This window comes from Notechis scutatus, chromosome 5, assembly GCF_049901735.1.
Source record: "Notechis scutatus isolate UNSWTSFEM ecotype Mainland chromosome 5, rNotScu1.2, whole genome shotgun sequence".
Taxonomy (NCBI): domain Eukaryota; kingdom Metazoa; phylum Chordata; class Lepidosauria; order Squamata; family Elapidae; genus Notechis; species Notechis scutatus.
In genome coordinates, this window is record NC_142013.1 from 61,143,893 (window position 1) to 61,254,021 (window position 110,129).

The 110,129-nt window shown below is 38.6% G+C and overlaps 2 protein-coding genes across 3 annotated transcripts; both read right to left on the bottom strand.

The window, feature by feature from the left end:
- Window positions 1-889: 889 nt before the first annotated feature.
- On the bottom strand, window positions 890-33,179 carry CYBB (cytochrome b-245 beta chain). Of its 2 annotated transcripts, none has more exons than XM_087966837.1 (13): window positions 33,071-33,179; window positions 31,638-31,733; window positions 28,822-28,855; window positions 23,568-23,652; window positions 22,357-22,502; window positions 21,959-22,149; window positions 17,415-17,544; window positions 16,733-16,825; window positions 16,149-16,402; window positions 12,218-12,380; window positions 8,284-8,430; window positions 2,414-2,538; window positions 890-1,670 (listed from the first exon to the last, which is right to left on the bottom strand). In XM_087966837.1, the coding sequence occupies exons 2-13, from the start codon at window positions 31,679-31,681 to the stop codon at window positions 1,544-1,546; spliced, it is 1,539 nt and encodes a 512-aa protein (XP_087822963.1). In that variant the 5' UTR covers window positions 31,682-31,733; window positions 33,071-33,179; the 3' UTR covers window positions 890-1,543. The 2 variants fall into 2 exon arrangements, with proteins under 2 accessions (XP_087822963.1, XP_026541955.1); XM_026686170.2 differs by having other exon boundaries at window positions 28,822-28,932; window positions 33,071-33,173.
- A 20,174-nt stretch (window positions 33,180-53,353) lies between these two features.
- On the bottom strand, window positions 53,354-74,920 carry XK (X-linked Kx blood group antigen, Kell and VPS13A binding protein). Its single transcript, XM_026686171.2, has 3 exons — window positions 74,521-74,920; window positions 67,684-67,946; window positions 53,354-55,771 (listed from the first exon to the last, which is right to left on the bottom strand). The coding sequence occupies exons 1-3, from the start codon at window positions 74,763-74,765 to the stop codon at window positions 54,942-54,944; spliced, it is 1,338 nt and encodes a 445-aa protein (XP_026541956.1). The 5' UTR covers window positions 74,766-74,920; the 3' UTR covers window positions 53,354-54,941.
- Window positions 74,921-110,129: the final 35,209 nt, after the last annotated feature.

Consider the following 110,129-nt stretch of genomic DNA (forward strand, 5'->3'; position numbering starts at 1 on the left):
TAAACCCTTTCTCTAATAATTCTCCTAATTTGATAATATACTAAGAAGAAGAAGAAGAGTTTTCATTTTCAGGTGTGTTATTTCTATTCTAGGAGGCACAAAAATACACATCTAAGTGCCTGAAGCAGTGATTGCAAAATTTTATTTATATAGCCTCAAGAGATTTATAATGAGTGAGGCATTGTAAATGAGCATCTTAGAGCATTGGTTGCCAACCAGTGGGCCGGGGAAAAGAAAATTTGGGTGATCTGCAGAGAAATGTCACTCCCAAAGGAACCCCCAAAGCAATTAATCCAGGCTGCGTGGGAACACAAGTCTGCACCGCCCACATGGCCCGCAGGAACACAAGGCTTGCGTCGTTTCCATTGTGAACAACACAAGGTAGTGAGGGGAGGGGGTAAGGGGTGGAGGGGGGAACTTGCCCCACATGTCCCAAATGCCTCGCCTGGCCACCGGGCTGCTTCTTTCTGCTTCTTCCTTCTGCTTTTGGCTGCACATATGGAAAGCAGCAAAAGTCTTTCTCTCCCCCAAACTCCGCCAGAAATTAGTCTTTGGAACCCTGCAAGGTATCCTTCTCCAAGGGGCTGTGCCAGCACGACAAGTTTCACAAAGACTCATTTCTGGCAGAGTTTGGGGGAGAGAAAGAAAGACTTCTGCTGCTTTTCTTGCATGAAGCCAAAAGTCTCTCTTTCTCTCTCTCTCTCTCCCCCCAAGAACGGAGCTGGAAACGGTATCCTGCGATCCCAAATAAAGACTGGTCGATCAATGATAAAGATTAAAAAAAAACTCAGTTCCTTCAATTTGTTTCTCTGTATCCAGGCACATTAGTTATTCGTCTGCCAATCTTATTGCTGCTATGTGAAATTTGGCAACATTAGCAATATTATACAACATCTAAGGCCATAAGAACGTAGGGAATTTTCCTGCAGACTTTTTTTGGAATTTTCCCAGGGTCTCTGGTCTGAGGGATTTAAAATTATGCATTTGGTGGTCCCTGAGGTCCAAAAGGTTGGCGACCCCTGTCTTAGAGCATTTGTGCTATAGTTTTAGTGCTGCTTGTATACACTGTCCTTTGTTTACCAGTAGCAGCCTATTGAGAATGGTGATGTTGGAAGACAATGATTGGTTCAAAATCACTCAATGAGTTCTGTGGTTAAATAAGGAACTAACTCTGGATCAGATTTTGGCATGCTGGGGGAATTGAAAGAGTCCATGGTCTGCAGATTGCCCAGTTTGCCATAAACCTTACTTGTAATCCACAATATATTTGGATTGCACACTAAGATAAAACAATATAAATCCCTTTATGGTTTAATACAATATATGAACTCAATGTATATTTGACAATGCTAATATAACCTAAACCTTTTAAGAAGACTTGCCATGAGATTAAAAAAGGATCAGTTTAAAACTTTATATTCTTCCTCTAAAGTACATAATATCAAACAAACCTGAAAGTTTTAAGAAAATTTCAATGAAATATTAATTTCTCATTAATTTCAATTAATTCACCCTGGCTGAATTAAATTTTGTAAGTATGTTTTCAAAAATTTTCTTTGTTGAATATAAAGTGTATGCCTCTTGGGTCAGCTTCTGAATTATTGATGCACATTTTATTTAGAGTTTCAGCCAAGGCTTCAGGTCCACATAAGAAAACACCAACCCTGGAACTGAAGGTATAAAGTGAAAAACAGATATTTAGGTGCCAAATATAATATAAGTAGGGATGTTGAATATGAAAATTGAACTGCTACAAGAATTATAATCTGCACATCCTTACGTTTATCAAAATTCTCATAAGGTAAATTCACTCTTTAACACTGGTAGCAACATTCTCCGGTTGTGTTAGGTGCAAGGAACCAGAATGATACTGAAGCTGATCAGAACAATAAGTTTATTGCTACTTGCCTATTTATTAGAATCACTCTAGACTCACTATTGAACAAGGAGATCAGCACTCCAAGGTTGGTTGGGGAGAGATCTGCTTTCCATTGCTTTTTCCCCTTCAGTGATTTTAGGCTAGCCAGTCCTCCACTTCTATAGGAGAAAGACTGACAGGGTCAGGGGAAGGGGAAGGGGGTGGAGTAAAAAGAGGGTCAGTCTCAAATTGTTATGTAATCACAAGCTAAGTCCAACCCTCTTTGATTACCATTACCTTTAACTATAATCAAGTGCTGAGATTAGTTGAAGGTTCTTGTGCATAGGCTTTTAGCAATAAATAAGTTAAATTGAACCTTAATGCATGGATTTTTTATCTTTCACACCTGACAACTTCAACTGCAGATCCTACTACAGGTTTTGCACAAAGTCCAAAATGGCAAAAATCAACAGGAACCAGCATTTACTAAACCAATTAAATAAAATTAATTATATACTGATACAATAAAATTTAATAATTGCACAAGAAACCTACTTTGGATGTTGGCCTGCAATTGTCTTGAACTCATTTTCCCAATTTGGTCTTCCATATTGAGTTTTCTGCTTCAAGCCTGTAATCACATCTTTCTCTTCATCATGATGCATTGTAAAATGAGTTGCCTAGAAAATTAAAAGCAAGAAATAACCTTATTAGAAGATTGCTAGGTAACATTTTGTAACAAACTAGAAGATTGTTAGGAAAGTTTGTCTTCCAGTTGTAATTTCTAGTCAACACAACCTGCAGAAGTTGAAATCCAATACAACCTGAAGGAAATAGATTGGGAAATATAAGCAGAGTTACTGTGTTTGATATAAGAGAGAGGAGAGAGAGAGAAAAAAAACACCTCCAAATAACCCAATAGTATCCAACAAAGCAGAGAAAAATATAACACAAAATCAACAAATATGTATTGTATAAGTTGGAGGAAAAACTAAGGAAGAGGCCTCTCAATATCTCCTGATAGCTTGCATTAATGTGAGTATAAGTGTCCTGTTTCCTGGGGCTAAGAATGCATGATGTCATTTTTTTATCTAACTATTGCAAACAACCCAATTTTCCTAGTACTGCATCAAAAAACAGTATTGTCTTACTTCCGGTGGCACAAGCAGCATTTATGGGTCTTTTGTCGTACTTCATTTAATTGTTGGCAAATGACTCCTCACCACTTGGCTACTGTGCATTGTGGTAGGAATGCCCACTCTCTTTTAACATTTTGTCCTGATCAATTCTGAAGTTGCTGTCCCCTGATGGGTTTTGAACCTCTGTGTTTTTTCTTCTTTTTCTTTGATGCAGTGAAAGTCTGCTTTTTTTAAAAAAAAAAAAAAAGCTCATCAGTGACCAACAAACCCAAGACAATTTTTGTTTCTTCTAACAGCTCCCAGTGGAGGGTTGAAGTGCACTTTCTTCTTTTTAACTGAGTGAAATTGATAAAAATTCCACTAGAGCCCAAATGACAAGAAGAATGGGAAAGCCTGTCCTTTCCTACTCTGATCGGTCAGTGGATGCACTGGATAGGAAAGTGTTGAATATGAAGGAGTGTCAATCAAGGAAGGCTCTCCCAAAAGCTCTACCAACATGAAATGAAACATATTTTTTTGCTTATTTTCTGAGATGGATGAAAACACCAGGGCAGTCTACTAATCAAAGAAATTATTGCTAGACAAATATCTGGTTGCCTTTGTTGCCAAATCTGAAGAGCAATTTGTTAAGCTGGGTTTTATTTCTATCCAGCACAGAAAACAAGCACTTAAAACTCCCGGTGCAGAAGGTCCCTTAGCATGCAATGCATATTTATTGAACTGCAATCATCTTCATACAGATAATTTCATTCTACCATATTCTATCACAACAGTAATTTCAAAAATAACCTAAATAAATAATAAATACATTTATTTATTTTTCATATTTCTAAACCACCCATCTCTCTCAAAGAGACCATGTAAATCACAACCGCAGCCTACACTTTCTGTCTATCACTTTCTCTCTCTCTCTTTTTAACTTTTTTTCTTTCTCTTTCTCCCCCTCCCTCCTTCCCCCTCCCCATCCCCACTTCCCAACCCACAAATCCAGGGAATAACTGTAGGGAAATTTGGCCACATTCTCTCGGTCTCTGACAAGATACAAAAAGAAATCTTGCATTGCAAAAGGAGTGACAGGCTGTTACATCACAGTACCATGAGGCTGCCACCTTAGATTGCTGCATGCACTTCATAGAAGCATCATCCCAAGCAGCAGCACACTCACACAGGCACGCATACACATCCTGCAACTCAGTCCAAAGTGGCCGGAAAATATAGTCCCTGGGCGCCTCCTGAAGATGATTGACAGGCAAAGTACGGGATGACCCCCCACCCACCCATCACCAAAGCAGCATCCACTGAATCCTTGCAAAACTGGGCAAAAGCCAGGGGAGCAGACGGAGCCGAGTCAAGCCAAATCTGTCTCTCTCACTACCTGACTGCAGGAGGAAATGGCAGATGGTTACTTCCAGCCTTGATTGGTGCTGGATGCACAACCTGCTCTTTGCCCTGAGACACTGGCCCACCCTGTGCTGCACCACAGCCAACACCGCTGCTGTTGCCAGGGTCGAGTTGGGAGGATCACATTGTGGCTTCATGTCGTAATGAGCTCCAGGAGGAGGAGTGGTCCAGGGATAGGATTCTACCCAGTTCGGACCGGTTTGGGAGAACTGTTTGTTACAATTCTGCGCAGTTCAGAGAACCAGCAAATTGTGCCACTGTCTGGCCCCGCCCCATCACTCTATCTTGCATGCACACCATCATTGCCTTTCCAGCCATGCTTTTTGCTGCCCTCACTTTCTCGCCTTTCTGCGTGCCTTTTTAAAAAAATAAAAACTTTTTTATTGATTACATCATTAAAATATTGGACACAGTGTGGTCCTGCATCATTTTTGCCATACATACTAAAGTATATGCTACATATCTTATATACATTTATACAGTTAACTGATATCCATTGTATTATCCATCGTATTCCATTGTAATTATTTACATAACGTTATTTATCCATTCTATAAATCCCAACTATTTTTTATTCTGGGTCCCTCCTTTCTGCTCCCACCATTGATAAAACTTATTCCATATCTTGTAATATTCTGTCTCATCTTTGTTTTTCAATTCCAAAGTCAATCTATCCATTTCAGCACACATCAATATTTTCTTTATCACCTCATCTTCTTCGGGGACTCATTTTTCCATGTACTATTAAATAGGTCACCTCTTTATTATGTCTCTCATTCATAATTCCTAGTAGAAATAGTTCTGGTTTATATTCTATTTGTAGTCCAATCATCTCATCTAACCATGTCTGAACCCTACACTGAAACTCCTGCGTTGTTTTTTTTCAAGACCACCACATGATAATATATGCCTGGTTCTTGGTTACATTTCCAACAATTTGGTGATAGGTTTCTAAACATTTTGGCCAGCCTTGCTGCAGGAAGCTTGCCTTTTGCCACCGCCACCGCAAACAGGTCACCGGAGAACATGTGAAACGGCGCCATTTGGTCTCTGACCCAGCTGCTTCTCTCTGCCATTGCTCTAGCTGGGAGAGTGAGAGAGTCTTTCATGGAACAGCAAAATGGGTCCTGCAAGTCCCCCTCCCATCATGAAACAGCTCCAGGTGGCAGAGAAGCAGCCAGTTTGAATCCTGTTCCTCTCTGGCACCCGGAGCCATTTCCCAATGGAAGTGGGACATGCAGGACCCAATGCAGCAATTCCTAGTGTTAAAGTAAATTTCGCTGTGCTGCACAAGACAGTTTCCCAGGGCCCCGAGGGCCATCCTCCTGGAGCACCGCCACCACTCTGGAGCTCACCTTCGGGATGGGCCGCACTGGCTGGGAGGACACTTGCCCCACGCAATGCTGCTCACCTGCCTGGCCAGTGTGTGTCAAAAGAGAGGAAAGAAGAAAAACTTGGCAAGTCTCCTCCTCCTCGGGCATATACACAGCATCCACATATGAGGCCGGGACCTTCTGCCCATGGGCAAGTCCCTCTGGTGCCGTGCACAATGTATTTATGGCACGCTCTGTGTGTATCCCTGAGAAGGAGGAGAAGAGTTGCCAAACTTTTCTTCCTTCCTTTGCAGCGTAAAGTCAGCCACCACAGCCTGTCCCTTTAAGGTACTTTGATGTGGGGAGAAGTGAGGGGGGACCATAAAGGGACAGCCAGGCTGGAGCTGCCTTCCAAACAACTCCGTTGCAAAGGGAAAGGGAGGAAGAACAGTTCGGCAACTCTTCTCCTTCTTGGATAGAGCATGCACACACGGTGCCAGGAGGATCTTCTGCCAGGAGACAGCATGTAGGCAAGTCCCTCCAGCACTGTGAGATGTGTGCATGTTTGCTCTATGTGTATGAGGCAAAGAAGAAGGAGAGAAGCAGCCAGGTTGAATGCTGTCAGCGTGGCTGAGGAGAGAAACCTCCTGACCCACAGGAAGCAGCTACCAGCGATGCCTTCAGGTGAAGATGTTGCAAGCGGGGAGGTTCAACCCCCCTCAGGGGCCGCAAAGCGCTCTCTGCCCCTCTGACACCAGCCCAGCCTCCTCCCACCACACTTCTCTTCCTCCTCACCAGAAGCATTATTTTTGGGGAGACTGCGGGATTGTCCCACCTGGTCTTCAGTACTGGCTCATCAGGTTCCCACCACCCAACACCAGTTCAGAGGTTCCTTCCCCCCCCCTCAACAGTCAGAGAAAGAGAGAGGGGGAGGGGGGAGGGAAAGAGAGAGACGAGACAGAGGGGGAAGAGATGAGAGAGAGATGAGAGAGCAAGAGATAAGAAACAGAAAAAAAAGATGAGAAGGAGAAAAAGAGAGATGAGAGAGAGAGAAATGAGAAAGAGATGAGAGAGATGAGAAAGAGGGGGAGAAAGAAAAAGAGATGAGAGAGAGAAAGATGAGAGGGGGGAGAAAGAAAATAGAAAAATGGCTCTTTGAGTGTTTAAGGTTGCAGACCCCGGGTTAGGCAAAGTGAACCCTGTGGTCATTAACCGAACACTGGTTGTTAAGTCCATTTTACCTAATGGGCATTTTTAACCAAAAACCAGAAGGGATTGTTGGAAACTGGCAAAAAACATAGAAAACCTCAGTCACATGACTGTGTGGGATGTTGTAATTGATCATAAGAATGTGTGTGTGTGTGTGTGCATGGCTGTCAAAACTCCAAAAACAAGTCAAATAGCTCTGGGAAGGTCAGCCGTAAATTAAAACACTTGCTAAGTAACCGGCCATTAAGCAAGGACCACTTGTATTTGATTTGCCAGTCACTTGGCCACCTGGCATGCCCATCCAATCACATGGCCACCTGGCCATGCCCACCAGTCACCTGGCCACCTGGCCATGCCCATCCAATCACTTGGCCACCTGGCCATGCCCACCAACTAAGCCACGCCCACAGAACCAGTTGTTAAAAAATTTGAAATCCCACCCCTGCAGTGGTCCCCATCTCCCCCATTGTGAAATGCTCTTTCACTGTGCTGCGCATGGCGGGCAGGGCATGGAGGTGTCAGGAGCTGCAGCAGAGGGCTGAAAGAGCCACATACAGCTCCAGAGCTGCGGGTTGCCAACACCCATCCTATCCCCTTGAATAAAAACCATATATTTTTGTATCGTTCTAACACATGTACACACACAAACAAAACACTTGTTTTTACAGATATGAGAGCTATCCAAATATTTTGAAAGAAGTGCATCAGATTGCATAAATGCTTCCATGTTCCTCTTTCTGTTGTATAGTTACATATTTTTCCAGATATGTACAGCTCTTCTCCCCACCCCCCCAACTGTTGCTTCTTCTCCCTCCAGAAGCAAACTCAAAAGAATGGCTGTTATGTTCATGAAAAGATAGCTGGAGCAGTTTTGAAGCAGCTTTTCAAACAGCCATGCCTGCCTGTAAGAAGATGCCGCTGGCTACTGCATCAACCTCTTAAAAAGCAGCTTCAGACATACTCCCATCCCGTGCATTTAAAGAGTCTCTTTTGAAAGATTTGCATTGCTGTAATAAATATGCTTGCTGAATCCTTTGCATTGATGATACCCACTTGCCTTTAATTCCAGCAATAACACTTTAGTCTCAGAACAGCGTGATCACAATTATCCATGATAAAAAGCCAATCTGTTGGTAAATCTAGATCTGCTGCCATCTGTCTTTACAGTATTTACTTTTCAAATATTTGTGGTGGTGCCTTAGTGGTGGAATCCATAATGTGAAAATGGCCAATAAAAGCCTGTTGGATTCATGGGCAGTAGCAACTCTGGATCCAGTCCCACTATCCAGATCCCATTGCATAGGGGATATGCAATGATTGTCTGCCTTTCCTAAAGATCCAATTGCTCTGATTCAATAGTTACCTGAGATTCATCCCAGCCAGTAAGATAGATGTTGTAGCTGAGAAAATCTGTCTGATTCTTTTCTTGCATTTGAGCCTCCACTGATTGTAAGAGATCAGCAAACCATTCAAAGGCATGGGTATCTCGGCACAGCCAATAAAAATAGATCTGAGGGAATAAAATTGAATTTGTTCACATTATTACATCCTCTTTAGTTAGGTGACCTCATCCACTTTTCCCCCCTTAAACCCATAAAATACTGTCACATCTGACAATCCCTTGGCTATAATAATGTAGGTATCAACTAGCATAGAAGTGAAAGAAATATTTAAAATGTGAGTTGATTTTCTTCATTCAGAGTAACAGAAACATCAATACACAGCTGGCAAACCCAGATGTCTTTCCCAAGTTCAACTGTATTAAGTTCATGTTTTTACTTTAAAGAGAGTACTAAGCTCATGTTTTAAAAGCTAGTCTAATGCTTTTGCAAGAGAACATTAAACACTTACAGTGAACTTGAATACCTGATAAGTGTCAATGTTTTAAAAGCTAGTCTAATGCTTTTGCAAGAGAACATTAAACACAGTGAACTTGAAAACCTGATAAGTGTCAGATATCACTCAGACAGGTGTTCAGTATCACTAAGCCAAAAGTCCCTGTCATCTGGGTCTTGATAATTTTGTCACCTCTGGAAGCATTGCTGCTTTTCTGTGGCTTCTACCAACAAGGGTTTTGTGTGACCCTATTCTTTTCACTATTCTTATTATTACTATTCTTGACTCACTAGAAATTTTTGTGATTGGCCAATAAGACTCACATGCAGTTCCAATTTGCATGTTATCATTTGTGTAATATCGTGTTTAACTTAATTCCCTTGGGAAAGTGTCATTTTCTCTGCTCCATTCCAAGTTTAGAAGTTTATTGTTATTATGCATGAAGCAAGAGGAGCCAAGCAAATGCCAATTGCTAACTGCATCAGCAACCAAATAGTCAGCTAAGAATAATTTTTTCATAGAAAACTGTGTTAGAAAAAGAGCATGTTGGAAGAAATGCAGATAAAAAACTATAGACCCATCTCTTTACTGAATGCTGACTATAAAATATATGCTTCAATAATGGCAGAGAGACTAAAAAGGTTTCTAAATGAATTTATATGTTCAGATCAAAATGACTTTTTGCCTAAGAGACAGATTAAAAACAATATGAGAATAATTTTAAATACATTGGAATACTATGAAGCACATCCTGGAAAACAAATGGCGTTGATCTTCTTAGATGCACAGAAAGCATTTGACAACATAAATTGGCAATTTATGTTGTTACAATTAAAATATATGGACTTTGGTGAGAGATTTATTAACATGATACCATAAACAAACATCAAAGGTGATGGTAAATGGAGATACGACAGAGAATTTTAATATAAAAAAGGCATGACAAGGATGTCCACTATCTCATTTTCTAGTCATATTGACATTGGAAGTGCTAAATAGAAATATTAGACAAGACATGATAGCGGTCTTCCAATATTTGAGGGGCTACCACAGGGAGGAAGGGGTCAAGCTATTTTCTAAAGCGCCTGTTGGCCAGACAAGGAATAATGGATGGAAACTGAACAAGGAGAGATTTAACCTAGAAATAAGGAGAAACTTTCTGACAATAAGAACAATCAACCAATGGAACAGCTTGCCCTCGGAAGTTGTGGGAGTGCCATCACTTGAGACTTTCAAGAAGAGATTGGACTGCCATTTGTTAGAAATGGTGTAGGGTCTCCCGCTTGGGCAGGGGGTTGGACTAGATGACCTACAAGGTCCCTTCCAACTCTGATTATCTGTTATCTGTTAAATTAAAGGTATGGAAATAAAAAAGAAACAATATAAATTACAGGCATTTGCAGGTGATTTGGTCTTTATCTTGGAAGACCCACAAGAAATGGATTCAAACTAATTAGGAAAATAGAAGAATATGATGAAGTTGCAGGACTGCAAATAAAGAAAGAAAAAAACCCAAAATAATAGTTTACAGATATACAGAAAAAAGAACTAACAAGGAAATTTAGATATTAAGTCAAGAAAGTTATTATAAATTGGCACAACAAATTAAAATGGATTTAGAGAAGTGGAAAAATCTTCAACTATCATTGATGGGAAGAGTAGCCACCATAAAAATGAATATCCTGCCAAGATTACTATATTTATTCCAAACAATACCAATAAAACTGGAGAAAAAATATTTTGAAAAATTAAATAAAACAATATTAAACAATATTTGGCAAGGATAAACTTGAAAATGTTGCAAGATTCTAAAAGTAGAGGTGGTTTTGGGCTACTAGATTGGGATTGTATTATCAGGCTTCAACACTCACATGGGTTAAAGAATGGATTGGATTGAGGAACAAGAGATTACTGACCTTGGAGGGACATGATCTTGGACCAGGTTGGCATGCTTTTTTATGATATGGAAAAAGCAAAATACAAAGCTATTTCCAAAGACACTATGTTAGGAACGTATTATTCACACAGAGGAAGCAAGATCCAGTTGTGATTGGGAGAAAGACACACACACAGGTGTACACATATCTCCCTTACTTTTCTGGGCTATAAAATTAAAATTTAGAGACTCACCTTCTTTCCATGCAGCCTTTGAACTCAACACTCAAAAACCCTTTAAAACCTTTGTTCCAAATGGCCAAGGTCCAGGAAACTCACTCACAGACTCAATGGGTCTGCTGCTGGCAAAGGTCTGCTTACCTGGACCAAGTCCATTGGTCAGGTTAGCTTGGAGTCCCATCTGCTGAGTGCCAAATTGTTGGAAGAAATATCCTTCTGGGTTTAGTTCCAAGTGGGGAAAAAGACACTGGATTCATGGAAGTTGCTTGGAAAGAAGGTTTAATGGTGGATAGAACCACATGCCTTGGAACTCCTGAGCGAAAAGGGAAGAAATGCTGAGAGTCCCTTGGTTTTATACCCTCTCTGTGCTTTGAACTTGCTTCCTGTTCCTGTGGCAAGAAATGTATCCTGATTGGTTGTCAGACTCCCATGGGGCCATGCAAGGGTAGCTTGGTTGAATCTTGCTGGGTGATGCAATCTTCCCAGGTGACATGTGGTGAGATGGGTAGAGGGCTAATCCTATCATGCCCTGATCCCATCACCCTGGTGCTGAAGTGGGACAGGGAGCTGCAGGAAGCTGCTTTGTCTTTAAAGACATGTTTCTCTTTTTCTCATCCAGGGAAATATAATATTCTGCCTTTTTATATTTCCTAGAATATTTCATTCTTCTAGGATAGGGGTGGGTGCTAACTTTCTACAAAAGAAACACTGTTTTAAAATCAGGAAGAAAATTACAATGTTAAGTTGCTTCTGCTATTAGCTGAGGATAAAACAAAAAAATATTGTGAGAACATAAGAGAAAAAAGCAGTTATTGGGACATGTTTAGGCTATAGTTAGAGACAAGTGTGGACAATTCCTAACTTATTCACATAATCTCTCTCTCTCTCTCTCTCTCTCTCTCTCTCTCTCTCTCTCTCTCTGTATATATATATCCTGTTTCTCCAACAATACAGCCTCCCCCAATAGGAAGTCCCAGCATGTTTTATAGGCATGAAATGAAATTAAGCCCCTCCCCCCAAATTAAGGCCTATATTAAAACATGCGAAATGAGGGGAATGGTGGGGGGGCTTGCCATTAGGAAATACTTTTGTTGCACACCCGGATATGGTGCTGCCTGCGTTGACCCCGATACGAAGTGCCCCATATTAATTGGAAATTGTAAAGTCCAAGACATCTGAAAAAAGATGGGGAAGGGTGGGAAAAGTTGGATGTGAAATAGTAGTTTTGTACATCAACATACTCATGAATGAATCACAGCTGGGCCTATACAGCTCCCTAGTTTTATATATGCTAGTGAATGCTAGAAAACAAATGTTGAATGCTCAGGAACAGATTGGGGGCATACCTTTTTGAGTCTTAAGTCCATGGCATTATTGCAGTACTTATACCACACAGATTTGAGGATTGATGCAAAAGGGGTAACTCCTATGCCAGCTCCAACAAGCATCACGGTTTCATAACTGAACACATCTTCACTAGCAGTACCAAAGGGACCATCTACAGCTATCCTAGAATGGAAAGATAAAGTTTCAGATTTCATTGTTGTTGTTTTTGAAAGGCATTGTTACTGAATCATACTGTAATAATCTACCACCAGGCTGAAGTCAACCTTATTCTATTTAGGGACTATTCCATATTTTGAAGAATTGTGTTACTTTATTTTAATTGTGATCAGAGCCCATAATAATAAAGCAAAGATGGTACCAATAATAGGGACCTTGGGTGCAATAAATGCATCCTCATGTTACTAAGGAAATGCATTCCTCATCTTACTAAGCACAGCCACATTTGATATTATATTTGTCTGTGAGGCGTGGTTGAATGCATCTTTTCCAGATTCCATTACCACAGTCAGAGAATATCACGTTTATCAGTCAGATCGTGAAATCCATAGAGGAGGTGGAGTTGCTATCTTCTATAAAAAATATCTAAATCTAAGAAAGATTCAAATTAGACAGGAGCTTGCTCTTCTAGAGACCATCATTTGTGAACTGTCCTTAAATACCACTATCCGCTTCTTACTATGCTACAGAGCCCTGGATTATGACATAGTTCATGCAAACAAACTAACTTCACTGCTGACATGGGCTGCCTCTTGTCCACACCCTCTTATTTTCCTTGGTGACCTCAATCTACCTCTTATAGATTGGACCCTAAATGAATGTACATCCGAACCCATACATGTAATCCTGTACAATGCCGTTACCACACTGGGACTGGATCAATTAGTAACTAACAACACTAGTCTCAACAGCTGCCTCGACCTCATCTTCTGCAACAGCTCAAACTCAATTTATGGCCTCCAAATATAAGAACCCTTTTCAAACAGTGATCACAGTATGATTGACTTTTGTCTCAATTTACGTCCTTACAAAGAAAATCATAATGATGGATCTCCAAAATACAATTTCAAAAAAGCCACCTATGATCTCACAGATGCTGACCTATCATCTCTTGATTGGCACATTCTGTTCTCTAACTGTAATACTACAGAAGACCATTATAATGCATTCTTACTTGAACTTGAAAGAGACATTAAAATATATGTACCATTAGTAACCTCTAAAAAAAAACACAAATTACCCATAACAATAAGGAAACTTCAATTAAAAAATCACTATGGCGTAAAAACAAAACTAGCTACATAGCAAACTTTAAAAACCGATACAATACCTTATGCCGACAGTTATAGGCAGAATGCACAAATTACTACTGCAAGCAGGAGGAAAACCTGTGTACAAAATCTACCTGCGCCTTCTACAATTTTGTAAATACCAAACTTAAAGATTCAAGAACCATTCCACCTCTAAAGGGATCAAATGGGAAAGACTACAGCGATGAAGCTGTTAAGGCCAACCTCTTCAACACATTCTTCAGTTCAGTCTTTGTAAACAGCAATGGCTCATGTCCCACATTTCCTAGTCAAACCACAACTAACTGCAATGATATAATACATATTGACTTTACAGAAGAGACCACTAAAGGCACTACGAAACCTAAAACTATCCCTATCTATTGGCCTTGATGGATTATGTGCATACTTCTTTAAAAAGCTCTCCTCTGCCATAGCAGAACCACTAAGCATTATATATGATATATCATTCAAAACCAGCTCCTTACCAAACCTATGTTCCTTAGCTACGGTCATACCTATCTTCAAAAAAGGTGACCCCAGCCTGGTTGAAAACTACAGACCAATCTCACTGTTGTGTCATGTGCAAAGTCATGGAATCAATCATTAACCAATTCATCACCCTCCACTTAGAATCAAATAACCTAACCTCCAAAAAACAATTTGGTTTCGGGAAAAATTTGTCCTGCAACCTACAACTCCTACACTGCAAAAACATATGGACTACTCTACTCGACCAGGGTAAAGCAAAATATGCAATTTACATCTGCAAAGCCTTTGATTCAGTGGTACATGACAAACTATTGTTAAAACTAAACTCTTATGGCATTTTTGGATCCCTTCATAAGTGGATTACTGCATTCCTGTCAAACAGGCAACAAATAGTAAAAATAGGGAGTGCTATATCAAAGCCTGCTCCAGTTAACAGCGGTGTCCTCCAAGACAGCATTCTAGGACCCACAATCTTTATACTCTATATAAATGACCTTTGCAATCACCTTATAAGCAACTGCACCCTCTTTGTGGATGATGTAAAACTATTCAACACCACTGACAATGCTACTTGATGTTCTTGATTATGTGTCTGAATGGTCAAACATTTGGAACTCCAAATCTCAACCAGCAAATGCTTTGTTCTACACATTGGTAAAAAAAAAAATCAGTATACCAAATACAAGCTAGGCGGATATGACCTTGTTGATAACCCTCACTCTGTCAAGGACTTCGGAGTACTCATATCTAATGATCTAAGTGCCAGAGCTCATTGTAACAGCATTGCCAAAAAAGCATTAAGAGTTGTAAATCTAATCTTATGAAGCTTCTTCTCTGGAAATATTGAATTGCTAACTAGGGCATACAAAACCTTTGCTAGACCAATACTCAAATACAGCTGTTCAGTCTGGAATCCACACTGTATATCGGACATTAATACAATTGAGTCCCGAAGTATTTCACAAGAAGAGTATTACACTCCTCTGCTCACAACAGAATACTCTATATCACCAGGCTTGAAATTTTGGGTTTGGACAACTTTGAACTATGCCGCCTATGATTAGACTTAAGCGTAGCACACAAAATTATCTGCTACACAATGTCTTAACAGTCAATGACTACTTCAGCTTCAACCACAATAATACAAGAGCACTTAACAGATACAAACTCAATGTTAACCGCTCCAAACTTGATTGAGAAAGTAGCAACAGAGTGGTCAATGCCTGGAATGCATTACCTGACTCTGTTGTTACATCCTCAAACCCTCACTCTTTTAACCTCAAACTATCCATTTTTGACCTCACCCCATTCCTAAGAGGTAAGGGGTGTACATAAGTGCACCATCGTGCCTCCCGTCCCTGTCCTCTTGTCCCCATTTATTCGTACCTATTTCCTGTATTCTTACTCATGTTTATACTTATACCTATTGTCTTGAAAGTGATTGACAAATCAAATAAATAAATAAAATCCCAAAACTTCTGCACCACTTGAATACATTGACAATGACAAAATCATTATCAGTCAGTTGTAAAAGACAGCTTTATTTGGAACAGCTTATATCCTGCAATGAAACCTTTAAGACCATCAAGCAATATCACCTGCCAATTCCAGACAACTTTCCTGCAACAGCTTACACCCCAGAGGTGGTATTCAGCAGGTTTTGACCAGTTCTGGAGAACCGATAGTGGAAATTTTGAGTAGTTTGGAGAATCTGTAAATATTACCTGAGTGGAGATTTTACACTATCCTTCCCCTGCCATGCCCACCAAGCCACGCCCACAGGACTGTTCGTAAAATTTTTTGAATCCCACCACTGTTACATCCATGATACCTTTAATTAATTCAACAACATCTGCCTGTCCCAGGTCTTTGAGAAGGACTTGATAGGTAGATAAAAATGCTAAATCCAATCTAAACATCTGGCTATCTGCAGCAAGCCAAAATAATAATTGTAATGCACTCTACTTTGAGTTCCCACTATTGAGAAACTCATCTCTTTATGTCAAGGAATATCTGATCTTTCATAGTACTAAGATTTTTTTCCATTTTGATAGTAGTGAATAGCACTGAAAGGGTCCAAACTTAATTTTATGATTGACACTTTATAACAAGTTATTTCATAGAAAATATAATCACTATTATGAGTACATACTTAGGAAGTTTCCAAGCTTCTTGGAGTTGTTCTTTGTCACAGCCACAAGCTTTAAACAAACCTTCTGTCCAGTCCCCTACAACACGTATGTGAATGCTGAAATAATCTTCTTCAGGGGCAGAAGTCAGTGTGAAAGGATGCCATTCCAGTACAGACACTTCAGGACATTTGACAAAAATGTACTGTCCAACTTCCATCTTAAAGCCTTTCTTTTTCATCTGGAGCTCAAAGGTTTGGAAAGGATGTGTGACAACCTGACACAAGAAATAAAATTCTCTGAATGCCAGAGGAAATCAAAGTTTGTCCTGAATTAACACAAGTTTGATAAAGGAAGTAACAAAAGGTATTCCAATATTTATCAAAATTTGAATGAAATTCATTCATTCAAATCATTTTGAATATCTTAATATTTCCAAATAAATATGTTAAATCCTTTAGTAATTAATTTGGAAATCTTTTCCCAGCATTGGGTCTTATTATGTGTAGGTATCTATATCTGTAAGTATCACTGATGATAAGGCAACAATAAAATGACTAACGTTTTGAGTGGCATGAGACATGTAAGACACCTTAATGACTCTTACCTTTGTAATAACCACTTTTTGCTGTGAGCGCCAAAATCTCACCAGTCTCTCACAAACATACAGAATCATAGGGCCAATGACCCATTTCCATGTCTGCCAACAGAATGAGTAAAAGCAGAATGAAGAATTGTTTTAACTTTTCTTAATAAATGTTCACACGATGCTATTCCTTGTATTCATCTAACATGGTTCAACTGAAACAATGGCTTTCAAACCATTGTCACTAAGTTCATACATGTTAAACTAAAATTAATCACTTTATGATTTAGCACGAGATGTGAACTCACTCTCTTAAATAGAAAGACTGCTGCTTTGTATATACCAGAATTTGTTCCAGTTGTGAAATCAGACATTAGCCTCTTGTACAGACAAGAAGTTCATTGTTTGCAAAAGCTTACAGTTATAGGTTAATAGGAAGTTGCATCTTTCACAAATCTCTAATTTCAGAAGTCTATTGCTGTTAAGAGAGATGTTGTCCTTTGTCTGAAACTATTCTTGAACATATCAATGAAAAGATGTTAACATCAAATACTTATAATAATGTTCATATAAGTTATGGTCTGATTGAACCCTCAACTGTTTTTCCTTTTTTCAGCAAACTCTAACATTAACATTAAAAATTCAGCAGTCTTTACAGTTGTATAGTTTTGTTTTGTTTTTAAAAGGAAGCAAGAGATCATACCATGGGAGGATTTCCAGCAAACTGTGGTTTAGGACATGAAGATATTTTCCCCCAGACTGTGTAATTTTTGGCACAATCTTTTGGTTTATGCACCCCAAAGCTCTCAGGGGTCTGCCTCCGTACAATTCTTCTGCAAAAAAAAAACAAAAAAAACAACAACCAAGCATTAGTAGCAATAATACTGATCCATTGTAAAAACATCCACAGCAATTAAACAAAAACCATGGCAGGAATATTTGCACTAATTCTGAAAACAGCATATTGATGGAATATATATTTATTGATATATATTTCCCATGATAATCACTCATCATAATTCAGACATTTGTACCAATCCATGGTATAATCATGGCATGTTAAACATGCCACATATGTTGCGGTTTATATATCATACTACATCAAAATGAACAAACATTGTGTCATAGTGCAATATGTGAACTACGAACAGTATGTTCCATTGCTTATTAAATAATTGTAATTTATGTACCTACATTTTAGCTACTTTCTAGTCCACATATATGGGCTACGTAATTTAAACAGTTGCATATTTAGAACAACAACCAATCCCATTACATATACAGGTGAAATTCAATTTTTTTTGAATATCATGCAAAAGTTCATTTATTTCAGTAATGCAACTTAAAAGGTGAAACTAATATATGAGATAGACTCATTACATGCAAAGCAAGATAGTTCAAGCTGTGATTTGTCATAATTGAGATAATTATGGCTTACAACTCATGAAAACCCCAAATCCACAATCTCAGAAAATTAGAACATTACATGCAATCAAAAAAACAAGGATTGTACATACAATATCGGACCTCTGAAAAGTATAAGCATGCATATGTACTCAGTACATATGGGCCCCTTTTGCAGCAAGTACTGCCTCAATGCGGCGTGGCATGGAAACTATCAGTCTGTGGCACTGCTGAGGTGTTATGGAAGACCAGGATGCTTCAATTGCGACCTTCAGCTCTTCTGCATTGTTCAGTCTCATGTCTCTCATCTTTCTCTTGGCAATCCCCCATAGATTCTCATAGGGGGATTCTCTATGGGGTGCAGGTCAGGCAAGTTTGCTGGCCAATCAAGCACAGTAATCCCACGGTTATTGAACTAGGTTTTGATGCTTTTGGCAGTGTGGGCAGGTGCCAAGTCCTGCTGGAAAATTAAGTCAGCATCCCCATAAAGCTCATCTGCAGAAGGAAGCATGAAGTGCTCCAAAATCCCCTGGTAGATGGTTGTGTTGACCCTGGACTTAATGAAGCACAATGGACCAACACCAGCAAATGACATGGCTCCCCAAATCAACACAGATTGTGGAAACTTCACACCGGACTTCAAGCATCTTGCAGTGTGTGCCTCTCCATTCTTCCTCCAGACTCTGGGTCCTTGGTTTCCAAATGAGACACAAAAGTTGCTCTCATCAAAAAAGAGGACTTTGGACCACTGAGCAACAGACCAGGTCTGTTTTTCTTTAGCCCAGGTAAGACGTTTCTGACGTTGTTTGTTGTTCAGGAGTGGCTTGACAAGAGGAATACATTTGAAGCCCATGTCCAGGATCTGTCTGTGTGTGGTGGCTCTTGATGCACTGACTCCAGCCTCAGTCCACTCCTTGTGAAAGTCTTTTCCTGACAATCCTCTCCAGGCTGCGGTCATCCCTGCTGCTTGTGCACCTTTTTCTTCCACACTTTTCCCTTCCACATAACTTTCTATTAATGTGCTTTGATACAGCACTTTGGGAACATCCCATTTCTTTTGCAATTACCTTTTGAGGCTGTCCCTCCTTATGGAGGGTGTCAATGATGGTTTTCTGCACAACTGTCAGGTCAGCAGTCTTTCCCATGATTGTGTTTCCCACTGAACCAGACTGAGAGACCATTTAAAGGCTCAGGAACCCTTTGCAGGTGTTATGGCTTAATTAGTTGATTAGAGTGGGACACTTTGAGCCTAGAATATTGAACCTTTTCACAATATTCTAATTTTCTGAGATTGTGGATTTGGAGTTTTCATGAGCTGTAAGCCATAATCATCTCAATTTTGACAAATCACAGCTTGAACTATCTTGTTTTCCATTTAATGAGTCTATCTCATATATTCTCGACTATGTATCTGAATGGTCAAACAAATGGCAACTTCAAATCTCAACAAATAAATGCTCTGTCTTACATATTGGCAAAAAAAATCAGAAAATAAAATACAAGCTGAATAGTCAAGAACTTGTTGATGACCCAAGCTCTGTAAAGGACCTTGGAATACTCACCTCTAATGATCTAAGTGCTAGAGCCCACTGCAACTACATAGCCAAAAAGGCATTAAGAGTTGTTAACCTAATCCTACGTAGCTTTTTCTCTGGTAATATCACACTACTAACCAGAGCATACAAAACATTTGCTAGACCAATACTCGAATACAGTTCATCAGTCTGGAACCCTCATTACGTATCTGATATTAGCACAATTGAGAAAGTCCAGAAATATTTCACAAGGAGAGTTCTCCACTCTTCTACTCGTTGTAGAATACCTTATGCCACCAGACTTGAAATTCTAGAACTAGAAAATCTTGAATTACGCCGTCTTCGGTCTGACTTAAGCATGGTATATAAAATCATACATTGCAATGTCCTACCTGTCAATGAATACTTCAGCTTCAACCATAACAACACAAGAGCACACAATAGATACAAACTCAAAGTAAACCGCACCAAACTTGATTGCAGGAAATACGACTTCAGCAACAGAGTGGTCAACGTCTGGAATACTCTATCCGACTCTGTAGTCTCTTCCCCAAACCCCAAAAACTTTAACCTTAGACTGTCTACTATTGACCTCACCCCCTTCCTAAGAGGTCTGTAGGGGGCATGCATAAGCGCACCAACGTGCCTACCGTCCCTGTCCTATTGTTTCTCTTATTCTTTTATTTTTCTTATATGTACCCATTTCATGTATTCACAACTATGTATACGCTTATACTTATTATCTTGTAAACAATTGGCAAATCAAATAAATAAAAATAAATAAAATATTAGTTTCACCTTTTAAGTTGCATTACTGAAATAAATGAACTTTTGCACAATATTTTAATTTTTTGAGTTTCACCTGTATCTTCAAGTTCAGAGTTAAAAAGCAAAACGTTATGGAAGAAGCCCATTCATATAAGCTGTTTCAGGAGTCCACATTCCGTTATTTTGAAGTATAACTATACCAGCCCCAGACTGCATGACCTATAGTCCTATATGACCTATAGTCTATATATGAAGGAACTATAGTCGAAAGCAGGGCTCCCAAACTTTTGAACACCAGGGGCTGGTTCCACAGAGAAAGGTTTTTCTGTGGACTGGAAGGGGTATGGTTTCACATGCTACCTGCATCTCGCGGATAGGGCTTCGCTTGTTTGCAAAACCCAGTTTCTGGCATGCCACAGATTGGTACCAGTGCATAAATCAGGGGTTGGGGACCCTTGGTCTAAAAACAGGTTAAAAATGATTCTATTATAGGAGCTTCCGGTTAGGGTCCCTTGGAAATGGACCAAAATCTGCGATTGTCCTCAGTTTCGGTCTGTGCTTGCTGCTGGAGGGCCCCGATCTTCCTGATTTGGGGCCGAAGCCACCCTGTAGAGGTGGCAGAGAAAGGGGAGAATGCCAGCTGAGGGAGCCACATTCCCCCTCCTCGGTGAGGCATAAAACTCCTCTCCAAAGGCAGATGCAGCGGTGGCCAAAATGGCCATCACAAAGAGGAAGATCTGACCAGACAAGAATCGTGCAGGAGCAGAGAAGGAGGACAGCTTGAGTGACTGGGCTAAGCAGGATTAACATCTGAATACAAGGTACCCTGGAGCTAAAATACTTAAGAATTCTTTGGAAAAGACTTTTAAAGCTGCGGCAAAGAAGTGGGGGGGGGGGGAGATCTGACAACGGGAAGTGGCTTTGAATTTTGAGAGAAAAGTTAGAAGAGAAAAATAGTGAAAATGATCCTGACACTAAATAGGCAAACTTAAAGCTGAAATCGAAAGTGTCAAAAGGCAAACAAGGACCTTTTTAAACTTAAAAGGCAAAAAAGAAGAAAAAGCGGAAGAAGGGAAAAAGGGGGTGGAACTTGGACATACTAAAGAGTGCCACCTGATGCTAAAAGAAATTAATGTGAACTTTTAAAAGACTTTTAAAAACTAACAAAGTAAATGAAATTTTGCTACAATCAAAGTGAAAGTGGAGCTTGGAACTTAGTATTAATTTCGGTTTAGTATAAATTAATGATTTAGTATTAATAATTATTAATATTATGTTGATAAAATACTGTTATTATATGATCCCTACTAATGAACATTATTATTATGATTAACTGTAACCAGACAACACAGTTTATATAGACATTGAAATTGTTGCTCTTTTTTACATAGTAAAAATAAAAATAAAATATTTGAAAAAAAATGATTATATTACAGACTTCAGTCATTTATTGTTCTAATAGATTGTCCTAAGAAAGCCCCTTTGATACTGTCTCTAGGCCGTTCTTGAATGTGATATCTGAATAAGTGCAAATACTTACCCAAATCCATGGATGACAAGACCAGCAAAAAAAATAACAAAGAGATGATGAATAAACCAGAATACTTCAAAGTATGATCTACGAATGGTTTTGGTAGATGATGTGATAATTAGTATTAAACACAATGTAATGATAACGCCACTGAGCCCAGCCAAAGTTGTAAATGCCACATAGAGGCCACCAATAGGGTTCTGGAAAGGAAAAATCAGGTTGATATAATCATACCAAACACATCCATTCTGACAGAGTTGCATAATTTCTCTTGCTTTAAAACCAAGAAACAATATCCCAAGAAAAAGTATTATGTTAGGGTAGCAATGATTATAAGGAAAAATAAAATCTTTCTGTATGCATGCATGAGAAACAACAATCCTCTGGTTTTTCTCCCATCTCCTTACCAAAAATCTTTTTCTCGCAAAATTCAGGTAAGTTTCACCTGACTGGTCACCCAGATCAGACAATGCAGCCTTAATGCTTCCATTTTCTTCAGTGCGTGCATCCACTAATCTTTCAACGTTAAATAAATGTGCAATTGTATGGATTGCTGGCAATAAATAAAAATAAATAAAAAGCAGGATAGAAAATACATATTAATATATTAAAGAGATAAATCAGTTTTCAAATGGTTTGTTTTTTCATATGGAAAGGGGCTTTTTTGCTAACTATTTTGAGAACTGAAACATCCCATGAAATATAAAAACAACTCTATAAGACACGTACTTTACAGATATAGGTCATTTTGTTTCTACTCAAGTTGTATACATAATTATTTTAATTACATTATTTTTCTCCTGTTGTAATGAGGTGGCTTTTTAAAATTAAACTGTGAATGGTTTTCTGCAAAATTTGAAAAAGTAGACATTTGTTTGGAAATAAATGTAAAATGTTTGGAAATAAGTATTAAATAACCCATGAAATTTGACAGCAAGTAGAATAAGTGCCTTTAATGCTGAAAGAATATGACATGACATGAAAAAGATATCTTGCTAGCACATATTCACAATAATGAAAAACTGCTAAAGCCCCAGTAAATTTGTATCAAGCTATTATGTTCTTTTTCTTTCTACTTTCTTTGAAACAAAAAGTTCACAAAGCTATTTCTTTTTAATGTTTTGTATAAGAATAGATGACCTGAGGCATCTAAAATTAAATATAGAATTATATAGAATAAACTTTTATTTAATTCATCCTCTGCGTGCTTGATAGTTGCCAATCTGAATTTCTATACTGTAATAAATCATGGCTTACTTAATCATAATTTGCTGACTATGATTGGATTTGTGCAGCAGAGAAAGCTAAAAGCCATGTTTTATAAAGCAGAATGGACAAGTTCATTCAATATCCAACTGTATTATGGTTTAGCAAATGGACTAGCACTGATGATATTACCTAAGAGTGGTAATGAAACATCTGGGGAAAAAACAACCAAGCTCAGAGAGCACCAAGGACCCCACAACTCAACCCTGAGCTACAAATATTCTCTTCTATCAGTTTAACAAATGTTTTGTCTTTTTTATTTCTCATGCCTTTCCAGAAACTTGTTTTCAGTATGAGTTTTGCTCATTAAACTGATGAGACTTTGAATAAAATAGGACTTTGGAACACCCACCAGTATGTAGTGCAATCATCCAGGCTACCAGTTTGTGAAATGTGAGGTTTCTGTCCAACTGTCTTCTGACACGCACTGAGCAACACTAGAGATTCAAAAGAAAAAGTGAAATACAACAATACTGTCTGTCTCTCCTGGTTCTCTCTTCTGAGTTTGAAGGCTATCTACCCATTCTTGGGCTGATACTGAACAATACCGCATAAAGTTTGCTGACCCCTTGCCAATTGCTACCTGCCTCCACTAAATCTATTTCAGGCCCTATCCAATGAGGAGGCCTTGACTGTGAATGTGCCTATAAAGCAACATTTATTTATTTATTTATTTATTTGTTTGATTGATTTGTCAATCGCTTACAAGATAATAGATATAAGTATAAACATGAGTAAGAATACAGGAAATAGGTATGAATAAATGGGGACAATAGAACAGGGATGGTAGGCACGATGGTGCACTTATGCACGCCCCTTACAGACCTCTTAGGAATGGGGTGAGGTCAATAGTGGTTAGTTTGAGGTTAAAGGAGTGGGGGGTTAGAGGATGTAACAACAGAGTCAGGTAGTGCATTCCAGGCATTGACCACTCTGTTACTGAAGTTGCACTTTCTGCAATCAAGTTTGAAGCAGTTAACATTGAGTTTGTATCTGTTGTCTGCTCTTGTGGTTGAAGCTGAAGTAGTCATTGACTGGTAGGACATTGTAGCAGATAATTTTGTGTGCTACGCTTAAGTCTAACCGTAGGTGGCGTAGTTCAAAGTTGTCCAAGCCCAAAATCTCAAGCCTGGTGATATAGGATATTCTGTTGCGAGCAGAGGAGTGTTGTACTCTTCTCGTGAAATACTTCTGGACTCGCTCGATTGTATTAATGTCTGATATGCAGTGTAGATTCCAGACTGATAAGCTGTGTTCGAGTATTGGTCTAGCAAAAGTTTTGTATGCTCTAGTTAGCAATTCGATATTTCTGGTGGAGAAGCTTTGTAAGATTAGATTTACAACTCTTAATTCCTTTTTGGCAATGCTGTTACAGTGAGCTCTGGTGCTTAGGTCATTTGATATGAGAACTCCAACGTCCTTGACAGAGTGAGGATCATCAACGAGGTCATATCCGCCTAGTTTGTATTTGGTGTACTGATATATGTAGGACAGAGCATTTGTTGGTTGAGATTTGGAGTTGCCAGATGTTTGACCATTCAGACATATAATCAAGGTCGCTTTGGAGGATAGTAACATTGTCAGTGGTGTTGAATAGTTTTATGTCATTCGCAAAGAGGACACAGTTGCTTATAAGGTGATAGCAAAAGTCATTTATATAGAGTATAAAGAGTGTGGGTCCTAGAACGCTGCCTTGGGGGACACTGCTGTTAACTGGAGCAGGGTTTGATATAGCGCTCCCTATTTTTACTCTTTGTTGCCTGTTTGACAGGAATGCAGTAATCCACTTATGGGGGGATCCAGAAATGCCGTAAGAGTTTAGTTTTAACAGTAGTTTGTCGTGTACCACTGAATCAAAGGCTTTGCAGAAGTCTATGTAAATTGCATCTTTAGCTTTACCCTGGCTGAGTAGAGTAGTCCATATGTTTTTGCAGTGTAGGAGTTGTAGGTTGATTAAATTGGGAAGCTTCAGCACACAATTTCAGGCAACTTCTGGTGAAGGTCGAGGTTTTAAAAGGATCTAAAAGGTGATAAGCTCTCCAGGAGCAAAAACCTTACCATCCTTGTTGGGCGCCATCTTCTTCTCCTATTCTTCTATTCTTGCCAGGGGTAAATGCCACCCAAAACCGATACACTTTCTTTCTTCTTCTCTTCCATTCTGGAGCTATCCCAACCTTTCAGCAGCTTCGGTGGCTGTTTTTCTCTTCTAGCTTTAAATTATCATTATCTACACCTCTCCTTTTTATTCATCTGGATGGACAATGGAAGTGCTAAAACAATGCACACTACAATTATGGAGTAGTTAAGGAGCAATAAATTGAAGTTTAATCTGGACAAAATGTATGTAGTGTTAATGGATGTTTTACATGTCTGGGTATATTATTTTCAATTTGCTCTGGAAAAGTTGTATTCCCTCTGAATCCACTGTTTTTATTAGGTACACAAGAGTTCCTATGGCAAAAAGTGATTTCTTGCAACTTACATTAGTGTGTATAGCCTTTACTGTGTATAGCCTTTACTGTAGCTCTGATATAGCAGTTCATACCTCGATAACTTCATATTTATACTTATTTACAATATGTTTTATATGAAGTGGCCTTGAAACTCAATTAACACAGAATACTGCATTGAGAATACTGGTGTTATAAAGATATTGTATTGATTTTATTTAATCTTCTCACTTAATTTCTAGTCACAGGTAAGACGCAAGTCATAATTGATCAGGATTTTCATCATTTGGGACCACAGTATCTAAGAATTCCTCTTTCCTTTTTTAAAAACAACAACTATATTTTAAGGCTGAAAGATAAAAACTAACAAGAACTAATAATAAGAAAAAGAGCAGAAGAAAAAAAGAGTAAAGAAACAGAGAGAGACAACAGAAGTGCAACAAAATAAAAAATAAACAGAAATACAAAAAAGAGAGAATGACTTCTTACTTCTTTTACAACAGATATACAATATATCACAGAAGTGAGTACACCCCCTCACATTTTGTAAATATTTAAGTATATCTTTTCATGTGACAAGAAGAAATGACACTTGGCTACAATGTAAAGTAGTCAGTATACAGCTTGTATAACAGTGTAAATGAGCTACCCTCTCAAAATAATGTTTAAACCATTAATGTTTAAACTTCTGGCAACAAAAGTGAGTACACCCCTAAGTGATAATGGCCAAATGGGGCCCAAAGTGTCAATATTTTGTGTGGCCACCATTATTTTCCAGCACTGCCTTATAACCCTCTTGGCCATAGAGTTCACCAGAGCTTCACAGGAGTCCTCTTCCACTCCTCCATGATGATGTCATGGAGCTGGTGGATGTTAGAGACCTTGCGCACCTCCACCTTCCATTTCAGGATGCCCCAGATGCTCAATAGGGTTTAGGTCTGGAGATATGCTTGGCCAGTCCATTACCTTTACCCTCAGCTTCTTTAGCAAGGCAGTTGTCATTTTGGAGGTGTGTTTGGGGTCATTATGTTGAAATACTGCCCTGTGGCCCAGTCTCCGAAGGGAGGGGATCATGCTCTGCTTCAGTATGTCACATGTTGGCATTCATGATTCCCTCAATGAACTGTAACTCCCCAGTGCCAGCAGCACTCATTGGTATATCTTGTTTCTCTTTACCTTCCTTCTTCAATAAGCTCTTCCAACATTCAGCTGAGCTCTATGTTTGGTTTGGTTTAGGATAATTTTAAATTAGGACCAGTCTGTGCTTATCCTTAGTTTGCTTTTTGCACTTCTTTGCAGTGTTCCCTGACCTGGCATTCTTCAGATATATTGATTTCAATTTCCAGAATTCACCAGACAGTGTTCAGAGAATTTTGGAAGTTGAAATCCACATTTCTAGAAATGCACAGCTTGGAGAATACTGGTTTTTCCCTTACAATCAATGAGGTATGAGGAAATAATACTTTTAAACGTTGGAAAAACAAGTCAGAACAAACTATTTAAGTCTGATTGTCAGCCTCAAGATATCTTCACCCCTCTCTATTCTTTATTTGCTGCTATCTATTCTTTATTTGCTGTTATGCCATTTTCTCTTTCGGCTGCCATGAAACGGTGGGAGGGGGGAAACTTGGAAGGGAAGAAGGCAGGAGGTGTTTTGCATTCCTTTGCTGGGTTAAGAAGGGGAGGGGGGATTCTTTTCTTTAACTTTCCATTTCTTCGCTAGCCTCTGTCCTTTTCTGCGCATCTGCGAACTTTTATCAAAATATGTCAAGGTCACTGACAGTAGCCTCATCATCACCTGGAGATGACCACATGATCCTATTCAGAAGTTTTAATTGGAAGAATAACTTGATCTTTGGAGGGGGGGAGCAATTCTATCCTTTTATATATGTGTTTTGCCCGCCAGTTTTTTAGTTTCGGAATTGGTTCTGTTGCTACCACATCATCTTCCAGTAAAAGAATAATTCTGCTCTACACCATGGAGTCTGAGTATTTCTTTCTTGGGATTTAGAGGGAGCACAGTCTGACACTGATCATACTCAGCGGTGGGATTCAAATTTCTTAACAACTGGTTCTGTGGGCATGGCCTAATTTGTGGTTGTGGCTTGATGGCCATGTGACTGGCTGGACGTGGCTTGTATATAAATATTATAAATATTTACGTAAATATTTAATTTTTTAATTAAAAAAGCAACTTTTACCCAAAATCAGGCAAGGCAGGCAGACAGGTTGAGTTGCTCACAGAATCACAGATTCACTCAGAGATCTACCATTCTGCAATCTGCTACCTGAGTCTGACACATAAAATTTGCTTGCAAGCAAACTCATAAAATTAACTCACCATGTATGTAAATATTGATTTTTTTTGTTAAAAAAGAGCAACTTTTACCCAAAATCAGGCCAAGCAGGCAGGCAGATTGAATTGCTCACAGAATCACAGATTCACTCAGATCTATTATTCTGCAATCTACTACCTGAGTCTGCACTGAAAAATAGAAGCTTCAGTCCTAAGGAAGGTTCAGCTCTGCTTTTAGATTAGCTAGAAAGCAAGAAATCCAACAGCAGAACAGCTGATGGTCAAGGGAGAAAAAAAAGGTAAAATAGCAACTTACCAAATACAGGCAAGTTGAATGGCGTGCATGCCAGGTAAGGAGTGAGTGGGCAGGGTGGGAAGGGGAGGGGCCGGCCAGTGGCACAATTTGCCAATTCTCTGAACTGCGCAGAATCATAACAACCGGTTCTATTGAACCGGTCTGACCAGGTAGAATCAAATCCCTGATCATACTGCTTGTATTTAAGACTAACTAGTTAGTTTATGAATTGTTTAGAAAATCATGACTAAAACAAACCATAGCTTAGTATGCATGAATAAACCTATTTTTTAGCTTTATGTCTTTATTGTTGATTTACCACATTGATTAAGAAAATCCTGGCTTATATGATGTTTGATCCAGTCAGTAACTGGGTGGGCATAAGAGTCCTTTTCAATGAATTTCAGCTGTGCAAAGAAGTCAGAACCATGTTCAGTGAAAGTTCACTCACTATCACAATATTTGTATTAATAATAGGTAATTTACAAGATTAAAAGAACAGAAGACAACCCTCATTTGCTTAGGATTATTATTATTTTTTTCATTAAAAATAGTAAATACTTACTGCACTTGAGCCTCTGAGAAAGGAAAGCAGATTTCTACACACAGGAAGCAGAATTAATAGGCAGTTGAAATTCAGACATGCTGCAGGTGCCCGGGCCAATGCCAAATAAGGCTAAACATCAGACAATGGATCAAAATTAACCAAGCAATATCATTTAAGGATACATCGAAACAGAACTAAAAACCCTAATGGGTTGGGTTTCCTGCACAGAAGGGAGAATCAACATTAAAATTATATAGGGACTATGGGTGTTGTCGAGCTATTCTAGCAGACCTGGCCAATACGATTAATAGAAAGGGATGCTGGGAATTGTAATTTAGCAACATCTGAAAAGCCATGAGTTTTTGGGGAGCCATTTACAAAAACCTATTGCAATATATTTGAATATGAAGAGAATATGAAAAGAGGATTAAGTCTGAAATAAATACTAACTGCAAACTAATGTATACCAAGAAACTTTGCATAGTTGGCATAACATAGACTAACTGAAGGTCACAATATTGGTTCTAAGAGACAAAGTGAAATTATTGAAATTCAAAGTTTCTATGGAGGCAAGACTAACACCTCAGCTTATTTTAAATGATCCTATGGATGACCATCTTGTCCAGAAGAAAGGTTATCAGAAGATGGAGCATGGAGGAAAAGAACACCATAGCATTGCTTAAACACAATTTGGGAAGAAAGGTATTTTAAGAGGAACAAAGGTGGTTTCTCCTGAGACTCTAACGATTGCATATTGTCCCTGTAACTGTACAATGTTGTTTTTGGTGGCACTCTCTTAACAGTTACATCTGTTTTGTGGTTTCTACCCTTCTTATCCAGTAACTTTCTCTTTCCTCCACTCTTAAAACATTTCTGCTCAATTCAAAAATCATTGATTTGTTGTAATTTTTGGAATTAGTTTCCCTTCAGAACTTCAAGACACTTTCATTTGCTTTTAGACTAATACAAGGGGAGAAATGACTGTTTTTTTCTACAGCAAGGATGTCCAACCTGGCTGGGGAATTCTGGGATTGAAGTCTACAAGTCTTAAAGTTGCCAAAGTTGGACACCCTGCTATACAGCCTGCATTGCTCTATATCTACCTAGCTAGCTAGTACTAAACCAGATGAATTTGCAATGTACTCTTATTACTATTTCCCTTTGTGTCTTGCTCAAACTCTGCTTCCAATTCCTGCATAAAGCAAGAAGAATTGGGTTCTTGATGGGGCAATACTCTTCAGCAACACTTAAGAATATTTCCCGGAAGACTGCCCTCCCCTTCTAGTAGTGGCTGATGCCAGATTCTTCCCACTAGAGATGGAGGGAGGAGAGGAGAAATAAATGAATCCTGATGCACCAGACATTGTTTCTTCTGTTTTGTAATAGATGTAACAGAATTTCCAATAACTTCATTTTGGGAGGTGGATAACAAGGATTATTTTTAAACAAGGAGTGTTATATTTGGTTTACTTGACCATTAATATGAAGTGGAAAGACAAAAAAAGGGAAATAGGCTTGAACAGCGACTTCTAAGATTGCTTAATAGACAGCTGCATTTTATAACAGTCAAGCTGAAACAAAGTTGCAACATTTCAGAGAAAAAGATACTGACTTTTTATCAGGGAAAAATATTCTATATATGTATTTAGATTTTCACTCTCAGCATATCATACTGTATTATTTATTCCCGGTATATTTTCAGAAAAAAACAACAACCCTTGGCCTGTTAAAATTAACAGCAGAGGAAGCAATAATTAGAATTTATGGGGAAAAGTTAAATCTAACTTTTAGGGCTTCTGATCAGGATCACTGGCTGGGACTGGGGTTAACTTTGCTCTCCCCGGTAGTTTCTCTCTTGCTAAAAGAAGCAAGGAAAAGTATTTTGCCTATGCTAGCATTACTGAGAAGAAAGTTGCCAAAGTTTTTTCCCAAAGCAAAGAGAAACATTGAAGGCTTAACTGGACCTCTTCAAACTGCACAGAAAATGCTACAATCACAGATGGGTTCTCAATCAATCCAATTGTCATTTGGATGACAACAGAAAAAATCTTACTGTCAAATTTGGGGGGAAATGAAGCATTGCTAATAACCTACAAATTATGAGAGAGTACACCAGTGTTTCTCAACCTTAGTAATGTTAAGATGTGTGGACTTGAAGTCCCAGAATTCCCCAGCCATTTAGCAAATTTAAGATATGTGCTTGAAGCTGCCTGAGAAATTCTGGGAATGCTAAATGACACATCTTGAAATTGGTAACCAATGAAGTTGATTCTTAACAGAGGGCAGGCATTGTTGGGAATGAATACAGCCAAAGGAACTTTAGATCTCATCAATATAGAATAAATTGTTTGTCAAAAGGAGAGAACCAGAAGACTAAGCTTGAAGCACTATTACCTATAGATTCAGGGAGAACTCAGATAAACTTCCTGGAGCTATCTTTATCTGCATCTTAAAATTAATAGATTCAATTGTGAACCCGTGGACTTTACTGGAAATGAACGGCTATTTTGGTTAACTCTCTGGGAGTTCCCTGAGAAACTTCTGGCATTAATGACCTAGTGCCATACAGACTTTATATACAACATTACTAAAGAACAGCTGAGGAGGAAGACTTGTTATTCAGTGTGGTCATTTGCCTGCTTTCTCTTGTGGATTTCTAGAAGATATCACAAGTATTGTTTTTTAGACTTATCACCTTGAAAAGTTAGAATTGGCAATATAAATCAGAGATGCACATTTTGAGCTGCAATTAGCAGCAATATCCAGTAAACATTAGAACAATGATGAAGTACACTGAAATATGGGAACAAACAGCACGTGATTGTAGGACTTACCCCAAGAAGTTCTCTTGTATAGTAGTACAGCAGCCCTTTATCATATATTAAGTAGTAATACCAAAAGAGGAAAACATTTAAACCCAGCCATACCAGCTGAAAGAAGAAAAACATGGCCTAAAATTATTTTCAGGACTTTACTATAATTGTAAGATCTAGTGATCAGAATAAGTTTCTGGAAACTCTAGCCCAGATTTTGGAAAAAGCAGCAAAGTCAAAAGGTTATGCACCCCAATTTGAACCAATTCTACTTTTAACAGTTACATTCAACAGCGAGTCCAAATAGGACAATTATATTGCATTATAGTCCATGCAGGCTGGGCTTCTTTCCCCAAGTGCAAAGTATGCACTTTTCAATCCAGGCAGTCCTCAATTTACAACAGTTCATTTAGTCATCGTTCAAAGTTACAATGGCACTGAAAAAAGGTGGCTTATGACTGTTTTTTCACATGACCATTGCAGGACCCCATGGTCATGTGATCAAAATTCAAACACTTTGCAGGTGCTGTTTTTAAATTTCAACTCACATCCTCAACCTAACTGTGAGCAATAGAATAGCACTGGCTACTGTTAATAGTGGTGCTGCTGTTTAACATCCTGACCCCTTCTCTAGCAGAGGCAAGATGGTGACTATACCCTGATTTTCTCAAAGACTGATCATAGCCATGTTAAATGCAGTTGAGTTTTCTCAAAATTAAGTGGAACATCTTAAAATCCTACCCTTCATCGGGAGGGGAGGGGGGTTAACACTCAATTTCATTAACTTTGTTTGCTTACTGATCAAGCTCTTTAATTATATTTTAGTATGCTTCAAAAGTTGCACAGAAAGCTAGTCCACATTTTGGAATCTACCTGGAAACCTGACCTTTTGTTATATGTGACTAATAACATAGATCATTACTTAGTTCTGAAGGAAATATCTACAACAATACATAATGAGAAATTATATGAAATTCAGTAAACCACGGTCTCGTGGTCCAGCCTAGTTTTATACTAATCCAAAAAAAACCTTCGTTAGTATTATACTGGTATCCAAAAAAGTATTCAAAACTAGCTGGTTGAGAAAAAAGACACAATTAAAGGCATAAATAAAATGTCTACTCACATAACTCACATAACAATTTATAATAATTTATAAAAGGCACCTATTTCTTTTGCAAGCCCTTAAATTGCTACCACCCTTTAACTAAACTTGTTTTTTACAAATCATATTTATTTCCCATTTTTTCCAACAGGACAGTTCATATTTCATTGAGAGTTCTCTATATTTAATTGTTTTAATTGTTGTTTAAATACTGCATATATTAAAACTACAATGCATTCAAAACAGGAAGACAATTTTAGATTTTTGCACCTCTTGAATTGAAGATGCTTTTATAAAATTAAATGGATTTTAGCTCTGGTAAATTGAAATGCATAACGAATGTACTTACAATGACAAATATGGAAAGCCCCTCGTTCTCTACCCAGTTACCCATGATGACAATGAGAACTGTTATGAATCTGAGCTGAGTTTGATTATCATATAGTATGTGGTTTTTTCGCCTCCAGAAAAGGAAGTGAAAACTAAGGCTTGCAACAATCTGTTTCCTTATTTCATCTTACATGCATTAGATAAACCTCCATGTGTTCAGAATAATGTCCACCCTTCTCTCCTTAAAAATTCATACTTAAATTCAAATCTCAATTATTGCAGATGCTATCTTCTACATCCCTTTAGAACAGTTGTTCTAGCAATGTTATAATACCCATCACAGAGTTGTGATATCAAATTTACTATAGAATTGTTTTTATTTATATATAATTGTTCAAAACAAGATATTATTCAGAACTGCAATTCTTTCTGGCATTAGATAATACCTATTTCATTCACCTAGGTCTTTTAAAGAATGTAATCATATTGGTGATCTGGTTTTACTGTTTGAAATCTGAGTGTTACAGTAGAATTGATCAAAAAGTTCTTTTTGATCAATTCTGATCATTTTATTTTGTCCTTTGATTAAATGTGAGTTGGCGTGATTATAATCAGGAAACAGATCTCGGCATCATAGTAGATAGCCTGTTTACATTGTGAATACAGTGAATGGTTGCTGTAAATAAAAGGCAAGTTTCATGTTTCAAATCTTTGGAAAGGGAACTGAAAAATAAAATGTGAATACATTAATTCCCATTATAAGCCACTGGAATGACCAGATTTGAATGCTATCTACAGTACATCAAAATAATATCATAAATATTATAGAACTGGGAGGGGGCAGGGGTGGGATTCAAAATTTTTAACAACCGGTTCTGTGGGAGTGACTTAATATGTGGCTTGGTGGTCATGTGACTGGGTGGGCGAGGCTTGCTGGCTGGGTGTGGTTTGGTGGTCACGTAACCAGGTAGGCGTCGCTTGGTGATCATGTGACTGGTGGGCGTGGCCAGGTGGCCATGTGACTGGCAAACCAAATACAAGTGGTCCTCGCTTAATGACTGGTTGCTTCGCAAGTGTTCTAATTTATGACTGACCTCCCCAGAGCTACTTGGCCTGTTTTTGGAGTTTTGACAGCCACACACACACATACACACAACCTTCTAACCCTGCTATTCTATGATTCTGTAAGGATCTCCTGCTGGAGCAGGTTGTACTAGAAGATGACCTCCGAGATCCCTTCCAGGCCAGCCCTAGATTGCTGTGCTATTTCAAAGAGTCTTCTGAAGCCAGGGTTTGTGTCCTTCCTTCCTTCCTCTCCTTTTTTTCCTCTCTCCCTCCCTCCCTCCTTCCATGTATCTATCTACCCATCCATATATCTCATTCACTTTCTCTTCTCTCCCTCTTTCTTTCTTTCTTTCTTTTTCTTTCTTTCTTTCTTTCTTTCTTTCTTTCTTTCTTTCTTTCTTTCTTTCTTTCTTTCTTTCTTTCTTTCTTTCTTTCTTTCTTTCTTTCTTTCTCTTTCTTTCTTTCTTTCTTTCTTTCTTTCTTTCTTTCTTTCTTTCTTTCTTCTTTCTTTCTTTCTTTCTTTCTTTCTTTCTTTCTTTCTTTCTTTCTTTTCTTTCTCTCTTCCTCTCTCTCTTCCTCTCTTTCTCTTTCATTTTCTCTCTCTTTCTCTCTCTCTCTTTCCCTCTCTCTTCCCCCCCCCTTTCCCTTCTTCCTTCCCTCTCTCCTTCTAAAGCTAGGAGGCCCACCTGAAACACACACACACACACACACAACATCGCTCGTTAATACTTCCTGGCCAGTCTCCCAGAGTCCCAGGGATCAGGTGTGATTGTCTGTTCGTACTCAGTCCCGCATTGCCCAGAAAAGCCAGCAGGCAAGGTTCCAGGTCAAACAAAGGGGCTGTGGACAGGACTTCCTCCCCTCCCTCTTTTGGGGAAAGGAAAGGGCTGGGAACTTCAAACGCCCACCCCACAGGCAGCTCTGGGCTAGGCTGCAAAACTTACTTTCCTCCTGTGGTTGGTGGCAGAGGGAAAGGTGACCCAGGCAGGGCAGAGCCGTCGCCATTCAGCTCCCCGCCAGCCTGCATCTTGTCCCCTGCTTGGATTCTCCACAGCTGCTGGGACTTGTGGCTGCTGGGGGAGTGCAGGAAGTAACGAGGAAGCATGAGGCTTACGCTGCCCGCATCGCCCCTCTGAAAGCTGCCCCTCCCTCGGGCTGAGCGTTTTAGCTGAGTGTGGGCTACTGCTGTGCAGGCTCCATGGTCTGGAGGATCCACTCTTGTGAGGCTTGACTTGCATCATTCTCACAGTGGTGGCCCGCATTCAGCCAAAGCGTGCAGCCTGGTGGGTGGCAGACGGAGGGGGCATCAGGCAAGGGGTGATGCAGGCAGCATAGCTCCCTGGGCGCCCTTCGCCCCTTGCAAGCAAGGCCCCACAGCTGCGAGAATCCAGATGGGACCCAAGCAGTGACAGGTCAGCCCTGGCTTGCCTTCCTCTCGGCCACCAGCAAGCCAGGCAGGTAGGGTAGGGGGAAGCTTGTGCCGCATGTAGCTGCGGGACTGGTGGCTAAGCAAGCCAGGAAAGTGAGGTGGGTGGGGAAGCTTTCTAGGACGTGAGTGCTGAGGGCAACGGCAGTATGGCGGTGGCGGCCTAGGCCAGACTGGGAGTCAGGACTCAACTGGGGCTTGTGGTGGCAGTGGCAGCAAGGGCAAGGGCGGCAGTGGTGGCATGGCAGTGGTGGCCTAGGCTGGCCCAGGAGTCAGGACTCAACCGGGGCTTGCAGAGCCTCACTCACCTAGGGAAACGATGTAGCACACATGCGCTATAAGAAATGACTGGGCGGGATGGGTGGGGGGAGAATGTTGTCAGCGATTGTTGCGCATGTGCACGATGTCACACATGCGCAATAAGGACTGACAGGGCAGAGAACAGAGGAGTGAGCGGAGAGGGGTGGGGCCAGCCAGGGGCCCATTTTACCAATTCTCCGAACTACTGGGAATGGTAACAACTGTTTCTGCCAAACTGGTGTGAACCGGTAGAATCCCACCCCTGGAGGGGGGAGTATAGAAAGAAGCAGTCAAAATAAGATTTTAGTTTAGATCAATGTTCCTCAACCTTAACTACTTACAGATGTGTGGTCTTCAGCTCCCATAATTCCCTAGCATGCCAAAATTAAAGTTGCTAAGATTGAGAAACTCTGGTTTTGAGGAAAATAAGATGAGTTATGAGTAGATGAAATCATACATGGAATAAAAATGTAAACAGGGTTGTATTCATTAGATATCTAATGAGTACAACCTTGTTTACATTTTTATTCCATGTATGATTTCATCTATTGAGTAAATATAATCTATACATTTTTTTTCTTGTATTTAGTCACATCCGATTCTTGGAGATTGTCTGTATAAGTGTTTGCACTTTTCTTGGCAGGGATTTGCAGCAGTGCTTTGCTATTATCTCCTTCCTAGGAATGGGAGAAAGTGATTAGCCCAAAGTCACCCAGTTGGCTTTGTGCTTAAGGCAGGAACTAGGAACTCACAGTTCCCCATTTTCCAGCCTGATGCTTTAACTATTACTCCTAGCTGGCTGTCTATACAGCGGTATTAGTATTTATTAAATCTCATTCAGTCTACATTATTTTGTCTTCTCTTGGTTTGTGCAGGTGGCTGAAATCAATGTGAGCTTTGCATATGTTTTGCAAAAAGAGAGATTTCACAGAAATAGAAACAACTGTTTTATCTCCCTTCCAATGTGTTAACATGTTAAGCTGAGCAGTGTGCAGCTGAAACACCCTATTGTTCTGAAGTTGACTTCCAAGGGGAACCAGATGCAAGCATTAGAGAATTTGGAAATGAAACCCAAGCAGCAAAAAATAAATGGCTTTCTAAAAATATATGTTAAACTAATAAGATCCCTTATACTATCATATTGATTATAATTATTACTTGTTTTTATTAAACCATCAAACTTTGGTAGACCAAAATAGAAGCATCATATGCCCTACCACAATCAGTAGTAATAGGTATTTCTATTGTTTCCAACTTGTTAAAGTAAAGAGGTATCTCAAATGGTATCAAAATAGAAATCAACTAATATACATAGGAAAAGTGGTGTTAGAAAGATCTCTACTTATGGACTTGGTGTGCTACAACTCCAAGTTTAATTCCAATTAAAACAAAATGTCCTATTTCAAGAATTGTACTTAAGCTGACAGAGAAAATTTAGGTTACCTCCCAAAGAAAGCACATTTTTTCTTGTTTTATGTTAATTTGACATGGCACCTGGTATGTCTCCAGACATGGTATATCATGGCACCTGGTATACTCCAGACATGGTATGTCTGATCATCATATGGTATGCCCTCATGATCAATCAATTTCATTTTTTCCATCTAATTGAACAAATTTATTGGAAACTCCTTTTAGGTTTTGTCAATATGTTAAAAGTATTGTACAGTTAAGGAAAAAGATATAGGTAATCCTCAACTTACCACCATAACTGAGCTCAAAATTTCTGTTGCTAAGTGAGAGAGTTAGTCAGATCCCAAAAAGAGATATTGCCATTCAATGGGGAGAAGAGGAAGTCTTGGATTTGAATCATTTGCCTGTGACAAATGATATTTTTATAAGCGCCAGAGCGGCCTGAGATTGTCCACCTCTTGGGGAGATGGATAGCAGGGAAAGCCATGTGGTTTACTTCATGCTAATAGTCAGTGGAAGGGTGGGCATGGGAATGTATGCTTATCTGTTTTCTCAGAGCAACTGGGAAACAACATCTTCACACTTGGGGAATGGCTGAATTAACATTCTGGCTAAAGAGAAGGGCCTCTGCTGCTTTCATTATACTGGTCTTGCCTAAGGGTAGACTGACATTGCTTTGAATCAGATGCTGTCACTTCTGCTTAATAAACTGTTCCTTTTGAAATTCTTCCTTTCGAGAGTCTTCACTTTCTTAAGTAAGTAGAAGGGGCAATCCTTACACATTTGTTAGATGAGTTTTGCCACAGTTAAGTGAATCACTGTAGTTGTTAAGTAAATCTGGCTTCCCCATTGACTTTGCTTGTCAGAAGGTCATAAAAGATGATCACATGACCTGTAACTGTCAAAGTCAGTTGTCGGGCATCCGCACAGGACCATGAGGATGCTGCAATGGTAGTAAGTGTGAAAAATGGTCATAAATAACATTTTTCAGTGCTTTCATAATTCTGAATGGTCACTAAATTTACTGTTATAAATTGAGAACTATCAGTACTTTTAAAATTTTTATTTTATTTGCCACCCATCTCACAATGAAACAACTCTGGATAGCTTTCATTCAGAAGCTGAACATAATTAATGCTTTCAATGAAACCAAAAGATTATTCAGAAATCTTCTCAGTGCTTCATTCATAGTTTAGAATATTTCCAAACAAATTATTTACATTACCTCAAAGCAATATGAAACCTGTATAGAGAAATAGCTATCTCAGGTACTTTTGAAATGTTGATGAAATTTTCTTTTTATAGGTGGAGTTTTCAGCTTGACTCAGCCAGTTGTGGAGCAGAATCTAGGAGGTATAATTGTTCTGTTTAAGCATAGCTTTAAGCATATTTGATTGTTCATGTCTTCATTCATGTTCCTTTTATTGAAAGCACCAAGATTGCCTGCTTCTCAGTTATAACAAGCATTCCAACATATCATTAAAATCTATTGGTATCAACTCTCCATGAAAGCCTCATATCCCCAAATACTTCTGTATAGCAATCTGCCTTTCTCCTGAAGATCCACCACCTTTGCAGTAAATGTAATATAAATATACTCAGCTGCAATTTGCACAACCTGGAAAACATTCTTCCTGATTTTCTGCAAGATATACATGATAGATAGGAAGCTGGAATCCTAATGACTCAATAAGAAAACTGACAAAAGGATGTTTTATTTAAACTCTTCTTCCTCACACAGCTGCTATTGCTATATGAAATCTTAGGATTTTTTTCCTCCTCCAGTATCTTCCATGCCTCTCTCTGATTTTCTTTAGCAAGGTGTTGGGAGATGCACAATGATTCACAATTTATTAATTACCATAAAATAGCAAACATTTCATAAAACTGTTATCTGGAGGTAATAATACATTTTATATTAGTTTGAAATAGATATGGGCTGCAACACTTCAGATGACTACTAAATGACAGCAAAGAATTAGAACAGTTGCTTCCGGTTGCGTGGCTTCGGCGGCAGCAGGAATTCGCGACTGCTCGCAATTCCTGCTGCGCTTGCTGCCAAGGTGCCCCCAATCCAAATGGGTCTGGGGGATATGGCTGCCCTGTAGAGGCAGCTGAAGAGAGAGGGGATCCGGACAGGGGTTTGGGGGTATCGCAGACCCCCTCCCCAGCCGGAAAAAACCCTTTTTCCCAAGGTGGTGGAGCGGCGGTCAGTGATGGCCGTCACAAAGAAGCCTGCAGACGGGTAAGATTTGTGCTGGAGGAAGCTGGAGAAGTGAAAGTGCTGGCTGAGCCGAGACAATAACAACTCTTAAATACCCTGGAAACTGAACTGCTTGAATTGCCTGAGGATACATTGCTTCCCAAAGAAGACCGGAAAGCGGCGGTGAAAGCTGTCAAGGGGAAGTTTTTTTTTTTTCTTCACTCTCCCTCCCCATAGAAATAACAGACGGAGATCTGGAAAATCTACTTGGGCACCGAAGGTAATTTAATTTGAAACTTAAAGCCAAGGGATAAAGGATTTCTGGACATTGGATTTAAAAAAACTTAAAATTCCTTTTATTTTTTACAAGGGGAAGGGAAGAGATAAAGACTCATTATAAGATTGTACTGAAGGAGATTGCTTTGAGCCTATAAGAACAGGATTAAAAGACATTAAGACTTCTAGAAGATCATCTTGGAAGTGTGTATTTGAATTCTACCCTAAAGGAGGTGAAAATATAGAAAAAAGAAAGTGCTAAATGAAACTGTTTGCTCTGATTTGGTTTGCTTTGTGACTTTGAGATTTCTGTGAAAGCTTGTTAAAAAGCGGGGGGGTTAAAGACATCAGGGTTACGTTAAAAAAGAAAGAAAGAAAAAATGGCATTATCTTTTGAAGGATTACAAATGGAATTTCAAAGACTGAAAAAAGAAGATAAGGGCTCTTCTGGATCTATCTTTCACTTTTTGGAAATGGCGATTTCTACTTATCAAGAAATACGACAACGACAGGAAGACTGGGATGAAGGAGAAGAAGCCATCTTTAATGGACAAACGCACTTAGTGGAGGAAGAAAAGCGGAAGGGGGGCAAGGAAAAGATGAACTTAGAACTTAAAAAAGTAACCAAGAAAAAGAAAAATGAGATGAAAAAGCGATATGATGTCAGAAAGCAACAGAAAAGAGAAATACAACAGAGAGGGAAGACTAAGAGAGTGAAATTGGAGAGATGGGGGAGGGGTCAAAAAGTTAGAATGGAGAAGAAAGAAAGGGGAAAAGGAAAGAGAAGTCATAAAGGCTTTAAACAAGATGCTAAAAAACGAATTTTTTTCAGAGATAAGGGGTGAGATAATTTTTTAAAAATGATTCTGCAAAAGTACATAAGAATGCATTGTAGATATTAGTATTTGAAGCTGAGTTAGAAAATTAGAATATTATATGATTTAAAAATGTATTAAAGGGAAGCCATGATTTAATTATAGAGTTTAATTTCTTATGAAATATTATCTTTATTGTTTAAGAATTAATAATAGAATTTAATTTCCCATGAAACATTGTTTTTATTATATTATAAATTTAATATTTCTTTTTTACTTGTTTTTAGTTTTATTATTATTTATCAAACTCAATATTATTTGTTTGTTTTACTATTTTGAAATGTAATGCTTTGAATGTACGGAGCAGAATCAGCACGGAAAATATGTTTTATTTTAAGTGTTATTTAGGGGGAAGATAAAAAGTTGTCATACTTCAATTTGGGTTTACAGGAGAAATATTGTATTAGATAGAAAGGATAAGTAGGTGATTGAAAGAAAACGGACCAAAGATGCAAATATAATTATTTAATTGAGATGGAATAAATAAAATAGAATTAAAAGAATGAGTAGGAGAGAGAAAATATATGGAAAATTAGAGAATGCTAAATAAGATATGAGGTACTATATTAAGTGAGTATAAATTTTGATTAATGTCTGTATAAAAAGAGTTAACTCGGGGTAAGCCGCCTTTCAAAAAGAAGTTTTATGTATTTATGTTTTGTGTAATGTTTGTTTAAGTTTGACAGGATGTGGAAGAATACTAATGAAAATATATTCAATGAGTATATATTTTTAAGACAGAAGAAATATGATTAAATAGAAGGAAAGGGAGTAATAAAGAATTTTGAAAAGATATGAAGTTGATTAGATAAGATAAATATATATATAGAAGTGTGATAATTTGGAATTATTTTCTTTTCAAATAAGATGATTTATTTGTTTCTTCTAGAAAATATATTTTATGTTACTACATCCTATGTTTTGTTTGTGTGTATTAAAAAAAATTAATAAAGTTTGTTTTAAAAAAAAAGAATTAGAACAGTGTTTCTTGAGCTTCAAGTCCCACAATTCCCCAGCTGTCCACGCCTCTTAAAATTAAGAAGTTTGTGAAATACTCAGACTCTTTGCTTCCCACTAGTCACAAAGTCTTTTATTTTGCAACCTTCTGATCACAAGAAAAAGCTGGAAGTAGATATTTTCAAGTTCTTGTTTGTTCAAAATTCTCCTTCCTTTTTTCTGAACTTATCTATACCATAACTTTTCTACACTGAAGCTGGAGGTTTCAGACGTAATTCTTTACTCCCTCCTATATTTGTTTTTAGTTACAGTGAACATCCTTATGCTCAACCTAGGAAAATGTGTATTTCAAAAGTGAAATGAGTGTTAACTATTTTGTTATTACTTTAGGAAAGAAACCTGGAAAGAACCTAGTTCTAAACAATCCAATCAAATTATATGACTGGGAGAAAATGTGAAAAAAAATAAAACCAATTAAATATATTATGAGAAAGATAAACATTTAATATCAAAGGTAGTTTTGCCAAAAGGGTGGTAGATTTAATTTTCTGAATTGGATCTTACTGGATGGCTTTAAGGAAGTCCACTATTTCTTGCATTCTTTCAGCTGTGAAAATTAACAACAGATTATGTGCTATGTATATTTTGTTGTATATAAGCAAGATATTTAAACATATATCCATAACAACAAGTTATGGTAAAACTGTGAATACCAGAAACATATAATTTGATGCTGTTGGAAAAAATATCCATCTGGTTCAGTTCCAAGCTGGGAGAAAGACACTGAAAACATGGAGGTTGATTGGAAAGATGGTTTAATGATGAACAGAACGACCAGCGTTTATGGTTCTGGTGCAGCTGACCAATTGGTTTGATTAGTACATGGATTTTTATAAGTTTCAGAGATGCTGCTAGGGGTGGTGGTGCAATGTCTGAAATACCCTTAGGAGATTGTACTGTACAACGTAGTAAGCTCTGTGTCCTCTGCTAAAAATGGTAGTGGGTTAATCCTATTATGTCTTGAAGGATCATGTCCTGTTCTTAATCCCACCACCCTGGAGCTGAAGATCTTTTGTTTTGTAGATAGGCTGGCCCAGTCTTTCTTTCTTTTTTCTTTTATTTATTCAATATTTATAAAATTAAAAACATACACACACACACACACATTTTACAGAATTATTTGAGCAATGGATACACTTGTACTTTCCTTCTGATAGCGGGTTATACATTGTTATAATAACTCCTTCGTCCTTTTAAGCTCTCTATATACATACATACATATAATTTATATATAATTGTTTACATGTCACTCTTATTTTCCAAATGTTACCAAGTCATCAGATATCACCTTTTCTTTAGCCAGTCATACCAGATATCATGTTTTGTAATATTCACTGTCTTGATTATCTTTTAGCAATTTGGTTAATCTATCCATTTCGGCACATTCATGTATTTTATTAATCATCATGTTTTCTGTAGGGGTCGTAGCCAATTTCCAATTCTGAGCAAAACTTATTCTAGCTGCAGTTATAATATGCAAGATCAAGTATTGGTACTTCTTTTTCATTTTTGGTTCTAAGATGCCTAGTAGAAAAATTTCCGGTTTGAATTTTACTTTCCGTTTTGTTATGTCCTCTATCCAAATTCTGATTTTTTGCCAAAATTTTTGTGCATACCGGCACGTCCACCACATATGGAAATAAGTTTGCATTTCCAACAATTGGGTGTCATGTTAGGGAATATTTGGGCTAGCCTCGCTGGCAGTAGGTGCCAGCGATGAAACATTTTGTATAAATTCTCTTTATAAGAGATCATTAACCTATAATTTATCTGCCAAAGATGTTCCCACTGATCTAAGTTAATATTGTGGCCCACATTTTTAGCCCAAGTTATCATGCATTCTTTGACAGTTTCCTCCTTCATTTTATAGTCTGATAGTTATAAATTTTACTGTTTTTTCTTCTTCTTATCTAGCTCTTGTTGGGTTGTATCAGAGGTGGGATTCAAATTTTGCAACAACCGGTTCTGTGGGCGTGGCTTAATTTGTAGGTGTGCCTTGTTGGTCACATGACTGGGTGGGTGTGGCTTGGTGGTCACGTGACTGATGGGTGTGCTTGATGGCCATGTGACTGGCAAACCAAATACAAGTGGTCCTCGCTTAATGACTGGTTGCTTCGCAAGTGTTCTAATTTATGACTATTCCCAGAGCTGCTTGACCTGTTTTTGGAGTTTTGACAGCCACACACACACACACATACACACACACATACACATACCCTTCTAACCCTGCTATTCTATGATTCTGTAAGGATCTCCTGGAGCAGGTTGAACTAGAAGATGACCTCCGAGATCCCTTCCAGGCCAGCCCTAGATCGCTGTGCTATTTCAAAGAGTCTTCTGAAGCCAGGGTTTGTGTCCTTCCTTCCTTCCTCTCCTTTTTTTCTCCCTCCATCCCTCCCTCCCTACCTCCATCCCTCCCTCCCTCTCTCCATGTATTTATTTATCCATCCATATATCTCATTTACTTTCTTCTCTCTCCCTCTTTCTTTCTTTCCCTTTCTTTCTGCCTCTTCCTTCCATCCCCCTTTCTTCCTTTCACTTCCTTTCTCTCTCCTTTTTTTCTTTCCCTTTTCTCTTTCTTTTCCTTCTTGTATCTTCTTTCTCTTTCTCTCTCACTTTCTTTCTCTCTCCCCTCTCTCTCTTTCCCTCTCTCTCTTTCTGTTCCTTCTTCCTTCCCTCTCTCCTTCTAAAGCCAGGAATCCCACCTGAAACACACACATACACACACACCTGGGGTGGGATTCTTCCAGTTTGACCCTGTTCTATTATACTCTGCCTATTAGAGAATAAGTGTGCAGGCAGGGACTGTGCTTTTTAATGTTTGTGCAGGGTCTTCAAAAAAAATACAATCAATCAACAGAAACAAACGAGGCAGCTTAGAAACAAGAGGATGCTTAGAGCAACCCCAGTTCTACAGTATCATAGAATAAGAACAGCCCAGAAGAAAGGCAATAGCAGGAAGGAAGGAAGGAAGGAAGGAAGGAAGGAAGGAAGGAAGGAAGGAAGGAAGGAAGGAAGGAAGGAAGGAAGGAAGGAAGGAAGGAAGGAAGGAAGGAAGGAAGGAAGGAAGGAAGGAAGAAACCACCCTACTAAGGGCTGCAGAATCATGCAGCCTTTAAAGTTTCAGATTGGTGACCCTTCCTAGACCCAACTGGGTGCTTTTTATTGTATCTACAGTACATGAGTATCAGTCCCAAAGATGCTCCTTCTCCCCAGGAGCCCAACTTTCAATTCTGGATGAATGCTTCTGCACCCTTTTACTCTTTGTTCCTCAACATCCTTCTTACATTGGATCACAAGCTATTGGACCAGATCAGAACCAAGAACTACAGTTGCAGTTATGTAGATGTAAAAGAGACTGGAGACTTCACAGCCTTCAAACCCCAATCCAAGATCGCAGGCAAAACAGGAGCCTCAGACTCAATACTTTTATCCCCTGACACTCATAGCCAGATATTCTTTCTCTTCATTTGTGTCTCTGTATGTGGCATTGTTGCAGAGAACTTACACAAACAAAATAAACTTTACAAGAATAATAAAATATTTAGAAATGATCCTTTCTTCGGGGCGGGGCTGGCGTCGCGACGGTACGGCATGCGATCTCGGAGGTCTGAGATTGCAGCCGATATCTTTGCCTCTGGACGGTCCAAACGGACCTAAACCATCCCGAAGAGACGGCGAAAGTGAGGAGCGCATCCTGTTGATCCCAGGGACACCGCAAAGTCCCTGGTAGATCCAGGAGAAGCTCTTCTTGCCGGCGGCAAAGAGGCAGCAATTAAAGCTGCTGAAGTTGGGACAGCTCCGAGACGGAACAAGAAAGAGAAAGTGTGCCGGTTTGGTGAGAACTCTTTTATTTTAAGATTTAAAAGGACACTCTAAGGAAAAGAAAAAAATCTGTAAAAGTTTTGACAGAAGTGATTGAGCGGCGATTTGAAATGGAAAAGTCAAACTAAGGTGTGTTTTTCCCCCCCTCAATGCTGGATTTCTATATGTGATTTTGTATTTTGGAACTGGACTGGTTCTTTTTTTTATATCTATCTTCTCTTCCCTTTTTTGACTTTGTAATATTTTAGGCTAGAGGCTCCCTTTGGTAATTTTGTTATTTCCCTTTTTAATATATTTTTTTCTTTTTTTCGGTAATTTTTATTACATTTGGCTTGGGAAAGGAGGGGGAAAGTGAGAGCAAAGAAACTTTGTAACACTGCCAACTAGAGGCTTGAAAATACTTTCTGAGAAAGCTGAGAAAGAAAGAACTGAGACTCCTTTTCAAGGACATTGCTATGTGATTAGAGGGAAGAGCACGGGAGAGTGTTATTGCAGGTGTTCTTCTGGATTTCTATCAACAAATGGAGTTTGGTGTGGAAGTTTAAGAAAAGTTGACAAGTTTTTGGAGAAGAGAGTTATAATAAGAGCCTTGGATAACTAAATAAAGTGCAGTGTGCCCTTTTCATTTTTTTTAAGCTGTGCTAACCCTCCTTACCAGTTTTACTGTACTTTTTAAAAAAAATCTCTATTTTAGTAATAACTACTTGGGGTTTTGGCCTGGTTGGAGTCTGTTTTTGTCTTTTTTTTTTTTTTTTGGAAGCCCAATTTTTACGTTTGCTTTTTATTTTAAAGGGAAAGCCTCAAAAATCTTTTCTTCTTCATTTCCTTCCTGGCATTTTTTGTTTTTTCACCCACTTTTTTGGCTCATTTTTATGCACTTTTTTTCTTTTTTTGAGACTTTTCAATTGGATTAAGGTGTTGAAGAACCTGAAGAACTTTTCTTCTCTTTTTGTTCTTTTCAAGTCTCTCTTTTTTTTTTTTTACTTAACTATCTATTGGATTAAGGTTCATAGGAACCTGAAGAAATTTTGTCTCCCTTCCTTTTATTACTATTGGGTGTTTTTTTCTCTCTACCATTTTTTTAATTTTTACCTTGGATTATAATTGGCTATTTCATAATTGGATTAAGGTTTAGAAGAACCTGAAGATTTTGAACCGTTTAAAATGAGTAGGAAATTCACAGCTTCTGGTCCCTCAACTTCTACTTCTGCCTCCCCACCATCTGGAGGACAATGTCCAATACAGACAATGTTAAAGCAAGAAAAAGAACAAGAAAAAGTGACTCTGCAGATGATTATGCAAGGAATCCAAGATATTAAAACAAAATCAGATACTATTGAAAAGAGAATAGAGAACATTGAACAAAGAACAGAGAAAACCGATGAAAAAGTAGAGAACATTCAACAAATGATGACGAAATATGATGAGAGATTCCAAAAAATTAAAGAAGATAAACAAAGAGACAAGAAGATTGGAAATATTGATACCAGATTAACTGTGGTTGAACAAGATAAAAGTGGAATGCTGAAGTGGGAGATGGACAGATCAGAATTTTATCTCAGATTTCAAAACATAGAGGAAGAAAAAGGACAAAATCTAGCTGAGATAATGATAGAAATATTGGCTGAAGCTTTGGAAATAACTGAAGAGAAGATGATGGATGGAATAGACAAGATATACTGAGTTTTTACAAGATATACGATGAGAAATAACCTACCAAGAGAAGTTCACATTAGATTTACAAAGAAAGCCATTAAAACGCAAATATTACAAGTGGCAAGAGAGAAAACGTTGAAATACAAAGGCAAGGAGATTGTGGTTTTAAAACAAATACCCAGAAGAGTGAGAGAGATGAGAAGAGAATATCGATGTTTGACTAAAATGCTACTGAAAAAAGAGGTGAATTATAGATGGCTGATCCCAGAAGGGTTAATGTTCATATGGCAACAACAGAGACATAGAATTGATTCAATTGAAAAAGCGGAATTATTTTATACAGAATTTTTTGGAAGGAGAGAGGAAGAGGCAGAAAAAGAGATCTCACTAATTGAATTCCAAGAGGACCAAATGGGGACTGAAAAAGAAGAAGGTGCAGTAGGTGGACAAGTGGAAACTAAAGAACAACGTGAACCAAGAGCTACAAGAGCTGCCAAACCCAATTATAAAATATAACCATGGAAGAGAAAAAACTGATCACAATCAATATAAATGGACTTAATTCAGCCATTAAAAGAAGGAAAACTTTCCATAAATTAGAAAAATTAAAATTTGATATAATTTGTCTACAAGAAGTACATATTAAAAAACAATATGAACTGTTGGTACAGCCAAAATTAGAGAAAATATTTACCTCTCTGACTCAATGTAAGAAAAGAGGAGTGGTTTTATATATTAAAGAGACCACCCCAGCAAAACTGATTTATACTGATGAAGATGGAAGAGTTTTAATGGTGGAAATAATGGATAATAATATGAAAACACTCCTGATTGCAATTTATGCTCCGAATGATAAATAAGAAGACTTTTATAAAAAATTACACACAAAAATAATTGAATTGGACTATGCCAATATAGTTATGATGGGAGATTTTGATGGAATTGTAGACAATAAACTGGACTACATAGCAACAACAACAAAGCAAAACAGAAAGACTCTCCCAAAATCCTTTTTTAAAATGGTTGATGAATTAAATCTAAAAGATACATGGAGAGAAAGAAATGCTAAAACTAAACAATACATCTTTTATTCAAATAGACATTGATCATGGTCCAGAATAGATATGATATGGATGTCAACAGAATTAATATCTAATATTCAAGAAATAAATATTGAAACAAGTACTTGGGCAGATCACAATCCAATAACAATTAAATGGAAAGGACAAAAAAGAAGATCGAGGTGGACGTTAAATAATACTATTTTAAAGGAAAAAGACTTTACACAGCTGATGGAGAAAGAATTGGCCTTTTTCTTTAGAGAAAATAAAAAAGAAGATACATCAATTCAGAATGTATGGGATACAATGAAGGCATATGCTAGAGGCTTGATAATAGACTATACAAGGAAAAGGAATATCAGGAAAAGGCAAGGCACCAAGGTTTTAGAAGATGAGCATAAAAGACTTGAAAAAGAGCTACAGAAAATGCCACAGAAAAAGGCCATTAAGCTAAAAATGGATATAATTAAACACAAAATGGGTCAAATAGAGAAAGAAGAATTAGCACAGAAAATTAGAGGTGCTAAACAGAATTATTTTGAAGATGCAAATAAACCAGGTAGATGGTTAGCATATAAATTGAGAAAAGAGAAAGAATCAAGGAAAATATTGCAGCTAATAGATGATCAAGGCCAAGTTTGCCATGGCAACAAAGAGAAGAAACAAATTATTCGAGATTTTTATGGGAAACTATATAAGCAAGAAAATATTGATGAGGAAAGAGTTAAGCAGTATCTACAGAATGCTAATTTACCTAAGATACCTAAAGAGACTGAAAAAAATGTTAGAAAGCAATATAACTATGATGGAGTTAACTGAAGCACTTAAGAAGCAAAATAATGGAAAAGCACCAGGCCCAGATGGACTTCCGGCAGAATTTTATAAAACACTACAAGAATCACTGAACCTTCCATTGCTATAAGTTATGAATGAAGTTATGTTAAAGAAGAAGATACCCAAATCATGGTCAGAAGCCTATATTACACTTATTCCAAAAGAAGAGGCTGATCCATTGCAAATTAAGAACTATAGACCTATTTCTCTATTAAATGCAGATTATAAAATTTTTGGTTCAATATTGGCAGAAAGACTTAAAAAATATTTAAATAACTTCATTCACCCTGATCAAAATGGATTCCTGCCAAAGAGACAAATCAAAGATAATATGAGAGTAATTTTGGAATACTTTGGAATACTACGAGGCACACCCTGAAAAACAAATGGCTTTGATATTCCTAGATGCACAAAAGGCATTTGATAATGTGAATTGGCGATTTATGTTATTTTTGTTGGAACAGATGGGTTTTGCCAGAAAATTTATTCAAGCAATAGAAGTCATATACTACAAGCAAACGGCAAAGGTAATGATAGAGGGAGAATTGACAGACTCTATTAATATAAGAAAAGGAACAAGACAAGGGTGCCCACTATCACCTTTGCTATTTGTGCTAACTTTGGAAGTGTTAAACAGAAATATTAGAGATGAAAAGAGTATAACAGGAATGAAAATCAAAACGGAAGAATTTAAATGGCAAGCCTTTGCGGATGACTTGGTTTTTATCCTAGAAGACCCCTTAGAAACAGCACCAGAACTATTGGAAAAGATAGAGGCATGTGGCAAGGTGGCCGGTTTGAAAATAAACAAAGATAAGACAAAGATTTTGACAAAGAATATATTATCAAGACAAAAGGAAGAATTGGCAGATCTATTGAAAATTCAAGTCACGAATAAGATTAAGTATTTGGGGATACATCTGACAGCAAGATGTAGTACATTAAAAGAGAACAATTATATTAAACTTAAACAGCAGATAGCGTTAGACTTGGCGAAATGGGAAAATCTACAACTGTCATTAATAGGGAGAATTTCAACAATCAAGATGAATATATTACCCAGAATTTTATATTTGTTCCAAACAATTCCAATTAGACTTGGAAAAGACTATTTTGAAGATTTAAATAAAATTGTGTTGAAATATATATGGCAAGGCAAGAAAGCAAGAATAAAGTTAAAACTTTTGCAAGATGCTAGAATTAGAGGAGGATTTGGTTTGCCTAATTGGGAGTTGTACTATCAAGCTGCAAACTTGATGTGGGTCAAGGAATGGATAACATTAAGAAATATTAGATTGTTGACATTAGAAGGACATGATTTGTTGTTGGGGTGGCACGCTTTTTATGGTACAAGGGAACTAAAATACAGGGATATTTTACAAGACATCACATACGGGAGTCTCTGTGGCTAAATTGGGAGAAGATTAAAAGACAATGTTATTTGAAAATTCCAGTCTGGTTATCGACTATTGAAGCATTTTCTTATCCTATAATATACAAGAAGGAACAAACAGTTAGATATGGGGAAATATTGAATGAAAAGGGTGAACTTAAATCTATGCAAAAATTAGAGGAACAAGGTATAAAGATGAATTGGTTTTCATATGCGCAAATACATTCAAGGTATGATAAAGATTTTAAAACAGAAGGTTTCTATGATAAACTGACTGACTTAGATAAGATTTTGACAGGTACTGATGAAAAAGTAATTAAAAAATTGTATGGATATCTATTAGAAATTAAACTAGAAGAACAAGTTAAAGAAACCATGATTGCTTGGGGGAAGAATTTTGGATATGGGATTGATTTAGAGAAATGGCAAAAATTGTGGTCTCAAAATTATAAAATGACAATGCCAACAGCATATAAAAAAAATTTGTATAAGATGTTTTATAGGTGGCACTTTCCCCTGACAAGAATAGCAAGAATGTTCAAGAACAAATCCGAAAAATGTTGGAAATGTCATCAGAAACCTGGCTCATATTACCATATGTGGTGGACTTGTGCGGACGCTAGAAAATACTGGACTAAAATCCACATGTGGTTGGAAAAAATGACAAAAAAACATATAGATTTGAAACCAGAGATATTTTTATTGAGAATTTTACCTGATACATATAGCAAAGACTTGAAATACCTGATTGTAAATGTATTAACAGTGGCTAGGATTGCATTTGCTAAAAACTGGAAAAATGAGAAAATACCACCGCAGGAGGAAATCATTAAGAAAATATTGGAATGTGCTGAAATGAGTAGATTGACATTTGAAATTAGAGAACAAGAGGATAAACAATTTTATAAAATTTGGGACCTTTTCTATCAATGGTTAGATAATAAAATACAATAATGAAATATGTAGAACTTTAGAAAATAATAAATTGTTGTGACTGGAAGGATCGATCCTGCTGGGAGTTTTGACTCTGATGACTCTGAAGATGGAAGGTTGGAGCCTGCTGTGAATGTGGAGTCTGAATTATCAGAGGACACAGATATGAGCCAGGAGGATGAGAGATTGTCGCAGAGACAATCCTCCCCAGAACCTTCGACTTCGCTCATGCCAGCAACTGATCCACAAAATGAGCCAGAGGCTTCTAGTGAGGAAACTGACAGATCTTGGCTTGACACTAGAACTAGGAGAAAATTGAAACGTCAATCTGAAGGGAGGCGTCAAGCCAGACATTGATTAGAGAGACTGACACGCCATCCAGGTGATTTAAGGAGGTGTGCTGACTCTCAAACTTTGCTTGGAAGCAAAGTGTTTGATGAGTCGAAAGGATACGTTTGGACCGGCCTTTGTGATTTATGGACAATTCTGAATTGCCAGACAGATTCCGGGAAGTCTGCCAAGGACTGGAAAACAGTGCTGTTAACCCTTTTAAGTCTGGTTTTGTTCTTGTTTGAACATTTTGAACTGTGGAACTTTGTATTCTCACCTATGAATATAGGTGAGACATAACATAAATAAATAATAAATATATAAAGATGTATTTTTTCTTTTTTTATTATACTTACAAAATGTTTTTAGGATAGATTTGGAAGGATTATATGAATTGTTATAAAAGAAATTAAGTAAACTATGGTTATCTTGCAAAATATGAAGGAATAAAATTATTGTCAAATGATTGATTAATAATGATACTAGGGTATTCAATTTTTGATTGATAATATGAGCTATTATGCAATGTAACTGTAACTGAAGACTATGAAATGGATGCACACAAAAAATTTGTAAGCCAACCGGCACACTGCTTGTACACTTATGGAAGAAAGTTTGATGTTTTTATGTTTTGTTTGTTTATGTTTGTCTTTAAAAACTAATAAAATTTACAAAAAGAAAAAAGAAAAAGAAATGATCCTTTCTTCAAAAACCAGACATTAGGAACTGTGAATGGAGAAACTTTATTCTTCACTTAAGACTCTATTTAACCTCAAAAATTCACCTGAAGGTAATAATCAGGCAACCCAAGATTGACAAATCAAAGTTAACGACTTCCATGAATGCACACAAAAAACATTTCAGAAATATAACACTCAAACTCATGAATGCACACAAAAAACATTTCAGAAATATAACACTCAAACATCCCATGCTCTTAACAAAAATGAATTTGTAGCACAGAAGGGAAAATTCCAAATTTACAGATATTGTAAACAAAAGGTTCCTAAGGCAACCAGGATCGGGTGCCTGTATGCTGACTTTCTATATGACCCAATCATTCCTGCCTTCTCTGTCACTGGGGAGGGGCGGGGCAGGAGCCCCTCAGGGGTGGGATTCTCTCTTTCCCTCTCTTTCTTTCTCTTTCCCTCTCCCCTCTCTTTCCCTCTCTTTCTCTCTCTCTCTGTCTCCCCTCTCTTTCTCTTTCTCTCCCCTCCCTCTCTCCCTCTCTTTCTTTCCTTTTCTTTCTATCCCTTCCTTCCATCCCCTCTTTCTGTCCCTACCATAGGAAACGGGTGGCCTTTGGCGTGCGGCAGCGACAACAGTGGCAGGGGGCTTTGAGCACCCCCACCCCAATCCTCCCAAAGAAAACGGATGGCTTTTGGCATGCGGCAGTGGTGCACCTCCACCCCACCCTGATCCTACCATAGAAAACGGGCGGCCTTTGGCATGCAGCGTCAGCAACGGTGGCAGGGGACTTTGAGCCTCACCCCGATCCTCCCAAAGAAAATGGGCAGCTTTCGGCATGCGGCGGTGGTGCACCCCTGCCCCACCCCAATCCTACCATAGGAAATGGGCGGCCTTTGGCGTGCGGTGGCGACGACGGTGGCAGGGGGCTTCGAGTACTTTGGGAGGGCGGGGGGTGCTGCTCAAGGCCCACAGCTGGCTGCGCCGCACGTGGCAGCTTAGTTGAGCATAAGTACATACATGGAACATATATTGCATACCACAATAGTATCAGTCACCTGTTCCATGAGTTTGGTTTTTTTCCTGGTTCTTTTAAGGGTAAAAAGTTTTGTTTCTTTTTTATTATTCTTTTTTCTGCCTTTTTGTGCTTGTTTTTCTATCTTGTTATTTATTTAACTTGCTTATTATTATGTTGGTTTTATTTATCCCTTTCTTCCCTATATTTTTAAATTGTTTGAGCTCTTATTTTTTAAGATTTGCCTTATTTATTTGATTGATCTTTATTAATCCTATTCTTCCTTGATTTCTAATTTTCCACTGTTGTCCTATCTATTTATTTATCTTTTATTTTCTGTCCTGTATTTATTTCTATTTCCTACCGGGGTCTTTTCTCCTGCCTTTTGGTACCTCAGGCTTAAATTTGTTGCCTTCAATAAAGAAATATCAATAAAGAGAGGACTATAAATAAAGCCTTTATGCTGTATTCTGGACTTTGTTTACAACATGTAACAGCTTTGAAAGAACATTTAACAGGGCATTATAAAATTCCTGAATTTAGTATATCAGCAATTTTTCCATATTGAGTTCTGGATTCTGAAAAAAAAACCTGTTACAATTTTGAGAGTCAGATGAAATGATACCATTTGGTACATAGATAAACTTGATAGTAGGTGAAAAACAGAATAATAGAACAACAGAGATGGAAGGAATCGTGGAGTTCTTCTACTCCAACACCCCACTCAAGCTGGAGACCCTATACCATTTCAGACAAATGGTTGCCCCTTCTTTTTTAAAAACATCCAATGATGGAACACCCACAACTTCTGGAGGCAAGACAGTCCACTGGTTAAATTCTTCAGGAAATTTCTTCTTAATTTTTGATTGGTTTTCTCCTTGCTTAGTTTCTATCCATTGCTTCTTTTCTTGCCTTTAAGTACTTTAGAGAACAGATTGACTCCCCTCTTCTTTGTGGCAATCCTTCAAATATTGGAACACTGCCATCACAGTTCTTCTTTTCATGAGACTAGACATACCCAATTCCTGCAATTGTTCTTCATATGTTTTAGCCTCCAACCTCAAATCATCTTTGTTGCTCTTCTCTACACTTTTTCTAGAATCTCAACATCTCTTTTATATTTTGGCAACCAAAACTGCATGCAGTATTTCTTATCAAGGCATTATAAAGCATGTGATGTTAATTTTACCCCTCTGTTAATGCAGCCAAGGACTGCATTGACTTTTTTTGGCAGCTGCAGTACACTGCTGGCTAAGTTTTGATCCTTTGGCATCTGGACTTTGCTCTGTGAATTACATAATCTCAATAGTCACAATCTGTAACTAAGAGTGGTTAGCATTTCATTATCTACACACTTTCTGCCTAACCAAACCAAAGTTGTAACAACTTGCTAGGAAAACATGCTTTCTATCTTAATAAGCACAGGAGCTTTGAAAGGAGATACCCATTGCAAAGAATAAACCTACAAACATTGCCTAAGATATAATGTTGACACATCCCATTTACTATACCTGTTTTATGAGCAAAAGAAGATCTGAAGTGCTATTCTTTGCAGAGTCTTGTGAGACTCAGATATCCACTCTATGCATTAGAAGACACACTCTGCTGAGTGCTTCCATTTTGGGATTCATTTGCCTTGTAACTAGCCAGGGCATCATTTTCAATATTCTCTGGGAATTTTAATTTCTCTTTTTCTACAGAGTTGCTAGATGTCAGAGGTTTGCAGACATAACAAAAAAACTTGAAGCATATTACCAATCCTTCATAAATATTGGAAGAAAAAAGCTTCTTGCATGGATGGCAAAACTGGTAGAACACAAGCATAAAAAGGACAGCTATGCAATAGCCAATCAGCAGTTGTAAGAACAGCACTGGAGCACATATATATGTATAGACATCTGTCTTGTATGTGTACCACATTAGTAAGAGAAAAGCATTCTCAAAGAATCTCAGCAAATAGTACAAAGCCAGTCTACCCCAGTTTGGGGATTTGTCAATTAAATCAGAATCATTCAGCTTCAACTGCGCTGCTGACCAGCAAAACATATTGATGCCGGCATACAGAAAAGTGAGGAGACATAAAACAATGGTGGTGCCTACATTGCTCAAGGCTTTTTCTATGTTTTCTGGCAGAGTACACTTGCTGTTCCAGAACTGAATCCAAGGATAAAAGAAAAAAGCAAAAAAATTCACCAGCACCACAGGCAGGATCCAGATCTGAAGAACTGAACTGAAGAGGACAAGGACTATCACTCTTGTTGCAATCTCAAAGCTCCTCCAGAGGAAAATGCAAAGGTAGGCAGCAGGTTTCACACTGATGTCATAATCATCATACTTGATCTTAATGGCCAGAATATTGCATCGCAGTGCTCCATACACAATTGACAGGAGAGAAAGGACCATGAAGATACCTTGGAAAAATAAATATGACAAACAATAGTTTATTTTTTTAAAAAAGCACTGTCCAAACTGCAGGAATAAGACTATATTTGGAAATTAAAAACCATACAGAGCACTAAAATATTATTTTTCTTAAGCAAAGCACTTTTCCAGTCTTCTTTTACTTATTTCTAGAGCTGGGAAATATTTTTTCAGAAAAGCTGTAAAAATAAGCACAAAACTGTATGTGAAATAATACTAGCAACCCTACACTATTTTTCTGAATGGCTGGCTAATGCATTTTACAAAACCACAACTTCCTTAATTATCAATGCATTTATTAATTGAACAGAAAGGATATAGTAGACTATTGCTTATAAGCTGGAACGATCGGCTGTACAGTGTTCCCTGAATTACAACAGTGATAAAAAAGGAACTTTATGACCAATCCTCACTGTTACAATTCCCAGGTCTTTAAAATAAGCTGGGTAAGATCATAAGGACAGTCGCAGTTCCATTTAACAACCACTTTGCTTAACAGCTGAGTTCCTGGTTCTAATTGTGGTTGTTAAGTAAGAACAACCTATACTATTGTGCTAAGCCAAATAAAACACACTGCTTTATGACATAAACGCAGTTATTATTTACACAAAGGGAGGTTGAAAAGATCAGTCAAGCACTTCACATTTTAGCTCTTTAGGGCTTGAGAAAAACATCATAATCACACCTCAGCAATCTAAACCTCTTTACCTCCAAGTCCATGGATTCAGATCTCAAAGTTGTTCTGTCACTTAATTGTGAAGTCTTTCCCCCATCAGTCAGCTGTTATTCGGGTTCCTCTTCTTAATAGAAACATGATTAACATCTACCAGCAGTGGGATTGAATATGTATGCAGGGTAAAGTGGCTGACTATTCCCACTGCTCATCAACTGTTATTTAGGCTCTTTTTGAAGATGGATTTAGTATTCCTTTCCAAGAGCATTGTATAGTGTTTGAAAATATCCATAGAACAGTTGGCTGGTAGGAAGATTATTCAAGGGTCCTTTACGTACAGCCTTTTTTGGAGCTGTTATAAAACAGAACATAGAATAACAAAATTGGAAGGGACCTTGGAGGACTTCTAGCCCACCCCACTCCTCGAGCAGGGGACTCGTTTTACCACACCATTTTAGACCAATGGCTGTCCACTCTCTTCTATATGTTCTGTTATATTCATATTGATATTGTTCAGATGTATAACTATATTATAAGATTACCCATCTTAGCACAGGGTAACTCTAAATAATCAGCTGTCCAATTGGGTGGATCTCCTGCCTTTCGTGGAGGTTGCGTACAATAATGCTGTTCACAGTAGCACAGGACTAACCCCCTTCAAGGTAGTGAGTGGCATGGACTTCGTCCCAATGCCTGAGTATCCAAGGGACCCCCCCCCCCTCAGTCAGCTTGATGTCAATGCTGAAAACAACTTGGGAGAATGTCAAAAAAAGCACTGGCGAGGGCGGAGCTGGCGTCGCGGCAGTACAACACATGATCTTGATCCTCCAAGATCGTCATTGATATCTCCGCTGCTGGATGGTCCCACCGGATCTAAATCATCCCGTAGAGACGGTGATAGATAAGGGCACGTCCTGCTGATTCCAAGGACATCGCAAAGTCCCTGGTTGAGCTGGAAAAAGCCCTTTTTGCCGGTGGCAGAGACGCAGCCATTCAAGCTGCTGAAGCTGGGACAGCTCCGGAATGGAAGAGTTTGGAAGAAAGTGTGTCAGTTTGGTGAGATGAACATTTACTTATTGTTTTTTGGAGAGAACACCCTGAAAGACTTAAAGTGGAATTAAAAGTGAAGCGAAAAGAGCTTAAGTGGCGAGATTAAACTAGTTAAATTGAAAGTTTTCTTTTTTTTCCTTTTTACTGGAACTTGGAATTTGGCAAAGCTTCTTAATTTTAAACTGAACTGGTCTTTTTAAATTTTCTATTTTTATTTTTTTAAACAATTCTCTTGAAAGTCTGTTTTGATTAAGATTCTTCTTTCTGATTTGAGTTTTATTTCTTTTTTAAAAAAAGAAACTATCTTTTTTTTTCTTCTGTTCCTGGCTTTGGACACATGAGGGGGAAATGAAAGTGAAGAAAAATAAGTAGCACTGCCATCTAGAGGCTTGGATACACTGTTTACTTTTTTCTTTTACATGTTTATGTATTTGTGTTATACTCAAGGACTCTGAGCTTTGCACTGAAAAAGATAGTGGGATGAGCATGGCAGATTGTTTATACAGGTGCTCATCTGTGAAACTATAGGTAGCTGGAGTCCGGAGTTTGAAGTTGAGAGAAAGGAGATTGAAGTGTCCTTGAAAATACTGGAACTTGAAAGTCTGAGTTGATTTACCAAAGAGCCCTGGATATTTAGTGGCAGTGGCTTGCTTCCTATCAGAATTGTTTGCTATTTCTTACCTTCTTTTCTACTTCCCCTCTAGTTGGATTTTTAGATTTGGATTTCAACCTTTTAAACCAGGAACTAGAATATAAATTTTTTATTTCGCTCTTTTTTATTAAGAGAAATACATAGACTATTATTTTTTATTATTTTTCCTTCCCCTACCCTCTTTTTTTTTTCAAAAAAACTTTTTCATCCTTTTTTCTATATTTTCTCTTTTTTTCTTTTTTCTTTTTGCATATTACTGCAACTAATTGGATTAAGCTATACAAGTGCCTGAAGATTTTTTTCCTTTTTTATTTTTTGGAGTGGCAGCTGTCTGCCTTTGCTCTCTTTTATTTTCTTTTTCCTTTTTTCCTTTTTTTCTCTTTTTTTATAGATATGAGCAGAAAGACAACAGCCCCAGCTTCCCCAATAGCAATAGCCTCCTCTTCACCATCTGGAGGACAACGATCAATACAGACAATGTTACAACAGGAGAAAGAGAAGGAAGTGACACTGCAGATGATTATGCAAGGAATCCAGAAGATTGAAAAGAGAATAGAGAATATTGAGCAAAGAACTGAGAATATTGAGCAAAGAACTGAAAAGACAGATGAGAAAGTAGAGAACATTCAACAGATGATGATGAAATATAAGGACAGATTTAAGAAAACTGAAGAAGAAGATATACAAAGGGATAAGAAAATTGGAGATATTGATATTTGATTGAGCGATGTTGAAAAGGGCAGGAGTGGACCATTAGGACGGGAAATCGATAGATCAGAATTTCACCTGAGATTTCAAAATGTAGAAGAAGGAAAAGGTGAAAACTTTGCTGAAATAATGACAAGAAATACTGGCAGAAGCGCTAAAGATAACCAAAGAGAAGATGATGGATGGGATGGATGAAGTGTTTCATGTCTATACAAGATATGCAATGAGAAACAGGTTACCAAGAGAAGTTCACATCAGATTTACCAAGAAGAGTATTAAAACACAGATACTGCAGGTGGCAAGAGAGAAAACATTAAAGTACAAAGACAAAGAAATTGTGGTGCTGAAACAGGTATCAAGAAGAGTAAGAGAGATGAGAAGAGAATATTTATTTTTGACTAAAGAGTTACTTAAAAGAGGAGTAAATTACAGATGGCTGATACCAGAAGGCCTCTTGTTCACCTGGCAGGAACAAAGACATAGAATTGACACAGTTGAAAAAGCTGAGCTATTCTACTTAGAATATCTTAGAGGAAAGGAGGAAGACACAAGAAAAGAAGAGTCATTAATTGAATTTCAAGAGAAGTGTATAGCAGTAATTGAAAAAGAAAAAGAAGAAGAAGGTGCAGTAGGTGGTGTACCCAGAGACCAATGAGAACTAAGATCTACTAGAGCAATAAAACCCTCTTATAAAGCTTAACATGGATGAAAGAAAATTGATTACGATTAACATAAATGAATTTAATTTGGCTACTAAAAGAAGAAAAGTATTCCATAAATTAGAGAAATTAAAATTTGACATAATTTGCTTACAAGAAGTACATATCAAAAAACAACACGAATATATATTGAAACAAAAAAAATAGGGAAATTATTCACATCATTGACACAATGTAAAAAAAAGAGGTGTGGTCTTATATATTAGAGATACAATTTTGGCAGAACTAATTTACACAGATGACGATGGAAGGATTTTGATGGTGGAAATAATGGACAATAATGTTAAAACACTTTTAATTGCAATTTATGCTCCAAATGACAACCAAGAAGAATTTTACAGGAAAATAGGGAATATGAAAATAATTGAACTGGACTATGCTAATATTTGTATGATGGGAGATTTCAATGGAATAATTAATGATTGGTTGGACTATAAAATGCAGAAATCAACAAAGAAAACTAGAAAGGTACTACCAAAATCTTTCTTTCAAATGATAGAAGAAGCAAACTTAAAAGATGCATGGAGAGAGAGAAATGTGGAAAATAAGCAATATACTTTTTACTCAAACAGACATGGTCTAGAATAGACATGATATGGATGTCAGCAGAATTACTTGCTAACATACAAGAAATTGAAATAGAAACAAGCACCTAGTCGGACCACAACCCAATGACAGTCATTTGGAAAGGACAAAAGAGGAGATTTAGATGGACTTTAAATAATATGATATTAAAGGAAAAAGGCTTCAAACAGAAAATAGAGAAAGAATTGGTTTTCTTTTTTAAAGAAAATAGAAAAGAGGATACATCTTTACAGAATCTCTGGGACACGATGAAGGCCTACACAAGAAGCTTGATAATAGACTATACAAGGAAGACTTCCGGTTTGCAGGGCTTCGGCGGCGGCAGGAATCCGTGATCGTGCATGGTTTCTGCTGCGCTCGCCGCTGGAGTGCCCCGATCCAGCTGGTTTTAGGGCTATAGTTACCCCGTAGAGGTAACTGAAGATAGGGGAGATCCGGCAGGGGTCTGGGGGAATCGCAACCCCCCTCCTCAGCTGGCTTAACTCGCTTTTCCGAAAGTGATGGAGCGGCGGTCAGCAATGGCCGCCACAAAGAAGCTCTCATCCGGATAAGAATGTGCAGGAGGAAGCTGAGAAGTGAAAGTTTTGGCTGACCGGGATAACAAGTAACATTTAAATACCCTGGAATTTAAATTTCATTAAAGATACATCGCTCCCAAAGAAGACTTGGAAAAAGCGGCGAATGAAAGTTAAAAGGGAAAGATTGTTTTTTCTCACTCTCCTTCCTTATGGTGATAATAGATGAATGAGAAATCGGAAAAACCCATTTTGGCATCAGCAGGTAATTAAACTGGAAAATTAAACCCAAGGGGACAATAAAGATTTCTGAACATTGGGGGAAAAAAAATTTATGTTATAAGTGGGAGGGGAGAGGAAAAGAATTAATATTAAGATTTTGCTGGAGGAGGTTGCTTGGAATTTACAAGAGTAGAGCTAAATTGTAACAAGACTTCTACAAGATACATTTTAATTGGAACTTTGCAACTGAACTGTAACCCCAGGAAGAGAAAGTGTAAAAAGAAGAAAGTCTTAAATGAAACAGTCTGTGTGTATTTGGATTGCTTGGTGACTTTGGGACTTTTGGAAATTATTATTTGAAAGACTAAAAACATTTGGGTTGTTTAAAATTTTTTTCACAATGGCATTACTTGTCGATGAACTGAAAATGGAATTCAAAAAGTTAAAAGAAGAGGAACAAGAAGGGAAGGGCTCTTCTGGCTCTGTTTTCCATTTTTTAGAAATGGCAATTTCTACTTACCAGAAACTACAAGAACAAGAAGATTGGGATGAAGAAGAAGCCATCTTTAATGAACAAGCAACTTTAGTTGGGGAAGAAAAGGGAAAGAGGGGAAAGAGAATGGAGAATTTAAGACTTAAAAAAACAACCAAAAAAGGGAAAAATAAGGTGAAAAATCGATACAATGTCAGAAAGCAACAGAAAAGAGGAATACAGAAGAGGGTGGAGATCAAGAGGGTGGAGATCAAGAGACAAGGGGGTAAAAAGGCTAGATTGGAGAAGAAAGGAAGGGGAAAAGGGAAGAGAAGTTACAAAGGTTTGAAACAAGATGTAAAGAAACAGGATTTATTCAGAGATAATGGGTAAAAATATAATTTAAAAAGAGACTCTGCAAAAGTACATAAGATTGCATTGTTGTATTTGTATTTGAAATAATGCTAGAAAACTGGAACATTATATGATTATAAAATGGGATAAAATATTAAAAGGAATGTGTAAAATGTTTAAGACTTAACAATAGAGTTTAATTTGCTATGGATTATTGTTTGAATTATTTTATAAACTTATTATTTTTTCTTATTTTAAAATATAGTATGTAGCTTTAGAACAGGGGTGGGCAAACTTTTTGGCTCGGGGGCCGCATTGACTTTTAAAATTTGACAGACGGGCCGGGTCAGCACAAGATTTTTTGGGAATCGTCCCCCCCTCTTCTCCTCCTTCCCCTCCCCTCGGAGGCCCCCTGAGTCAGGAGTTGCTACCGCCGGCGCGGCTCCGTGCGGCTCCAGTCCCGCGTTGCCTCGGGAAGGGAAAGGCAAAAAGGAAGAGCCGCGGTGGTGCTTTGCAACGGCAGCAGTGGCACCGGGGGCTCAGGCTCAGCGGCTCCTGGTTTTGCCTTTCCCTTCCCAAGGCAACGCGGGACTGGAGCCGCGCGGAGCCGCGCCGGCGGTAGCAACTCCTGACAGCCCCAGCCGGACACCTGAGCGGAGCCCGGGCAGAACTGCCTGTTGCTGCTGCGGGCGCTGCTGCGGGCGTCTGGCTGCCCAAGTAAAGAACTGCACCAGCTCAGGGCAACTGTGAGGAGCAAGAGGGAAGAGGCAGAGAAGGAGGCAGAGAAGGAGAAGGGGAAACCCGGAGCCACCGGGTCGCCTCCTCCAAGCAGCCCGCCCGCCCGCCGGGCTTCCCCTCCGCCGCACGGCTTGGGGCCAGGCACGAGCGCCCGCGAGGAAAAAGGAAGCCGCAAGTTGCTGGGAAGTTGCTCGGGTGCTGGGAGCAGGCTTTTAAAGTGCCGCCCGAGCAGGACCGCCGAGCCGGGAAACAGGGCACCCACGCAGGGCAAGGCTCCACCAGCAGCGGCCTAGCTTTAGGTGGCTCCAAGCAGCCCGCTCCAAGCAGCCCGCCCGCCCGCCAGGTGGAACCCTTCCCACTCCTCGGCGGGAAGACGCTCCAGCCTGCAAACTTTGCCTTTGCAAAGTTTAAGCCTGGAAGCCCCGGAAAAAAAAGGGGGATCGGTGGGGACTCACCTTCGGAGAGGTCGCACTCGAAGGTGATTTCGAACTCCCAGCCGAGGCCTTTGCAAACTTCTTCTTCTCTTTCCTACCCCGAGAGTGCTCCGCACTGTTTTGCAGCTTTGGGGGCCACGCGGCACAGGGCAATACGCCACGGCCAGCAATTTTTTTTCAGGGGCGGGCCGGATTGGACAGACCAACGGGCCGGATGTGGCCCGCGGGCCGTAGTTTGCCCACCCCTGCTTTAGAATGTACTAAGCAGAATCTGAATGAAAATTATATATTATTTTAAGTGTTAAATTTAGGGGAAAGATATAAAGGTGTCATACTTCAATCAGTGATTACAGAAGAAATTTTGTGTTAATGAGAAAAGATAATAGATAATTGGAACATACAAAAGATATAAGCATAATGATCTAAATTGAGATGAAATAAATAAAATAGAATTAAGAGAGTGAAAAGAGGGGAGAAGCTACATAGAAAATGTAGAATGGTAAATAAGATATGAAATGGTATATAAAGTGAGCATGAATTCGAATTTATGTCTGTACAAAAAGATGTAACCCGGGACTAAGCCGCTTTCCAAAAAGAAGTTTTATGTTTTCATGTTTTGTGTTTTGTTTGTGTATGTTTGTTTATTGAAAATTAATAAAAATTTTATTAAAAAAAAGACTCTACAAGGAAAAGAAACAGAAAACAGAAAAAGACTTTCAAAACATTGGAAGATGACTAAAGACTGGAAAAAGAATTACAGAAGTCCCCACAAAAAAAAGATATTGAAATTAAAATAGATACAACTAAACATAAAATGGGACTAATGGAAAAAGAGGAATTAGCACAGAAAATTAAAACTGCTAAACAGAATTACTTTGAAGATGCAAACAAACAAGGCAGATGGTTAGCCTATCAACTGAGAAAGAAAAGAGAATCAAGAAGGATTAGTCAATTAATAAATGAAGAAGGACATGTTTGCTATGGAAATGAGGAGAAGAAAAAAATTATTCAAGATTACTAAGGAAAATTGTTCTATCAAGAGAATATTCAAGAAGAAAAAGTTAAGCAATATTTACAGAAAGCGAATTTACCCCAGATACCCAAAGATATTGAAACAATGCTAGAAGGGAACATAACGATGATGGAATTAACAGAAGCTTTAAAAAAAACAAAATGTTGGAAACGCACCAGGTCCAGATAGATTGCCAGCGGAATTTTATAAAACTTTTCAGGAATCTTCACCTATTAGAAGTCATGAACGAAGTTATGTCAAAGAAAAGAATACCCAAAACATGGTTAGAAGCATATATTACACTTATACTGAAGGAGGATACAGACTTGCAGCAAGTTAAAAATTATAGACCTATATCCCTACTAAATTCAGATTACAAAATCTTTGCTTCAATCTTGGCACAAAGACTGAAAAGATATTTAAATAACTTTATCCATGTTGATCAAAATGGATTTCTGCCAAAGAGACAAATCATATAACTATGTTAAACTCAAACAGCAGATTGCAACAGATTTGGCAAAATGGGAAAACTTACAACTATCATTGATTGGGAGAATATCTACAATTAAGATGAATGTATCGCCTAGAATTTTATATCTATTTCAGACAATTCCAATTCGACTAGGGAAAGAGTTTTTTGAAGACTTAAATAGAATTGTGCTGAAATATATTTGGCAGGGCAAGAAAGCGAGAATAAAACTTAAACTGTTACAAGATGCAAGAACAAGAGGAGGGTTTGCCTTGCCTAACTGGGAGTTATATTATCAAGTGACAATATTGATGTGGATAAAGGAATGGATAACATTAAGGAACAGTAGATTATTGACTTTAGAAGGGCATGACTTGCTGCTGGGATGGCATGCCTTCCTCTGGTATAAGGGAACTAAAACACAGGGGTATTTTAGAAGACATTACATTAGAAAGGCATTGTTTTTGAATTGGGAGAAGATAAAAAGACAATATTACTTAAAAAATCCATTATGGATATCTACTATTGAAGCTTTTTCTTATCCAATAATATATAAAAAGGAACAAACAGTTAGATATGGTGAGATATTGAATGAAAAGGGTGAACTTAAATCTCTGCAAGCGTTGGAAGAACAAGGTGTAAAAATGAATTGGTTTTCATATTTGCAAATACAATCTAGATTTGATAAAGATTTTAAAACAAGGTATTTATGATAAGTTGACTGACAGACAAAATTCTGATGGGTACTGATTAAAAAGGTAATTAAAAAATTTATGGACATTTATTAGAATTTAAGTTGAAGGAAGAACAAGTTAAAGAAACGATGATTGCTTGGGGGTAAAATTTTGGATATGGAATTGATTTAGAGAAATGGCAAAAATTGTGGTCTCAAAATTATAAAATGACAATGTCAACTGCATATAAAGAAAATTTGTACAAGATGTTTTACAGGTGGTACCTACCCCAGATGAGAATTGCGAGAAAGTTTAAGAACAAATCAGATAAATGTTGGAAATGTCATCAGATACCTGGTTCATATTACCACATGTGGTGGACATGCTCGGATGCAAAAATATATTGGACTAAAATCCACACATGGTTGGAAAAAATGATAAAACAACACATAGACTTTAAACCAGAGATCTCTTTATTGGGAATTATACCGGAAATATACAATAAAGAGCTGAAATATTTGATTGTAAATGTTTTAACAGCAGCTAGAATTGTATTTGCTAAGAATTGGAAAAATGAAAAATACCTATGCAGGAGGAAGTTATTAAGAAAATTATGGTCTGTGCTGAAATGAGTAAATTGACATTTGAAATTAGAGAGCAAGAAGATAAGCAATTCAATATGATATGGGATTTGTTTTATCAATGGTTGGACAAAAAGACATAGTAATGTAATAGATTAGATAATTTTGTAATGGAAGTTCAATAGATTGATATAAAATATAATGTAGACATATATAACCATTGGATGAAAGTACAATATAAATTTTAAAATAAAATTTGGAATATCTCATATAAAACGATGGAATAAATAGTTTAGTCATGCATGATTAATAACTGATAAATAAATAAGCATATGTTACTTTGACAATGTGAAAAATTATATAAACTGTGAGTAATGACTATGAAAGGATAGCACAAAAGATTTGTAAACTACTGACACACTGTATGTGTATATAAAATGGAAGATGTTTTTATGTTTTGTTTGTATATGTTTGTCTTAAAAAATAAAAAGTTATATATAAAAAAACACTGGTGAAAGTGGCATCAACCTATAAGAGACAGGCAGACAAACACCGAGCACCGCAACAACCATTCCAGTTGGGGGAAAAGGTCTATCTTTCCACCAAATATCTGAGGTTAAGACTCCCTAGCAAGAAATTGGGGTCAAAGTTCATGGGACCATTCCCCATAGTAAAGATCATCAAGCCAGTCATGGTGAAATTGAAGTTGCCCCGATTGTTAAGGAAAATACACTTGGTATTCCATAGTAGCCTATTAAAACCCGTGGTCGGATCAGTGCTGATGCCCCTACCTCATAAGCCCCCAGACCCCGTGTCATAGGAAGCCAAACCTATTTTGAGGTGCAGCGAATCCTCGATTCGAGGTGGCACAGGAGACAATTCCAATATTTAATCAAGTGGCTACCCCTTATCAGAGGCATCATGGGTAAAGAGTAGGAATGTCCAAGCTGACTGCCTTGTAGCAAGGTTCCATGCAAAAAATCCAATCAAGCCTGGGGAGGGGGTTCGTGAGCATGTTTCTATAACTGCAATCTATTTTTTGTGTGTGTGTCATACAGGTCACCTTCAAGAAGTGAGGGGAGCCAAATGTCAACTCATAAAACATTTTCTATACATGTTTTATAGTTGTCAACAGAAAGAAGGGGGGAATTTCAAAGAGCAGGCAACAGTGTGGAATTGAAAGTACATTCCATTCATATTTTCTTCAGAGACTGATTAGATGACTGAAGCTTCTGCTGTGCAAAAATTTAATTGGAGAGCATGATTGATGACTCTTGGACGTGTCTCATTGGAGAATATGAATTATGATACACCCAGATGGGTGGGGGGGGGGAAGCAGGGTCAATGGTGACAGTGAATTACGTGTCTCAGACTTGGCTATGCCCAGGTCATGTTGACATGTTGACTTCCAAGAAATCCTTTGAAGTTTTAGGAGTCTGGCTCGAGGCTCATGATTTAATTGGGGTAACTGCTGGAATCCTGACGTGATTTATTTGGCTTCAGTTTAGTGAATTCTGTGAATACAGACATTATGGTTATAAAGAACAGTTTATTATTTATTGTGTGAAATAACCAAATGTTTTTTTTCTTCAGTAAACCATGTTTAAGCAAATGATGACTTGATGCAAATATAGGCAATGTAGCCCCTATGGATCATACTATTGCAAATCTCTTTGTTGGAGGTACCTTTGATTGGTACAATGCTCTCAGTTGGTAATCTCAGGTTAAAAAAATTACTTTGAAAAGAATTTAAAATTGTAGCTTAATCTAATATCTGAGATTGTAGCCATTTTTACTTTATTTAAGTATGTAATGTTTGTTTTAAAAGCATTGGCACCTACAACATTGGTAAATATTATGATGACACCAATAGCATGAAAATGTTGCTGACAACATATGTCAAGATAGTCATACCACCACAATAACCTCTTTTAATCATTTGAACCTTTCTAAAAAGAGAGAAGGTTTAGACATTATTTGCCTATAATTCCCTTCTTAAAGCATTTACTGAAATATAGAGAAAAGAAAACACAGTTGTACATACTTCTAGCTGCTGTGATCTCTTGTTGCAGAATACAGATGTAAAGCTGAAGTGTTAGCTGAGGTGCAGATCCTAGGAAAGCTTGAATCACTGATGCTCGACTAAATGCAGATCTGTGTGTAAACAGCTTCCCCTCTGCCTGGCCTACTTCCTTCTCAACTTCTTCTGAATGTCCATCTTTTGGCATCTGCCTCTTCTTAGTAATACTGACATAAGGCTCTTCCACTCTACCTGCATGAAAGTAAATGTAAAAAGCTTCCACGCACCTGGAAGGAACAAACCAGAGAAACCATTACAGTGATCTATTTTTATCACATATTTAAAAAGTCTAATAGATTGCATATACATTTATATCCCCACTGTCACTCCCTAAAACAATCGGTATACACACCAATCAGCTAACTCACACTTAAGATTATTAAAACTATGGATCATATAACAGAGAAAAGTAATAGCACTAAGTATTTTATATGAAGATTCAGAATACTCTAAACATCCCCATGAAATCAGATTATTTAGAGAAAAGCTTCCTTCTCTATTTGGTTACATACTAATATGATCCACATTTAGCATTATTGATTTTACATAGCCCAACACCTATCTTGAGAAGCACTTTGGTGTACTGGTTAAGGCACCAGGCTAGAAACAAGGAGACTGTTAGTTCTAGTCTTGCCTTTGGCACAAAGCCAGCTGGATAATCTTTGGTCAATCAATCTCTCTAGAAAGGAGACAATAGGAAAGACCTTCTGAAAAATGTTACCAAGAAACTTGTAGGGACTGGCTGAGGAGTCAACACAAAAAAATTAAACCCATACTACATGTATCTCACTGCATTCTGTATGATTTATTTATTAAGTAATTGTATATTGCTGTCCAACTTATTGACAGTGATGCCAGGCAAGTTAAAGGAATAACCTCCCCCCAAACAAAACCCAATAGACCTCCTTGCCCCTGGTACCAACATTCAAACTGCCCACCACCCAATGGGATCCATATTGGTCTGGACCATCAGACCCACTGGCAAAACTATTATATCATCACTATAGGGATTATGTTCCCCAGATAGGGAGCCATCACAGAAAAGGCCCCTAGTTGGTTCCACTAGGTGGACCTTCTTGATTTAAGGGACTCATCACATACCCTACCTGCCTGATTTGGTGGGCTGGATAGGTATAATTGGGAAACATGGTCTTTCAAATAACCTGGCCCCAAGCTATGCAGGGCTTTAAATGTAATAACCAGCACCTTGAATTGGACCCAGAAGCAAATCAACAACCAGTGTAATTTCCACAAGAGCATTGATGTGAGCGTTGACTTGCACAAAACCATGCAACTGCTACATTTTGAACCAATATAATACAAACACAAGCAATAGAAAATAATCCAACCAGTACCTTAAACTTTAAAAGTGCTGATTTTAACAAACACAGAGAGACCCTAGGATTCCATAGATGAAAATCCTAAAGAGGAAAACAATTCAAGAAGCATGGGAAACTCTGAAAAATGCAATAATAAAAGCCCAGTCCAGTGCAATAACACTCAAGAAGAAACCATTATGGCTGCACAAAGATCTCTCTCTGAAAAACAAAAAGGACAAGCACAAAAAATGGAAAGAGAGGCACACAACTAAGGCTGATTACCAGCAGATAGCCAGAACATGCAAAGACAGTCAGGAAAGCAAAAGCTCAGAATGAACTAAGGCTTGCTACTTTATTAACAAAGATAATAAAAAAGTTTCTTCCAACATATTAATAACAAGAAAAATTTCAAGGAAACAGCAGGTCCACTAAAGAGAGAAGATGGCAAGGAAGTAACAGACAATAGGGAGAAAGCAGAGCTGCTTAACTTATTCTTTGCATCAGTCTTCACACAAAAAGAAATTATAGCCCAACGTACCAAAAAAGCAACTAAAAGACAAACCAGAAATAAAAACTAAAACAAGTAAGAAAATGGCAAGAGAACATCTACCTGACCTTGATGAATATAAATCACTGGGACCTGACAGATTACATCCCAGACTTCTGAAGGAGCTGGCAAATATGATCTCAGAACCAGTGTACCAAATCTTTCAAAAATCCTGGAGTGCGGGGGAAGTACCTGAGGATTGGAAAAAGGCTGATGGGGTTCCCATCTTCAAGAAAGGGGGGGAGGGCGGTTTGGGCTTCTTCAGCAATGGACCGAAATCCGCAATCGTGCACGGTTTCGATTCGTGCTCACCACCGGAGCACCCTATGCCACTTGGATTTGGGGCTAAGCCACCCCGTAGAGGTGAAGAGCGGGGAGACTGCCAGCGGGGTTGAGGAGAGGCACATCTCTCCTCCTCAGCTGGCCATTACTCCCTTTGCTGAAGATAGTTGCAGCGGTGGTCAGAAATGGCCACCTCAAAGAAGAACCTGACCAGACAAGATTGTGCAGGAGGAAGATAAAAGAGAAAGTTTTGACTAACCAGGTTGGATTGAAAAAGCAACTATACAGGGTACCCTGGGTCTTGAACTATAAAGAATACTACCGTTCCCAAAAAAGATATTTGAAGCGGTGAAAGAGAGAGGAAAGGGAAAAGACTTGGTGTTTTTTTTCTCTTACATTGACAGTTGTAATTGGCTTTAAATGCTAAGAAGAAAAGATCTAAGCAAGAAATTGATATAAATCCACTTTGACATTAATAGGCAATTTTAAGCTGAAAATAAAACATTAATAGGCAATTTTAAGCTGAAAATAAAATGTCAAAGGGACTTTTAAAGACTTTTGGATATTTTAAAACCTTTAAAAGGAGGAAAGGAGAGGAAAAGAAAAAAGAAAAGGGTGGGATCTGGAAAAAATGGAGGAGACCACCTGAAATTAAAAAGAATTAACAGTTAAATTTTAACAAGACTCCTAAAAGATACATTGTAATTGAAACTTTGCTACAAGATAACAGAACCTCTGGAAAGAGAAAGTGGAAAAAAGAAGCAAGAAGAAACAGCTTTGGATTATTTGGTGATTTTTGGAATTTTGGCTGTTGGATTTTAATGACTAAAATTAATTGGGTGGTGGTTTAAAAGTGTTTAAAATGGCATTACTCCTTGAAGAGCTAAAATGGAATTTAAAAAGCAGAAAGATCTTAGAAGATGCACAAGAGGGAAGAGGATCTTTTGGCTTCATATTTCAATTTTTAGAAATGGAGATTTTGAACTATGAAAAACAACAAGAAATGCTTGCAGAACAAGAAGGGCAGGACAAAGAAGTCATCTTTAATGATTAAGTAATTCTATGTGGGGTTAAAAAGGAAAAGGGGGAAGGGAGTGAAAAACCTAAGATCTGAAAAAACAACCAAAAAAAAAGAATAGCTTGAAGAGTAATTACAATACTAGGAGGAAGCAGAAGAGAGGATTACAGAAGGGAGAATTAGAATTAGAGAGAAAGGGGGTCAAAAAGGCAAGGGAGAAGAAGAAGGGGGAAATGGAAAGGAGAAGAAGTTATAAAGGACAGAAGCAGGATATAGAGAAGCAGGGGAAACATACAAGGATTCACAGAGATAATGGTTGAAAACTTAATTGAAAGAGAGGATTCTGCAAGGGTACATTAGATCAGGGGTCCTCAACCACCGGGCCGCGGACCAGTACCGGTCCGTGGAGCACTCTGTACCGGGCCGCAAAGAAAAAAAAATTAAAAAAAATGGCGGCTTTCTTCGCCTTCGGTGAATGCTGCTGGGATCGGGGATCAAGGACACAAATGAAAGAAGGGGAGGGAGGAAGCAACCGAAGCCTGTCCTGCTCTCTGGCTCAGCAGCTTCGGTTTCCTCCCGCCTCGTTCCTCTCTCAGTCGCTCTCTCGCTGCTCCACCAGCCCAGGAAGAAACTGCTTCAAAGAAGCTGGGGGGTGGGTGGCTTTTCCTGTCTCTGCAGCTCCTCCGAAGTACCCGTTTACCCCCACCCCGCCCGCCCGCGTGCGCGCGCTTCAATTCAGTGCTCCGTTCTGCCTGCCTGCCTGTTTGGTTGTTTGGGAGCAGCTTCGGCTGCGAATAATAACTATTCGCCTCTTTTTATCAGCCGAAGCTGCTCCGAAATGAAGAAGGCAGGCAGGCAGGCAGAACGGAGCACTGTGGATTGAACCGCGGGCGGGTGGGCGGGGTGGGGGTAAATGGGCGCTTCGGAGGAGCTGCGGCGACAGGAAAAGCCACCACCCCCCACTTCTTTGAAGCAGTTTCTTCCTGGAGCAGTGAGAGAGCGACTGAGAGAGGAACGAGGCAGACACCTGAGGGAGGGAGGGAGACACCTGAGGGATGGGGCTGAGGGAGGCAGGGCCGAGGCGCTCCCTGAACTTGGTGGTTTGCTGGCAGACGTTTTATTACCCGACTAGGTAACAACATCAGATGTTACCTAGTCAGGTAATGAAACGTCTGCAAGCAAACCACCAAACTCGGATTCTTCTCTCCCCGGTCCTTGAAAAAGTGTTTGTGCTTGAAACTGGTCCCTGGTACAAAAAAGGTTGGGGACCACTGCATTAGATAGTATTGTTATATTAGAAATAGTAATGGGTATAGAAAATATGAAATATAGGTGATTAAAGTGATAGATAAAATTGGTACTGTTATGTAATAGAATGTAACTAAATGAAATAAAGAGAATAAGAGAATGGAAGTGGGAAAGGATGGGAATATTTTAACTGTTACCAATGATTTATTAAAATATAATTGAAAAGAAATATGAATATCAGATGTTAAGATGAATTTGAATAGAATAACAACTCTATTAATTACTTTATTTCCTTTTTTGTTTAGAATTTATTGATTCTTAAGGGAATGTACCAAATAGAACTTGGTTGATAAATTATATGAAATGGAATGTTATAATTGTATTTTTAGGACCTAGTGTGTATTTCTAAGGGAATGTACCAAGCAGAATTTGGTTGATAAGAGTTATATGTTATAAAATAGAGGTTAGAAATTCAATGTTATAATTGTTAAGATATAAATTAAATCTTAAATGAGATTTGAATGGACAGTAATTTAAAAATATAAAAGTGTTGCACTCCAATTAGTAATTACAGGGGAAATCTTGTTTTATGAGAAAAGAAAATATGAAAGTGTAAATAGGACAGACAAAAGTATAAATATAATGATTAGAAAGATACTGAAATTTAGAAAAAGATGAATATGTAAAAGATGAATATGAAGTGATAACCTGGAATCATGCTGTTCTCAAAAAGATATTTTAATTGTTGTTTTGTGAAAACCCAAATAAAATTTTTACAAAAAAAAGAAAGGGGGGAGGGAAACAGACCCAGAAAACTACAGACCAATCAGCTTAACATCAATACCTGGGACGATCCTGGAAAAGATAATAAAAAAACAGATCTGTGAACAACTAGAAACAAATAAAGTTATAACTAGTAGCCATCACAGGTTTGCTAAAAACAGATCATGCCAAACCAATCTTATTTTATTCTTTGATAAAGTCACTAAATTAGCAGACCAGCAAAATGCTGTGGACATAGTATACTTAGATTTCAGTAAGGCATTTGACAAAGTAGACTACAATCTACTTCTTGGTAAGCCAGAAAATTGTGGAATAGACAACTTCACCATCAGATGTATTTGTAGCTGGCTGACCAACAGTACTCAATGAGTAATCCTTAATGGTACTACATCCACATGGAAAGAAGTTAAGCAGTGGGGTACCACAAGGTTCTGTCTTAAGCCCACTACTTTTCAATATCTTTATAAATGACTTAGATGAGGGAATAGTACTCATCAAATTTGCAGATAATACTAAATTGGCAGGACTATCCAACACCCCAGACGACAAACTCAGGATCCAAAAAGATCTTGACAAACTTGGGCCCTATCCAACAAAATGAATTTTAATGTGGAAGAAAGCAAAACTTACCATTTATGAAAAAAAAATCAAAGATATAAGTACAGATTAGGCAAGACCTGGCTCAAAAACAGTAACTGTGAACAGAAACTGATCAAAGAGAGCAGCAACCTGGAATTAAGGAGAAACTTCCTAACAGTAAGGACAATTAACCAGTGGAACAGCTTGCATCTGAAAATCACTGGAGGTTTTTAAGAAAAGACTGGATAGTCACTTGTCTGAGATTGTATAGGTTCTCCTGCTTGACCAGATGGCTGGACTAGAAGACCTCCAAGGTCCCTTCCAGCTCTATTCTATTTATGTTTTATATATGCAGACTATATTTATAGGCTACAGACCACATTGATGCCAGAGGGGCTTAAAATTCTTGTTTCCTTTAAAAACAAAAATATCCTGATACACAAATTATAATTTTGAATTTTAATATTTTTCATTGTGAGTTAAAGGCCCAGGGCTCCCTAGCCAATGGTATATTCCATGAAGTGTTGACATGGCTAGTGCCATTCGGGACCAAGCATTTATTGCATACAAAAAACAATGATTAGCTAAAAGTTAAATCATTTTTTCTCTTTATGCATCCCATTGCCAGAGTCTTGAAGTTGCCAACACGGAGAAACACTAATATCTACCTTTAATTCATTCATAGAAAAGATTTATTAACACACCATATCAAGCTGATTTTTAACGATTTTTAAAAAGATTCTCAGACAGCTAAAAGGAGAATAGGCTTTACAGATGTATAAAAGACCAAGCTCTTTATCTGCTGTAGGTGTCGAACCACCTACTTCCCTATAGTAATGGATTCATCCCGAGTTATACAGCCAGGACGCCCTAGTCAGTTGTATCCTTCTGTGCAGTTTGTGTGACGGCTTGTTGTCATGGGTTGCTGCCATTAGGAAACAAGAGCAGTGAATTCATCTTGAAGAGCCCTCAGGAGAAGAGCTAGCCTTGGCATTCCTCCTCTGGGGAGCAACCGTCCCACCCACCTGACAATGGGTCCTAGCTGCAGGATGTGAAGCAGCAATATCAACGGCCTGTCCCGGCTGAGGTCGCGGTGGATGAAGACGAGGCTGAACTGGACCAGGATGCAAGGCAAGAGAGCGAAGAAGAGCGTCAGTGACTGCCAAATGCGGTCTCCCGCTGAGAGGTAGGTGCTGCTCAGGTACAAGGCGATCGCCGTCTCGGCCACGAAGAGGAACAGCGAGACGAGGACGGAGCCCGGGAATTTCATCGCTCCTTTTTTGTGGCCTTCCCGCCGGCAGGCCAACCGGAGGCTCAGGGGGCTGCAAGGGAAGGCGGATGTCGTGGCAGAGAGACCCGCAGCGGAGGCTTCCTGACGCCCATCTCCGTCTTCTGCAGTTGGCGCTTCAGTTTCTTGGGCGAAGAGAGGAGCAACTGGCGCTTGCAATGCATGGCCACTAGGAGTCAGGACTGAAAGCACTGCAGCACTCGCCGAGAGCGCCGGGCATCTGAGACCAGCTTTCTGGGCTCGGGGATGAACAAAAGAGTCCCTCTGATCACAGCTCGACTTGTCTGTTAACTCTCTGAGTTTGGGAATAGTGGAATCTTTCTACATTGGAAACAAAGATGCAGGTATCCTGTATTTTGCCACATGCTGGAGTTTGGCTCTACTTAAAATCAAGCCCAGATATACACCATGTTAATTTGTACAGGCAAAGGAAGAGGTGGCTTGAATGGTGAAGCCTTTTGATTTTACGCTGAATGTTACTCCTTCTCAAACAGCAGTCACTAATAAAGCCTCGTCCAACCAGATGTTCCATAAATGTCTAAGTACCTGTTACGAATTAGGATACCCATTGTATCCCCAGATATCAGGGGAGGATGCTTTTAGAAAGGCTGTGGCGTAGATGCTCAATGGACAAAATTCACCCAGTGACAATTGCCCCCAATTTCATGGTAGTAAAAGTACTATGTACTGAGATTGTGTTAAGAAAAAATGGCAATTCCCCATGACACGAGAAACCAGGGAACCTCTGCTTACTCTCTGCAGAATCGGGTATGTCAGGCTACAGAACTTTTCCCATTCAATCAACAAGAATGAACTTCTGAAAACGTATCAAAAGGAATCCTTTATTGAGATGAGACAATTCATGTAGGGGTCAAAAGCACTAAGGTCTCTCAGGCATGCAGAGATAGATAAGGGAGTTTTTCAAAGCCCTCCCCTTATCTTGATGTGTATTTAGTAAAACAAAGAACCAACATGTTAATTCCCCCCACCCCCTTTTTAGAACGATCTTTTACAGAGTTTCCCAGGACACATCTCACTGTGGAATTTTTATGGTCTCTTCATCTCCTGGCTGTCTCTTTCAGAGGTGATAGGTTCTGGCCATCTGGGTTTCATCTCTCCATTGTATCATGTGTAGGTTATACAAATTTGATATAAGATTAAATATATTCAGGTTACATCAAGAAGGATATCTTTATCAGTCTCCCCCACTTTTCTTCTTCCATTGAAGAAATGAGAGCTGCACGGATCTGACACATGTCTACGTACCAGTCCTAGATCCAGCAGAAAAGAGTTGCCGCTGTCAGTCTAAGAGAAGTTGCTTATCCATAGAAAACAAATACTCTTCCTAACATAGAATGGATCAGGAATAGGTGAGAATGGATGCTTAGAATGGTATTCCATTCCAAGAAGAGCTTTCCTTCAGGCTACTTTTGAAGATAGGTTGAAATCTACATATCTGAAAGTTGTAAAGGTTGAGAAACGCTGTTAGATGATATCTATGGCAAAAATTACAAAGATGGAAACACCTCAAAATAAGTAGCTAAATATAACTTTTTAGTAATTGAAAACCAGTACAAATCTTTATATAGGATAACATGAAAATAGTGGCATAACTAAATAAATAAGTGGAATAACTCTTCACAGTGTGGGATGGGGATGTGAAATATTTCCAGTAGTCACCAGAATGATCAAAAATATGTACAGCTTAGATAGACTAAAATTAAAGAAGACACCATGGGAGTTTGGTAAAAGCAGGCACACAGGTCTCAAGGAAAACAAGCATATGTATTTTATATAAATAACATCAATTGGTGGAGGAATTTTGTTATTCTAAACCACTATTTTGATTACCATTTTAAAAAGCATTTAAAAAGCATCTTATTCTCTTATATACTTCTCTAGTTTACAATACAAAAGTAATACATTTTGAAATAAAGTGTGAAAACTACTATACTGGCAATATTTTTTAATTTAACATTAAGATACAATTTTACCAGATAACATTCATCTTAATTTCAATAATGACAAGAAGTAGATATCAAAGGTAAGAACAGTTTTGTAATGTATGCAATGTTCATAGCACACAAATAGGTAGAGTTTAGCAATAGTGGATTCATAACAACATAAATTGCTTCTTTGCTGATTTTCAAATGTGAAATTAATTTTAGAATAATGTAATATATATTGCCATCTATATTGCCATTTATTAATGTCACAAATAATTCCATTATTTATTTATTTATTTATTTGTTTGTTTGTTTATTTATTTATTTATTAATTATATATTTACAGTATACTATACAGAGCTGAAAAGATCATTCATGTACCATATTGTTTCGTCATAGAATTTTGTGTTGTGCAAAATAAGCCAATGTGAAATGTAAATTATACTTTACGGCTCAGTGTATTAAATAAAATAGGGTGGGTTTTTTTTTATGATACTAGATTAAATAAATAATAGCTTAGTGCATTTTAGGATTGTAGCTGATAAATTAGAGTTTAAGGCTCCACAGTGCTAAAAAGCAAGTGAGTTCTGGTCCATTATTTTTTTTATCATACATCAGTGAATAAATATTTTATTAATAATATAAATGTGACGTGTGCTCTAAACTTATATTTTGAAGGGGGGAGAGGCTGGTCCTTACAGTACATGTATTTAGAACTTCCTGTTAGCCTGTATAGGAGCAGGAACACATAAGCACTGCCAGCCACACCATTCACAATTCCAGGACCTTTTTTTAGTAGTCCTTTCTGCCAGGTTAGCTCTCCACAGCGGATACATTTGTCTAAATATTGGGGTTTTTTAGAAACCAAATATGCTTTTGCAAACATGTATCCAATGCCTGAGGAGAAAACAAAGTGACTTGTAAGAACCACTGAAGAATAAACTACTGTATGAAAACAGAAAGTCTGTACTGTTAGCCTGGAGATATAAGATGCAAATAAAGTGCCAGATAAAATCTAAAATCAATCACTTTTTTCTCTTCTTAAAAGGCTACCAATGCTCAAGAAATTATTTTTTATTCTGTGATAAGATGGTCTGAATGTTCAGATTTCCTAGCAGTACTCACTGCTTTTCAATATATTGTCACTAATAATGTTTTGCTCCCTCAAAAAAAGAGAGAAATGATCATGATTTTTAATAGCATGATCATAATTAATTGGTAAGCAATTGAAGCTAGTGTATGGAAAAATTGTGTGGAACACGCAGGTATAAAATAGTTTGGTTTTATCTGCATTATTGTAGATAATGTGTTGCTTTCAAATAGAAAGTTCAGACAACACAATTAAGCCATATGAAAGCCATCCCAGTAAAATTAATATTATCCTTAGCAGATGATTTACAGCTGAAACTCAAAAAATTAGAATATCGTGCAAAAGTTCATTTATTTCAGTAATGCAACTTAAAAGGTGAAACTAATATATGATATAGATAGACTCATTACATGCAAAGTAAGATAGTTCAAGCCATGATTTGTCATAATTGAGATGATTATGGTGTATAGATCATGAAAACCCCCAAATCCACAATCTCAGAAGATTAGAATATTGTGAAAAGGTTCAATATTCTAGGCTCAAAGTGTCCCACTCTAATCAGCTAATTAAGCCATAACACCTGCAAAGGGTTCCTGAGCCTTTAAATGGTCTCTCAGTCTGGTTCAGTAGGAAGCACAATCATGGGAAAGACTGCTGACCTGACAGTTGTGCAGAAAACCATCACCCTCCATAAGGAGGGAAAGCCTCAAAAGGTAATTGCAAAAGAAGTTGGATGTTCCCAAAGTGCTGTATCAAAGCACATTAATAGAAAGTTATGTGGAAGGGAAAAGTGTGGAAGAAAAAGGTGCACAAGCAGCAGGGATGACCGCAGCCTGGAGAGGATTGTCAGGCCATTCAAAAATGTTGGGGACTTTCACAAGGAGTGGACTGAGGCTGGAGTCAGTGCATCAAGAGCCACCACACACAAACGGATCCTGGACATGGGCTTCAAATGTCATATTCCTCTTGTCAAGCTGCTCCTGAACAACAAACAACATCAGAAGCATCTTACCTGGGCTAAAGAAAAACAGAACTGGTCTGTTACTCAGTGGTCCAAAGTCCTCTTTTCTGATGAGAGCAACTTTTGTGTCTCATTTGGAAACCAAGGACCCAGAGTTTGGAGGAAGAACGGAGAGGCACACACTGCAAGATGCTTGAAGTCCAGTGTGAAGTTTCCACAGTCTGTGTTGATTTGGGGAGCCATGTCCACTGTGCTTCATTAAGTCCAGGGTCAACACAACCATCTACCAGGGGATTTTGGAGCACTTCATGCTTCCTTCTGCAGATGAGCTTTATGGGGATGCTGACTTCATTTTCCAGCAGGACTTGGCACCTGCCCACACTGCCAAAAGCATCAAAACCTGGTTCAATGACCGTGGGATTACTGTGCTTGATTGGCCAGCAAACTTGCCTGACCTGCACCCCATAGAGAATCTATGGGGCATTGCCAAGAGAAAGATGAGAGACATGAGACTGAACAATGCAGAAAAGCTGAAGGCCATTACTGAAGCATCCTGGTCTTCCATAACACCTCAGTAGTGCCACAGACTGATAGCTTCCATGCCACGCCGCATTGAGGCAGTACTTGCTGCAAAAGGGGCCCAAACCAAGTACTGGTTTTCTTCGTTTTTTTACTTTTCAGAGGTCCAATATTGTTCTATGTGCAATCCTTGTTTTATTGATTGCATGCAATATTCTAATTTTCTGAGATTGAGGATTTGGGGTTTTCATGAACTGTCACCCATAATCATCACAATTATGACAAGTCATGGCTTGAACTACCTTGCTTTGCATGTAATAAGTCTATCTCATATATTAGTTTCACCTTTTAAGTTGCATTACTGAAATAAATGAACTTTTGCACAATATTCTAATTTTTTTAATTTCACCTGTATATGTAATGGGATTGTTGCATTACTGAAATAAATGAGCTTTTGCATGATATTCTAATTTTTCAAGTTTCACCTGTATGGAGTCATAAGAGGATAGAAAAACACACACAAGAGGCACTCATTCTAATAGTCATTGATATCAGATTTTTTAAACTTTCAAAATAACTTAATGAAGAGGATCCATTTCTGCTTTTCTTCAAACACCAGAAATTTAGGGTGAGCCTTATGTATTTAAGCTGTGGGCCAATTTTATATTCTGATGCTAGGTGATAATCCAGCATTGCCCGGGATATTTATTTATCCCAATCCTGTATTATTATACGCACACATACAAACACAGGATCCTTTGCTTAAAAAGCTGAACAAAAGATCAAAGTTGTCTTACATCAGAAGCTCAGGGAAAAAGGCATTTCTGGGCCACACAAAGGTTTATCACAGCAATAATATTCAGTAGTTGGAACAGCACAGGGGCACACTGTACTTTGCAATGACACATGGGGGAACAAAACAATGTTTTCATCATAAAAATAATTAAAATCCACAGAGAGAGAGGGAGAGTAACCTTCCTCTGCACACCGCTGGTTTGCATTTTCAAGTAAATGTAAAAATTGGGTTTTTTCTTATTGTTGCTTCAGTTAGGACTGTCCATCGGGAGGAAATTGTACAATATTTCCCCCCAAATCGATCAGTTGGATCTTTCCCGATATTATGAAGAAATCCAGAGATTTCATTTCCAACAAAAGAGCCATCTCTTGATATCTTGAGAACCATCTCAAAATTTAAAAAGGAAAAAGCTCAACTCTGAAGCCCATCCCTCCCACGCTCCGATCATCTTCTTCGAATGCTGCCATGGCGAGATTCCAGTCCTCCAAGAAGCCTCCTTGCTTTCCATCCTCCTCTTTCACTGGTTTTAAGTAGCTCACACGGGGTTTTAACCCCCACTTGAAATAGCTTGCACGGGGTTTTATCCCCCGCTTTTCGATTTCACGTGGTTTTGGTGAGGATGGGGAGTTTTTCAACCAGGGTTTGGTGGTTCATTTTGATGCTGGTGATCAGGCCGTCTTTGTTACCATTGGAGCCCATGTAAGTGATCTCCTTCCCAGCTAAGGTGGTGGCCCAGCAAGGGCCATCAGCACGGCGTTGCAAAAATGAAATCACAAAAATGAAACACCAAGGAAGAATATATCTATAGGTTTAAATAAAAGTAACTTTATTTACAGGATTTTAAAAGTATAAGTAGAGTATACAAATTATATCTAGATGTAAACAGCTCTATCTCTTCTATAGTGTAGTCAGGCTTCACAGTATTGTACTGTCTCTGAATATCTAGATGTAGCAGCTCTAGATCTCTTATCCTGTAGTCAGGACGCACACTGTTGTACTGTCTCTGAAGCTCTAGATCAGAGGTCCTCAAACTTGGCAACTTTAAGCCTTGTGGACTTCAACTTCCAGAATTCCTCAGCCACCTATGTTGGCTGGAGAATTCTGAGAGTTGAAGTCCACAAGTCTTAAAGTTGCCAAGTTTGGATACCTCTGCTTTAGATGTAGTAGTTCTATCTCTCTTATCCTTTAGTCGGGCCTCACACTGTTGTATTGTCTCTGAAATTTTGGATGTAGTACCTCTCTCACACAATGTTGCAAATCTTTTATTCCTCTCCTTGGGAGTTTCTTGTCTACGCTGGTATTTCATTTTTGTAGCCTTTGATTGCACTTGGCCAATCTCCTGATGTTTCCTTGGAGGCATCTTGGGCTTGGCCCTGTTATCTCAACCACTGTGGTGAGAATTAGAGACCTAGCTGTTCTGGCCAACAGCCTTGGGAAAATTCCACAAGGAACAGACTTTGAGGTGATTATCTGCATTAGCAGGCACCTCCCCTGACAACTTGCCCTCTTTGCTTGAAGCTGAGGCCCCTTACCAGAGGGAGCCCTCTTGTTTTTTGTAAGAACCAATCCCCCTTACCAGAGGGAGCCCCCTTGTGGAGTACTGTGAAGCCATTACCATGGTAACTCCACTGTGCTGTACAGTAGAATCCATTTTAAGGCACACACCCCCAAGGGGTATTAGGGGTGTCTTACCCCCACAGTATTTTTTCCCAGAGGATAAGTTATCTGTCTATGACATTTTGTTGAAATTGCTCGAGGTGTTCCAGGGTTATGCTGGAACACACACACACACACACACACACACACACACACACACACAGAGAGAGAGAGCCATTTATATATAGATTGATTGATTCATGGCTTTATTCAAGGATAGGAATATTGACAGAAATCAAAAAGATGCACTCACAAAAAGAGAGAGACTATTTTATCCTTTGTAATAGATTTCAGATTTATCAGCTCACTAGGATGCTGTTATACACTGCAGCATAGACAAGGCATTTTGAGGACCATTGTGAAAAAACTTCACATTTGCAGTGGAGGCTATGGGCAACTGACAGCTCTACATTACTTAAACTTTGATCCATTTCAGTAAGAATAAAGCTGTTAAAGTAACAATAGTAACTTTACTAATGTTTCTTTACTATACTAACCATACAAGTTCATGATCAACAGGTGGGAGTTATTCATAATAGGAAAGTACCATTTGTAGGATAGATGAGAGTCCTTGGGCAGTTCCTGTGAAGATCATAAGTAAAGTAAACAGTACATGACTATTTTCCTTGCAATTTGATTTTTGAAAGAATGACGCTATATTCCAGGGTCATACAATAACACTGCATCATGGCAATCTCTGGGTAAATAAAAAAACCGGGATGATACAAAAATAGTGGACTGAGTTAAAACAAAGAAATGATGCCAAAGGTTGCTCTTTATTTAGTTTTTCCAGATAGATGCTACAGCATACAAGATATACAGCTCTGGTTGCAGTGGTGGGATTCAGCCAGTTCTAGCCGGTTCGGGAAAAACTGGTAGCTATAATTCTGGCTTAAATTGGGAAAGTTAATTTTTACGGTATTAAAATATCACTTAAGAAGCATTTTAACAATGAGAACATTTCTTTGCACTGTAATCATCTCTAATCAATATAATGCACAATCAGTTCCACTGATATAGCTGGTAGACATATTTAATTTAGCAGAAAGAATGCTGCAAACTGAATAGTATCTAAATTACAAAAAGACTATGAAGACTATGAGCTTCTATTTTTTATCTGAAATGCCAAGCAAAATTCTCCCAATTTTTTTGTAAGTTTTAAACTTACAAAATGTATAATGTGGGTTTCTAATTATCCATTAGAAACCCACATTATACACGCATCATATTGTCATAATCTAAATAAATCCAAATATAAGGAAAATAGTTGCTGGAGTTGTTTTGTATGCAGTAATGGTTGGGATAGTTGAGAAAAATATGGGAAAGCTGAGAAAACAATTAACAGATTACAACAATGTTTCCATAACTTCCCTATGTGTGCTGATGTAGCAGTCCTGATGAATGTATGACTCTTTTCTCACAGACTTTTCATTTAAAGGCTATTTTAGCAGTGACTCACAGATCACACATTCCTGTTTACAACCATTCACTTTCACTTCTAAAGTTTGATAAGACTTGATGTTTGCATGAGTTTATAGCTTGGATAGCATGACCTTAACAAACTGAACTGCACATTGGTTTCTGTGCCAGAATAATGCCCCTTTACAATTCTAGTCCCTACAAGGGCATGTAGAGTATCGTGCTGGTACATCAGATGTTTGAAATAGTCAGCACATACACGGACTGATTAACAATGATTTTTTTTTTAAAAAAAGAACTGTTCCAAAGGGCACATTGTCCTGTAATTTTCTTGTGGCATCAATACTTTCACATGTCTTTTCTTTTTGGAGATATCATGTTACAATTTTCTAAAACTATGTTACCATAGACAAAGTTTAGTTTATGGAAGATATTTATAAACCAAAGTAATTAAATATCTGTTGTTTCTCTTTGTTATTCAAACTCATTACTCCCTTTTTACAACCCTGTAGTCCCTATCTGGGGTAGAGTCAGGGCATTTACTGGCTAGGTGCCCTTCCTGACACCCACATGGAGTTTGCAGCAGATATTTTTCTTTGCCCCCTAAGAGAGAAACATCCACCCCTACCTAGGAGTGAACTCTCAACCTTCCAAGTAGGAGACAATCATTTTCACCACAATGCTACTTGTTATGAAAGGAAAAACATAGCCTCAAGTTTATAAAAGCAACAACATATAATAAGTTTTCACAAGATAGATTTGTAATATAAAGCACACAGCATGATATCTACATGAATGTTTGGAAAAGGTCAGTTAATATCTATTATATAATTAAATCCCATTTTATTTATAAATATTTTAACATAATCTACTTGCATCCATTTTGTACAGGAAGTTGGTAAAAGAGCCAGCTCATCTATGGCTACACTGCAAGTCTCTGAAGTACTTGGAAGATCTGGTCTTCATTTTGCAGAAACGATTCTTTTATGTTACCACATAAGTATGCCTATTATTAGAACTGTAATATGATTTGGAATAGAAGACAGAAAGATGCTTTGAAGACACAGAAGCACAAACAGCTGCATGATTTCAGGGTAAGCTACAGCACTTAAAAAAATATAGAGATGCTACCGTATATTTCTGCCTTGACATTCAGAAATGTGAATTAGCTTTTAAACCTAAAGCATTGTATAGCCCAGAGGTCACCAACTGGTGATCCATGGACCATTGGTGGTCCATGAAAAAAATTTGGTGGTCCACAGCACACCCGTGTCTGCAACAGGGGTGATACTGGCAGCGGATGGACTGATGTGCACAGGGAGGGAGGGTAGCATGCGGGATATCGCAGCATCAGAGCTTTTCCTGGGTGTTTCCTGGCCTGTGAGGGTGTGGTGATGGGGGGAAAGGAACCTCTGAACTTGTGCTGGGTGGTGGGAATCTATTGTCCGGAGGCCCATGAGCCATATGCTGAAGACCAGATTCCTGGCAGGGAGGTGGGGCAATCCTACAGTCTCTCTAGCAAACCCATGTTGTGGCTGCTGCCTCCTGCTTCCACGCATCAAGGAGGCTGAGCAGCAGCGGGAAGAGCATGAACCTCCTGAGCTGCAAGAAAGCAGCTGCCAGTGATGCCCTCAGGTGAAGATGTTGTGAGGGAAAGGCTTGACCCCTCCCCTCAGGAGCTGCAAAGCACTCGCCACCCCTCTGGCATCCATGAAGCCTCCTCCCACCGTGCTTCTCTTCCACCTCACCAGAAGTGCTCAAATGCCCAGCGGGGAGAAGGCTTGGGATGGTGTGCACTTTGTGGCTCCCGAGGGAAGGGGTCGAGCCTCCCCCTTGCAACATCTTTACTTGAAGGCATCACTGGCAGCCGCTCAGCCTCCTCGGTGCACAGAGGCAGGAGGTAACACCAATTCAGAGGTTCCTTTCCCCCCACCCACACCCCCTCGCAGGCCAGGAAACACCCAGGAAGGGCTCCGATGCTGCGATCTCCCATGCACGCCAGTCCATTCGCCACCGGTATCACCCTCTGTTGCCCCACCTCCCCGCCAGCCACCTGGTCTTCAGCATGTGGCTTGTTGGCCTCCGGACATCAGATTCCCACCACCCAGCACCAGTTCAGAGGTTCCTTTCCCCCCACTCCCACCTCCACCCCTGGGGACAGAGAGGGGGGAGAGAAAGAGGGAGAAAGGGGGGGGGGAGAGAGGGGGGAGAGATCTCAGTGTTTTGTTTTCTGTAGGAAACGGGTCTAAATGACTCTGAGTATTTAAGGTTGCAGAAACAGGCAGCCAAGTTAAGTGCCTGAAAGACCCCATGCCATCAGTGGGAGTCCAGATGCTTTAGCGAGTGGCATGCTGGATTCATATTAGTGGTCCGCGGGATTTAAAATTATGAATTTGGTGGTCCCTCAGGTCCAGAAGGTTGGAGACCCCTGGTATAGCCTTACTATTTATACCGTATTTGCCGGCGTATAAGACGACTGGGCGTATAAGACGAGCCCCCAACATTTCCACTCAAAATATAGTTTTTGTTATATACTCGCCGTATAAGACGACCCCCCCACTTGGAGGCATGCTTTTCAAGGCAAAAAAGTCATCTCATACGCCGGCAAATACGGTAAGTTGTAACACTTGGGGTATTCTGGATATAATTCTTGATTGACACCCCCAACCCCTTTCCCCCAAACTTACAAAGCCACCAAAATGCTTTAGAGAGGCAGCTTCGCCTTTCTCAGGCTGGCACTCAATTCCTCTCCCTTTCTTTGTGACAGCCCCCGCGTGCGTGCATCGGGACTCCAAGGGTGGGGGATGGACAGCTGCCAACTCTCTCTCTCTCTCTCTCTCTCTCTCTCTCTGTGTGTGTGTGTGTGGAGGGTAATTCCGGCTATCTCTGGCCTCCGCTCGGTTTTAAAGTCGCTTGGCCGGTTCCCAAGTCGCAAGCGCGCTGGCCGGGAGACGCGGCGCCGTGTGGAAGCTCGGTGCAGGGGAGGCAGATCTTTCTCTCTTAAGCGGGGAGGGGAGGAGGGGACAAGAGGAGGGATGGGACGGGACAGGGGACCCTTTTCTTCCCAAGGGGAAAGCAGCTCGGGAGCCGGGTGGCCCTGCCCAGCGGGGTCCCATCAGGAACTTCCTGAGGACACCCCCCCGCCCCAAGCACAGCCCTCCTGGTCTTTCAAAGAGGGAGGGAGAAGCAGGAGGAGCAAATTGCCGCCCCCGCCCCGCTGCCCAGAAGGAGGGGCGCCACAGTCCACCCCCACCACCTTCTCCCCCCCCCACTCCCCGGGCCATTACGCGGCTCGGGGCTGGCTGGGCGAAGCGGCCCCGCCAGAGACCCTCCGGCTCCACCCCCACCCCACCTCCAGATTGGCCTCCGCAAGCGCCCCGAGCCGGGCGGAGGGTGGGTGGGTGGGTGGGAGGAGGAGGAAGAGAGACTCCGGCTGGGCTTGAAGGGGCTTCGCAAGTTGCGGAGCTCCGCCCCCGTCGCTCTTGCACCGAGTGACAATGTATTTACCGGCGTATAAGACGACCCCCCACTTGGAGGCATGTTTTTTAGGGCAAAAAAGTCGTCTTATACGCCGGCAAATACGGTAAGTATTTAATTTATAATTAACCTATGGGAAGTGCACAAATTATAGTTTTCAGATCCCATTTAATTCCTGGGAATTCCTAATAATGTAGTCAATACTTACAGTCCTGCAATTCACAGAAACAGGTTGCATAAATCATTGGTTTTTTGTAAAAAAAACTTCACTAAATGCATGGGTTTAGTGATGTTCATATATCACACATTACTATAATTAACAAAGCATGCCACGTAATACTTTAAACAGATTATCTTATTCCTCTCCAGTTCCTTAAAAATAAGTTTTGCATTATTCCCTGCTTTTCAGCATTACACTGATAAATAATTTATAGCACATCTAATTATTAGTCCTGAAATAAGCTGTAATTATCATAGTAGCTTTTCTTCTACTTTTCTATCCATCAAATAAATAAAATAAAGGGCTGTTAGAATTTGCTGGTCTTGCCAACATCAGTGAAATCTATGCCATTTGCAGCTAAAGATGAATATGCAGAGTAGAGAAGAGTTTACAATATTATTTTGAAAAGCTATTATAATGTGACACATCAGTGTTTCAATATTTTAGCTTGATTAGTCTTAGCCTGCAGCATCTTATTACAACTTTTTGATTCAAAATAGAACCAACAAGACTGCAAAAGAACTCTTTTAGCAATGTTAGTTCCACAGAAAAAGAATCAGACACTCAAGTTTTAATAGTTTTATTTAGCACATGAAGTTGCACCAAATGTTTTAAAGTGGCATAATTTAAATGTAAACCATATGTGTAAAATATTTAATACTACAATATAATGTTTTGAAAACTAAAAAAGTTGTTGGAGAGTCAAATAGACAAAACAAATGGCTTCTAGAGTTTATTGGTCTTTAGAAAATTTAGTGTCATTTAGAGGTATACAAAATAATGCTACTGTTATAGCCGGATGTAATGTTTCATCTTGCCTATATTAATAATCAACTTAAAACATAAGCTCAAATGTCTGTTAAAACTGAAAAGATTGCATATTCCACTATATGATCTATAGGAAAGGCAATTATTTTGTTTCAAAAGAATTAGTGTATAATGAACAATATAAGATCTATATAAATCAAAATACATTGAGATAACACAAAGGTAAAGCATCAAAATAAAGCTCAATGGAAACATTTTCAATATTGAGAGAAAATATATTTAAAATGTATGAGAAAAATCTGATTTCTTCTAGCCAAGGATTTGTATATTTATTGAATTCCATATGAGGAACCTGCTAGAAGAACAAAATCCTGCTCTGCATTATCATATTGAGATGAACAAACAACATGAACCTCTGGAGCTCCAAAATTTGTGTCTATAATTTAATAATCCAAATTTAAAAAGTTACCCTTCACATCTTTTGCACACTGAGAATCTATGCCACAGCAAACTGGTGATTCATTAGCATGCTGCAGATAATTGTTTCTTTTAGGGGGTAGGCATCTTCCCTGCCAACCAGCATTCTCTGGTATAAGCAATTTCCACATATTTATAGATCTGGCATGCAACCTGGGTCATCCACATATATTTAATGCCTGTGCATTTAATATTTTTTAAAACAAGTCAAATTCTCCATCCAATACATGATAATTACATAATCTGAAAATTTAACTAAACACTGCCTTCAACTATCAGAAAGTATGGGAGCTAACCTGAAATTACTCAAGTTCATATCCTAACAGATGTATTTTATCAGCTCCCATGAATCCCAATCAGCAGCGATGTTTGAAAGACATTAGATAAAAAATGCTAGTACCGGTAGAAGGAATGGAAAAAAATAAATGAAAGTAGACGTGGAATGAGAAATTTTGTTTCTTCCTCTTTTCTTCATATACTATTTTAAGCTGCTTAAGAATGAAACAAAACTATGGAGTTTCAGTAAAAGAAATATGTGAAAATATTCTTTTCTTTCATATGTTTGTTTTATTATCTTTTTACAATCTTGGATTGGGGGAGTAATTAGCAACAAGGAATAGAATAGAATAGAATAGAATAGAATAGAATAGAATAGAATAGAATAGAATAGAATAGAATAGAATAGAAAAATTTGCCAATGATATAGTATTTTTTTAGAGGAACTGGATGAAACCAGGACTGCCTTAATAAGAGAAACTGAAGAATTCAGTAAAGTAGCAGGACTTAAAATAAGTAAAAACAAAACAAAGATATTAATCAAAAATATGACGGACAAACAAAAAAAGGAATTAGAAGAAAATTTGGGAATTGTCTATTGAATATCCCTAGTAGGAGGAATTCTGGTTTAAGTTCAATCTGTTCAGCTGTAATTTCCTCCAACCATTTTTTGAAGTTTTCTGGCTTAAAATCAATATTGTACCCTGTAATTTCTTTTATCCATCTCCTCACTTTTTCCCAGTACTTTTTGGCTTTGGAGCATTGCCACCACATATGGTAGTATGTTCCATCTACAAGCTTACATTTCCAGCAGTATGGGTTCATATTCGGGTATATCCTGGCCAATCTTGCCGGTGTCAAATGCCATCTATAAAACATCTTGATAAGATTTTCTTTATACGCTGTTGATAATGTTAATTTGCAGTTCTTGATCCACATGTTCTCCCAATCTTCTAACTGTATGTTGTGACCTATGTTTTGTGCCCAAGCGATCATTGGACCCTTAACTACCTCTTCCTCCATTTCTACTTGGAGTAAATAATTATATGTTCTAGTAGTAAATTTTTCTTCTTTACCAGTTAAAATTTGGTCTAATTTTTGGGGTTCCCTTTCTATTCCAAATTCCTCCATATCTTTTTTATACCTAGTTTTGATCTGTATAATTTATGATTATACCTTGTTCTTTTAATTTTTCAGTTGTTTTTAAATCCCCCTGATTATCTAATCATTCCTTATATCTGATCCTTTTTTTGGTCTCTGTTGTATTTGGATAAATTACTGCTTCCATCGGTGACACCCAGTCTGGTAATTTAATATAGTACTTCTTCCTTAACTTTTCTCATATTGTTATTAATGAATCCTTAATTTGATGGCAGTAAAAGTACGAATGTGTCCTTTCCCGTTTGTCCCATAGAAAGGCATGCCATCCTCTATGGAGATCATGTCCCTCTAATACTAATATCCTCTTATTATCTAAATTTATCCAATCCTTAATCCAGAGCAATGCCACCACTTGATTCCTGTCGCGTTGAGCGACCGATCCTTTATTTCGATCTTCTGGTTGATTGCTGAATTCCCTTCAGAAAGCAATTTAATGAGACCCTCGCAAGGGTGAAGTTTAGCGGAGCCCTCGCAAGGGTGAGTGCAAAGCACAAAGAAAAAAAGACACGAAACAAATGATTTTCTTCAGGTGAGGCAGCACATCGCCTGGGGCAGATGGAATTGTCCCGGCTGAGCCTGAGACAGATGGATTGTTCAGGCTGCCTTGATTGCTCTGCGCTGTCCCTTTTATTGTACTGAATCAAAGAGGGGGGTGAGAAGGATTACAGAAAGACAAAGAAGTTACAAACTTTATCTTTGAGACCAGGCTACGTGATACAAGTAACGAACTTTGTGACTGATAAACATGTCTTTACTGAATACACATCCTTTATCTGACACAGACCTCAGTGAAACTAATCTTATCAACTTCAGCTTCTTCCTGTCAGTTCTTTTCCTGTCAGCTTAGTGAACTTTGCTCTGTGCTAAGCAAGATTTTGTTTCATGGAAATTTACCAAAACAGAATAGCCACAATTCCTCCTTTTCTTTATTTTTGTGCTCAAGATTCTAGGTAGAGTCCTTTCTCCTCTTGAGTAGTCCCATAAGGTGGCAACAAACCCTTCGGTTTGTTGATGCCTTGCAGAACCAACTCATACGAGGAAAAGTCCTCATCCCCCAAATCATGACTTGGCATAGTTAACAAAACTTCTTTGGGAGAAAAGGAGTTATTAGTGTCTATTTCTTCCTCTGACTCTTGGTCAGAGTACCATTCCAGCAAAGGTTTTTTTACAAGGTCTTTTGATTCAATGATAGATGTGAGAAAGCTAACTGATTTTTGAGTATTGTTAACTTCATTGTCAAGTGTTTTCAAACGATCCCTCAGAAATGTAAGCAAACGTCCTATTACACATGGACCAATAGTACATACAAGAAGCAATAGCACAAGAGGAACTATTAAGGCTGACAATAGTGTTGTTAACCAGGGAGAAAAATTATTCCCTTCATCTCCTTGACCATCCCACTGACGTCCTCCCCAAGTGAACCCAACCATCCATTGTTTTTTTGCAAGTGTCTTTCCTTGTGCAGTAAAAGTGATTCTGAGTGGATTTATTCTCTGTCCACTACAAGGCCATGAAGAGCAGGAATGCTTTGCTTGGGCACGGGTAATATGAATATAGTCATTTTTGGTAGGTGCTTCCCACCAGATATGACCTGTGGATACACAACTCCATTTTTTACAATATCTGTCAACTACCCCACCGCAGGCAGAACGAGAAGTACCAGTACTATGAGCAGGACAAAAATATAATCTAAAGTTGTCAGCAGGTGCTGGAGAACAGGAGCCTTGCTTGTCCCATGTATCAGCTTGCAATTTTTTGTCTGCGAATTTTTCTACTCCTGTTCCCATTTCAGCAAAATCCATGAAAAGCTGAGGAAACCATGGCCATCTAGTATAGTTAGTGGTGGTATTTAAAATTTTTCCTTGAAAATCAAGGATAGTCCAGGTGTAAGTTTGAGGTTGATGTTCATTTGCAGAAGATGATTGTATGCTTCGAGGAATGCGATGATAGCCAAATCTTGGAACAGCATGAGATGCAGACTGCTTAGAGATGGAGTTGTCAGCAATGAAGGCAGGATACCCAAGATGGCGAGCTCGAATGAGAGCTGTAGTCTTGCGATGGATGTCATCATGGATGAGGTGACGTCTTCGCACGACAGGTGGTTTGTAGCGATCAGGAACCCAGGAAGATGAATGATGCCAAATGCATTTGGTGACATCACAGGGTGGAAAGCAGCAACGAAGATGCCATCGTAGTTTGTCTCCAGGAAAAGTTGTCTCAGAATTAGCTTGAGATGGCAATGTAAGTAAAGCAGAGGATAGTGGAGGAGATGCCACTGAAGAAGTGGAAAGCAATAGAACAGTGTGATTGAAATAGGTGTGATTGTGAAAAAATCCTAAGCAAGAATATGAACCTATAGTAAATTGAGTAACATGTATAGTTAAAAATATTAAACAAGGAGAATAGTAATAGTAAATAGTTATGTCAGAAGTAGGAGAAAGAAAACTACCATTGTGTTGGAAAACATAATTACATGCAGAAAGAAGATTATCTTTAAAAAGAAAGGTAACAGTGTCAGCAAGGAAAGCAAAAATAGCATCAGGAGATGCCTTAAATTGAGAAAAGACAGGAAGTATTGATATCAGAAGAAAGATTAGGGTTAGAGTCAGGTTTGCCATGGTAAGGTCTGACACAGCGAGCAGGTACCCAAAGCACTCGATCAGGAAGTTGAACAGCTGCGTAACCTTTTCCCCAGGTAATGAGCTGTGCAGGACCTTTCCACGCAGGATCTGGAAGCTGTCTGAAATAAACAAGAGGACGGGAAGAGGGAACTACTGGCTTGGTGAAGTGGCGAGAAGCCGCTGTGGAGGGAGGAGAGCCAGTAAGATTGAGAAAGTTAAGAGTGTACAGACAAACATTTAAGATATTTTGCAACGTTGGGAGGTTCGGGGGGGCCTGAGCCTTTTTTCCCCAAGTGCCGATCAAGGGCTTGTTTTAAGGTTAAGTGTGTCCTCTCCACAATCGCTTGCCCCTAGCTGTTAAAGGGTAAGCCAAACTTATGAGTGATGGCCCACTTATGACAAAACTCAGCAAAGGGAGAACTGACATAAGCAGGACCATTATCTGTTTTGAGAATTTTTGGACATCCCAACGTTACGAATGATCGAATACAGTGATTAATAACATTTTTTGTAGCCTCTCCTCTTTGCAATGTTGCTATAATAAACCCTGAATAAGTATCTACTGATACATGAATGTATTTCCAGGGAGCAAAGGGAGGATAATGAGTTACATCCATTTGCCATGTATCACAGGGTTGAGTACCCCTAGGATTAACGCCTTCAGGGATACCTTTGGCCTGCAAGCTACATGTTGGACATTGTTGAATTATTGCTGTGGCTTCTTGATATGTAATTCCAAATTGTCGTACTAGGGCTTTCCTGTTTTGATGAAAATAATCATGACTCTCCCCAGGTGAAGGCTGTTGGAGAAGGGGAGAGGAGGCCATAATTCTACAAGCCTCATCTGCCATATGATTGCCTTCTGCTAGGAATCCAGGCAATTGCTGATGACTTCTGATATGAGCTACAAATAAAGGTTTCCTCGCTTTTCAGCAGTGTCTGAAGCTGCAAAAAAGTTTCATTAGAGAGGGAGGGGTAACAGGAGAAATATATGCATCAAAAATATGAGCAACCATCTGAGTAACATACATGCTATCAGATATTACATTTAAAGATTGTTGTGAAAAAAGAGACAACGCCAATAGGAAAGCAGCTAATTCAGCTTGTTGTGCTGATGTTTGTGAAGTAGTTAAGCGTTTATGCCATTGAGCATTTTCATACCATGTACATGCTCCAATATTTTTTGAACCATCAGTAAAGACAGTTAAGCCTTCCTTCAATGGCTGTTGGACAAAAGGTGATTGTAAAACAAAAGGAACTGTTTTCAACACCTGCAGTCGTGAATCAGAAGGAAGGTGGCACGACACTTGGCCACACCAATCTTCCAACGCATCCTGCAGTGTTGTGGAAATCTGAAAAAGAGGTTCCCATTGAGTGATCTTAAAAGGAATATACAATGTAAAAATATCCATTCCCATTAGAGCTTTGGTTCTCTTACGCCCTTTTTCTATAAGAGAAGCCATTTGCTAGATTTCTTTTTAATTACAAAAACTGGGGTGTTATAAGGACTGGTGGATGGTTCAATATGTCCTTCTATTAACTGTTGATGGACAAGAAGATGTAAAGCCTCCAATTTTTCTTTTGTGAGAGGCCACTGATCCACCCAAACAGGAATAGAGGTTTTAAGAGTAAGAGATAAAGGAGAAATAGACATTTTAATAGAAAAACTATGGTATCTGAATATAAGCCTGAAATTGAGAAAGTAAATCACGTCCCCAGAGATTGCAATGTAGAGGAAGAATATAGGGTTTAAGATAAGCAGTTAAAGTAGAATGCTCAGTAGAAGCAGAGAGCCAATGAGAGCTGACCTTAGCAGCTTGAGCTCCACCTACACCCTGCACTGAAGAAGCTTCTGTGAGAGACCAAGAAGAGGGCCATTCAGAAGAACGAATAACAGAAACATCTGCACCGGTGTCAATCAGACCTTCAAAAATTCGACCATTGAGTGTAACAGAAAGAGTTGGTTTTGAAGCTTGAACAGGCTGCTGTAATGCAAACAAAGAAAGTGGTTCAAAAAGAGGCAAAATTATAAGTGTAGCCACTACTGTCCCCTTTTTTAAAGTAAAGCAACGATCTCCTATTGCAGCCAATGCAAGATTATTAAGAGCAGAAGAATCATATAAGTAAGGAGCTGCAACCACACCCTCTATTGTAAGAGAAGAATTGGGAATAAGCAAGACAGGTGTGGAAGGAGGAAGAGGTTTGAGAAACATTGTAGTTAAAGGAAGAGTAAAAACTGCACCAGGATCATCATACACAAGATCCTCTAACAATACCACAGGAAATGTTGTGACAGGTAATTCAGCCTTTGTAGCGGGGCTAGCTGAAGACCCCTCAATTAGTTTCCCGAAGGCTGAGAAGGAGAAGGATTAGAATGACATTGTGAAGCCCAATGATAGCCTTTCCTGCAGCGAGGACAGATAGTTTTTGGCTTAGATGAGGAAGATGGATCTCTAGTTTGGCCACGAAGAACAGCTCCACCTCCTGGCATACGACATTGATTTTTAAAATGTCCTGGCTTGCCACAGTTAAAACAATTGCCATTGCGTGTTACAGCAAAAGCATCAGGAGGAGAAGTAGAAACAGAATTAGAATTTGGTAATGAAGCAGTGATTGCAGTAGCAAGCATATCCATTTTATGAGTGGTTGTTCCTACAATTCTACAGAGTTGTAAAAACTCAGCCAAAGTCACTCCTGGCTTATTAGCGACTGGCTGTAGAATTTTTTGACAATCATGATTTGCATTTGAAAAAGCCAATTTTATAAGTAATTCTTGTTTAGCAACAGAATTATCTATCTGTCTATCTAGGGCTGTTTGAAGCCGACTGATGAATGAAGCATAAGGCTCATCAGGACCTTGCATAATTTTTAAAAATGCTTGAGTGGACTGCGAATCTGAATCATCCACACGCTTTAAAGCATTCATAGCACACATATGAATAATAGCAAAACTACGACGGGGAGAATTTTGTTGTTGTGCTAGAGTAGAAAATTGACCTTTCCCCAGTAACTGATCTTCAGTTACTCCAGCAGGCAAACCCCTACGAATTTCAGCCTCAATACCTTTTTCATATTCAGATTGCCACACAACATATTGCGCTGGAGTCATAAGCATAGAAAAAGCATTTTCCAGTCATACAATAACATAACTGTATTAGCTGTAACCAAAGAATCAAGTATTCCCTAGTAAAAGGAGAATGCAGTCCATAAGTTGTAACTGCATCTTTAATATTTTTCAAAACTTTAAATTCAATGTTAGTATGAACATTGCCTCCTACTCCAGGGATGATAGTCATAGGATAAGCAGAAGGATTTTCTGTTTCTAAAGATAGAGGTGATGACAGAAGATTAGTTATGATTCCTCCCACAGGTTTCATAGGAGAAAAATCAGGAAGAGAAGAAGGAGAGGAAGGAGGAGGGGAAGAAATGTCAGGATAAGGAGGTGGTAAGGAAGAATTTGTATCAAGATGAGCTGCAAGAGGCTTAGTAGTTTTTGAATTAGAAGAAGGGGAATCAGAGGAAACAGGAGAAAGAGAATTTTCAGGAAGACTAGAAGAAGGATAAACAATTGTTATAGCAGCCATTATTGCTCTCCAAGAAATAAGTATATCCATGGGAGCTCTGGGAACTTCATGTAAATATTTTCCTAATTTTTCCCAGAGAGAATGGCTAAGAGTTCCAGCAGATGGATAGGCTGGACAGTGTGCCTCAATATAAATTATAAATTTATTTAAAGATTTCTTCGAAATTGGGTACACAGTTGTACCATTAATTTTCTGAAAGGAATTAGCCTTCTTCACTAGACTATAAAGTTCGTCCCTGTGCCCTGACGAAACTTGAGAAAGTGAGGAGCCCATTACTTAAGATTCGTACGAAACCTATGCCAGGTGCGTAGCAATGGGAGTGAAGGCGATGCACCCCTAGACAGAAGTCACACCTTGGAACCAGAAAATCGAAGAGATCCCGGATGAATCAAGGGATCCCGGACGAGCCCCCAGCTGTCGCGTTGAGCGACCGATCCTTTATTTCGATCTTCTGGTTGATTGCTGAATTCCCTTCAGAAAGCAATTTAATGAGACCCTCGCAAGGGTGAAGTTTAGCGGAGCCCTCGCAAGGGTGAGTGCAAAGCACAAAGAAAAAAAGACACGAAACAAATGATTTTCTTCAGGTGAGGCAGCACATTGCCTGGGGCAGATGGAATTGTCCCGGCTGAGCCTGAGACAGATGGATTGTTCAGGCTGCCTTGATTGCTCTGCGCTGTCCCTTTTATTGTACTGAATCAAAGAGGGGGGTGAGAAGGATTACAGAAAGACAAAGAAGTTACAAACTTTATCTTTGAGACCAGGCTACGTGATACAAGTAACGAACTTTGTGACTGATAAACATGTCTTTACTGAATACACATCCTTTATCTGACACAGACCTCAGTGAAACTAATCTTATCAACTTCAGCTTCTTCCTGTCAGTTCTTTTCCTGTCAGCTTAGTGAACTTTGCTCTGTGCTAAGCAAGATTTTGTTTCATGGAAATTTACCAAAACAGAATAGCCACAGATTCCCACTTTGGGAGTCCTAGGCCACCACTACTTCTATTGTCTTGTAACATTTTTATATTAATACGTGCTTTCTTTCCTAGCCAAATAAATTTAAGCACAGTTCTATTCAGCTCTTCAAAAAATTTCCAGTCTAGCTTTTTTTAAAATAATGTTTATTGAAAGTTTAAAAAAAAAAGAATATTTAAAAAAAGAGAAACATGTTCTCACATTTTTGCAATGTTTTCATAGCAGTGTACATTTCTATTAGTGTCAATTAATTTGCTACAAATAAATCTATAACCTGTTTCCTAAATCCTTACTAATTTATGTTATTACAATTATAATACAATATTTATTTAATTATATTGCTCTGCATATATATATAGCTATATATACATTTATCCTTATTTCCATTTTCCCTTGTTGTTTGTTTAATCAATTTCACTAGACATCTTTACTTCCTTTTTATACAACCATCTGTACCATATATTCCAAATTGTAAAAAACTCCCCCTCTTCTTTGTTTTTTAATAACATGGTTAGTCTAACCATTTCTGCACATTAGTGGATTTTTAGTTATTGCCAGGTCCATGGGTATCATTGTTGATTTCCAGTTTTGGACAAAGACTATCCTTGCCGCTGTAATGATATGTGATATCAGATGCTGGTGTTTTTTGCTCCATGTCAGTTCTGTCATTCCAAGTAAAAAGGTCTCTGGGTTGAATTTAATCTTTAATTTTGTCATCTCTTCTAACCGGGCCTGTATCTTAGACCAGTACTTTCGGGCTTTAGGACATGTCCACCACATCTAGTTTTACGGGAATTGTCTGGAACAAGTATAGGAATTTTGGTAGAATGTTCATTTTTATTGTAGCAACTCTGCCCATCAACAATATTTGTAATGTTTTCCAACTTTCTAAATCTTTTTTGCATTGTAGCATCAATTTCTTATAATTATCTTCTTTTATTGTTGAGCATCATCCTGTAAGCCAAATTCCTAAGTATTTAATCTTTTTCTCCACCTGTAGTCCCAATTCTCTTTCTAATTCCTTCTTTTGTTTTCCTGTTAAATTTTTTACTAACATTTTTGTTTTTTCTTTATTAATTTTTAATTCTGCCACTAATCCATATTGTTCAATTTCCTTTAACAAATTTGCCCGTTTCCATCGGTTGTGCAATGAAGAACACTAGGCCGTACACAAATGCTTGGGTTTTATATTCCTGATTTTCCATTTTCCGTCCTGTTATGTCCTCATTTTGCCTTATTTTAGTTAGAAGCACTTCTATTGTTAATATAAAGAGTAGAGGTGACATAGGACAACCTTGACGTACTCCTTTTTTTATTCCAAATGTTTCGGTTCCATTTACTATCACTCTGGCATTTTGTCTGGCATATATTGTCTTAATCATATTTTCGAATTTAATTCCAAATCTCATATTTTTAATTTGTTGGATCAAGAACTGCCAATTAAGGTTATCAAATGCCTTCTGTGTGTCTAGAAAGATTAGTGCTGCCTGTTTCCTGGGGTGCGCTTCATAATACTCTGATGTCTAAAACCGTTCTTATATTATTCCTGATTTGTCTTGCTGGCAAAAAACCATTCTGGTCTGAGTGTATTATTTCATTTAGCACCACCTTTAATCTTTCCGCCATTATGTAGTGAAGATTTTGGTCAGCATTTAACAGCAAGATTGGCTTGTAGTTTTCTCTTTTGGAATAAGAGAAATATAAGCTTCCGTCCATGAATCTGGTATTTTTGATAGCTCCAATACATCATTGTACACGCCCAACATTACCTCTCCAAAGCATTCATACATATATTTATATACTTCTGCCGGAATTCCATCTGTCCCTGGAGTTTGATTACTCTTTTGTTTTTTTAACCGCTTTTTCTAATTCCATTGAAGTTATCTATTCAATGTGTCCCTTTGATCTTCCCTTAATTGTACCAAACCGTATCTTTTTAAATATTGTTCTATCTTATTTACCTCTATATTTTCTATATAGTTTTTCAAAATAGTTTTGAATTAATTTCTTTTTCTCTATCATTTTATTCTCATCTTCCAATTCCTGAATCAATTTTTTCTCTCTCTCTTTTTTAATTTATGGGCTAGCCACTTCCCTGATTTATTGGCATGTTCAAAGTAAGTTTGTTTTGCCGCTTTCAGTTCTCTCACCCTCTCCTCTTGGTTTACCATATGTTTAACTAGAGCTATGTCATTTTTCACTCCTTCATTTTGAGGTTCTCTTTGTAATTTCTGTTCTAGTTCTCTTATCTCTGTCGTTAATTTTTCCTGCCTTTGTCTCCTTTGTTTCTTTTTGCCCTGTACGCTATAGTAATACCCCTAAGATATGATTTTGCCATATTCCACACCACCTGAAGCAAAGTATTTTGGTTTAGATTTTCCTCAAAAAACATTTCCATATTCTTTTTAGTCCTTAAGATATATTCTTTTTCATTTAAAATTTGGGAGTTTAATGTCCACCTTCTCACTTTTTTTCCCATAACCCTTCCAAATTATTATTAATGGGTTGTGGTCCACCCATGTATTCATCATAATTTCTATCTTATCCACCCCATTTCCTAATTCTCCACTCATCCAAACCATATCCAAGCGGTACCATGATTTGTGGGGATTTGAAAAAAAGTATATTCCCGCATTTTAGGATTTATCTTCCGCCCTTGGTCAACCAAATTTAATTCCCGCATCATTTCAAAAAATGTGATTGGTAAAATTTTCCTTTTCTGTGTAGCCAAATTCCCTATATAGTCTTTCCTCTGATCTACCACTGCATTATAATCACCTATAATGCATATATTATCATATTCTATTTCTGTAATTTTTTCATGCAGTGTCTTCTAAAATTCTTTTTGGTTCTCATTTGGGGCATAGATTACTTCCAGAATCATATTTTTTGTGCTAGAAATAGGTAGTCCCTTCTTATTTCTCTTACTTTTTGGGGGATTTGCTTTAGTGTTTGAATTTCTTTATCCTTATATATTAGTGGTTCTTCCCTCGTAATTTTATGTTATATCACATACTCGTTTCCTAGAGAACCTTACATGTACCTCTTGTGGTAACTTGTGTTGTCTGGCATAATTGGTGTGTATGTGGTAGGCTTCATCTATCTCATAAACAATTTCCTGCCTATCCCTCTGCAAGGCTCCTGCTATCAAATCAGCCATAATTGCGCCCAGGTCTTCTTCCTTTTCCTCTACAATATTTTGGAACCTCAGGTAGAATGATCCCTTGTCCATCTCTAGATGGGTAATCTGGTCTTCCAATTCCCTATTTACAGTCACCCAATTTTTGTCTACCAATTCTAACTTTTCCTCCGTCTGCTCTGACCTAGTTTCCACCATTTTTATTCTTTGTTCATTTTTCCTCCATTGTTTGTTGTATAGTTTCTACCTTATAGTCCAGTTAATTAATATCCCCTTTCAAGTCAGCAAGAATTTTTGACATCGTCTCCTGCATTTTTAACATTGTTTCCTGAATAGACAGTAATGTATTTTGCATAGTCTGTGCGTTTATCGTTATGGTCTGCTTTTCCATATTCAACATTCCCTCTATCGATCTTTGGCCTGATGGAGAAGGTGCTGCCAATGTCAGATTCAATGTCATTTTCTTTCCGGATTTCAAAGTTGTAATTGTAGTACTAGTCATATTTCTGAGACCTCTGATCCAAACCGTCCACACTACCATTCACTGCCTATTTCCTCAGGACAACAAATATATAACTATTATACTGTAATATATCTTCCCAGGTTTAATATAAATATATTTTCTTATTGACAATTTCCCCCTATCCACCAATATCTTGTTGCTTATCCAAATATATAATATATTATCTTCTATTAATCAAAATCTGGTTGCAACTTTTGAATAAATAAATCTATATTATATAAATCTATATGAATCTAAATGTTAGTTTTATCACCCAATCAGGTTTCCTAAATAAAGATCACCAAATAAATATTTTAAATCCAATATATTGCTTATTATATACTCTGTGGGTTAATCTACTTCTTTAACAATCCTAATTCTCTATTTACTTCTCTATTCCACAGGTGCCTTTCCAATCTCACTCCTCCACTTCTCTGTCTCCTTCAACTTCTTCTTCAAAATATTAGCTTTTTCCTCTGGCTTCTCCCTCCTATTCACTCCTTTTCTATCTCTACTCACAGCTCACTTACAATCCACCATTTACCATCCGTTTTCCTTTCTCCTCCCTTCTTTCACTGTCTGCCTATTCCACCAATCTCCTTTTCCAACACTCTCCAGTCTCCTTTCACCACCAGTCAGTATGCCAGTTTCTGTCTCTCTCCGGTCCAACTCCAGTCTCCTTCCTCGCTTGTTTCTCTCATTTCTTTCCCATTTTTTAGTTTTTTCTTTTCAGTCTAGTCCTTTCTTCTCACAGCAATATTCACTTCCCCTTCAACTGTCTCTATTTGCCAGTTTACAATCTGCTTTCCAGCCTCTCGGCTCCTTCTGCATGCTGTTGTTTTTTTCTAAATTCCGCTCACGCACTCTTCCGTCTATTTCAGCTTCTATTTCAAAATGTCCTCTCTTTTTCCTCAAACCTCCAGCCACTCGCTCCTATTTCACCGTTCCAGCGTGTCTCCAACCCCAACTTGGTTCTTCCTCCACTTTTCTAGCCCCAGTCCACAATCCACATTCCTTTTTCTTCCTTCTTTCACTGTCTGTCTGGGCCACCGAGTTCTTTCTCCAACACTCTCCGATTGTCTTTTCCTTCCGCCTATCCAAAACACCAATCTCCCCTTCTCTCTGCACCAACTCCAATCACCTTCCCCACTCAGTCCTTTTGTTTCTGTCTCCAGCAGTGCCCGCTTCTCGGTCCCTCTCCCCGGGCTTCTCCTCTAGTCCACTTTGCTCTCCAGGCTTACTGCATCCCCTAAGGGTCCCAAACATGAGACAATTGGGCTCGAAGACCGTTCTTTTTCCACCTGCTCCGCCTTGGCTTCCCCACCGGAAGTCCCCAAAATTTCATTAATGGAAAGAATTACGGCACTTAAAATGACTGTACTACCAAAAAAACCTATATCTATTCCAAACTATACTGGTAAAATTAGGCAAAACATTTTTCAGGGGATTAAATAAAATAATAGCTAAATTTGTTTGGGCCAGGAAAAAAACCTAGAATTAAAATGAAATTGTTGCAGGATAAAAGAGAGAAATGGCTTTGGACTTCCAGATTGGGAGACATACTATCAGGCAGCAGCTATGGTATGGATAAGAGATTGGATTTACCTAGAGAACAAAAGGATATTACTAATAGAAGAACATGACCTGTAAAGAGGGTGGCATAGTTTCCTATGGGAAGGGAAAAATAAACAACACATCTACTTTCAAAGACATCAGATCAGGGATGCACTCATTCAAGTATGGTGGGACAAAATCAAGAAATACCACAGCGGGCGACACCAATTATGATTTTCTGGTGCCTATCTTCTCATTTAATGGTGGGGCACCATTTGTCTAGCCAACAAGTCCCAATATGACAGGTTCTGACATTTTTGGAGCTACTATAAATCGTATGAGTTCACAACGCCTTCCCATAATGCCTTCAATTATGTAATCTGGGTGGTGGGAGCTCCTCCAATTAACATTCCATCTACCTGTTCAAACTTGTTGGGGCATTTTAGGGCTCTAGCTTTATCCCTAATTGCTCAATGATAGGGAGTCCAATTAGACATCTGGAACATCCTGTATCACTGCTTCTAACTCCCCAAACTCCCCAGTCTCAGGCACCACCAACTTCACTTTGATTGTAAAAGGGGGGATGGCTGCATTCACTATGGCGTCCACTTCATCATTTGCCTTTCCGGAAAGGGTTTTTTTGGCCGGAGGTTCCTCGCTCTTTTCTGTGGGGAGGAGAACCTCTACAACTTGTCTGGCAAACCGACTGATGTCTGGGGGCTTCTGTGGAGCTCTCCTGCCTCTTGCAGCTGTACAGTTGTGGGACCGGTGCAGGGGCCAGACATTTGGAACCTGACGACCAGCTTAACCACAATGGTAGCATTTGATAATTCATGTAGGTTGGGCAGGAGCAACTAAAGCAGGTTTAGTCAGAGGGCATCTGGCCAAAGTTCTCAGAGGGGCCTCTCAGAGGGAGATTTTTGGTGTGGGTGAATTTCTCTATCCAGAACAATGGACATGGCATATTGGTCTTGCAGTCGCTCTGATACCTCTCAGATGCCACAGGCTTTTCTGACTTCTGGATCAATGGCTTCTTTAAAATAGTGCAGAAGTATCCTGTCAGGCCAAATGCATGAGGTTTCCTGCAACCTGTCTAAAGTCCCACACTAAGTCTTTTATGGGTTGATTACCTTGCTTCATCTCATTTATTTTGTCTTCATTTTCACCTACTCTGTCAGGGTCTTCAAATCTAGCCCGGAGCAGCTCAACAAATCCATTTGCATTGTTTACCTCTGCAGCTTCCTCATTGTGTAGCTGGGCTATCCAGGTGGAAGCATCTCCTTCATTCATCCCATTGGTAATTGCAGAAACTAGGTTGCACTATGTTTCATATTGGTTTCCATATTGATCTATATGTGCCCAGATTCGACTGAGGAAATAAGCAAGTTTTTTAGGTTTCCCATCAAATGTTGCTCTAAACCTTGGTGGTGCTGGTTTCACTGGTGGAATCCCCATAGCAACCACCAGCTGAGCTGGAATCTGTGGGGGCACTGCTGTGGGTGGCAGGAGGGGCCCCTGCAGGGGTGCTGCGAGGGGCGGTGGAGTGGCAGGCGGCAGCAGAGCTGGAATCTGCTGTGCTGCTGCTGCTTGCTGCTGAATAGGGGCCATCTGCTGAACTGGTTGCTGTGCTGGAAAAGGAGGGATGGTTGCAGCCTGCTGTTGGATCTGACCCCATTGCTGCACCAGGATTGTTGCTGTGAATTGGCCCCATAGTGGTCCCAAACCAGGTGGTGCAACTGGTGCTGGCATCCACTGGCATTGGACCCACCCACAACCAGGATAGAATCCTCAGCCTGGGCGAATACATTCCGCAGGGGGTAGCATAAAGGCTGATGGATGAGGAGGGCACAACTGGAGGTTGCAGCATCCCAAATGCTAGCTGCATCTGCTGTTTCCCCCCTGCTGCTTGCCCCTGCTACACTGAGCCAATTCTTCAGTCATCTCTAGCCAAGTGGAACGTTGCTGACACCATGCTGGCATCAGTGCCAGGTCCTAAATCAAGAAAAGTGAATGTGGGTTGCATTAAGTTCCATTTCGGTTCAGGAGATTGGGACTGTGGGACATAACTTCCCACATCGTTGCTCAAAGTGCTCCTGGAGCCCTACCAATGATTGGCTTTGAGATGAAGGCAACAGGTTCCAGTCTCGGGAGTTGTCGGACCCCAAAGCTCCATTCTGGCCTGACTTCATTGGGCTGGAGTAGGAAAGTGTTCAGGCAGCTTCTCCTCCGGTCCCATCTCTGGATTTAAATCAGTCTGGCAACTTTTCCAAGAATCCATTTCCTTGGGCCGAGCCTAGCCTTCGTCTCTCCTCTACAGCTTCAATGGCTTGCACAAATCCTTCAGAAGGAGGATACTGGGTTTCGATCCGTCCTCCGGTATCTGTTCCCACTGCTCCTTCTGTGATCTCCTCCTTCTCCTCCATCTTCACTGAGTCTTTGCACCCCCCGAGCTTTAGGTCGGTACTGGGGCTCAGCACCCCAGACAGCTCCCTTTCGGGGTGCTGATAAGTATTTAGAGATTCGGGATAATGTCAGCATTCCAGAAAACCTCAACTCCAACAAATAACTCCAAGACAGACATCTTCTCAAAAGTTCCTTTTATTAGAGTAGCAAACTGGCACATCTGGGAAATCCTGAATCTGAAAGTTCCGGGTTTCCCTTCAATAAGTAAAATATTATAAATCCACCCCCTGCATCTTTCATTGCATCACATGCCCTAATCACCATCCGTCCCAACTTGAGACATCCCCCAATCACTCCTCAACCAGATGCTGAAATGACCTTGACTTAGAAGAATGCTATTATGTCTAACCATATGCACTCCAAGAAATTCCCCCCTCCCATTTTCCCAGGCCCAAGAATGTGGCAGTGTGGAAGCGTCTGGTGCTAATATGGCTTCCAAAGCTGACATCTGCCTTAGATCCAACCCACATGGCCAGTGAGAGACCACCCCTGGGCATGAACACAGGAAGTGGTGAGCACATGCCTCCTGGATGAAAGGGAAGCACTCAAAATCAGTCAGCCTGCAAGGCAAGACGGTCCCCAGGAACATGAGACTCTGTTAGGAATATGAGTCACCTAACAGCTATTTGGGTTAGAAATATAAACTAGGATAAACATTTTAAAACTGTAACTTTAAGAAAATGCAAAACTGTGAGGGTGGAGCTGACGTTGCGACGGTACGGCTTGCAATCTCGGGGCTCTGAGATTGCACCCGATATCTTCGCCCCTGGTTGGTCCAAACGGACGTAAACCGTCCCGTAGAGACGGTGATAGTGAAGGGCACATCCTGTGGATCCCAGGGACACCGCAAAGTCCCTGGTTGATTAAGGAGAAGTCCCTTTTGCCGGCGGCAGAGAGGCAGCCCCAAAGCTGCTGAAGTTGGGACAGCTCCGGAAAGGAAGAGATTGAAAGAGAAAGTGTGTCGGCTGGGTGAGAACTTTTTTTTTACTAATATTTTGAGATTTGAAAGGACACTCTAAGAATAAGAAGAAATCTGTAAGATTCTTGACAAAATTGAATAAGCGGCGATTTTTAAAGAGAGACGTCAAAGTGAGGCTTGGCTTTTTATTTCTTTACTTTTTTTACTGGACTTTTATTGTGACTTAGCAGTTGTTAACTGGACTGATTTTTCCTTTATATATATTCTTTCTTTTCTCTTCTCCTTTTTGATTTTTCAATATTTTAGATTAGAGGCTCCCTTTAGTTATTTTTCTTTATATATATATGTGTGTGTGTGTGTGTGTGTTCTGTCCCACCTGTATCCACAGATGAAACTTCAAGTTATATAGTTCAAATACTTTACGTAAACAAAACCAGAGGCAGAAGATTCAATTGCTCTGTTATCACAGTCCTTTGGCAATCCTCCTAGAATCTGTCCGGCAATTCTGTAAAGTTCGTAACTCACAATGCAGTAAATCAGACGCAAGTCTTTCCAAGGCAAGATTCACTTTGTTTCCAGCAAATATTTCAAAGCCGTGTGCTCCCTTATATCCTCTAAAAAAGGGCGTGTCAATCTCATTAATTAATCCTTTGCTGGACGTCTCTTTTCTAATTGAGATTGACGTCTCAATCTTCTCCTAGTTCTGGCATCCATCCAGCATCCGGCAGTTTCATCACAGCTTGAATCCTCTGATACACTTTCCTGATTAACAGTTAACACCTGAGGTGTAATTAGGGAAGTAGGTTCAGGGGAGAGAGTGGCCTCTAAATCAGGTTCATCTCTCAAATCCAACTCTTCTCCCTCTACTTGACTCCCCTCTAAGTCACTTAATAATGCAGGCTCGAACCTCCGTGCCAGATCTTCTTCCTCACTCGAACCCACATCTGCTGATTGATTAGGTTCAAGTCTCGGAGTCACAACATATATGTATATACTCTCTCTTTCTTTCTTTTTTTTAACTTCTATTACGTTTTCCCTGGGAAAGGAGGGGGAAAGTGAGAACAAAGAAACTTTGTAACACGGCCAACTAGAGGCTTGAAAATATTTTAATTTGAAGTTGAGAGAATTGTGAAAGACTCCTTTTAAAGGACATTGCAACTTGATAAGATAGAGGGAAGAGCAGGGGTGAGTGTTATTACAGGTGTTCTTCTGGACTTCTATCAACAACTAAATACTTGAAGCTTGGCTTTGAAGCTAAGAAAAAAGAATATCAAGAAAAGGCAAGCCATTAAAGTTCTAGAAGATGAGCACAAAAGACTTGAAAAAGAACTACAGAAAATGCCACAGAAAAAAGATATTAAACTAAAATTGGACATAATTAAACATAAAATGGGTCTAATAGAGAAAGAAGAATTGGCACAGAAAATTAGAAGTGCTAAACAGAACTATTTTGAAGATGCAAATAAACCAGGTAGGTGGTTAGCATACAAATTGAGAAAGGAGAAAGAATCAAGGAAAATATCACAATTAATAGATGATCAAGGCCAAGTTTGCTATGGTAATAAAGAGAAAAAGGAAATTATTCGAGACTTCTATGGGCAACTATATAAGCAAGAGAATATTGATGAGGAAAAAGTCAAACAGTATCTACAGAATGCTAATCTACCTAGGATACCTAAAGAGACTGAACAAATGTTAGAAAGTAATATAACAATGATGGAATTAACTGAAGCACTTAAGAAGCAAAACAATGGGAAAGCACCAGGTCCAGATGGGCTTCCGGCAGAATTTTATAAAACACTACAAGAATCATTGAGCATTCCATTGCTAGAAGTCATGAATGAAGCTATGTTAAAGAAGAGGATACCTAAAACATGGTCAGAAGCTTATATTACACTTATTCCAAAAGAAGAGGCTGATCCATTGCAAATCAAGAATTATAGACCTATTTCTTTACTAAATGCAGACTATAAAATCTTTGTTTCAATATTGGCAGAAAGACTTAAAAAATACTTAAATAACTTTATTCATCCAGATCAAAATGGATTTCTGCCAAAGAGACAAATCAAAGACAATATGAGAGTAATCCTGGACACTTTGGAATATTATGAGGCACATCCTGAAAAGCAAATGGCTTTGATATTCTTAGATGCCCAAAAGGCATTTGATAATGTGAATTGGAGATTTATGTTATTATTATTGGAACAGATGGGTTTTGCCAGAAAATTTATCCAAGCAATAGAAGCCATATACAATAAACAGACAGCAAAGGTAATGATAGAGGGAGAATTCACAGACTCTATTAATATAAGAAAAGGTACAAGACAAGGATGCCCTCTATCACCTTTGCTATTTGTATTGACTTTGGAAGTGTTGAATAGAAATATTAGAGATGATAAAAGTATAAAAGGAATGAAAATTAAAAAGGAAGGATTTAAATTGCAAGCCTTTGCGGATGATTTGGCCTTTATTTTGGAAGACCCTTTAGAAATAGCTCCAAAATTATTGGAAAAGATAGAGACATATGGTTTGAAAATAAATAAAGATAAAACAAAGATTTTGACAAAGAATATGTTATTAAGACAAAGAGAAGAACTGGCAGACCTATTGAAAATTCAAGTTACGAACAAGGTCAAGTATTTGGGGATATATTTGACACCAAGATGTAGTACATTAAAAGAGAACAATTACAATAAACTTAAACAACAGATAGCATCAGATTTGATGAAATGGGAAAATCTACAATTGTCATTAATAGGGAGAAACTCAACAATCAAGATGAATATCCTACCCAGAATCTTATACTTGTTTCAAACAATACCAATTAGGCTTGGAAAAGACTATTTTGAAGATTTAAATAAAATTGTGTTGAAGTATATATGGCAAGGCAAGAAAGCAAGAATAAAGTTAAAACTTTTACAAGATGCCAGAATTAGAGGAGTTTTTGGTTTGCCTAGTTGGGAATTGTACTATCAAGCTGCAAACTTGATGTGGGCCAAGGAATGGATAACACGAAGAAAGACATTGTTGACATTAGAAGGACATGATTTGTTGTTGGGGTGGCATGCTTTTCTATGGTATAAGGGAACTAAAACACAGGGCTATTTTAGAAGACATCATATACGGGAGTCTTTGTGGTTGAATTGGGAGAAGATCAAAAGACAATGTTATTTGAAAATTCCAGTTTGGTTATCGACCATTGAAGCATTTTCCTATCCTATAATTTATAAGAAGGAACAAACAGTTAGATATGGGGAAATACTGGATGAAAAGAGTGAACTTAAATCGATGCAAAACTCAGAGGAACAAGGTATAAAGATTAATTGGTTTTCATATGCGCAAATACATTCAAGGTATGATGAAGATTTTAAAACAGAGGGATTTTATGAAAAATTGACTGATTTAGATAAGATTTTGACAGGTACTGATGAAAAGGTGATTAAAAAATTATATGGTTATTTACTGGAAATTAAATTAGAGGAAGAACAAGTTAAAGAAACTATTATTGCTTGGGGGAAGAATTTTGGATATGGGATTGATTTAGAGATATGGCAAAAATTGTGGTCTCAAAATTATAAAATGACAATGTCAACAGCTTATAAAGAAAATTTGTATAAGATGTTTTACAGGTGGCACCTTCCCCTGACAAGAATAGCAAGAATGTTCAAGAATAAATCTGAAAAATGCTGGAAATGCCATCAGATACCTGGCTCATATTACCATATGTGGTGGACTTGTGAGGATGCTAGAAAATATTGGACTAAAATTCGCATGTGGTTGGAAAAAATGACAAAGAAACATATAGACTTGAAACCAGAGATCTTTTTATTGGGAATCTTACCTGATACATATAGTAAAGATTTGAAATACCTGATTGTAAATGTATTAACAGCGGCTAGGATTGTATTTGCTAAAAACTGGAAAAATGAGAAAATACCATTGCAGGAAGAAATTATTAAGAAAATATTGGAATGTGCTGAAATGAGTAGATTGACATTTGAAATTAGAGAACAATGAAATTTGGGATCTTTTCTATCGATGGTTGGATGATAAAACACAATAAATAGAATATTTAGAATTTTAGACAATAATGAATATATAAAGAGTTATTTTTTTCTTTTTTATTTGATATTATATTTATAAAAGGTTTTTAGGATAGATTTGGTATGATTATATGATTTGTTATAAAATAAACTAAGTAAATTATAGCTATCTCACAAAGTATGAATGAATAAAATCATAGTCAAATGATTGTTTAATAGTGATACTAGGGTATATAATTTTTGATTGATAATATGAGTTATTATGTAATGTAACTGTAATTGAGACTACGAAATGGATGCACAAAAAATCGGTAAACCAACCGACACACTGTTTGTATACTTATGAAAAAGCTGGATGTTTTTATGTTTTGTTTGTTTTGTTTGTCTTCAAAAACTAATAAAATTGTTTTCAAAAAAAGAAAAAGAAAATGCAAAACTGTAATTAGGTGTGGTTTCTCAAACTGCCATAAGATGGAGCCAGAAACCTGGGTTGTTTAGTTTTAGTCTCAGAAGAGAGTGTGTCTGAGAATGTCTCTGTTTCCTTCTGTTGGAAAGTATTGCTGTTCCTCCATTTTTCCTAATTGACTGATATTACTGGATTTAATGTAAGTCTGATACTGAACTGTTTTTGACACTGGAATTTGATATTTGGATTATCCCTGGATGAAAACTGACTGATTTAACCTGTGAATGACTTTTGGACTGCTTATTTTGGACTTTGCTTAACGTTTCTGGAAGTAAAAACCCACATTTACTGTACAGTGTATCTGTGTGCTCTG

Excerpts from the sequence above, each read along its gene's own strand:
- CYBB (XM_026686170.2), bottom strand. The coding sequence starts at position 33,115 with ATGGGTAACTGGGTAGAGAACGAGGGGCTTTCCATATTTGTCATT. Across the intron at positions 28,933-31,637 it reads ATACAAGAGAACTTCTTGGG|CCTTATTTGGCATTGGCCCG; the intron begins GTAAGTCCTACA and ends TCTGATGTTTAG. Across the intron at positions 12,381-16,148 it reads GAAGCTTGGAAACTTCCTAA|GATAGCTGTAGATGGTCCCT; the intron begins GTATGTACTCAT and ends TTTCCATTCTAG.
- XK (XM_026686171.2), bottom strand. The coding sequence starts at position 74,765 with ATGAAATTCCCGGGCTCCGTCCTCGTCTCGCTGTTCCTCTTCGTGGCC. Across the intron at positions 67,947-74,520 it reads CAGCTAGGACCCATTGTCAG|GTGCGTGGAAGCTTTTTACA; the intron begins GTGGGTGGGACG and ends TGTTCCTTCCAG. Across the intron at positions 55,772-67,683 it reads AGAGATCACAGCAGCTAGAA|GTATCTTCATGGTCCTTTCT; the intron begins GTATGTACAACT and ends TATTTTTCCAAG.